This window comes from Hermetia illucens, chromosome 3, assembly GCF_905115235.1.
Source record: "Hermetia illucens chromosome 3, iHerIll2.2.curated.20191125, whole genome shotgun sequence".
In the NCBI taxonomy this organism is placed as follows: domain Eukaryota; kingdom Metazoa; phylum Arthropoda; class Insecta; order Diptera; family Stratiomyidae; genus Hermetia; species Hermetia illucens.
The window spans coordinates 83,522,297-83,666,475 of NC_051851.1; the positions used below are offsets into that span (position 1 = coordinate 83,522,297).

The following is a 144,179-nucleotide window of genomic DNA, read 5'->3' on the forward strand; positions in this document are numbered from 1 at the left end:
TGAATGGCACACATGAACCCCTCCGTCTCAGCAAAGAGCTCCCCAGCACACAGCCATCTGTTCGACAGATGCAAATCGACAAATGGCTGCCAAAGACAATTCACGTGTTTACCGTGCATTGCCTTCGACTTCCATTCCTCGATCCGCTCCTGGTCCCACTTCACCCCACTCAGAGGATTGAAAGATCGATCCTTCAAGTTAAGTGGAGTCAGTCCACAGTCTGCCTTACAGACAGCCGCATGCAAGGGACTCGCCTGCTCTTTGCTGTAAAAATAATTAAATAATTAAATAATAAATATTATTATATATAAAATTTTCAAATCTTCAAAAATGATCATTAACATTTTTTTTGTTATTTTTCCAATCTACTGTCTGTCCGAATAGCTGAGTGGTTAGAGCACAAGGCTGTCGTACGGAAGGTTGCGGTTCGAATCTCACTGGTGGCACTGAGATTTGTATCGTGATTTAACGGCGGATGCCAGTCGACTCAACTGTGAATGAGTACCTGAGTCAAATCACACATTGCCTCCTACATTGTACTGTGATGTACCGTTATGGTCTTGAATGAAGTGCTCTAACACACTTCAAGGCCTTGATCCAATATGAATTGCTGGGCCAACGATTATTATTATTATTGTCTGATCTGATGTATCTGTATTAGCAAATACACTTTTAGCGTTTGTCTCCGGGTATTGCGAAAATTTATGTATGGAAATATTGCTGCGAGCAGCTGATGCTGGATGGATGGTGCGGGTGTTCTGGTGAGGAGTGAGTTTTGGATGATCTCTTCTTTGTATAAGAGGATGGTAGCTCTTGGAGACAAGAGATCTTTCTGGTCCGGTCCGATGACGACCGTAGAGAGAAGAAGTGTTGGTTTTGTCTGGCAAAAATTGATTGATGTAGATTCTTAACTGTGTCGTTTGATTTGTATTTTGAACCGTTTAGACTTATTGCAATTCATTTAAATGAAATGAAAGATTGTAGGTAATATATAGGTGACACCGCCCTAGTCCTTTGAACTTCTTGGCAGCTAAATTTTTGACTTAGCCGCATTATGATCCCGTATAGCAGCGGAACACCAGATCACGCAATATAAGCGATCCGATTGTGCAAGGTGATGCAGAGAGCAACACTGTTTTTACTTCTTTTCCTCTTATTATGCGAAAACATCCAAATTCCTTTTGTTGTCATTAGGAAAGAAGGGTAGAGTTGGTGAAACCTTCATAGTGATCAGTATGCTTGCATCTTCTATCCCTAGAATTTTGAAAAAAAATTAAATATTTCGTTTTCTAAGTCTATCAATTGTTATAAACTGACCCTGAGAGCTCTGAAGAAAGGTAATAGCTTTAATTTTTAAACACTTATAATTTCTACGGTTTATTGTTCTTTCTTTATTTTTAAAAACCTTTATAATCATTCATTTTCTTAAAAAATATTTTCCTCTCGCGCTGTCACAATCTTGGCAGATGCCGAATTTTACCAAATACAAGCACTAAGTGCCAAGCATTTTGGGTCGGACGATCCTACCTACTTAAAACTAAATATAAAGAGGCTCTGGTAATCCAGTAGTCGAGAATTTACCGCAATTTTGAACTTGTATACATGATGTGTACATGTACTTCTGCATGGTTTAAACCAGACTGTAGGGGTCCTAGGACATCTAGGTAAGGATTCCTCGAGCCAATGGTTCATAAGTCAGCTTCTTCTGAAAGTATTTATGTTCATTGTTGCTATTATGAGGGATAGCAACAACAATACGCGGAGCGACCCGTTTTGTCTCGTTCCGTGATCACTCCATGCTTGTATGCAAGGTTTTGGTGCATCACCTTACATACAGCATTGTGCCTGTTCCTGCATTGTACCGATGTTAAAAAAAGTGCAGCCAGAAATAAGATGGTCCAACATCTCTAACGCCGAACCTCACATTCTGCACTAGTCGTTTTTCACCCGCTCTTTCATTATGAGCTTTTTATAAGCCCGGGGGAAGATCGCGCCACCCTCAATAGCACACATCAATCCCACCGTCCAAGCAAAGAGCTCCCAAGCACATAGCTATCTGTTCGACAAATCAAAATTGACAAATGACTGCCAGAGACAATTCATGTGTTAACCGTGCATTGCCTTTGGCTTGCATTCATCGATTTGCTCCTGGTCTGACTTCACGGGAATCAGAGGATTTTGAGTTCGATCCTTCAAGTTAAGTGGAGTCAGCCCGCAATCTGCCTTACAAACAGTCGCATGCACAGTACTCGCATGCTCCGTGCTGTAAAAATGACCGCATAACAAGGCGACTTGGCGATGATGTTGTGGCACCACGTCAACTACCGCCCTAACTTCGATGCAACGAAGCAGGTTCATCCACTTAACGGCGAAGTTTGGGTGATGCCTTTGGAATTTGGACATAGTAGTCCGTATCCACAGCTGAACGTTTTCCAGATCGATCTTCGCCCACGGCAATATTGCGAATGCATAAGCCCGGGGGGGAATAGCAACATATATGAAAAGAGGTCCCAATGAGTTTGGTGGGTATGCAGATTGGCTCTAAGGTGCTTGTAACCTCAAATGAATGCACTGACTCTCGCCAAAACTTCGTTTAGGATCAATGCGATAGACGGAGCACGCTGTCAAAGACTTTGGGGTATTCGATACTAAAGAAACTGCTTTGGCATCTAGTTGCCCGTCCTACAACTACCGAATGGATAATAAATTGTTTTTTGCAACTCGTAGGCCAACTTGGTAGCTCTTCTGCTCCTAGTATGGAATTGGTCGTTTCGAGGTATGCATTGACCCTTCCACTAATAATGGACAAAATGAAGTTGGTAAGCAGTTTATCGTCTTGTGTTACGGGATCCTCCACCGTGTCCTCTCTAAGGACAAGGTAGGTAATCCCTATAATGCAGAAGGCTGAAAATTTCTCAAGCCCTCTAACCATCTACGATGATGAATTTTTTGTACCAGAAATGCTACACTCGACACACACCAGAGCCCCTCTAGTTCTACGGGCTGTTTACGCTTCGGTAACAGCCGCAAAATTCAGCGGTTTCAGCGGTAATCCGTTCAGCATGCTGGGCACCCCAATACTCTTTTACTTCCGTTACGGAAAATTGGACGTTCTGTTGGGATTCGTTGAATGATCTGAAAAAGCTGCGCTGGTTCCTCTCGTTCGTTGCATTCTGAACACATCTGGAGTGAATTTCGCCATACCGATGCAGCTGACTGGATGCGATAGAAAGTTTCTGCCTTCGTGCTTCCATAATTTCAAATACGGATGTTTCATTGAGAATGGCCTAGTTTCCGGTTGACCATCTGCACCCATCTACTGGATTCCAGTCAGCCTGGCGATGTCTTTCTTTAATGGGTCATGCCGACGCTTGAGACGAATTTTCGATAGTGGCTTTCTTCCGTCATTCAAACCAAATCTTGCAAACTTTCCGAACGTGCCATCTAACAGCCGCAACCGCACCACAATACAAAAATCATTGTAGTTGTATATAAGCACACAGTCAAGATAAAATCTCACCATTGATTTGAGATTAAATTCTCGGATTTGCCGGAGTTTCATAGAATGTGAGAGTTCTGGGTGGATTTATTTCCGAAAATTCTATACACGCTCTTTAAAATTCGTCCCGAACCTCAGCGTAGACTTCAATCGGACGGTGAGGAAGAGTGCCTCGTATAGCACTGAAACGGTTGGCCGCAGTGCGGCGTTGTGTTGTTCATGCTACCTCCTCTGTTCCTGTCGGCCCTTGGTCACCAGTTTCTGAGATGATCTCAAGTCGAACACGCGCCCTGATGACGGCCGGGATTGTGTCGCTGCGAGCAATTAAGCGGAACTAGTCTGAAACGTACTGAGCAATCTCGTGCGCGTATTGCGGGGTACGCTCGATGATTCTTTGATACCATAAGGGGCAGAACAAAATTGTACCTGGCCCCGTTGTTGTTATATCATGGCAGGAGCGAACGATAAAGAGGTTCATTTCTTCAGTCCACTTCATCTGCTGCGCACACGTACCTGCTGAAATGGTCGCCACAGATTGTGATGAAATAGCTACAGCAAGGGGAACCATGCTCCTGATCATCATGACAGCTAGACATTGAACAACCCCATGATAAGGGGTTTCGACGCCATGCCATGCTTCGACACCCATTACGGGAGCTTCCCTCAGTCACTAAGGTAGACGACTCCCACCGGTTATCCCTACTCGATCTGAGGTTCCTCCTTCTCCTCATTTTATGGATCCATATTTTATACCTAACTGTCAGGTGATAGCTACCTCAGTGAGTAATCTGCGAGACCACAAAGTTCCAGCACTTTCCTCACCTACTTCCGAAGACGCTGTGGTGGCCTATAGCCATTCCGACTGAAGTTATCCATCCTTCCTTCCCTAACAAACGGGCTTAGGATCGGCTCCAGCAAATTTTTTTTTATTATCTTTATTGGTTTTCGATATTTTACCATTTGGTCTGTATTTTATGCCAACTCCACACTCTTGACACTTGGCGTTCTCCAAACCTTCACAACTTTTGGTTTGATTTTAGGGACCAAACATCACCAAGTACCCAATTGTTTTCTGAGCAAGCAAATTCCCTTGAATTTTTGCCAAAAACGGACACGGTGCCAATCACTTGCAAACGTACACAACCCAATCCGAACATAGTACCGACACGTTTAAATTTGCGACTACTTGTTGAGGTTCGCCAAACATGTGGATCCGGCATTAGATTATAGTGAAATGAAGCCAAACTAACTTCTTTTATTTGCGAACTTTCGGCCCCGCACATTCCCGAGCCTGACTAGCAAAGCGCGTGTCAACGCAACACTTCACTAAAGCTTCAATATTTGCGTGCTCTGGAATCTGATTGGATACCAGCCAACCAGGATGGTTTTTGACCATAATTACAAAGTTTATCTTACATGAACAAATCATTCCTTACCTTCTTTACTGAAAAGAAAGGAAGTAAATACTATAGTAAATAAACGCAATAAAACTAATTAGAACCTGCAATTTACAGTGAAAACCGAAAAGGATGGGGATCTTTTACTTCTTGGAGGTTTCAAGCAAGGAAGGTAGTTCCGAATTCTAACATTAGTTCCAGAGTCTCTCATTTCTCTAAAAAATAACAGGTTTTAGATTTTTCCCATTTGAGCGACATGAAACACAGAAATTATCACACGCGGCAGAGAATACAGACGTTTTTCCCGATGAATTCTAATTAAAAAATTATCTGAAGGACATTTTGTGATTCTGATCAACGCCAAACCATAAACAGTAATATCTGTTTACTGCATACAGATTGATGAAACCACTCCAGTTCTTCAACATCAAACTAATTACGAATATCAAAGTCAAATATTCCGAAAAACATCAAATTAACAACTTTTCATCTAGCAGTTCTTCCCCCATCTTAAAAAACATCATACAAGCTACTCTAATAATCATTAAAAAACGACACCCACTCACCCTGAGGAAATTTGGGGTTTCCTTTTAAACAACCAAATTAAGTTATAATTCGTGTAAACATCAAAATTGACTTAACGCTAATATACTACCGGCGACCCTTAAATGTATCTCCCTACCGAAAGGTTTGAAGGACACCAGCATAAGGTTGCACGGAAAAAGAGCGAAGGAAAGAATGCTCTGACCCTCCCTCGTAATCACCCGTGCCACCAACCGAAGCAACCCCAATTGAATTCCCTTAAAAGTGCCAAACCTCAAATATCGTAATTTTCCGGGCATCTATCCATCTATCTATCCGTCCATCCGTTCGTCATCATCTACATCTGTTCTCCGGGGGAAGGAAAATATATGTCTGCACAAACTTCCACCCACCCCTGGCAAACAGTAATAAAAAGACCATTCACTATTTAACATTTACAGCTACATTGCCAAATAGATTCATATTAACAAGCAAAATAGAGTATTCCGAATGAAGTGGTCGAGTGGCATGGTGGAAAACGCGGGGAGTTCAGTTCATCCCCGGGGATGTTTCCATTAAAAATGGGAAAAATGCTAACTTTGGGCGAAAGAAAATGATAACAAACTATAGTAATTCGAACTGCGTGCGCATCATTTGATTTCTGGTTCACCAAATTTTGATACGAAATGTCAGAGCCAATGAAGGATATCTTTGTTACACTCGGGCTGCCAGTTTAATTTTTTATATTAGCATACATAAAAGATCCTGCCGTGCGGAGTATGAATTTCTTATCGAAAAAGTAAAATCTATTGCTACGATTACAATAGACATAATTTGTTTAATAGTTTATGCCATAGATTCCGCGTTGGTGAAGTAGAATTTTAGGTTTTTAAATTCCTACAAAATAACTGCAAATAAAGTGCTTATGCAATGTACGTGGTAACACCAACTCTAAACATCCCCTTCTTCAAGTAGTAATCTTATACGATTACCTTATTACCTCTGACTCCATCAACTTTTATTTTGCTCAAGGATCCTCTGTCACCCACCTCCTCCCTTAAGATTTAAGGCAATGATAGCGCTATTTTAGAAATATTCAGGACGTTTAAGACGTTCACGACATTTTGTCAACCAATTATTTGGGGATGAGTCGCTACCACTCAGCAAGACAACAACAGCGACACGGGGTTGCTACAACCTACTAAGGGACTGAATGCTGAAAGACAAAGAAGCGAAAATATGACAGCAGGGGTTGTTGTTAGATTAACGCAAAACTTTGCGGATAAAGATGAAACAGCTTTTCATATTTTTCATTTCAGTGAATTCAGTAGCAAAGACATCTTTTGTCATTTGAAAGCGGATGAGATAAATTTTCTTGCATAACCATTGGTGAGGGTGAGGCCAAGTGAGACATTTAAGATGGATTTCATGTCTCTAATAATCACAGATGTTGTAATTGGTGTAATTACATGGTCCCTTTTTAGCTCGTCTGGTAAATGGGGGATGTGTTTTTTCTTAAGAGAAAATGCTTTTCATTCCAGTAATTAGAATAACATTTGCGAGTTAGATTTATGCTTAATTGAAAGCGATTTAAAGCCTCAAAACATGTAGTAAATAATGGTTAGAGCCGCAGTATATTTAAGGTATTTAAAAGGCAGGATCAAAAGTATTCGCAGGTTCCCTCAGTTCTCTGAATGGACACCGATATTTATAATTATTTGCGCCAGGTAATTCATCATATTTTTGGGGAACATTTAACATTCTAGGAAATAATTGCATCAGCCGTGCAGGAAGGATTCTGATAACATGCAGGCCATATCGTTACTGCTTAATAGGTTTATTCACAACGGCTGAGATTCTGGACAAGTCCACTTAAATTCTAGACCAGATTTCACTCGATAATAAGAGGAAAAATTTCGAGCGAAATTAACATCGACACTCCGAGGTTGAACATAAAACACGGCAGGTCGTTATGGGTGGCTACCGCTAGATGAAAATACCGCTCCGCACCAGTGCATCAACTTCGCTACGCCGCCACATCACTCCACCCCCAGCTGGAACCGCGCGCTTCCAGCAGAGAAACCCGCCAATGGTGCTACGGGGCGAACTTGACAATTCGCGAACGCTTTATTGGTGCACCACCCGGTTTGGCGAAAAGTTTTAGTATCAGCAAGGAGGCCCATTTGTGCTCGCCCCGAACGTCGAGCTCGAAACGGTGCTCCCGTCACTCCAGGACTTTAAAGGGGCCCTTATATGGTGGATGCAGCGTCTTCCGAGCATCCACCCTAATCAGAATCTGCGACGTGACGTCCCTGGGGTGTCGACCTCTGGCGTCGAAAGGGGGGAAGATGGAGTCAATCGTTTCGAAACCGCATCCTTGAGCAGACGTAGCATGGTCGCATCGCTTAACCCTGATCTGGTGTTCAGTACAGGGTCGACGGGAAGCCACAGATTCTCCCCGTACACCATCTCCGAGAGCCTGGCTAAGAATTTCTCCCGGTGGGGTATGCGAAGGTCGTCAGAAGTTTCGTCGGCGATTCAATGCATCGACAGTGTCGACGCACTGTCGAGAATGCAGTACGTGAATCGCGACTCCGCTGCACCGCCACAAGATCACCGCATTATGGATGTTTTTAAAGTATTTTTCAACTAATTTGAAAATTTACTCAGTAGAACCCGAAATTTCAGTTTCTTATTTTATAGTCCATTTTCTGCATTCCCCTTGTCTACGATGAGTGATCGATTATATCTATATAATTTGATAGTCAACAAGCAATAATTCTCTTTGTCAAAGCAATCGTCTTTCCTTAAGCAGATACGAGTGATCTTTAACTTGGCACACAACAGGCTGCTCCCGTTCATCGAGCTTGCGGGTGGTCTTTCAGAGCGGCAATATGGGTTTCGGCGAGCCCGTTCTACGGTCGATGCAGTAGCAAAGGTCGTGGAATTGGCTCGAAATGCGATGGCCATGGGCAAATGCTGTGCTCTGGTGACGCTGGACGTCAAAAATGCTTTTAACTCAGCCAACTGGGGCTGGATTAAGAGCGTTTTGGCCAAACTGGGTGTTCCTAGCTACTTGGCTCGGCTCATCGAGAGTTACTTTTCGGATAGACTTCTCTGGTACGAGACGGACGACGGGCCGAAGGAGTACATTGTGACAGCAGGTGCGCCTCAAGGTTCTGTATTGGGACCGCTGCTGTGGAACATAATGTACGTGTAGTGCTTGGCCTTCGCGTGCCGGAGGAGACAACGCTGATTGGTTTTGCGGACGACTTGGCGGTAGTTGCAATTGCAAAGCATCCCGAGGACGTCGAGCTTTATGCAAATGAAGCCATTCATACCATCAAGTCATGGTTACGAATGGTCAAGCTGGACCTGGCGGACGAAAAGACGGAGGCGGTCCTCATTACCAACCGTAGGAAGAACAACACGGTTACCATCCGGGTTGGTAATCGTGAGGTCGTCTCAAAATCGGTTGTCAAATACCTGGGGGTGATGATCGATGCCAAGCTGAGTTTCAAGGGACACTTGGATTATGCGCGAGAGAAGGCAGCAAATGCCAGCTCATCCCTTGCAAGGATGATGCCTAACGTGGGAGGGCCGAAGTATAGTCGCAGGCTACTCATCGCGGGAGTGGTGAGGTCGATCCTGAGCCCCTGTCTGGGCGGGAGCGTTGAACCACGCGGTCAACCGGAGGAAGATATGTTCGGCATACCGGCCAATTGCGCTAAGGGTGTGCAGCGCATTTAGGACGGCGTCGACGGAGGCAGTGTGTGTTATCGCAGGAATGATCCCTATAGATCTTCTAGCGAGCGAGGCACACTGGCTCTACGAAAAACGGAAGGCAAATCCAGCCGAGGTGAATGCGGATTTCCGAAAAGCCATCAGGAGAGAGTTGTGTGGCAAGTGGCAACAACGATGGGATAACTCCGACAAGGGCAGGTGGATACATTGGCATACATTGATCTCGTGCATCGAGAAATGGGTCAACCGAAAGCACGGAGAATTGAATTACCACCTGACACAGTTCCTTACGGGACACGGTGGCTATAGGAAGTACTTGCATCGCTTCGAGTTGGACGAGTCTCCCAACTGTCCTGAATGCGGTGCTACACTCGAGGACCCGGAGCACGTTATGTTCTATTGTCCCAGATTTCTACAGCAGAAAAGGAGGTTGAACAGCATCTTAGGGGCGGACATCGAGCCCTCCAACCTGGTGGAAGAGATGTTGAAGTCGGAGGAAAACTGGATGGCGGTAAATGAGGCAGTAGCCGTGGTGCAGGCAAAACTCCTGGAGTTGGATCGAGCTCGGAAGGCGGCGCGACGGAGACGTGATATGGACGAGCTGGTATAGCGAACCAGAGCCTCCCCCGCGAAGTAATACTTCACGGTGGTCCCGCTGGGAGGGGCGGAAGAGTGGGGGTGGTTTTAGTGGGTGTGAATCCCACACACTGCTGCAACCTGGCGCAGCAGCGTCTTTCTAAAATTTCCACCTCCATCCATAAAAAAAAAAAAAAAAAAAAAAAAAAACTTGGCACACGAGATAGTGCACCAATGTTTTGCTGGCATGACTGCATGATTACTATTTATAATTATTAAACCAACGAGATGTGCAACACGTCCTAAAGGACTATTGTATTTCTTCGGCCGATATAATGGGGCTATTACAACTGTACTTTGTCACTCACTCTTGAAATAGGCAACAATTTTGGGGATATTACCGATGTCCAAGTACATTAGCAATCCATCCGGCATTTCCCCGGAGGTGTTTTCGCACTATGGATGAGGGCTATACATTTGTAATGACGCAATATGATTGGTGATAGGCAAACGACGACCAAGAAGGCAGAGCTCGACCGCGTGCGAGGAGCCGTAGAGCTCCGAACCCGAGTGCCGCGATCGAGAAGGAAGACCCACGACGGATCATATCCTCAATCGATCCGATCGAGTACCCATACTCGCATACCCATACATCATCCAAACGTGGAGCGGATGAACCTACTTCGTGACATTGGAGGTAAGGGCGTGGTTGACATGACGGCACAACTTCATTGCCAAGTCGACTCGCTAAGCATTTTTACAGCAAAGAGCAGGCGAGTCCCTTGCATATGGCAGTTTGTAAGATAGACTGTGGGCTGACTCCACTTAACTTGAAGGATCTGAATAGGGTGAAGTCAGATCAGGAGTAGATTGAAGAACAAAAACTCGTGAATTGCTTCTGGTTGTCATTCGTCAATTTGCATTTTTCGAGCAGATGGCTGTGCGGTGGAAAGTTCTGCTGAGACGGAGGGATTCACGTGTGTCATTCAGGATAGCATAATCAGCACCCAAGCTTATAAACAACTGATAATGTATGAGCGAGTGAAGAACGACCAATGCGCGTCAGAGGTGTTGGACATCTCATTTCTGGCTGCACTGCTATGGCGATGCAATACACGAACAGGAATAATGCTGATTCATTAAAACCTTTAATACAAGCATGGGCTGATCAAGGAAACATGTTCGGTTTACTTGATAGTTCTTCTTATAGCATGTATAGGGACCGGCGAGTTCTAACTAATCCCCACAACAAGGCTGATGTGCTGTTACTTGACAAGACGGGTCGCTCTGCGTATGTTACTGATGTTTCTATCCCCCATAACAGCAATATTGAACGGAAATACTTGGAGAAGCAGGTGAACTATGAGCTGTTCGCTCGAGAAATCAAAGAAAGTTGGCGTCTCTCCCTTGTCAGCTACTGATAATGTACTTAAATTCTTTACGGCTTCCTTTTATGTCCTGGCACTTTCAATCAGTCCGGATGGAAACATGCAAAATACACCATTCTATATACGTCATCAATGTTGCAGGAAGTGCTCGATGGATTACAGCAAGTCGTCCAGCATACTTGGATGCTATTTTGCTTCATATTTTGGGTTGGGTACATGACTCCAAATAAGTTATTTTAAGTTGAGGTTGCACTCTTAATTTGGTATCGTGCACGATCATGAAACGCGTTCTGCAAATCCCTTCCCAAACCGTTTCAATGATGATGAATGTCAATATCGCAGCAACGTTGACTTCAGCGCATAAGATCGCTTCCAGATCTCCATACATTTGCCGTAACACTTTCGTAAAGTCCTCGAAGTCCTTCTTGTTTAAATAAAGTAAAAAATGCACTTACTAACTTACGATAATTTTGACCCGCCGGTATGAGTCGAACGTTGGCTTGAGTGAGAGCATGAAGGCCCACAATATCACATGAAAATGTTCAGATGGCTCAAGCGCTAAGAAAGCTGGACTGTGGTAACGGAAAGTCGCTGTTCAAATCTCACTGGTGGCAGAGGGAATTGTTATCGTGACTGGGTGTCAGATACTAGTCGACTCAGCTCCACCCGAGTCAACTTAGAGTAATAATATCGGTGAGCACAATGCTCACCACATTGCCCTTTAGAATGTGCGGTTATATACCGTTACGGGTTTGAGTGGAGCGCGCCAGCCCTGATACAATATAGATTGTTTGTTGTTTTTTCCAATAATGGGGCTTTTGTTCAATTCGTTAGATGAACTTATTAACTCACTCTCTTTCTTTACACGTTATAAAGTACATTCACGTCTTTCTTTTTCCTCGATCAGTGAAGACTGTTCATTTGATATCCCGCATCACTATAATTTAGAAAAAGAAATTTGCCACTCTCCTTCTCCATATATATCATATAAGTCAATCGATGTGGCCGCTTTCGAGAGAAGTGCGTGTAACAAATAGGCAGACATATGAACAGGCAGGCAAGCAGACGGACAGACAGACATTAAATCTTGTCAGTGTCAGGTGTAAGCTGTATACGCTACGCGAAAAATAAATAGAAATGAAGTGAAAACAATCAGAAAAATCAAAAATCGTCAGATACAAGGTGAATAGGACAAAGTGGCATTCACATTTATATTCATTAGCTATCCAAGTGACTGCCAAATTTTACGTTTAGTTCAGTGGTAGCACTTGTGTCAGGTTCTCAGTAGTAGAACGGTGTGCCTCTCCCTTGCGCTTTTCCGGTGTGTAAAACATCGCGGAGGTGAACACCGGGAGATTTGTCAAAACCATTGGAGCAGATGGGACCGCGTTGGAGGGCATTCCTGGGGGCGGTGGCGCTGCTGCTGGCATTGTCGTAAATTAAGTTGTGAACCTAATAATGGCGGTCTGCGGAAATTTTACACCCAGGATAGCATCGAGACAAGCCTTCTATGTTTGGTTTACGGCGTAAATTACGGAGCTCCGGAGGAGGTGGCACAAACTCCGTCGCTTGACACAGCGTATAGGAGGCACGTACCATTATAACAGAGAACACCTCAGCCAAAAATATACTCCGCAACGCAGTAAACAAGAGCAAAGCTCGCTGCTGGCACAATCTGGTCGACGATGTGTGATGAATGGGGACCCCTGGGGTCTCGGTTACAAACTGGTAACCAGAAAGATCACGGCTTTACGGAACCCCTGTTCACATAAGACCAAGCATGAACAGGCGCAATTCCCTGCGCATTTTGTACGGGATGTTGACCAACGAGCAACGGACAAGGCTGCAATATTAGGCGCCCTACATCTAGCAGGTGAGGTCTCCTAATGAGTTCAACGCAGTCTGTTCCCAGGACACAGCCATCTGTTCGACATATGAAAATCAAATCAAATATTGTGAACGTAAGATATAAATTATTTCTAACATGTAAGAAATGTTTAATATAGTTATAATGAGAGATAGCATTAGATTGATCTTAGGAAGACTGTATAGGTGTGAGTTTAGAAAAGGCATACACGGATGCATATCGGGGATAAATAGACAAAGGCACTACAGTTAAGCCTCGAAACCTATTCTTTGGAACGCACCTGTTGTATTATAATATTCACCCATTCCTTTGATTAGGAGATACCTAGCTTATTAGTGTGCCATATGCCAGATTCCCTTTACCTCAAAAATCACTTTTCTGCTCAATTCCCACAAGTAATAAAATTTCCTCTACACCTTATTTCCTCATAACATGAACAATATCATATGAGATTAATGATTTGAGAACTCTATAAAAGTTGAAATCTCCCAGACGACTGTCCTTTAATCTTCAATTTCACACTTCACCACCCATCGCCGCCAGTGTTCTTGACGAGTGGATTCCTTCTTTTCCAGAGACAGCTTATGTATTTAATTCTCCTCTTCATCAAATGCTCGGGGGTGTTGTACATAAAATCAAAGCTGCCAGATTTACTGTTGCTATTAATAGGTGCCGAAACCTTCCCCCTATGTGCGCAATGGGGATGCTTCAGCAGTAGCAAATAAAGTTAAACAGATAATAGTGGAAAGGAAGGACCCAACTAATGACCTTGTTACTCGTCTGATGTATCCTAGATGTCATTATGGAGAATCATCTCCGCTTGTTTCTTTGTCTCATTCTCATGCACTCAGCATGAAAGAATGGTTTGATGGTTGATGTTCACCCTGAATGCAGTGGAGAATTTTGGGTTTAATGACGGACTCCCTTGAATATTGATTTTTTGTCCAATCAAACTTCCGCCCCAATTTTTGTTGCCTACTTAATCTCATGGATAGTGTCATGTAAGTTATTTTTACGAAACACCACAACACCGAACATCAACTAGAATCGAAAATAACAACTTCTGAAGCTTCCAACCCCACCCCATTATTTCCTAAACAATTTCGATACGATGCAAGCAGTCAAAATAAAAATCAGTAAAAGGGAAATTCAATCTGTCAGAAAGATTACAGACCAATTACCCACTCTATTAGGGGTTATAGAGTGGCTCGAGAAGAGTACAACAGAAGGGCAATCCAATTCCACCCCCAAAGTTGTTGCACTGCACTTTTGTGTAAATGTATTACCCCATAATTCGAGCAAATGGCTGAGGGAATCGTAAAAGTTCGGGGTCGTTTATATCACAGAAATAAGAGAAGGTGACTCTAATAGAGCCAACTTCATGCAATGCACTGCAAAAAGTGGGTGAAAGGGAGGCACAGCAAGGGTGAGAAAGAAAGTGATATTAAAAGATCAAAAGCAAGCCAAGGACAATGTACACAGACATCACTAGGATATAATGCAAAAATTACAAAGGATGCAAAGAAAAGATTAAGCTGATGTTGAGTATATTACAAAGCCCATAAGATAAACACTCCCGGTAAACTACCGAGACTGAGCCAACATACACGTACCCTGCAAGGGTGGTAAACGGTCCATAAGAAGAAAATTGAGAACACACATGCGGTGATTTGGATTGTTGAAAATTCCCAAAAGTGGACAAGAAATCTATAAATAGAACAAAACCGTGGTTATTGTTGTTGCAATTTTTCAATGGAGGGTTAATGGTGGATGTCATTTTATTGGTTTCAAGTGTTAGCCTATTTCAAAGAAAATCGAAAACTAATGATTATTTGTACGTTGAATTTAAGTAAACCAAATTTTCCAATTGAATAAATTTAGATTGATGTATTATCTATGGGTTGATTGCATAGTAGATTGTTTAATTGATGTTGTGGGTGGCAGAGTCGTCAGTTCTGTAGTGGTTGGAAAAAAAATTCACAGTGGACACAACTTAAAACAGAAAACCTTTTTTGGAGCTGTAAAACATTAAAAAATGCATAAACTTTTAAAAAATTACCAAAACGTATTATTTTTCAACGCTAAAATGGTCTTACGCACCAGTTTCATAACACAAACATCTGAATAAATCAAAATGTTACCTCTAACAGGAACTGAGCAAAGGAACCTTAAAGTAAACAAGTCGAAAAATCCACGTCACAGGTAAAAAGAGTTTGGTGGAGTCTTAAGATTGTGTGTAGAACAAACCCTTATTAAAATCAGTTTATTGTCTATCTGTCTGTCACACGCATTTTTCTTGGAGACGTGAAATGGTGGGAATTGTGAAACCTATACAGTGAACAGTGTATACAGTGAATTACATAATTCCCCATCAAATTTTCATGCAGGGGGGGGGGGGGGGGAATTTTTTTAAAAATATAGTCATGTGGGGTATGAAATGAAAGGTCTCAATTAATACTTTTCGAAGCCGAAGTTTTGAAATTTGTTGAAAAGGTGGGGAGTGCGGGGGGTTGAAACTGATCATTTCTTTAACGGACCCATTCTCAGAAACTAACCAACCGGAAAAAAATCAGGACGCTGCCACTATATGGTGCCTAGGCTCCAAAATGCCCTACATACCAATATCTGTTCAAATAAAGTTAATAAAATATTACTATAATTTTTAGTAATTGGCTGCAAATCCCCCCTTAAATTCATTCTAGTACCATTTGTAGCAATGTAGACTATAATATAGAGCATGATCTTACCAATTTTGGTGGAAATCGCTCCATTACCAACGAAGTTATAACAGGTCAAATTTGTCGCTTCTTCGCAAATTCAAGACTTTGAATATCAATATCACTGAAAACTGGATATTTTCACATAACATATGCTATATTGCCTGCTACGTACTAATGGGACAAATAAAAGAAATATGCAAAGTCTTTCATACCTGAAGCGTTCAACTTTCGGTTTCCCGAGTTGTTTATGTATGAATATTATGGTGTGCGATGGGTCGATTTATACAAAGCTCATAGCGTTTACGCACTAAGTAAGTTCGATTGTTTATTTTACTATGGCACTGACATAGTGTGTATAATAAAGAATCAACCCATACCATAACTTTGTTAATAATAGACCGATTTGAATCAAGCTTTCTAGCATATTGCGCCGTGCTATGAATTATATTAATATAAGTAAATAAATAATAAGTTTGTACTTCTAGCAGGAACTTTTATTTTTTATTATCCATTTTATTTAAACAAATATAGGCGAAGGAGGGTATTTCGAGAGATACCGTAGCTTATCAGATTCTCCACAAGACGATGAACCTCACCGCATATAATACAGTTAAGAACCGTGGTGAAGCGTTCTTTTCACCTCTTCAGTTGTCCACCATCGCTCGCAGCGATCAATAAACCCTTCAACCCCTTCCGTTCAGTGATCTACTTCGACGATTATGCAGTCAGCCAGATCTTATAACGCCCTTTTGGAACATGGTAGGTGACTCGTGCGGCACCCAAGAAAAGAGCAAGAGCAATGCTGAGCGGTATTCTGGGGCGATAGCAAGATAGCTTGCAGACTGTCGAGCGGCAGCTGGGTCATACAAGCGGTCGATGTTAAACTTAAGGGGTCGCAGCTCCCCCACCCGTACGAAAAGTGGCTGACGCAACACGCAAGCGAACCCACGCGACGATAAGATGTGAATCCCCTTTGAGGCCGATGTCAACGCCTGGTTTCTTACGCATAACCAGGAGAAAACTCCTAGATTTCCTACTGATCGTGAAGTGGTCGATTTGATTGCTCATACCGTGCCGGTCAGTAAACACTTAACTGGCCTTATTGCGGGCCCTGTGCTTGAAATATGTGCCATCAATGACAAGGCGGGGGAAATTGCAGAAGTTCACATACCTGCCACAATTTCTGTAGCGGTCGCCAAGACCAAGTTTCCCCATGACATGATGACATGACACGATCATAACGTCACCTTTAGGAAGCCTCCTTTGAATTGCGTTTAATTGCTCGTAGGGAGCATCCTTCTGCTTATATTGGACGTCTCCTTAACCTGCACTGAAATCTTGCAGTTGGAAGTCTGTCAGAAAGCGGCTCTCAGGTCGAGAGAACACGCCTTGGGGTAGCTACCAGAAGCAACCTGACACACGATTCGCGTCTGCTACAACGTGGCTTTCCAGAGTTCAGTGTCCATCTTACTTCGCTTAGGGCCAATATGTCTTGCTTATATAGCTCAAGTTAGAAAAAGCGATCATTCCGGGGACCCTCGATACCCTTATCAAAGGAGGGTGTGCCCATTCCAGAAACCAATCATAGCCCGTTTTCGATAGCTACCGGTCATAGCTGTGAGGTCAGCCTCTATCCGAGGCGTTGTTGCCGTTTCGGTATCAGTTTTAAAATTTGCAGGTTGCTAGCCCAAAAAGCAGAGAAGTCTTTGTGAGCTCCATCTCACAAGGCTACTATACTATATTTTATATATATTATTACTTATAACTGAATCAAATTGTGTACCTCTAGGATGAACTTAAGTGGGGGTTTTGGATAAGTTTCTAAAATTTTGTAATATACTATTATTGACTTTGTTTGATCAGATATCACAATGGAACTATTTTAAGGCACAGATTCCGTAGGGATGCACAATTGTGAATTTTTTCAGATTTTTTGGTTGGATAGGTTCTGAAAACGAGAACTGTTACATTGTTCGGGGCACCCACTCACCTTAAGAGAAAATCTACATGGCAGAGGAAAAGCTAGAGAACATGCATGGTATAAATGTGAAAATCGTAACGGCAGCATCCGACTGAACGCAGACAGTGACCAAAATAACGTCGGGGCATCACTTAGGATAACACTTTCTGCTGGTAAAGTTTGTATCGAATGCGAGCAGCATGAGCAAATACGACTAAGTAAGTGCTTTAAAGGTCGATGTGATACACAGAACAATGATCTGATGGAAAACTGCAATAAAAACCCCCACTGTCCGCTACGAAAAGAAGTCAAGGATCACAGCTGGAATTATATACCAATATATGGTATATGGTACAACCTTCAAGGTTGTTTTAAAAACCTTACGTAAATGAGTATTATCCGACTGAACTTAAACCACTGCCTAACTGCTAAGGATCTATCACAAAAGATTTATGAAAAGGAATCGATCATCAATCAATACAAGAATCGTCATCAAAGCGTTTGGTAAGTGAACGCAAGCAGCTTGCGAGCTTCATAGCATGCAATGGAGTATTGTAACATTGATTAGCATGACAATGACAGAGTAATGTAATATGCTCCACAGGGTAACGAAAGATATCAAACAGCCCAACTCGAAGATTATTGCGGGCAACTGGGCAGTGAAATGCGCATGACAGAAAAAGAACGAAAGGGGACGTATCTATAATAACTAGTTGGAGATGTAAGCCCGTTTAATCGTCACTTCATTATACGCAGTGTATCAATGAAAGCAAAGTCTTTTCTGCAGTTGTCATCGACTGGACAAGAGAAATTAATAAAACTATTATTAGCCAACTTGTTATATAAACTATACATAGTGAATTCCTTTAGGTTCCTATATTCCTAAAGACTTCAGGAACACAATCATCTACAATAACTTAAGTTCCAAGAGTAATACAAACATATCAAGTATTTAGCGTGTAGTCCGAAATCTCGACTCTGAGATTACGAATCTGATCCTTTACCAGCTGGATGAATCAAACTGCAATTATTTGGGAAATTTCCTCAATTGGTTATCTTTGTAGCTTAAATAATTTGCGTTCAGTTTCCTTTATTTACATGCCGAGTGAACTTAATTACAAATGTCGTTCAATTCTCCCGGTTGCAACCAATGTGTCCTTCTTTTGCTGATCCTGATTATTCCATGTGCTGATTAACAGTGGCATAAAAGAGATGACGAAAAATGGGACCATGGCACCTCGTATGGACTAAATGAATATCTGAGTATTCGCCACTACCTGAGCATTGGCCACAACAACCCACCGTGGGAATTTCGGTCTGCTGTGTTCTCATACGCACGCCCTCTTCAGAAATACAGCAGCAGACGGGTATTGGATTCAAGGACCATGCGAGGATTTCGGCAGCCGCCATAAAGCTGTTCCAGACTCGATGTACAGAGCCATTGTTATTTTCCCGCTAAAACGATTCCCGCTCTGCACAAGCTAGTTCCTCAAATCGAAGGTTAAAGAATTGTCGTTCAAGCTGGCTTTCTTGCCAATCCCACAGTTGTTGTGCTGGGACCGCCGCACACTGGTGCCTTTACAGGACGCTCGTGCTCAAAACTTCAAAACCATTTTTTCCGTGTTAGAATCTTATTGTAAATAATAAATACTAGGATAAAAGCATGGATAAACTATAAAAAGACGCAATTTCGCATAATACAGGATGCGGCAGCATAACTTCCTTTTTTCAAAACTCAATAAAAACTATTGTATGCATCGGAAAATATTTATTTATTTTTTATAATGTAGGTTCATGTCTAAAGTTTATATTTACATTGTTTTGAAGATCAAATCTGTTAGATGACGTCCCCCATTCTCCATACATTGCGTAAACCGATTTCTGGCGTTTGTCATGACTCTTGTTAGCATAGCAGGTGTTATTTTGGCAATTTCTTCTTGGATGTTGGTCTTCAAATCTTGTAGGGTTCTTGGACGGTTCACATAAACACGGAATTTCAAAAAACCCCATAGAAAAAAATCACAAGGGGACAGATGGGGAGAGCGTGCCGGCCATTCCAAATCGCCTCTAATTGAGATAAGGCGCTTTGGAAAGTGTTCCCTCAAAACAGCCATCGATGCTCTTGAAGTGTGTGCTGTTGCACCGTCTTGTTGGAACCAAGTGTCCCCCAAATCCAAATTTTCTAGCCGAGGGAAAAAAAATTCTGTAGCATGTTTACATACCGGTCCGAATTCACTGTCACTGTAACCTCATTTTCCTCAAAAAACCAGGGACCAATAATTCCAGCTGAGGAAATTGCGCACCACACTGTGACTTTCGGTGAATGCAAAGGCTTTTGATGCAATTCTCGAGGGTTGGTGTCAGCCCAGTAGCGCATGTTTTGTTTGTTAACCGACCCACACAAATCAAAATGGGCTCTCATCGCTAAAAAAAACAATAGCACCCTCGGGAACGGCATCAAGAAGAAGCTCACACGCGTTCATCCGAGAATTGAAGTCACGTTCTGAAAGTTCCTGCACTATCGCCATCTTATAGGGATGAAAATGAAGATCATCACGAAGAATTCTTCTCACAGAACGATTGGATAATCCAAGGGCAGATGCGTGTTTGCGCGCAGAACGCCGTGGCGATCGCAACATTGACGCTCTCACTGCTTCAATGTTCTCAGGTGATCTAACGGGCCGAGGGACTCCAGTTCTTCCTTTTGTCGCACTTGCAGTTTGTCTGAATGTAGTGACCCATGTAACAATTGATTTGCGGTCTGGGACGGGAGCCACCGGGGCTAAATTAAAGCGATTCCGAAATGCACGCTGTGTTGCAATAACCGAACATCCGCTTGAAAAGTAAACCTCAACGGCAAAGGCACGCTCCTCACTATTCCAACGCATGATGGCGACTGAACCGTGTCGCAACGAAACTTTACAGTATCCCCTCTTGAACGAGACCACTAGCGCTCCGCTGTGACATCAACTGACTGAGTGGCGCGCATTTTAAAAAAGGAAGTTATTTTAAAAAAAAATGATTTTAGGCAAACAAAATAGGCAAAAATAGGAATGTATATTTAATTGCACATGATTCTTTTTAGAGCCAATAATAAATTTTGAATCTAATTAAGCGGAATCATCAGAAATCGTGATTTGAAGGTCTTGTACTGAAGAAGCTGAATTACCCAAGTCCACCGTTAACATATTGCATCACAAACATCCCTATCGAATGATTTTCCCTTTAGAGTTGGTAGTTTTCGCAGGTTAGTTATTACTATATAACCTGCTAAGGGATCAGAAGAAATTAAGAGTTTATTGAAAGTGTCTGTAATATTGTGAAGTCTTGATGCTTTTCGGCTAAAATGTTCCCTGTAGGCCTTAAAATCTTTGTTTCGGGCTTCTTGTGTTTCCTTGCTAAGCTATCTGATTCCTAAACAATAAATTTTGTTTATTTATATCGAAACCACTTGAAATTGTTTATAGAATCATCTAATAAGTTCTTTTGCAATTCCAGAGATAGTTGCGGATTCTTCAAAATTTTGAAAAAACTTCCTGACTACGTTCCAATCGTTACTGCTACTTTATTCAGGTTTTGGTTGATCGATTATTACCGACATTTTTTGCCTCAATTTTTCTTCAAAGATTTTTTTGTTGTTTTCAACAATATCTTCGGTTTCTTTTGTGATTCGCCAAAATTTAATCGATAATTTATATGTTAGTTGCAGTAAAAATTCAAATGCTCTTATCCATGAGTGTAACACTGACCAAACGACAAGAAGCCATGATTGACACTTCTAGATAATATTTGTTGTAAGTTGTTAAAATCTTTAGACCGCATAAATGGCATCGGAGAGAAGATTTAGTCTCACTTAAGGCATTGCATAATTTACCATCGTGAATCTGACTTTATGCGCCACAGATTATTCTTTATCATCGGTCGTTATTAGTGCCAAGTTCTGATACGAATTTTTGTTTGTACTGGGGATGACTGGAACTACCATCGAAACTCCACTTTAAAATTAGGGTTAGAGAATCCGAGGATCTAAACTTCTAATGATATCTCTTTGAGCTGATAGTAGCCGACAGACAGTATGGTCTAAAATTGATTGTAATGGTACCTCAGCTTCACTTTTCACTTTTCTGGATAACATTTTTATTTTTCTTTTTGGACAAGTTTGTAAGGCGGGAATATTCTTCGCATAACTTCGGATTAGCTTATATTGTTTTTTGGATAATTCAGCTCAATTATCATAGGCAGGACATCAGTTGCTGGCAAATATGTTGACTTTTGGACATATTTATCTTTTATATGTTTTTAAGCAAATCCTGGTATTTCGGTTACTTTCTTCACCACGTCTGCTGCAAATTTTCTACCGCCTGCTCTCAATTGCATTTGCATAGCATAAGCTAAAACATCCGGGTGATTTTCAACCAGCTGCTGTTTTCCTATGTTTCGTCTGCTCGCTACTTGCTTGGAAATCTAATAGCGGCCGACGGCAGCCACCTTTTGAATGTGGGTTGGTTTGAAGTATGCAGGACCCTTCTAGTCATCTCCTTTCTGTTTGAAAAAATCGCTCCTTATGTCTACTTATCAACTTTAATTTTGATTTAATTTTTTTTGAAGTTATGTTGCGCGGATTCAGGCAATTAACTTGTCACGGTACTTTTTGACAAATGACCTTCCAAGCATCTTCAAATGATGTTTGTTTAGTTTGGAAAAATATTTCGCACATTTTCTTCCTTGTGATGGAAATTTGAGTGCAAGAATTGTCTAAAATAGAGCAAACCCGCAGCACAAAATTTACACACAAATTTATTTTTTTTCAATTTTTAAATTTTGCGCAAGAGGATTTCACTTTTTCCTTCACATTTAATTTATTTGGACCTTCTATTGTAACACTACATTGGCGGAAATCCCCTTGCGCAAAATTGAAATATTCACATAGTAATCTGAAGCAGAACTTGCGGAAGATAGGCAACTGACAAATATTTGCTTGTACCACTTCGAATATATGTAATAATTAAATCTAATACCAACGGGGAATGACAAGGACTGAAAGTGGTGAAAGTAAACAATTAGGACTAAACCCGTCTACCTCATGATTTGCCGAAATGTATACATTGTTTCAGTCATATAATAAATTCAAAATAACATGAAATTAAAATTGAGGTTTTGAGCGCTCTTTCCGAAGAAAAGGCCCCAGTGGGCGCCGCTGAGGTAAGCATGTAGTGCACGTCAAGAAGTCATGAATCTGAGGATTAAGTTTTTAGGTATGATTTGATGAACAGTCTGTTGCTACCCAGCATATATAATCCCCAAAGTCCAAAATGTCGGGAGCTCATTCTTTGGGACAATGCAATTTCGATCGCACGTGGCTACATGCATATTACGACTACGCCTTCTATAGTAGCTCCATAAATGACCTCATTCAGGCGGTCCGATACTTCAACTGACAGTGAATCTTTGGAAGATAGCATGTTCCAGCTCCAAGTTTCTGCTTCTTTTCTAGTTAGCCGGATATGCATGAGATCAGTCTCTTGAATTTACTCCCGGCGAGACCCCATACATTTTTAACTACACACCTTTTCTACACAGAGCAGATATTCCTATGACTCTTTCACATACACCTTTTAGTATAAAATTTGCCTTCCTTCTCCTCGTTGGAGGAGCAATTTATCGGACCTTCTTTATTTTCAAAAAAAAGAAAAACTGCGTGCACAGTCTTTTGTGAATGAATTTCACTTATTAAAAGTGTTTTAAAGGAGTTGTAAGGTTAAGGAGAGAAGGAGTCGTATAAGTTTCGTTTACTTTTTTGATGTGCAGTTTTCGTGCTATTCACGTTTCTTATATTAACGGAATGTCAATTCTTGCAGAATCCTCAGAGTTATCTTGTCCTAAAAGGAAAAGAAAATTTTCGAGCTTATCACATAATGATATTCATAAGTTATTTTATTTTATTTCTTTTGCTCATTCTCTACCAAACTGTCCCTTTTAACACATCGTAGACTCCCCAGCCACTGGTGAGACATAACTGCAAGGGCAGTCAAATAATCACACGACCCTCCTATTCTGGCTGCTGGAACCTGCCTCCTGATTTGCCAGTAGTGTGTACCACCAGGTTAGGAATAGGTTTATCTACCTACCAAGGTTCAAGTTGATTGCTGGTCATGTCTTAGGGCTAAGTAAAATTGGTAGACTGAATGGACTGTGTCAGCAACTTGCATCGATATGCTAAAATCGGTGACTGTAAGAACCTCTGTTAGTAAGGAGGGCGACAGATTTTGGGATTGGATCCGAAAAGCCAATATTGTCGAAATAGCTGTAGTGAGCATCCGCCGTAGTAGGCCTATGTCGCATTTGTGACCGAAAAACGCAAAAAAGGAAAGCTGACTGGAATCCTTCGTAAAAGCCAATAACAGAAGGTATTCCATAATTTCAAGAATGCAGCATCAAAGGCTCCAAATTCCGAACAACATTTCGTAGATTCAAACTGATCAGCGTCCACAATATTTACCCAACTAATGAAGGGAGGAGGAGTGCGGTATCCTGCCAGACTGAGAAATTTGGCTTTGCTGGTATTTATCTTCAGTCCAACTTTGCTTGCCTACTTCGCAAAATCTGAAGCCATCTGGTCAAGGTTTATGATTTGGTGAAAGACAAAGCAAATAACACAGGTGCAGTTGAAGTGTTCGGGGCAAGTTTACTGAAGCTCTCCACGTTCTGCGAGCAAGGGAACATGGAAAATCGCCGACAGAATGCAACTGTGGCGGATTCTGTTTTGAACTTCAAATCACTCTGAGATTCTAGATAAACCCCCCGAAAGCATTCACGAAATTCAAGAAGATCTGGTGAAATGGGCATCTAAATTTCACAGACAACCTCGGCGTTATTGCAGTCGGTTTAGGTGAAGTTAGAGCAGAAACCAACCTGCTCTCTGTCATCCAAGCTGCCGGGATACTCCTTTGATACTTTTCAGCATTATTTTGGCTATTATCTTTGCGAAACGGGAAACATGCAAATGCCTCTCCAGTTTATTTTCAAAATCGATCGTCGATCATTCCCTTCTTCCACTCACTAGAAAAAATCTCAAATTCCAAAAATTTATGGTTGGATGGATGGAAAAAACAGTTCCACAGAAAGATTGTCAAGGCTGACGGCTTTACTCCGCTGGAGCGCATTAATTGCAAAGATAATTTTACTTCTGTTTGGAGCGGCCAGTATCTCCACCTTTTATTGACTGACGAGTTCAGCCACCAGAATGAGAATCATGCGGAAGTGTTCCTTCCAATTCTTTAGCTGCTCATTATTGTGGATGGGAAGCATACCATTACCTTCCCGCACATAACTGTCGGAAATCCACCAACAAGCTCTTTCATGATGGTGTATATGGTGGCAACATCGCAATAGTAAAATTTTTTTTTCGGGTCCGAAGTTACAAGTTACAAGTCAAAAATGGCTATACCAATTCATACGAAATTTGATAAGAAGGTGGGAGCTGTGAACACATGCAGTAAGTTACGTCTTTCTATGTTGAATGTTGTCGTTATACATGCAACGAGGAATATAACATTTTTTCACCGAAAATAGTCATGTTGGGTATCAAATCGAAGGTACCGATTAATATTTTTCGATTCCAGCCTTAATTTTGACATTTGTTGGAAAGGCGAAGAGTTACGGGGGGTCTAAAATGATGGTTTCTTTAACGGACCCATTCTCAGAAACTACCAATCCAAAAAATCCCGGCCTCGAAATACTCCCCTTAAAGTTAATAATAAAAATATTACTATGTTTTTGTGAAATTGACTAGACACCCCTCTCAAGTTTTTCCTAGAGTTATAAAAATTAGCAGTAATGTGGACCTGACTATGACTGACCAAGTTACAGTTGGTCAAAGTTGTCTTTTCTGTGTAAATTTACTGCAATCCAGAATACTAAATATCAATGTCACACTGAAGTGAGTAGTTTGACATGCTAAATATACCGATACATTACGGGCTCTGTACAAATGGTATAGTCCTGCACTCAAATATACATACATAAGAAATAAACAAAATCTTTGTTACCTGACGCACCCAGCTTCCGATTTCCGATGGAGGAAAAACATTACTTCTTATGCTTTTGCTGCCCCATATTATATTGCATTTGCATAATATATTAGGATGCATTCTGTCTCAAATACGCCACAGTGAAAAAACACCACATGATGTCCAGTAGCTTAGGGGAAGCTTTCAAAGAAAGTTTCCCAACTGGTACCGCAAAGAAGAGCATGGCCGAATTTGAATTGGACAAAATAATGCAGGAGCCCGGAAAGGCTTCGCCAAGGGAGCTCGAAAAGCGGGGTTAACTGAATCCCATAAGCAACGCAAGGAGGTTCAGAAAGCGCAGAAAAAGGGTATAAGACTGGTTAGACGAACACCATGAAGGCGCTTTCGCGAAAAAATTAATTCGTATAAATAAATGCTTAAGTCACATCGGATCCTAGGTATTTATAGAAGCCGAGAATTGGGCAACCTCCTTTTGTATGGAAAAAATATCCTTAGTTCCAACGGATTAAAGATATCCCGGTTTTGTGGTGGAGGAGGAGGTATGCGCCATAAAAGCACAGTAAAGAGACCTTGGGGACGCTGGAAGTTGTCCAGACTCGCGCTGATCAGCAAGGGAAAAGGAAACCCAGAGCTCCCGTCTGCAAATCGACACGGCCGGGAAAGGCCTCGAAAAGCTCATTAGGAATAGACTCGTTGAAACGATCCACAATGGATGCTGTTATGGAGGTCGTGGATGCGGTTCGTCGATCTCGGCGGATAGTGCTCCTCATAACGCTTGATGTCAGAAATGCCTTCAATTCAGTAAGATGGACAAATATACTAGGCACATTAGGAAACTCATTTCACGTGCCAAGCTATCTCTTGCTCCCTGCTCTATGAGACGCTAGAAGGCCAGAAGAGGCCGGAAATCACTTCGGGAATAGCACTGGGATTCATCCTATGGCCGGACCTCTGGAATGCTTCCTATGATAGTCTGCCGAAATTCAATATGCTCGAAGAGTCGGTTATGCAGACGACGTTGCGGCACTTGTTGCCGGGCACACTATTGAACAGGCACGAAGCAGACTTGTCATATTGATGCGATAGGTAAGCGGATGGATGACTGCTTATGATTTCAGCCGTGCGTTAGAAAAAACCGTTAGAAAAAGTAGTCATCTTGGCCAAAAGGAGAATCCGGATCCTGCGTCCCATATTGATGGGCGAGTTGACTATAGAGTTAAAACAAGCAGTTAAATAACTTTAATGCTCGACTCGAAGATGAGCTTCTCCAAGCAAACAAGCAGTTAAATAACTTTAATGCTCGACTCGAAGATGAGCTTCTCCAAGCAAATCAAAGCAGCAGCGGAGCTGGAGTCTCGGCTAATGGTGAATATTGGAGGCCCTATATCTACTAGGAGACGTCTCCTTATGGGAGCAGCGCAGTTGATGATACCCTTGAAAAGGAGGCGCATGGTAAGTGCCTGACTCAAGTGCAGAGATGGGTAGCTTTGCGAGTGGCGTCTGCTTATCGCACTGTCCCAGAACCGGCGGTGATGGTGATCGCGGCAGTGATCCCCGTTGCCCTCCTTGCCAAAGAGAGTAAAGCTATCTACCGCCGTAAGGGTAAAAACTTAAGAGAGGTGGTTGTCCGTGAAGAACGTTAACGCACGTTTACCGAGTGGTAGCTCTCATGGCAAAATGAGCAAAGGGGCAGATGGACGGCGCAGCTCATTATTAGACCCACTGTTGAACCGAACGCACGGTGAGATTGATTACTTCTTTACCCAACTTCTAAGCGAGCATGGAGGTTTTCAGTTTTAACTGCACAGAATTGGCAAGGCGCTATCTCCTGATTGTATGTTCTGTAATGGAGTGGTGACGACGCTGAACCTACCCTTTTCTCTTACGCAAGGTGGGACGGCTTTCATCAGCAGCTTTATGCAGACACAGGGGAGCTCTCTCCAGACAACATTTTCGGAGAGATGCTGAAGAGCGCTGGCACCCGGAATCGTGTTCCGCATTATATTCGGGCTCTTCTTATTGATTTAACTCGACCGGAGGAGGGGCCAGATGACAAGGGTTTCATTAAACTAATAACTTCCTTCCTCCCTTCCCCTCCCGTTCGTGAAAGGAATTCCCTGACTTGAAGGCTCCCAAAGCCAGGAGAGTGGGAGGGCTAGCTCGAGGTAATGTGTCAAATGGTTCCAGGCTAGTTCTCTGGCAACAGGGAGGTGTTTAGTTTGTTATTGCTGGTGTACAACACTCTGTATATAAAGGCATTCACCTACCCTACTCAAAAAAAAATACCCATCATAGTTGACCTTGGAATCGGTAAAAGGATGATGCAAGTGGTGGCCACATTCCAACAGTTTTCCCATAGATTTTGTTAAAGAGGAATTCTGATCTGTTGCTGATTTGCCTAGCGTGGACCGCTTTGGTATAGACCAATAGTGTTTTGAGCGTATGGGGCTGAGGGATGATCAGGTACGTGGTCATCTCCTATCAAACCAATTTGATTGTAATTAAATCGGATCCTGGCGAATTTCGATTCTCAAACCGATGCAAAGACCGTCTGTTTGTTGGTGGCACACTTTGTTCGTCGTTTATAATTGATGGCACATCCAGCTCGTCAATATTCTGTCTATTGAAAAGTTCATAAAAATATACAACCGATCGCTCCAATATACCCACATGATCGGAAATCGAATTTCCCCCTTTGTATCGAGAGGATGTGCATGGAGATGTATATACGTTCCCCTTCGGACTTATTCAACCGAGTTCGCGACTCTGTGCGTGCTCGCGTTCCTTACGATTGCCGCGTTCCTCGGTATGCAACATTCCTTCTTTCCGTTACTAGATTACTATCTTCAATGAACCAGTCATTATCACTTTTTTTGCGACTAGGACAAGTGTGCTTGCAGCCATTTCAATGATAACGTTGTCCAGGTTGATGTGAAGACCATGTCCCTATGCCTCGTCTCTAGGGCATCTGATAGCTGTGGTTATTGTAGTATCTATCTTTGTTATGGATGACTTCAGTGTTTACTCTCACCTGATTATCAGATAGGGTTCCAGATGGCGTGGTTATTTGTGCTCCATGCCAACGAGATAGTGATCCAAGTCAGTACTGGTCCCCCTATATGTTCTCACATTTATCATGAATGAGAGATGTTGGCATTCGATTAACATATAGTCATAGATACAGTTAGTTCGTGAATCCTCCCACTGTTTAGTCTACCATGAATAGTAAAGAGAGATTCGCGCATCTAATTGGAAAAATTTAAACACATGTCGGTACTTAAGAATCTAAAGAAATATAAACTCTAAAAGTGACATATTTAGGCCCAAGTAGGACTTCCACTGATCCCTAAGTTATTACCTATTGAAAATCGGGATTTTAATCTCAATTATTTGCAGCCATCATTAGGCTTAGCAGTTTTCCGAATTTTTCAGATTCAAGACAAAGATGCCTCATAAATGTTTCCTTTATCAAGGAATTTGTGTGCTATCTGCTTTTCGAAATCGTTCCTACAGTCGCAAACGACGTAACAGAGATAGTAAAAACGATTGAAGGAGTAATGGTTATATTTACTTATCCTACTTACATAGAAGTGCTACTTGTTACATGTTGCTTGAACCCCTGAAATAGCCTCTCCTTGCTTGCAGACAGCAGGGTTGGATTGATAGGAAATCAAATAAAACGTGCTGGTAATGGGTTTTGAATCATTATTTACTGGTCTCAAGCGAATTTCGCGAGATTCGGACTGTGATCATTTCAGTGTTGGAAATTTTTGCCAGCATAGAGCCCCTACTTTGGAACTTACGGGGTTTCCTTTACTTTCCTTCCTTTACTTAGTTTTCCAGTTAATTGACACTGAATTGATCCTGACAGTCTGATCCTCAAAATAAACCAGAAAAAAACTTGCAGGCATCAACCTTTCAATTTGGCTCTATTTGAAATATTCCCAAATTTTAAATTTGCATTCAATTATTTCAATTCTCTGACAATGTACTTTAGGATCCTCACCTGGGAAATGAGATGAACGCAGATTTTTTTCAGCAAATTACTCTTGTAATTTTCGGAATACCCGGCTTAAAACATTGACGATTATGAATTTATTCTGCAGTTAGTCGTAAAGTACCAACACTCTGGAAGAAAACAATAAATATTAAATTGAATCAAATCCAAAAGTTTCCGGCAAAATTTAACGCAAATTAACCTAAATAATTTTTCAGATGAAGAAGGACTCTTAACATATTTATTTGACTGTCTTATACAAGACTACCAAAGAGGATAGACTGCTTCGCCTCCAAGTCTGAGGTATTCTCTAAAAACCATGGCGTGTCGTCTATCCTCGGAATAATTTATAAAAAGGGATAACCGCAATCAAACTTCAGGCGCCTTCCTCATCCCTTTTCGGCTCCTCGCAACCCCTACGTTTATCTCCAATTCTTTCAACCAGGACCAAAGCGAGGACCCCGTCCACTGTCTATTAATTAAGACCATTCGTAAATTAGTTTGAGGATGGTCGTTTGAATGGTCGTTAGAGTGATTACATATTCATCATTCAGGAAAAAGTGGCCGAGTGCCGAGGAAATGGGGTAACAAATTTCCAGCTCAACATTAATGGTGCATTTGTATTTGGTCTGTGCCCGTGTTGGCTTTCCTGCCGCTGTAACCTGAATGACTTTCAGTTAATTTGTGCCCTAAATTAAATGGAAGCAGATAGGTGAGGTGATTAAATACCAGTTGCGAGGGAGATCACGAAGAATTATGGGACTCTTTCCATGTCACTTTTAATTACCACAATTTGGTGTTTGAATTTTTTAGAGATTAAGTGAGAGACTAAAATGTTTTTAATTGTCCGAATCTGTTGCCAGTTTAAGGTTTTCCTCTTTCGCGACATTAGGCACAAGAGAGTTTTCAAAATCCAAAGTTGCCACTTACTTGTAATACTCAATATGTCGCTTGGAAATTGGAGGATGTGAGTAAATTTACCCCTTCCTTTGTAATCGTTCACCGTTGCTGCAAATTCTCTTATCGACATCTGATTTCCAATTCGAAGCGCAACCCCTCTTACTTGTCACAAAAGGCATTGCACATTGTACTTGATGTGCTGGAAATGTGTAACAATTAGCATCAGACTGAAAATCGTTGTTTCCTGTAACGGCACACTCGTGGCGTGCGGGAAATGTGAAACAATATTTCCTAAAGCTATTGCATGCATAAATATCCATTTGCTTTCAAGCTCGGATCAGAATCTGCTCCATAAAAAATGGCTCAACCGACAATAATGCAAGCGAGAACTTACTATAACTATGTAGGCTTGCCTGGTTAACTTCCAGCGATTTCCCTTGCCACATTCGAGGCTCTCCTATTAACCACTGCACCGCCATTGCGCCGCAATGTTCGCAGTTGCACTTATTGCAACAAAATAGTGATATATGCTTGCATTTTGCACTGAATCGATTCGCTTGTTAGGCCGCGAGGTATCGTTGCATCAAGCGAGCGTTCAGGACTCTCTAGCGTGGGATGCAAGCGACCGAAAGCAATACAAGGCAGATATTGTATGAATGCAAAATGCACTGCACTTTCCTGTTTGGTGAGCAAATTAAGAGCATTTGAGTTGCAATTAATCGTAAATAGACGTTTTTGTTGTTAAATAGAGAATAAATTCTCCATTGTGCGAGGACTATCATGCTGGAAGTGTATGCAGGAAATGTAGGAGGCGATGTAGGCTCCTGCAGCAGTTCGTACCCATGGCTGCAGTGGAAAGATCCGAGGAGACGACGAGTTATTGCAGCGCGATGCGGTAATAGTGACTAGTCAGCCAGAAATTTATATTGAAAGGGGATGAATTTTATAGCGATCTATTGTTTGTATGATGTAGCGTTTTATTTAACAAGTTGTTAGGCATTTTGATGCATATTGTTTCTGGTTGAGGGTCTATGAGGAATATTGATTATCCGAGTTGTTGAATACAGTATGCAACACGAGATTCATTCCGAGGAAGTTTGTTGTTTGTATTTGGCATTGTTCTGTTGAGATTCTACCAATGACACCTATTCATGCAGCATTGATCGCCATCATGAACGCTTACGACCAAGTGAATTACGGACACTAGGCAGCCGTGACCTGTATGATTCAAAGACAGCATTACATTTCAAATCTGGAAATAATGATTAGTACTCTGAAATTTCAAAACTATTGAAATTATGAAACCGAACGAAGCCAAAGCAAACCTTCTAAAATCCAACCCCTTACCGATACATTTACCCGAAAAGGCCCAAATTCCCATAAGAAAATTATCACAACTAACCGATAAAAGGAGAATCTATCTATGATGGTGTCTGAGTGTGAACTGATAGAGGAAGATGGGTCTGGTCTGGTTATGATTCCACCACCCGGGGCGGCTAGAATTTTTCTTTTAGCCAACGGGACTGTGCAGTTCTGGACTGCGAGTATGTTTACCAAGCTACCAAGGACCCGTTTGCCTCCTGGAAAAAATGCTAATAGGAGTCTACTCCAAGATGGAGCAGCATCCGCCTAGAGTTGTGAGGACAAGAGGAAATTGAATTGGAGAAATTGATTGATATGCGGACTATTAATATCTCGCGAACCTTTAGTTTCAAGTAAGACCCTTACCCTGGTAGTTAGGTTAGTCAAGGTGGATATTTTTTACCGGATATATTTGTGCGTTTGAGGTGGGGGAGAGGCAAAGCCTCCGAGCATTCAGACCTTGGTGGTCCATTGTATTCACTTCCCTTATCTAACAGAACATCGCGCATTCGTTTATGTATAGCAGGATTTCCTTTAGTGAATGTGATGCTACTCGCTTCAGTTGTAGCACTTCAGCACCAAAAATTCGATCTCTGATGCGTCCATAGCCGAAGCGCTCACATGGAAAATGTTCCGTGGATTCCGCTTCCTCATTACAAGAAGGACACGTATCATCCTGGAGAATTCCTATTCTGAACATATGTCTAGCTAGTGAATTATGTTCAGTAAGAATGCCTACAATATTTCTGCAAGTCATCCTGCTTTTCGACAGGATAGACTCTGTCATATGTGTGTGTTTGGTTCCGACAAGAAAAGTTTGGTGTGTTAAGCAGCATTAAGGCTCAGCCACTTATCATTATGGGCAGCTTGTTCCCAGTTTTTGATAGCAGGATTAGCCAATGATGAAATTTAACCCTTTTTTGCTAAAGCATCCGAGATTTCATTTCCCTCTACACCACAAAGACCAGTTACCCAGAGTAGTTTCACCGTATTGAATCTAGAAACAGAGTTCAATCGATTTCTACACTCCTGAACGATTGAAGTAATCAAAGGATTGCTCAACGTCCTCAATGCAGCTTGACTATCGCTACAAATTGCGATGAGCCTGGTCTTCAACCGCTTGTCAATCATCTAGGTTGTCGCACTTAAAATCGCATACAATTCAACCTGAAAGGCCGTCCTAATGGAAAGTCCTAATTCTCGTCTTTATTCGAGAGGTAGACTCCTGCTTCCAAACCCTGTTCTGTTTTTGAGCCATCGGTATAGAAGACGTCAATATATCCTGACACGCATTCTACTGATTCGCACCAGATTTCTCTTCATTTCAAAATAATCATATCATCATATCTTCTAAAAACAGATGTATGAAAATGCAAGAATCAGAAGGCATTGCAAAAACTGAATTCAGTTCTCCCAATAACCCTTTCATTGCTTTTCTAAGAGAACCTAACTTGGCCGACTCACCCTTATTCAGAACTCTGCACAGCCTGAAAGTCTCCCTTTCGGCTTCCACTTCCACTAAAGGAATCTTGTTTCGAACGTTTTACCCCTTATATTCACGCTGTGCGTTCCGGAAGTTTAACAAGTTTGCATTCTTATTGCTCTTGCAAGCACAATTGAGAAGTGGTCTGGTTGATTTTCTGAGCTTTTCCGCAGTTCTCGGTTCACCATGAAATCGTTTTACGGCCTCTGCCTTGGGAAATAGGATAAGCATCTTCAAAACACTCTAGAAGTGTGCGATTCAGAATTTTCCAATCGACCTTCTTAGTCGCCTAGGGAGCTCCACCTCCTTTGTATTAGAGACTGTTCGCCTGCAATAGTCAAACTAAATTCTTACTCGTAGTAACGGTGATCTGAGAGTGAGACTTCATCTTGCACTTCCACAACCAAAACATTGACTTTGATTCTCAAAAAATAAAAAAACGGCGATCGACGAAAAGGAGATATTGATGCAGGCGTATCAACAGCACATAGCCGCAGGTGGTACCGCCTATGTAAACCGTATAACTTCTGTGCTGGAACCAACAGCAGCGTGTTTCCAATCTAAAAAAAACTGCCATCGAACTGGACGTAGCGAGCAATAGCCACGGTGCTCATATCCCGAAATTGTCAACATCGGGAGCCTCCGAAGCACAACGGACAGGCTTGGAGCTTGTATCTTTGACAGAAAGAGCCTGCACGTCTTTTTGTACCCCACCTGAGGGTCAGAGACCTAACCATGCTCAGAAAATGTGTATATCTCCACAGCTTACATGCTTCACAATCGATGAGTCCCAACAGAAGAATTACAACGTTTAAAGTCCTTAACTCGCAGCGAAGGAGGTCAACCTGTTATGGAAATATGGAAAGTCTGTGCCGAAAGCTCCATATACTTTTAGTATGTAGCAATAAGAAAGTACTTTCGCGATTCGAGGCAGCGCAGGGAGCGAATGTATCTCCGGCACTGCTTTGCTTCGAGTACTCGCACGCACTTCTAAGCCACGCCCAACCGCTCCGACGTTGCATTGTGATACATTTATACTCGTTGCTTTTGATATACACATTTTTTAACACTTTATGCGTCTTTTTTCCTTTAGCCTTTGTCCCGCGTCGTCGCGACGCTTTCAATTCTCCTTAGCGTGAATTACGTGACCACACCATCAAAGATTTATCGGCTCATCACATCACAGCCGGGACGCTAATGGAAGGAAGATGCTTTCAAGCAGCTCACAAATCAACGAAAAATGAGTCCCCCTTTTAATTTATTATTAATACAAACCGATCGGTGTAGAGCACAAGGCTGTCGTACGGAAGGTCGCGGTTCAAATCTCGCTGGCGGCAGTGGGATTTGTGTCGTGATTTGACGTCGGATACCAGTCGACTCAGTTGTGAATGAGTACCTGAGTCAAATCAGGGTAATAATCTCGGGCGAGCGTAATGCTGACCACATTGCCTCCTACAATGTTCTGTAGTGTACCGTTATGGTCTTGAATGAAGTGCTCTAACACACTTCAAGGCCCTGATCCAATATGGATTGTTGTGCCAACGATTATTATTATCGGTGTATAGCAGCAGCAGTACACCAAACTCTGATTTCCCCAGCTCAGGGAGCCGACAATGGGACTTTCAGGGTAGAGAGCTGGAGAGACCGGAGATCCTTCTCAGATCACGATTGGATACCTTTCAATCGAAATCCCGCTGCAAAAGTCTTCAACCCTTCAGAAACCCTAGGATAATCAACTAGAGGAAGTTTGTTTTAGTAATGAGGAACAAACCTCTCCTTGTAATAGTAACATTATCATGCCTGACGAACTGGAGTCAAAGTTTGGGAGTCTGGAAAAGACGCTCGAAAGCACCTTCAAAATCTCTTGTCTTTCCAAATACATCAAAATGCTACAGGCACAAATCCTGACAGCCATATAAGGACTCCTCAGAAAGGTACAAGCCTACCATCACGCCTCCTAGCAAGTGGTTCAGGCTGAACTATTTTCCGTTCATTTAAAGCACCAGCGAGTCTATGATACTCATTAAAGTTTTCATCATCATCATCAACGGCGCAACAACCGTTATCCTGAATACGGGCTCCGTTCCCACTTGATTGTTGAAATCTCCAAGTATTATTTTGATATCATACTTGGGATAGGCTTTGAGAGTCCGCTCAACTGCCTCGTAGAAAGTATCCTTCTCCGACTCTACAGTCTCCCCCGTAGGGGTGTGAACGTTTATGAGGTTTATATTTCTAAACTTACCTCGCAAACGCAGAATGCATAGCCTTTCGCTTATATTTTCAAAGCCGATAACAGCAGGTTTCATTTTTTGGCTGACTAAGAAACGTACTCCGAGCATATGGTTTATTGGATGGCCGCTATAATATATGGTGTAGCGGCTCTTCTGCAGGAAACTGGTCCCTGTTCATCCCATCTCTTGCAACGCTGTTACATCTGCCTCATATTGGGACTGGGTATCGTCTAGCTGCTCAGCAGCATTCGTTTTGTACAGGGGAGCGCACGTTCCATGAGAAAATGCGCAAATCGTTAATTCGTTGTCGTTGCTGAGTTCGTCATTGTAAAATCCATCCTGTCAGAGGCTCCTTTCGTGGCTTAGTAACATGAGTTTTCCGTGTAGGGTTGTCAGCCCTACCCAACCCCAAGGTGGAGATAGGGTTTGGTAGTAGAGCTGTTGGTGTTGGTTCAGTAGGCGTTTCCCAGGTTTTATGCTCCATCGTGGGTACCAATCCTCGTTTCGCCCTGGAGCCTTTACTACCCTTTGACCGAGCAAATATAGAAAGGATGAATCTTTTTAAGAAAATTCGGTCTTCGACCTCCCATAACGAACGATTCTATTGTGCGGCGGCCGATGCTGAAGAGAAATACAATCCAATCAAGCTTAATGAATCGCGAGAGATGCTGCTGGGGTTTTGTCGTCCTGCCCAGCAGATGCCTCCAATGCACTCCTGCAACCCATACCTCTGAATCTACACTTGACTGTGTTATCAATGTGGTTTTCTTACTTAGAAAGTTTATTAAAACTCAAATTTGATGGTGCAATATTATAGCGTGAACCATTTCCGCCCTTATCATTCGAAAACCTACATGTATACGTATAAAATAAAATATCGTAATTAAGTGCTACACAATCTCCACCAGAATGGTTTGTTGGCATCATTTAACTTTTCGGGATGAACATTAAAACCGCTTTGATATAAATTACTCGCAATCCGTCTGATAACTGAAAAGTGCTTAGAGTAAATGGAAACGATGAATTTCCACATCCGCAATGCATACATCGAATAAATATATATTCTTGTACATTCATATGTGGATCGATTCATAGTTATGTGACCATACATTTACTGAAAGCGTTCAGGGATACAAAAAAATCACTTGAACTGAAAACGTTTAATGGGAAATGCACTATTTTCTATTCTATAAAATGATGCGTCAAAATGGCTTTCTATCGTTTCGATGCTAATGTTTCCCCTTTGATAACGGAAATACATTTATTGAAGGTAAAGTGCATGCATTTAGAGAACAAAAATTTTACACTCTAGTTGTTAGGAATATTGAGGACTTTATAGGTATATTGTATTGTAGATATTTGAATATAACTTTTAACAAAAATGTTTCTGTACATCAACGTCAATAGTTTCCACCCTCACTATTGGTGGGATATTGAGCGCAGAGCTGGTCATAAGGTCAGTTGGGTTTCAATTGGCCGACACCGTGTGTGGAGACTCGGAACCTCTACCGGCGGCTTTTAGGAGTCAGCAAGCCGTCGCCCGGTCGCCGATGTTCTTCGATTAAAATGCCCCCGTGGTACACAACCGTGGTGGCAGAAGGTGTTCAAAGAAAGTACGATCTTACTGAGAACACCAAGAAAAAACCAAAAAGAGGATTAGTAGAAAGCAGGTCACTGGGAGACAAAAACGGTAACAACACTCACCACATTCGTTCAAGAGAAACGAAAGCATGATATACTCTTGGACCAAGAGAAAGGCTCATTCAGTGGAAGTTCGTCAAGTATGTGATCTTGGCCGATTCCAAAGATCGTTAAAAATGATACACAAGGAAGGTGTAAAAGGAATAATCCGATCGAGTACAAAAAAAAAACTAGTTTCCTAAACAGCCTAGGAGGAAAGAAGACATACAGGCAGTTCGGAAAAGCGGAACAAATATTTCAACAAGGCAAAGCATACGCCTCAAGTTCAAACGTCGCCTATTATATCCAAGGGGAACGAAAACAATGGCTGCGCCAAGGTTACCAACAAAACAGTCAAAAGCAAGACAAACTTGCGAATTCGCCCAGAGGTGAATATTAATTCCAGTAATGGCAGCCTGTCGTACTCGAATGTGTTCAAAAATGTCAAAACTCATCACGATTTAAAAAATCTAAACGGAAAAGTCAACAAGGTCCAAAGAATTTACAAAGGACATCTCATGTTCCTGGTGAGAAAATACAGTTTGGCCAAAACTGATGGCCTTTCCCTAATTGTACGTCGTAAAACATGAGATCTTTATAAAGTTTAAGAACGTAGATCACAATAACCTTCAGTGATAGTGCTGCTGAAATGGTATTCCCAGCTGTCTCACTATTATTGCCGATAGCTATTTACAAGAATAAAGGCCCTGGTATGACAATGGTGAAGGACACGGGAATATGTTGTCTCCGTAGGTACTTCGCAAGGCTAAATACTCGGCCCACTGCTGCGAAGCATCGTATGCAATGATATATTTAATATTCTAATACCCGATTAAACGACAGTCGTGGTGGTATCAAGTTATGGAGAGACCGCATGGAGATAATAATAATCATTTCACCCAGATTCTAACTGGGCATTGAGTATATTGTCAGTACCCAGAGAAGTTTAAACTAGACACACCTGCCGATTATCCAAACTATGATGGAGCACTTGTTTGCCACGTTCCAAGATCCGTTGAAGAAATAAGTAATCCAAAGCAATTTGTAAGACAGATGTCGGTACCAGAAAACTTGGTATGGTGAATTCCAGGATGTTTGAGGACAAACTGCAAAAGCCACGTACAAACAAAAGGAGACCGGTGTAGAATGGGCTAACTTCGTGATGTAATACCTTAAGATGGGTAAAAATCAGGCAGAGTCTTTTGCAGATTTACACCTCCTAAGAAAGATTGAGGGACATATTGACAGATACCATATATAGACATTTAGCCGGATAGGTATACCGTTTTGCATTACTTATAGTAAAGTAAAAAAGTAAGAAAAGTCCATCAACATTCATTAATTCTCACAGTTTTCCGAAGTCAAATAACTTTACTAAAATTTGAAAACAAGGCTTATCTTCATGGAAAAAGTAACCTCCTCTATGAACCTCTTTCCGACAATCACTGATGCAATCGTCGGAAACCTCTTTTGCGTCTTGTGAAGACATTTGCATCCAATTCAAAACAGAACAAACCTCTTCAGAGAATATTTCCGCATTTTTTGATGATTTTTAACTTGTTCTTCATGTAAACAGCTATATCAAGACTACGGTATGCAGTAAGCTATCCTAAAAATGAAAGAAGATTCATTTTTGGGAAAAGTATACATAATCCGGATAGCTCAGTGGTTAGAGCACTAGGCTGTCGTACGGAAGGTCGCGGTTCAAATCTCACTGGTGGCAGTGGAATTTGTATCGTGATTTGACGTCGGATACCAGTCGACTCAGCTGTGAATGAGTACCTGAGTCAAATCAGGGTAATAATCTCGGGCGAGCGCAATGCTGACCACATTGCCTCCTACTGTACCGTTACGGTCTTGAATGAAGTGCTCTAACACACTTCAAGACCCTGATCCAATATGGATTGTTGCGCCAACGATTATTATATACATAGGGCAGGACACTTTCTCCATAAAGATAAGTCCTTCCCTAAATAGCTCATGGTCTCCTCTTCACAGCTGCTTAACTTACAATTGCGTTTGTAATTGGCGAATTATGTTATTGACTGATTTGAAGTTAAGAATGTTTCTGCCTCGTAATATGGAACACCATTAGTCCATCATTCGTTGGAAGCTTTGATGCCGATGCCCATGCCCATCAAGCGCAGGTGTGCCCCCGTGAATAGGCTTCTCTTTTCACATGTTTATCTTCTGTAGGTCTGAATCTATATTCGACAGGTCATTCGATTCATCACTATTCAAGCTCAAAGGAGACAATTTATTATGCCATGACGGTACCCTGATGTAATTGAGTGGGGGATTGTTTTCACAAAAAATGAGTAAGGGTACTGTAATCTTTTCAAATGAAGTACTCCCTTCTTCTTGATGACGTAAAATAACAATCTTAGACTAGACCTAGTTAAAAATAGGCTTACCAGTCTATTGATAGGTTCCCATTTGGTAAACCGCTCATTATACCCAAATAAAATCCGACAACTTTTAACAAGTTGTCATTAAAATCCACTGGCTGTCACGTCAAAACCAAAACTAAACCATTGTGGATGCGGAAGCGGTGCTACACAGTTTCAATTCGGTACCGAATGGATAGCAAACCAAATCACCGTTTTACACTTGTTGCCAGCGAACAAAGCAGAACCGAACCGAATGGAATGCGGGTAAAACATGTCTAAGGGCGAAGACAACAAAATAATTATCACGATTTTATTTCCCAACAAATCAGTTTTCAAAAAATAGCGCCCAAACTTCCCCACGACTTGGATTTAATAGTTGCTCCAGTAGATGGTGTTTCTTGCAATATGCCTAGATATTTGCATACGTCGTCCGAATCCACGCCTTCAATTAGGATGATCGATAATGAGTGATTTCTCATTTGCACATCCGCTCCCTAGTTATCAATTATGAAAATAACGTATTACTCACAACAAACTGGTCCCAAGCCAAGATAAAGGAGGTTTAAAGTAATGCAGCACTATCCTTTGTAATCTAAAAAAATATTAGATGGGGGAAAGAGGTATGAAAAATATAGTAGGAATTACCTAATTCGTCTCCCTTGTCAGCAGTTCCGGCAGACAAAGAAATGATTCAGTATCAACGATCACGCCATTTAGCATATTTCGGAACAATACTACGGCTTCCACTTCAGTCGACGTAACAGCAAGAGCCTAGTTCTCTCAAGAGATGAACAACGGGTTTTTCGCACATGGACGGCGTCAAAATTTAAATAAATTACTCTAGAGAAAGAATTCCTTTGTCTTCACGATAAATATTGATACCCTTACAGATAAAAAAAGGAATTCACAAGAGCTGTTTGGAAGAGAATTTCATCTCAGATCAATTATGAGATTGTGTCTAGCATAAATCAGGTCATTAGTCAGCCGAAAGAATCTCGACCCTTTCTCATTGCGGGGATTACCTACCTCATCCCTAAAAATGACACTATTCAGGACCCCACAGGTTTAAGACCGATTACTTCCTTACCAAACCTCCATAAAATCATAACGTCCATTACTAGTGGAACGCTCAATGCGCATCTCAAGATCAACAACACCCTGTCCGAGCGATAAAAGGGCTGTGGAGTCAGATCAAGCTGCTTCAAAGAGCAAATCATTATCACCTCAGTGGAGATAGGACGGGTAACTAGAGGCCCCAGCTTCTACTATATTGATTACGCCAATACTTTTGACAGCGTCACACATACCTACCTGATCAATGTCCTATGACCGTATCGCATTGCTCCGAAGTTATTAAAATTTTGACGACAGTCATGGGATGTTGGCATATCACCTTGTCAGTCCATTCATCAATGAGTACCAACACCTCAGAGCCCATTTGCATTCAGAAAGGCGTCTTCCAAGGGTATTCATTCAGTTCCCTTTGGTTTTGTATGAACCTTTCATGAGAAGCTTTGAACGAGACAAACAAACGAGTACGTAAGAATTCTGCAGCGAAACCAAGTTACCAACCGAGTTCATGATTTGACGGATTTCCTGCGACATATGAAGTTAGGGCTGAGATCGCATCTCTCGGGGAAGAGTAAAATAAGCTCTCTGAATGAGAATATTGGCATAGATGAAGATCGATTTGAAAGACGTCCAACAGCGAATATAGACTACTATTGCATTATTTTTTGTTCAGGATGCTGGGAGTCCTAAGTCCGCACCCACTTAGTGACGGACCGACTTAGGACTCGCAGCATCCTGAACAAAAAATATTATTTATTTACATCGGCCTGGTTTAGGTCTAGACTGATGACGGATTTCACTTCAATATAATTCGTACCCATTACGTGTTTGCGATTATATTTAAGTGGAGCATTTTCCATCTGTCGATACTTTAAAAAACTTAACTAATGGAGGTTTTTTTCGACTTTTCCTCCAGAGTACATATTATGTATATTTCAACATATTCTTTAGCGATAAGTTAGTTTAAGCCATAGATTATACCTTAGATTAAGCTAGGCTGTTAAGGTAGCACATAAGTTAGGTTAGTTTAGCATTATATGTTTATAGGTTAAATAAAAATTGTTGTTTTTCGCAATTGTTGTTTTTTCTGTCGATACTTTCGATCACGCTGCTCCCAGGGCAGAGGTGAGGCAGCGTTTGATAAGTTGCCTCTGCCCTGGACAAAACAGTCAGTCAACTTTTTGCCTTTTTTTTTGTACTACAGCATTACCCTAACTCTGCCGTGGAGTAGCTGAACCTGCCTCGTGAAATTGGAGGCAGGGGTGTAGTTGACGTTTCAGCCAAGTCGACTTACTTATTTTAACTGGGATGAATGACACAGATATGTGGATTAGGACCTAGTACAAGAAAGCAGAGTAAAGGCAGTGTGAAGCAAATCTCCGTGCGCAATGAATACCAGATTTGGCTGGATTGTCCTTGGCCCCACTTCTGCTCGGATTGATCGAGATAGCATATTGTTGTTAATCGCTACTGAAGATAACACAGACAGCTTTGGAAAATCAACCAAGTACAAACCGAGCAGGAAGCAAAAAAGAACAAGCAAGCAGTTATGGAATGGTATTAGGGGGCAACCGGGATAAGTCTGGGAGATACATTTTCCGACTTCCGTTTAAGGGGCAAAACCACATTAAGGGGGTTTCAGAATTGGCTTTTCTTTATTACATAGATCGTTAGCCTAGCTTTCCCGGAATACGCTGCAGAAGTTTTAAAGTGGAATTCGTGATTTTTTAAAGCGATTATCGGTTTCAATCTCAGGGTCTGCCACCCAAGAGATAGTCGTTTTATCCCCTATTGAAATCTTGTAGCGTTATGTGAACAGTTTATTTATGAATACTTGACATCAGTCTCTTATGCATTTTCATTTTGTGTAATACTTTTCACGAAATTCTGAATATTAACGCAGATGCAAGCGTTCAAAGTTTTTCACAAGATTCTTCCAAATTTCTGGCAACCAGCCCCCCAAATGATATACCATTTTGCAGCTCAAACCATCCCCCAGCACCAATAATCAAGAATTTCGCTCCTTTTCTCGAAACTCTCAATATTAACGGAGATACAAGAGTTTGAATTTTTTCACAAGATTCCTTCAAATTTCAGCACCAAGGTCCCCCAACCTATATACCATTTGCAGCTCAAACACTCCAACAACACCAGTGATCACGAATAGTCGGCCAAATGCACTCAAACTCCGAAATAAAACAATGACGGCATATGAACAACAAGGAGAACCCGGCAGATGTCCCATCTCGTGAGACTTTCCCACACCTTTTAAAGAACCATTACTTACAGTGGAGTGGTCCAGAATGGCTAAGCAAATATCAAGACAAATTAAAAGTCACATCCAACGAAGCTAGCATCAATTTGGGAGTACGACTAAGGGTAACATGCTCGACAACTGTAAGGGTACCCAATTCATTCTTAAGTAGAGATGAATTGAAGTTATATTAGGTCAAACTTGTCGTTCCTGTATGAAGGCGGTTTTTTCGCTTTTTGGGATTTTTTTAAGAGCTGAATAAAGATACAAATGCCAATTGTTCACCATGTATTTATTAATATCTTGAGCATTTTCGGACCGATATCATCACTGATTATTGAAGTATCCGGCAACTTATCCACCCAACTACAAAAAAAGTCACAATAGATTGCACGGTGCTCATCTTAAAGAGAAAAAATAAAGGGCAGGATTATTTAAAAATGTCGAAAAGCTTGTTAAACTCTTCTTTGTAGAATTTGGCTTTTTTTCACACGTTTTATAATGTATAACAAAAACAACACGATTAAAGGCAATTATCCTGGTTTACGAACCGTAGTAATATCTTTGGAATAGGTCTTGAAAATTTCAAAAAATTTCGTTGAACTAATTTTGAGGGACGTTAGCACCTGATTTTCAACATGCAGTTTCGAGAAAAACATATTTAAAAAGTAAAATGTGTGCAGCACCTGATCCATAAACCTTCAGTTTGTTCAAAGAGTTCTATTCTCGCTCTTTTAGCAAAGTCATCCGGACGTCGTTCGGGGCGCTGTATTCGTGTTCCATTACGGTGACATAAACCTGACATACGATCTTTATATTTAACACTCAATTTCCAAATAACAAAATCACTGCCTAAATATTCCACGCTATATCTGGATTCAACAGATGGCAAACGCAAGTCGGGAAACCGAAAGCTACACGCCTTAGGTATGGAAGCTTCTGTGTATAGCCTGCATAAGAAAATTCGAGTGGACGTTTGTCCCATTTGTATTTACCTCGTAATGTTTATTCATTTAGTTTGTCAGACTATTCACTTTAATATGATACTAACATTCAAAGTCTTTGAATGCAATAAATTTGCAGAAAAGTGGCAACTTTGTCTTATAACTCCGTTAACAATAGTGAAATTTACACCAAACTTGGTAGTATCATGCTTTATAGTACAGCCTTTACGGGGGGTTCCCAGTCAATTTCTGAACAATATACTTATTATGAATATGGGGTAAACTAATTAACTTTATTTAAACAGGTATCGGTGTGGATAGTATTTTGAGGCCTAGATACCATATGCGCGGACAACAAAATTTATTTTCAGGTATTTAAGTGGGTAGTTTCTAAGAACAGATCCTTGATGTAACTGACCCTTTTCGGGACCTTGCACTCCTCCCCTTCGCAACCAATCGGTTTCGGAAAATATTAATCGAAACTTTTCATTGAATACCCCACTCGCCTATATTTGGTGAACAAAAATGTTACACCTCCAAGTATGGTCCGCTCTTTAATTCAGCGTGAAACCATGTTAGTCACTACATACAATAGGATGCATAAGTTCCACCTTGCTGCAAAATTTCGCACCAATAGAAGTAACATAATAGGGGTGACACACAGACAAACTGACCGATTTTACACAAAACCTCAAGGCTCGATTTTTCGGACCTGAAACACGACGTGACCCGCTTAAGTGCAGTGGCTCTAAATGGTTCCTGTAAATAATTCATGATGAGCACGAAAGGTAAATTCCGTAGGCGACCACAGCGCCACGGATAGGCATAGGCCTAACATAACCTGTGCTATCAAGGTTCATTAAGATGCATCCAAAAGACAAATTATGTTCTTGGCCCATTGCTGCTGTAAATTTCATTCCGTATCCGGTACTCGTCAATTTATTGTTGGATTCCACACACATTCAGGCAAGTATGATAAAAAGTTCTTTCCTCATTAGAAGAAAACTTCAAGAAGGAGTTCATCTCCATTCAAATTTTTCTTTACGCTATCTTCAGAACGCTTCTCTTGGACAATGTTGGATTGAAGCATCAAGCGGTCAAATCCAACAGGAAGCAAAAAACCTACCAGTAAACGACTTTCAGTATTACCAAACGAAAAAGTGCCCCAAAGGAACAATTACCAGTTCCATAATTGAATCAGAGAAGTGGACAATCGTATTCACTCTTATCGTAATCGCTTTTCGATTTTTCTCCCAACTGATTAGAAAAGGATAAATTTTCAATCAAAGACAGTTTTTAAACAATAATTAAAGCATTTTTATTTTATCCAATTCAATTTTTCAAAATATTTTGTTCATATTTCCATACAATTGCATTTATGTCTGTCTTTTGTTAATTTTTTGCTGCCGATTTTATCTGAATATATTCTTGATTTTTTTTATATATATTTTTGATTTATACTTTATTTATTTCACACTTTTTGGCGTTTATTTTTCGTAATAAATAAATTATCTACGAACAAGTTTACAGATTTTTCTTAAATTTTAAGTTTAAAATTACTCTTAACACATTTACATGTTTATCCATATTATTCATTCTATTATAAATTTGCACTTTAATTAATTTACACAGAAAGTAAATTTTTTGTGAGTTTTTTTAATTAGTTTATCAGATAATACTACGATATCTTAAGAACATTCATACGCTTCTTATTTTTATATACTATATACATGATGATTTTAGGTAACATTTTTGCCAATTTAAACTATTCTGATTTTAAAATGTACACTTTTATCACTGAACAATTTGGAACGAAATCAACCTATGTTAATCTGTTGAGAAACCTCGTAAAGCCTATATGGATCCAGCCACTTTATATGAACAATAATTTAAGATAAAATCTGAGAAGCGAGAATAGAAAAAGCTAGTAGACGGAAGGAAGAGGATTCACAAAGTGTGAAAGCCTTGATTTGACTTTCCCCTGATAATATTCGAATATATATACATCGACGCTTGCCGAAACCAAAATGGCCGACAGAGAACATCATTGCGTGCCAATTCAAAATGCATAGATGGGAGAAGCGCTTCTGCCCTTCTTCGCAAACTAAACAAGCTCTGCAGTTGGGACGAAATTCATTCATACTCGACCAGAAGTACAATGCGACTATTCTTAAACTTGCTACTACACCCATGAGTTATTTACAATACAATAATATGATACATGTTCGAATATTTTTGCTCTAAATTTGTCTGCGTTTGAAAATGTAGCACATGTGCTAAGTGCTGGAATAGTCCTTCCGAAAAGTTGCACTCGATTTATTGACATTGTCCTATACCAAGGACGAAAGTGCCGGTCTCGGGGGGCTTCCAGCCCTCTGATAGTAGAGTGGCGTACTGTGCGGATGTGGTGGTGGGGGTGGTACGAATCCCGTTGTCGCTCCCTCATGGTACAGAACCGGGACACGAACAAGCCGTTGTGCCGCATGCGCCATATTAGCCATATTGGCCGCTTCCAGTTCAGCAGCCAATTGTCTTTTCCATTTGTTGCGACGATTCTGAAACCAAATCTTCACCTGAGTTTCGGTTAAGCGTAAGGACGCAGCCAGGCCAGCACGTTCCGATGAACTTAGATATCGTTTCATATCAAACGTGGATTCTAATTGAAACACTTGTGCTCGGGAAAATACTGTTCGGGTCTTCTTTTTTCGTTTTGTTTGTTGTGAATTATCACCCCCATGTGGCGATGAACCGTCTGAAGGACCATCCGTTCCACATCCTTCGTCTTCTTCAATGATTTCTTGGCTCTCGTCATCTGATTCGTTGGAACTTTGCACGAAAGCAGGATGAGGTGATGGTGATTTTGTATGTGACGCTGGAGGACTTAGTGACGGGGAAAGATTTTCTGTAGTGTTGGTCGATGAACTATCTGGAAAGAATGAAAGAAAAAGGGTGGAATTATTGAGCTGTTCGTGGAATGTGACCTTTTTTTTTCTTAGAGGAAAATTCAATGTAGCAATGAATGATATTTGATTAAAAATTAAAAGGACCATTTCAAATCAGTGACTGCATTTCCGATTCCTGCAAATCTCGTAATTGGACTAACTTGCTCATTAAATTATCGTATATCTGTCATTTTTATTAAATCATATCTGGAAACTGCATTTAAAAAAAAATCAGAAAAGGAGTAATTTAAATTTCGCGCCTGAAGAACTTCTCTTTTGAATGTAATTGTGACCTTATCTTTTTTTTCAAAAAGAAATTCAATAAAGGCCAAATCATTAGGCAAGGCTTTATGCGCATTTTATGACTTTGAGAGCTCTACCGCGACTTTCCAGACGCGACCTAATGATGAGAATGCATATTTCAGCTTCCAAAAACTGTTTCGTTCAAATCGTCTCGCCATAAGGTCAAACCTCTTACAGTACAAAACAAGTCGGAATACCGGAAGCTCGCGCTTCGGATATAAAGGTTTTGTGTTCATCTTATGTAAGAAATTTCAACGCATATTTTGCTATCCGTATTTAGCTACAAATCCAACATAATCCTTCATACTTTTCCAAACTACAAGACATACGTACATATTACAGCCATAGATATTACGCTCACCTTAAACAAACAAACTGCCTATTTCCGAATACATATATGCACGTATATAAATTTATCGTACCCATATTTCCGATTTACGTCTTATATCTATCTGAATTAGGCACTACCCGCAAAGTTCATTAGCACGCATATATTATATACCTACATGCACACATGTCTGGCTGGCAAATAACTAAAAAAACTAAAACAAAATAATTCTCTGGGACCCAATTCATAAGAACTTATTTCGTTGTGGTATTGACGAATTGATATGTGATGATGACGTCATGCAGGTTGTAGAGTGCACGAAATTCACAAAAAATTGTAAAGTTTCACCTCCTATAACTTTGTTAATAATAATTGGATTTTCTTCAAACTTGACCAAATTGTGCATTATGTTCTTCATTACACGCATGCCGAATTTTGTACTTCTGGGATGAACATAAGGGGGGTGCCGGGTAAATTTGTAAAATGTGGAAATATACTATTATTAACTTTATTTGTGCAGACGTCGGAGCCGGATATATTCTGAGGCCTAGATTTCGTAGAGATGCGCCACTGTGATTTTTTTCAGATTTTTCGGTTGGATAGGTTCTGAGAACGAGACCTGTTACACTTTTTGTAGGTCATATTTTGAGCGCTCACTCCTCCATGTTTCACCCAATATCAAATATTGCACCAGTTTCGAAAAGTACTAATTGATACCTTTCATTTGATACCCCACATGGCCCACATTCTGTGAAAAACAAATTTGTACCCTCCATTCACATGTATGGGGAGCCCCCCTTAAACTTAACACAAGATGGCGCCACTTACTGCATGTAAAGGGATCACCAGATTACATACTCTCACCAATTTTCGTGACAATCGGTCTAGCCGTTTCCGAATAAAACGGGTGTGACAGACAGACAGACAGACAGACAGACAGACAGACAGACAGACAGGCCATGCGTCGATGCGTGCTCCCGTGAGGCTGGAAACCGGGGCTGGTCCGTGAAAGGGCTTGAGGAGGATGCATTCATAGAGATGCTATTGGGAGGCCAATGTCCCGGTGGTGCGCATAACAAGAGCATGCGACGCTGCTATGCCGAGGCGACGAGTTCTCGCAAAAAGGCGCTCAAACTATTGGTGGAATGAAGAGATCGTAGTGCTACGGAATGCATGTTTTCGTGCTAGAAGGATCTGCCAACGATCTAGAGCAAGACCAGACTTCGACGAGAAACGGCTAGCATATGTGAACCTTCGAGGTAGGCTTAAGCAGGCTATACGGACCAGCAAGCGAGAATGCTTCAAGCAGCTTTGCACAGAGGCAGACCAAAGCCCCTGGGGAACAGCGTACAGGATAGTTATGAAGAAGATGAGAGGGCGAACACCACAATTGACCTGCCCGCATCTTCTGCTCGATATCGTGACGTCGCTCTTCCCCCCGGATAAAGGGGAACGCAAACAACACAAGCGAGCACTGGACGTCTACACCATACCTGCGGTAACTGAGGAGGAACTTATGCAAATTTGCCGGAGAATCGGTGATAACAAAGCACCCGGTCTGGATGCTGTTCCCAATAGAGCCCTTAAACTCGCTGTTAAGACCAGACCCGACTGGTTTATCAGCGTGTTTGAGACATGCATGATAGAAGGAATTTTCCCCGATCGGTGGAAGAGGCAAAAACTAGTTTTGCTCCCGAAGCCGAATAAACACCCAGGACACCCATCATCATACCGACCGATTTGCCTTATCGACACGGCAGGAAAGATGCTCGAAAGGGTCATCAACAACAGACTGCTCCCTATCATCGAATACAAGGATGGACTATCGGAGCGACAATTTGGATTTCGTCAAGCCCACTCAACGATCGACGCCGTAGACGTTGTTTTGAAGCTGGCTCGAGACGCGATGTCGTCTAAAAAATGCTGTGCCGTAGTGACGTTGGACATCAAAAATGCGTTCAATTCCGCAAGCTGGGAGTGGATAAAAAGTTCACTGGCTAAAACGGGTGTCCCTAGTTACTTGACTAAGCTCCTCAACAGTTACCTTTCGGAGAGGACACTGTGGTACGACACGGATGAGGGATCCAAGCAGTACACCGTCACCGCAGGAGTACCACAGGGCTCAGTGTTGGGTCCTCTCCTGTGGAACGTCATGTACAATGGGGTCCTTGTCCTTCCCGTGCCAAATAAGGCCACGATAATCGGTTTCGCAGATGATCTAGCTGTGGTTGTCGTCGCGAAAGAACCTGAAGACGTCGAAATGTACGTTAACGAAACCATTAGCGCCATAAAAGCGTGGCTGGAGATGGTTCAGCTTGACCTTGCGGAACAAAAGACGGAGGCGGTCTTGATTACCAATCATAGGAAGAGGAATACAATTAATATTCGCGTTGGTGGTCACGTCATCACTTCGAAGCCGGTTATCAAATACCTGGGGGTGATGATTGACGCTAAGATCAATTTCAGGGGACATCTGGACTATGCCTGTGAGAAAGCGGCAAATACCAGCGTATCATTAGCGCGGATGATGCCTAACATTGGAGGTCCAAGGTACAGTCGCAGATTACTTGTAGCCGGAGTGGTTCGCTCCACACTATTATACGCGGCACCAGTTTGGGAGGAAGCATTAGCGTGTGAGAGTAATCGTAGGAGAGTAAATATGACTTACCGCTTAGTGGCGCTAAGGGTGTGCAGCGCCTTCAGAACAATATCAGGCGAGGCAGCGTGTGTTATTGCGGAAATGATCCCGATAGACATTCTGGCAAGTGAGACACGCTGCCTATACGAGACAAGGAAAATGAATCCTCTTGAAAAGGATGCAGAATGCCGAAAGGCGGCAAGGCGAGAGTCGCTGGAAAAGTGGCAGAAACGGTGGGATGACTCGCAGAGGGGTCGCTGGACCCACACTTTGATTCCCCGTATTGAAGAGTGGATCCAGCGACGACACGGTGAGATTAACTACCATCTAACGCAATTCCTGTCAGGACATGGTGGTTACAGGAAGTACCTGCACCAATTCAGGCTGGATGATTCTCCCTTGTGTCCTGAATGTGGTTGCACACCTGAGGACCCGGAGCATGTTATGTTCCACTGTCCACGATTTCTCTCAGAAAGGAGGAGTCTGGAAGACTCCCTGAAAACCACTCTAAGCCCGCAGAATATCGTCGGGGAAATGTTGAAATCGGAGGGAAACTGGTGTGCGGTGAACACCGCCATCAAACGAATACAAGAGGAACTGGCAATAGCGGAGCGCGCAAGGAGGACGCGAAGAACGGAAGGCGTGGTCGCGTAAAGCGCAGTCCACCCCGCGAAGTAATGCTTTGCGGCGGTCCCGCGGGGAAGGAAAAAGGAGAAAGTGGGGGTGGTTTTAGTGGGTGAGAATCCCACACGCTGCTGCAACCTGGTGCGGCAGTGTCTTTCTAAGATTTCCACCTCCATCCATAAAAAAAAAAAAAAAAAAGACAGACAGACAGACAGACAGACGGACAGACGGACAGACAGACAGACAGACACCGTCTCGATTCTAATAAGGTTTTGTTTCACACAAAACCTTAAAAATGATCTTGCCAGTCCTCATATATTCCTCCGAAACTCAAGTTCCTTGCAAGAAAAAGTGGACGACTTTTAACCGCATTCAAATCCTCCGAAGAATTTTCGGCTCCCTACAGGAGGATATTCGATTTCGTAGCCTATATAACCATAAAATTTATAAACGATATTACGACATTTTGGTTGTGGATAGGCTGTGATAGGCGGCTCACCTAATCCACATAGGTGGGGATAATCCAACCAGGAAAAGGCAACATCTACAGGAAAATAAAAGGACGTGGTAGACCCCGCCTCAGATGGAATGATGGCGCACTTCAAACAGCTTTTAGAGGTATCAAATAGGTGGAGCTCGGTGCAAAAGCGATATGTTTGGAGTTCCTTCGTAAGCCAGGCTTGGACTAAATAATGACTGTTGTGTCGTTGATAATGATGGTATATTTGAATCGAAACATTCGTAGCTTGCGAAGAACTTTGTTTTACTTTTCACTTACTGACTAATTTCGTAGTAGCTCCACAATATTTGCCAAGATAGCCAGTCGTTTTGTGTCCTCTGTGTTGGCCGTTCCCCTCTAGCTCAATATCATCTGCCCATTCAGAACCACCATATGTAGAATACTTATAATACTATTTTGGAATTTTTAGTTCACCTTCTTTAGAATTTCCACTCACATTTTGAGTGGTTAGGAGTATTTTGGGTAACCTTCCAGCAATAAAATTTCTAATTCAGTAGACTAGCGGAATTGAGATTTAAATGATAACGGTGGATGTTTTTCAATTGTTCTCGATGGCAGACTATGAGCATTTTATGGTCCTTTTTATTTAATTATAGTTGAAGCAGAGTACAAGTAAATTTCACTTAGAATCAAACATTTTGCAAGGAGTTAAAGACATATGTATGCCCTGCCGGGAGGTGTCTAACAACCTGCTAATACTGAAAGTAATTTGCTACAGAAATGTAAATCATGACGCAGGCACAGAGGAACTTTTGACTATCGCAGACGGACAAGGATTGGCTTCTGCACTGTCATCCGTATGGTCCTCAAAAACTGTGTGAAGGGACCCCAGAATGTTCGCTTTCTACAAATTGAGCTAAAATTTCACCTTTATCGGCAGACAGATATATTCTATTCTTTGTCGGGCATTCCTCATTCCCTTGTGCCGCAGTGATTTTGTATTGAACGATGGCAGATACGAACCAAATGTCGACCTGATACCAGTAACTACCATAAACCGTGTAATTTGTGCCTTCAAGTTACAGGAACCAGTGCCAGACGGGATATTGAGTTCAGGTTGGATCCTCAAAAAAGACTATCAAGTGATGTACGCTTACCGTCAATTGTGTGTCGTAATCATGGCTATTGACAGAGGAATAGCACATGGACCTCGGAAATTCATACGACGATAGGAACTTTGAATAATCCGGCCGAGAACATTGATAACTATTGAAAGCTTTAATTTAATTATCATTAGGCTGCTCGGAGAAAACAAAGCCGCAAATAAACACGAACAACGAAATCGGAGCCACTAAAGCACCCAAGAAGGGGAAAGCCAGTCATACAAGTCTCTCCGCGGAATTGTTCCTTGAGCTGATATTTGTGCCTATTTGGAAACCTTCGGAATCTGACATCTTCCCCAGGTATAAGATGAAGGTAACGAATCCTTGAATGAAGCAAAGAACACCTCAAAAACACTGTCAACAGACAAAACGTAATAACAGCCCTTGAATTATTGGGAAGCAGTGTGCGAAATTTAACTGTACATTGAAAAACGGTGACAATTCTACAATCAACTATGGTTTACAATGAAGTCCACTATCCTAGGATGGGCAATAAGTTAAAGAAGGGTGGAAACTTCTATGAAAATCTTCCGGGAGGACGTAGCACAGCGTCCGAAACCATTTTAGTGCGGCTGACATTCTACGCGCGCCCCTTTGGATTTGGAGTGAACCAATTCCTGAAAATTAGGTCCAAGATTATCAATTAAATGTTTCGAAAGAAACTGAGATTAATATACGCTTTTATCTTTACTATTAACTAGTTTTTAAGATAAAGGAGGTCCCTCTCACTCTTGCTTTTCATGCTTTCGTCCTGCTACTACAAAATGCCTATACAGAAGCTCAAAAGAAACAAGAACAGTTATTGAAACAAATAAGGAACCCAGTTCAAATAATAGAAATTTGAACCCATGAATTATGTAACCTTTTTTTGTAAATTTCGTTGCCTATTTAGAGAATTTGAAACAAATGAAGAGATGCTCCAACAATCGGAAACGTTGGAAGTGTTGGCTTTTCATGACATTTTAAAATGGATCCAAGTTTTCCTACCCATGTGGGGTATCAAATGAAACGCACGTTTTAAAACAGATTTTGGATTTGACTTTGATTGCAAAAGCGAGGAGTGCGGGGATCCAAAAGGGAACAATTATTTTAAACACCCTTTTTCAGAAACTAGAAGTTGTGGTGAGCATGGTTTGGCCAGAATCTTTACCTTAAATTAGCTTAAGTAAGCGTAAACCAGAAAAAAAACTGTGCTTATCCACACTCAAACGTTTCGGTTGTTTGCGGAATCCTAAACTCCTATGGAATAAATCATGGAGTTTATCAGGCAATTAAAATATCGAGTCTTGTACCTCTAAGTATGGGTTTTATCTAATATGCCGGCCCACACCTCCAGAACGCTTTCTACGCTAGTCTACTAGCGACAAACGGTTCCTTGAACTACCAGTACTCTTCTTCTTCTCCCCTATCATTGGTGCAAGAAATTTTCCGACTTGAAGGCGCGTAATGCCTTCCGCTTACACAAAAAAATTATCAAAGATAATTTTAATGCGTTCCGCATCTACTTTTAAGGTTTTGTATGAAACAAAACCTTATTAGAATCGATTCAATGTGTGTCTGTCTATCTACCTGTCACACGCGATTTACTTGGAAACGGCTGCACCGATTGTCACGAAGTATAGTGAGAACATGCGGTCTGTGTGCCCTTTTACATGCAGCAAGGGCGCCATTTTGCGTTAACTTTGAAGGAAGAATTTTTTCCACTTAATATGGCCATGTGGGGTATCAAATTAAAGAGCTCGAATAATAATTTGCGAAACTGGTCTTATTTCTAATATTGGGTAAAACATGGGGGAAATATGCCTCATAATGTGTGACTCAAAAAGTGAAACACGTCTCGTTCTCAGAACCCATTCAACCGAAAAATCAGAAAAAACATCAAACCTAGACCTCAAAATACATCCCGTCCCACATCCGCATAAATAAAGTTAACAATAGTTTATTACCATATTTTAGAAATTTACAGGAAAACCCATCCCAGAAATACAAACTTTGACAGCAGAATAGGCGATAATATATGAAATAATTCCGAAAAGTTTGAAGGCAATCCAACTATTATTAAAAAAGTTATAGAAGGTCACAATTTCGCATTTCAGGTAAATTTATTGCACCCTATGAAGTGTATGACGTCATCATCATATAAAGTGAAATTATCTGAACAGCGGAGTTCATGAGGACGTTTAGTTTTCCTTTTTTGGATTTTTAATTATTTGCATTCCAGTGTCAATTACTCAAGGAAGAAATGTGCTGGTATTAACCAATATAATAGTCATATGTGTACCTGGTAACCAGCAGTTTTTAATTTACCTACGTGCTTTTGTGCACGGAGTAAAGTGAAAATGCGTTAGATCAATTTATCAATGCGGTAATGGCCAATGTGGATGAACACATTATTTATGTCGTTGATATATATGTACACATGTGTATCTTAGAGTTTAGAAAAATATTGCGGATTATTTTGTATTCTTAGCTACATATGTACGAATGGCAAACGTGCACAGAGAGTTGCTCACATAAGATGAATACAAAACCGTTTACCTGAAGCGTCGAGCTTCCGGTATTCCGACTTGTTTATTGATCATTTCATCATAATGGCTTTGATACAAATTAAAATTCTGAACGGCGCACTCTGCCTTCATCTTAGAACCTATAATATCAAGCCTTTCTCATGTCACAGGGTAAATATTGGATATATTTTGAATACACCTTAGAAATGAAAACTAGTCGTTTTAGACAAATATGGGTAGTCTGATGGCCGCGTTGACTGAAAGTCAGCCTCTCGATACCATCATACTGATTGGAATATAGCTTTAGTCATGAGTTCTTGTGTTTGGCTTTGTGTTTGTTCCGTCGCTTTAGACATATCATTTTGATAGTGTTAGGTGGATGATAATAAAACTGAAGCAAAGTCTCATTGAAAATCTTCAGTATGCCTCATTTGAAACGAACCCTATTGTGGTCTTTAGCCTCTCTAAAACTGGTGATTCGTATTCATTAAATTGCAGTACTTTCATGCCAACAAACAGGTGGTTTACTTTTTTCTGTCTACCTCATATCGGCATTAAATGCATAGTGGGAAGATCGCCAACCCAATCAATTTGAACGGCATCAACCTCGAACCATGCTCACTTGCAGCTGCTTATTTTTTCACAACTGAACAAACTCGACTAGTCAACCAAATAGAATATTCACGCAAAGAAAACTGACACATAATTCGATGTCATGCAATTTATTCGAAGACGGATTAAAAGCAATAGTCCGAAGAAAAAGGGGGCTCAAATAAGGCTTCACTACTATTTGAACTGAAGGCACCCACTCTGCACAATCAACTACCAAATGCATCAACTAACATACAACAGTTTGCGATATGGAACGTCGTCGCTTTTCTAAGGTTTCAGTGAAAGCGTTTTGCCATAGAAAATTTAGTTTGACTCGGTAAAGGAGCGATTATTTTGTGTACAGTATACATCGACTTAACTTTACGGAAAATACAAGAACAATTGGCTCTTTAAAAAGGTTGATGGAAAATCTAGTGGAATTACACTTGTTGACTAAAAATTGTCTATAACTTTTAAATCTTTTAGTTTCTACTCAGTTTGTATAACGAATGACAGTTAAGGTAAAATTTCCAAAAAGCTGAAACCGAGTAAGATAGTATTAACTGGGCGGGGGAATATCATAGCCACTAGACATCATATATTTCATATCCGATTCTAAGGGCGTAATGCTTCATGCTACATGAGCCCCTTTTGCAGGACCAATACATACCAGGGCTGTCAAAATCGCGGTGTCCATTCCATTAATACAAACTGTTTCACCTCCAAATATTATGTTCTCAGGTAGGCCAAACGCTTCCCAAGTGGATTGACCAACGAACAAACGATAGTTTCACACAAACAACTGAGAAAAGCATAGTAGCCAAGGCGGGAAATAAGCCCGCGAGCTTAAAAAGGTAAACGATTTTCTTATGTTGATTGCAAACGACAAAGGTATTAAAGTTAACCAGAGAGGTCGATTGTTACAAAACGAGGTGAATTGCAAGTAGTTGAAGGGATTTTCTGGTTAGTTGACTCTCTTGTGCAACCCGATATAAGCTTGTTAGCCCCGCTAAACAACTTAGACTCTTTTACCCACTACATGCCAATGCACATAAATACGTGTAAAAATATTTCACTTTCCTATCTTGCTCGTCTTGGCACGTGAACACATAATTCTGAACTCATTTGGAACGGTCGGCTAGTTAGTAAAGGTTAGCGGACGGGGGTTGTATTTCAATGCAACTATAGCTTATATCCTAGAATTTTAAACGATTTCTGTCGACAACTGCTTGGGTGATGAAAACACGAATGTAAGAATTATGTTCGCGATTAATGCTATTGACAATCAGGTGCTTTCGGTTAATTGGCTTTGCAAGTTTCTCTTTCGTTGTGTTTATAAGTGGCAGAAACAAGCAGAGAAGCAGGTTGACAAATTACTTTGATGATTCAGGTTTCAGAAAAATGGAAACCTAACATTTTATGAAAATTATAACATCATTACTAGCTGAATATTTGCTGGAAAGAAGAGCTTCTGATGGAAGATAATAATTAAAAGATAAATATTACCCATGATAGTAAAAAGCATTTAGAGGTCACACGTGTATTATAGGGGACGTAACACCAGCGTTTCAGATAACTAAGAAATGCGAAACTTCCTCCCTTCCCTTTTCATTTCAAATTGAATCCCTAAATCTATTCATCAGGAGCTGTCAATTCCTCTTGGGTCACCACCAGCACACAACTCCCAGTAAAAGCCAGCCATCGACATTTTTGTAAAAGCCGGATCCAACCTCCTGATAGGAGCCCATTAAATTCCATGTGCATCGGCATCAAGGACAGGGGTCATTTTCACCGTACTGCGCGTCCTCAGGGGCCCGGAATACGGCCATTTATAAAATTATGAGTATATTTCGGCAAGATAGAAGGGATCCGATTTTATCACGCAAAGTGAAATTGATTTGTCTATTCCATCCAGAAGTTGTGGAAATAAAGGGAATATTGCTACCTGTGGAGTACGAAGAAAAAAAGGGGGGGGGGGGGGGGTAACGTGACAGCCATACTACTGCTAGTAGCGCCAAACAACCAGAACTGAGGTAGGTGTTAGCAAGAGCAACAAATAAGATTAATTAAACCTTACTTTACTCACAGTTTGCATTCACAGATCACCTCTGAAGTTAACCTTATAGGAATCTTTGCCAGGAAGTAGACTAGTGGGACCGTAACGGCCACATTGTACCAGATTGCAAGAGGCAGTTTTATGTTAGCTATGGTAGGTGACGTATACGTGCACAGCTGCTACGCATCGTGACTGTCATAAGAGACTTCCGAGATAATAGTACCAGAAAAGTACTATTGGAAATTTCCAGAAGAACATGCGAAAGCAAAGCTTTGCTACCAACTACCGCCACCGCTAAGGTATTCAAAGTCTCAATAAAGACAAGGTCAGAAACGTTTTCGACGTTGTACCTAGCATGCGTTACTGGAAAGATTTTCCTAGCATGAAACTATAAAAGTAGCTTGGCTGCAAATGTGTGGTTGTATGGAATACAATTAATTTGAGCAAATCACCGTCTGGTTGTGGGTAAAATCCGCAGTGAGCGTGTCATCCGTATGAGTGAGGATGATCCAGCTCGGGAAGTCTATAAAGGTAATATATGGTTAAATCAGTCGAGAAACCGGGAGCTGGACACTTCAGGTATGAAAGGTTTTGTTTATTTATTCTATAAAGAGATTTGAGTATGCATTTGTCCCATTAGTACGTAGCACTTAATATATGCATATCAACTTGAATTTGCAAAGAAATGAAAAATTTGACCTATTATAACTTTGTTAGTTATAATGCAATTTCCACCAAACTTGGCAGGATCATGCTTTATATTATATTCTATATTGTTTCGTGGTGCTAGAATCAACCTAAGGGGGCTTTGCAGGCAGTTACTGAAAATTATAGTAATATAATATTACTTTATTTGAATAGATATCGGTATGGAGGGTATTTCGGAGCCTAGATACCATATAGGGGATGTCAAATTGATGGACCTTGGTGCAAAATCGTGATGCCTGGAGTGCCTTATTAAGGCAGTCTAGACCGAATACCGGTTACTGCGCCATTGATAATATAGTCAGAAACCCAACACCAATAATGATAAAATTCTAGTCTGGTTAAATCAAATCGACGAACGAACTTATTCCTGATTTGAGAATGTAGCATCAAAATGACAAAAGACTCTCGGCGAATAATACTTTAAAATCCCAAGAGAACTTATATTAACGTCTAGTATAAATAAGACTAGAATGGATCGCAACATCTGCTTAAAAAGTGAGAAAAGCTGTACGTCCACTTAGTCCAGAACACAGGAGCACATTTTGGTTTCGGGTCGATTTGGTCAAATATATGACCAAACATACTCATGTGTCAAAAGTTTACCACCAGGAGTAATTCAAAAGACCCAAAAATACGAACCTAGAACCTAATTAATAAATTGCACCCAAGAGTTCAATCATGGAAACTGTCACCTTTAAGATTAAATTGCCGAAAGGAACAATTCGAAACGCTGGAATCAAGCACAAAAGTAATTTTAGAAGCCATAGTGCATCCAAATCTCAAATCTCATTCACTTGCCAAGATCGGTGTAAACATCCAAGTTGATGGTAAACGACCAAAAGGCAAGCCGCAACAACGGTGGCTTGATACGCTGGATGGGGATTTAAAGGCCTTGAGACTGCATCCAGATCAGGCATTTGATAGAGCCAAATAACGAAACCAATCACGACAAAACATGCTCGAAAAAAAAAAGATTTATTCCTTCTGGAAAAGTCGAAGCTAAATGTTTCGCGCATCTGTTTTATCATATAACATATCCTTGGCCTACCTATAATACTAGGTTGTCCTTGTCACACAAATGTTCCGTCAGTGCTGCAGATTCGCTTCAAAATTCCCTACTTCCAAATCTCTCAACTTTGCATCTATTATTAAGTGTCCGGATAACTGAGTGGTTAAACCACAAGGCTGTCATACGGAAGGTCGCGGTTAAAATCTCACTGGTCGCAGTGGGATTTGTATCGTGATTTGACGTCGGACACCAGTCGGCCCAGCTGTGGATGACTGTGAATGTTCTGCACCCAGTGTTCCTAGGGCGACTCTTTCGTCGAATACTTTAGGTGAAGGGTTCCATTACATAGTGTAAGGTACATTAAATGTGGAAGATTTTTTAGATTTCTTAAGTAAAAATATTTGGATCTCCGATGGTTCCGTTTGTCCCTTTTCCATAGTGTAACACATTGGGCGCATCACATTATTCACACCAGTCGATACTGAAATTCTACATATGATATCTTAGGGCGCAGTAAAGTTTATGTAGAAAAGCCAACTTTGACATAACATATACTTATAACTTTACTGATAATAGTAAGACTTAAACTAAACTTTCCAAAATGCTTCTTTGTTAGTCTTTGTCCCAATTGGTAGCGGGATCAGCAGGTTTGGATCGAATTCATACTATGCCCTATATTAATGAATAATTTTAAGATTCGAAAGTGAATTTAAGAGTAGTTTGCACAAAATTTCGCAAACGGCGGAGGTTCGCAGGCCAAAATAAAGCTACAATTAGAGAGCGATTACATCCAAAAACATCATGGAGCGTATGTTGAATCGACGGGGATATGGAAGTCGAAAAAGCGATAAGACAAGAATCTTTGACAAAAGGGGTCAGACGGAAAAAGAAACTATTAAATCATTTAAGAATACGGTAAGTTCTGATTGAGTACCACGACATAATACCGCGGTATCGCGGGGAAAGTAGAAGAAGAAGGAGGTGGTTTTTATAGGTAAAATGTCGCACGTAATCGGCTGACACGAGTCAGCGGAAGTTTTTGAAGCATTCCAACTCCCAATAAAAAAAAAACAGTTAGCAACTGAACTGATGTTATTTTTTTCTGTAAACCTTAAACAAATGCATGCCATGTTTGACGAGCCGAACACACCAATGGCAAGACGAGGTTAATGTCAATTACATCACTTCATTGCAACTTTCGGACCGTTTACAATAGATTTGAATGAATAATCAAGTTGAACCTTCTGTGACTACTGTCACATGATCATGTCATTTCAAGGAAATTATCAAACAATTCGTCTGAATGCCAAGATATTGAACTTCCAGCTACATTTGATAAATGTGAACTATGTAAAGTTTGTACTAGCACCAAACCGATTGGTTGCTTCTCCTAGACTTGAATCTAAACCAGCGACCATGTTACCGCAACCACATTGCTAATTTGTATCTATTCTTGAAAGACTTCTGTATTAACTATTAGAGCGAGGAGATATTAGAGATTCCATTGCACCACACAAAATAGCCTTGGCTGTGTTGGAATCCTCAAATGCTTCACGATTCCCTCCAAATGCCTCCATTAAGGAATGATGCGGGCATGAAGTGAGGGGAAGGAGTCTGCAAGACACCGAGAACATGTTTTTCCTACCAATTTGTTTACTTATAAAAGAAGTGATGATAAAAGAAAAGAGCACTTCCTTTAAAGCCTTTTATTATATGAAAACACCTAACATTTATAGGAACAGCCGTGAGAATCCATAATGGAGAATCAAAAAATAAAAAATGCAAGCAACATTGCCCTGAGCAATTTGAAACAATGGCTCCAAAATGGAGCGTAAATACACAAAAAAAAACATTGAAATAAAGAAAAAAGCCACATCAAAAAGCAATACCAACAAACAAAAACCACCATCTCAAAAAATATTGCAATGAAATGTTATAAGTTTTTCTCATTTTTTACTTTTATACAATTTTCGTTGTTCTCCTTGGCTGAGATACTTCACTTAAGGGGGTTATCTTAAGTGAAGAGCAAAGGCAAACAACAAACCAACAATAGCATCAACAAAATGTGCAAAAGAAATGACTTTATACACGTAATAATCTCCCCAGTGTACATTACCATCATTAAAACGAAGATCAAAGCTAAACTTGTCACTTCATCTTTTGCCAAAGTATTACCGTCATGACTCCCATCGCTACCACCGCCACCATTACCATTATGGACAAGGGATGATATGTCTTTCTGCTGCACACGGCAAACTGTGGCCTTTCTCGTTCTACAAAGAAGATGTAATTCCTCGAAAACCACGTCAAAATGGATCGCGATGGGAAAGTAACTTTCTTTTCGTTACACGAAATGAAAATGTTTTCATGTGCAGTTATAATGAAAATAAATTGATGATGTGAAATGAGGATATAAAACGAAAACACATATACACACCTGCGTATATCTATCTGTGGACGCCAATATTCCCACTTTGTTAATAATCAAATCAATGAGAGGTCTAAAGAGGAAAGTGTATGACGCACTTTCTCCAATAATTTAGCGTAAGGTCGTTCATGGAAGAAGAAATTCTTACAATCGAGAAGAAGATTATGCCAATTACTTTGTACTTCGATTCTATAAATAGTACGCATATCAAAAAGTTTGTGCACTGGAAGATTTTCGTGAAAAATATAAATATTATATTGGGAGCCCTATTCACTCTGAAGGATGAACTTTTTACGAGTAAGTGATATAAAAGTTCCGTTCATTTCATTAATGTTAGGTTTTGTCAATATTAACCTTATCCTTGCTAATGTGCAGCATTACAAGTCAGCATCGCACCTCGAGACGAGAGGTAACAATGGTGGGTTTCTGCCGGTCGAAAAATTCAATCTTCCTTGAGGTGTCCTTGAAAACGAGTCCTCTATTTTGGTCAAATACCGTCCTTGGTACCAAAAAAAGGTAGGTGGATTTTCACTCCAGTTTAGTTAAGCTGATTTATGGAAGTGTGGGTATACATATTTGCGTCACAGTCAATTCCACATAAAATACAACTGTATCAACAACAGCATGGGTGACATTTACTTTCTATACTCTAGCTAGCAGGAAGTGAGTTAAATGTAACCCGACATTTATTTTTAATTTTATCAGCCACTCACCGGCGGAAAGAACATATGTACATATAATACATTCAAAATAGACATGTATTAGGAGTAGATGTTTCTATCTGTTCTTCCACTAGTGCAGGCATAAGGGAGCAAAAAGTACACCGTCCGTTGAAGCCCAGATTAAGAAAAAGTTTCTAGTTAAGGAGGCCCTTAAACTAACCAAGATTTTCAATTGGTTAAAGTCGGAATTTGAGCATGTTCCAATGGCAGTTCTTATCGTAGAACCAAATACATTGGCAAGCCCTCGAGTGCTGTCAATAAAACAATCAATATTAATGACAATGTTTTGTTATACACTTTTAAAGCGAACGGTTTGCGTATAATGAAAAAATCAAGATTCACATTTATCATTAGTTGAGGGCTCAAGCAAACAAGTCGGGAAACCGGAAGCTGGATGCTTCAGATATAGAAGGTTTTGTGTATTTCTTATATAAAAGTGTTTAGTGCACATTTGTTCCATCTGTGACAATGTCACACACTATATGCGTGGACGTTGACAGTTCCCACCTTCCCATCGGTACAACCGTTTCTGAGAAAAGTGTGTTTAACAGACAGAGATACGGACAGATGAACAGGTTTTCGAAACGATAATACTTTGGACACGAGGTTTTATTTTCTTTTCCAAAATCTTATATATTATTAGGGAAAATAAACTCGTCCATTCATTATATGCGTTTGTTTATTTATATGTCCGTTTTAAACTCATTATTTAGACAAAATTCAATCTGATCTGATAATGAGGTTAATGCGTGATCTGCTTAAAAATTCCACAAAAATTTCAAGTAGTAAAAAGATATTCAGGAAAGGCAAACAGAACGCATGCATAAATAATCTATCCGACTTTAAGCCAAATGCCCACCCAGGGTCCCAAATACCTTAACTGTCTTGAGATAATGGATTTCCAAGAATCGATTTTGTTTTTATTTCTTTTAAAAGTAGAATATGTTGAGCGTATGCTGCAGAAATTTTACCCTTAAATTCTAAATATTTGGAGAGTGACAGCAAATAGAAGGGCAAGCGCCATGTTGACGTACCTAGAAAACGAAAACTTTTCTGGAAACCACATTTTTTCAAATGGTGGGAAACCCAATTAAAATTCAGTTGAGTTACAAATTTTTTTGCATATCATTATCTGGTTCGAATCACGATTATGAGTTTTCGTTAATAATTTCCTATTTTATTCTAGATTTTTAAATTAGAAAAACAAAGGATTTTTGAAAATTCTTCTTTACAACTTTACCATTTTCGTATTTTGTAACCTTACTATAATTATAATCGTGGCTTGGACGATAGAGGTAAGTATACAGAATGAGGAAAGATTTGAATTTTTTCTTGCAGATTACTACGAATGGAATTGTACTTTAGTTTCCGTTTTAGCTGCTGTTTCCTGCTAGTGAATATCGGTCCTAAGTTCGTTTTCAACATTATTATTTCGATGCTGCGTGCTACGGCTAAAAATATCCAGGGGAAACTTTTACTATTATCCTGGCTTTCTCGCGGTACGCTTGGGTAAGTTAGCAACCTGCTCTGCAATTGCCTGTCTTTTCATCTCATCAGATATTATATTGTTTTCATCTTCGTCGTGCTGGGGATGTATTCTTTTTACGTTTTGAGTTTTTTTACTTAACTATACTATATATATTCGATGAATTATGAAGCTGAGTGGGGCCTTTTTTACCTCCATGTATGGGTAGAAGTTATTAGAATGTTTCGGTTGGTGTATGCGGTTCTCCTGTGGATATCAAATTCTACTGTTTTTACATTTGGTTACTATTTTAAAGTTTCAGAAAGGATGGTCCATTTTAAGCCCCATTCTGAAAGCAATTTTTCTGTGGAGATTATTTAGACCTGCGAACGTGAAATTGCATACCGACCGCGGTAAGGTGCTCATCTATGTATCTTACCCAGAACCATCAGATTATTCAATCATTTATATATATATTGAAGGGCCTGTTTCTTCCACTCAGTTGAGCTTCCTTTCCTCTAAAAGAGTTCGTCATTTGAAATTTTCTTTAGATTCTCGCGGATCCGTCCGATGAAGTTTTCTTTGTCCTTCATCGCGCGTATTTGCTTTTAAAACCCTCGACCGCTTAAATTTGCTACCAACCATTTCGCCTTTTCTTACCGTGGTCAAGAAGAAAGACGCAGGTTCCACTCTCACAGGTCTCAACAATTTATACAAAAAATCATCATCAATGGACAATGGCTTCCCCTTCTAGGACGTTAAAGTAATAAACAAGAATGGGGAGGAAGAGTTTAACATCAACAAAAAAAAATATCATGAATTTTTTCTTTTCAATTTTCAGGCCCGATATGAAAATTAAAGATAGTTTTCTATTGCGAAATCAATCGGGATTCCCTGAATATCAATTTTATAGGGAGTAGTTCCTGATTCAGCTCCAGGGTCATGAAAATTGGACAGGCGGTCTTTTCAAGTTGTTCCAATCATAATCACCAACAGTATAACAACTGCTGTCTAGTCTAGGTTTTGCCCTAATGAAGAACTCCAAACACCCAAATTTTACACTGGGAACCACGATTCGATATCCCTAACAACTAGCCTGTATCACCGTTAGGAAACTTCTCCGAGACTGTATTCAATTACTCATAAAAAAGCTAATGCCTATCCAGTCTATATCACTACAACTGAAGTCAATCATAAGCCATGAAAGCAAATGGTTGTAGCCGAAAGATCAGTGCGTCTTCGAAGTATAATAGCCGTTTTCGAAGCACAAAGAAGAGAATTGAAAATTGCTGAAACCTCAACTCACAGGGGATCCACTACCTCAGAATGGTAGCAGTTTCCCGGGTTTACGCTAAGTACTAATAGCCTGACCGAGATCATATATATATGATATTATTACGCCTATTATTGACAAAGTTATAGATTGTCAAAATTTTGTATTTCACGAGAATTCGAATTCGAATTGTCAACAAGATCATCATTCAGTTTGTTAAAACTAGTAAAATTTCAACGAAAATTTCCACCTTGCGAACTATATAGAATAAAGTTAGCGTAAGGGCACTGAACGCCTAAAGCCTAATAAATTAAATAATCGCCGATCTTTACCAAGAAGGTGAAAACAGGTACATCAAATGGTGATAGATAACCCTTCTTTCTACATACTGTCAGCTGAGCCATTGGGTTTTCAACAAACTGGACTGACAAACAGAACTGAGCGTTAATTTAGTCAGCTCAGTACAGCCCGCCCTGTACTGTACTGATAATTAGAAAGGAAGAAGTTTTGTTACCTTCTATATATCACAGTTGCTAATATACTGAAGTTACTTTACAACATCGATAATAATAACAATAATCGTTGGCGCAACAATCCATATTGGATCAGGGCCTTGAAGTGTGTTAGAGAACTTCATTCAAGACCGTAACGGTACACTAAAGGATTGCAATACCCTGTAGGACGCAATGTGGTCAGCATTGCGCTCGCCCGAGATTATTGCCCTCATTTGACTCAGGGACTCATAGGTACATAGGGGTACCAAAAAAAAACGGCCCAAAAAACGACTTTAATCTCCTTCATACTAATCTCCGCTTGTCCTAGATTAAGGAGCGTGGGTCAGATAGTAAGCTTTGTTCAAGTTTAAACCTAGCGGACACTGAGACCCGAATAATCCACAAAGTCGACCAACAAAACGAGAATATGCGGTCTTGTGCAAATAATTTGAGTATTTATTTCTCCAAACAAATTGAGTATTTACTACATACATATACATATAGGAAACATGAACCAATTCTGCTACTCCATTTTCAGTCAACAACTACTCTGTTTTCGCTTCATTTTCACTTCAAATGAACTGAATTAATCAAAGCGAACGCCACAATCGCCAGAAATTATTCAACTAGTTTCGAAATGAACCTTAAGAAATGCAAAAGGGACATATTTTCTTAAAACAATTAATAATTAAAATGACTCAACTTACCATGCGTTGGACTATGGAAAGGCATTCGTTGTGGCGCCCACGGCCAACCGGGCGGACATAAGGCAGCATATCGGCCAGCCAACGCTCCCCACTGTGATATAAAGCCCAATCTGTAATTAAAGATGTATTATTAGTGCTACACAAAGAAGAATGATTTTAATAAATTACTAGAAACCCATTGTACGTCTCTTGCATCATTTACGGTTATAGAACTACATGCGTCCACATACTAATCGTATCGCTCAGTTATTAACAAAAGATCAATGAGAAGTACTTTGATTCTATGTTCAATCAGAAAGCATCTTTCCGGACAAATCACTACGGTTTGCAAGTCAATCTTCCAATAAAGGTATCTTCTTGAAAGCGTATCTTAATATATTTATGATCAGGAGCGTAAACCACCTACGTACATTTAACATCTTTATCAACATCAATAAGGAAAGAAAGATACCCTCATGTTTCCTATATACCAAAGATTATGTAGAGTAAAATGTTCTTACCTGATGGTGCAGGTCTTCTCCATTCTTAATAAGAAACCATCTTCCACCCATCATTCATTTTTAACCTTCATTCCCTCACCATCTATTCAAAACCCAACTATCCATTAAGCTTCCTTTGCCCAGTTCCTGCTTATATTATATCAGGCCAACGCTGTACTCAAATAATCTACTTCCACATCCTCCAAGATAAATTTTTTCCCTATACTGTACATTCATTCCACCCCTCATATTCCATCAAAACCTTCATCAACCCCATTTCAAGGGGCTTTGAATCTCCCTTTCACTTTGCTTTCCAATAGCAATCTAATATACCAATTTCCTCCAACTTTCTTCACTTTAGTAGCAAGAAAATGCTTAAATATAAAATAAGCTTTGAGATTTATCTTTTAAGTGAATATTTGCCACTTAACATTAAATTTTCAAATGGGCGAAATGAAATCCTATTAAGATGTTAGCAGCCAAGCAAGAAATCAATGTGGAATTATGGAAAGAAGAAAAGATAGGAGAAAGCTAAAAATGGTAAGGGTCGTATGTTTATGTGTGCTGCATATAGCGGTTTCAATATTACACTTTCAAAGTATAGTTTATTTATTTTTCATCGATTTCCAGCCTTAATGCACTTGATTTGTTTCCATACATAGAGTATGTCGTGCCTTGACGTCTACCGCTATTCTGTATACACTAAAATTGAAAATCGATAAAATATGATATTGTGTGATAGCACTATATTCACATTTGTTGTACCTGTAACTAAGGTACGATAGCAATTATCTTAGAGTCTTCTCTGAGGGTGGTAAGGAGGAGCACTGGGATATATACCAAGGGCATGGAGACGGGCAAAAGTGGTCTTCATTCCGAAAGCGAGTAAAAAGGATCCTTTTCACCCTAAATCTTTCAGACCAATTTGCCTAGCATCGTTCGTACTCAAAACGGTGGAGAAAGCCATAGACAACTATATTAGAACTGGCGTTCTAAAGCGTAATCCCCTACATCACTGTCAACACACTTACCGGGCAGGACGGTCAACTGAAACTGCTCTGTATCAGCTGACAGAGGTACTACTGGATGCCATAGAAACAAAAGAAATTGCACTGTGCGCGTTTTTGGATATCGAAGGAGCATTCGACAGCACATCACACACAGAGATACAAGATGCCCTGAGGTGCAGGGGAGTGGGAAACACCCTGGCACTCTGGATGGGCAAAATGCTAGAAAGCAGGCAAACAGAAGTACCGAAAGGTACACATTCTACTGCCATGCACACTACTCCAGGCTGTCCACAGGGCGGGATACTATCCCCGCTGAGGTGGAGTATGGTAGTGGATGAACTCCTGGACGTACTAATGGAATACAAGTCCAGGGTTACGCGGACGAGGTTGTTTTAATCTGTAGGGGCAAATATGGAGATACTCTATATGATAGAATACAAACTGTACTAAGGGTTACTAGTGTCTTGGGCAGGAAGGTGGGACTGCGGATCAACCGAGAGCGTGGCTGCGACATACGGCTGAAATCAGCAACTGATTACTTGGTACACTGACGGATCCCTCACAGCAGAGGGAGCGGGTGCCGGTGTCATTGGTCTAAGGAAAACGTACTTTGAGCCAATGGGCAGGTACACTAGCATATTCCAGGCGGAAATATACGCAATAGACAAATGCGCCTCCTTTAATCTCGAAAGGAACTACGGGGGGCAAAACATAGCTAATCTCACCGATAGCCAAGCAGCAATCAATGCACTTCTGTAGAATCAGAAACGGTTTTATGGCTATGACTCCAAGAAATGAAGAGGAACGGTTGAGGGAACTATACTAGGTGGGCCTACCATGCACCCAAAGGAGTGCCCAAACCTCACCAAAAAGAACCTCCGAATCATAGTGGGAATTCTCACTGGTCAATGTCGGCTGAACTATCACCTAAAGAAGCTACGGACACTGCCTGCAGGTTTTGTGAGGAGTATGACGAAACCTCTAAACACGTTCTGGGACAGTGTCTGGCAGTTGTGCAAAGTAGGTGGAGGCATCTGGAAAAACACTTAATACCAGATGCAAAGCTGAAAGATCTGGAAGCAGGGAACATACTAAAGTTCCTGACGGTTATAAGCCTGCTTGAAATAATATGATCAATGGGTACACGATAACCAGTAAAAGGGGCACAATAGTTCTTTAAGGACGCGATGCGACTTTCCCTTAACAGAATAGTAATAAAGGTACGATAAATTAAGCTATCTTTTCACGACTTAGCTTCGATAGCAAGAACTAACATTTCATTTTCTTCGGTGGTTATTCACAAGCAGGTTCATTTTGGACCACACTATATTTATCAAATAACGGAAACCTGACTGAACGGTCTCCCTGCGAAACTTTTCCTTGCAGCTTCTATAGTACCAGGACAGTTGCCATTCGTAAATGCTGGGAATCTTACTTTTTCCCAATGAGGAGGAGAAGGGGATGATCGGTAAGATTCGCGAAGAAAACCCGTCTTGGGTACGACAACTAGAGGGGTATTTACATGCTTTCTGCCGTCGCGGAGATATTAACTAAAATTATGCTGGAACAGGAACAACAGTTCAAAAATATGATTGACAGACAGCAGGGTAGTTTCCAGATCAGTATGGAGTGAGCCGAGTTTAGATCACTGCAAAAATGTTGGTTTTCCAGCTCCCTGAAGATATCAGAACGATATATGATGGGGCGAAATGCCATGTGCTGAATCGAGTTAAAATGAGAAATGGAAAGCAGAGTCAGCCAGGGTCGCATCTTGCCACCATAAGTTACGTTCCTCGCCTTTGCTGCCTTGGGTGAAAAATGTGGAGATGTTTAATGGCATCTTTGTTCAACTCCTCTATTACGCTGATAACATCTGTTTGCTCTCTCGACCACTCATGAACCTTGGCCAAATGGCTCTGGAAGTGGAAAAGAAGACAAGCAGATTTATTCTTCCTATTTGCATTAATGGCCAGAGCATTGTGGAGGGCAATCAATTTGCCTATTTAGGAAGCGTTGCTTCTGCCGACGGTGACAGTGAACATGATGTCGCTTGATGTACTAACAGCGCTCAAAATTTAGAACCGCAACCAACTGAACATAAATATCGAGTTTAGGATGGTCCGGCTCCGTATTTTCTCTGCATTACTATATTTAAAGTGACCCCCACTATTACTAAAAATTATAAGTTATTTATCGGGATATTTTGGCCTACGAATGTATAGAACAGGAAGCGGAAGTGGAAGTAGAGAGGTCATACATCAAAAAAGGCGAACAGCTCCATGGCGGGTTATGCCATGCAATGAAACCTACTATTCGTAGAGGTGTACGAGCTTCTCTAAAAATCGTGGAGGGAATTTAACTACACTGCCATATATGGTAAACAAGAGGATATAGGGTTGTAGGATACGTATAGTGTAGCCAAATGCTACGGTACTCTGTGGTTCACCAGTGTATTACAAGCCGAGGTATTGGGGATACTGAAGGCCTATCGATAACTATGGCATAATTTGAGCTAACATAATCATCCTGAATGACAAGTCTTTGTACTAAACGGCACGCTCAAAGTCGTCCAGTTCTTGATCTCTGATTTCTTTTTCTTTTTCTTTTTTCTAATTCCAGAACTCTGAACTACAGAGGACTTTGCAGCAGTTTTTCAGTTATAAATTTCCTTTTTTTGCTCTGATTTTGAATCACAAGGCGAATATTAAAGTTTTCCAAATAACATTTAAAGTTTTCCAGTCATTTTTCGCCCCGGGTTTTTCGAAGTTGTGCAGTTTAGCATCTTTTAGATTAAATCCTCTGCTAATTGGTAATGCTAGTGTTCTATTGATGGGCAAAGGCCCACTCAAAGAGTACATTTCTTCAATTTCATGATTCACAAAGGGGTCATGCAATAATATATGCCGCTTTAGACACCATCCACTTTTGAGGGAATCTTTCTGAAATAACACAATAATTGTGGATGACAACGACAGAGAGGGTTCACGTCTTACCGGCAACTACTTAGATGGTCATCCGAACATCTTAATGCAGAAATATAAGCCAATTGTTATTGCAATTAGAAGACCTAGTTCCTATTCTTAACTAATTGATACTCCAAATGACGCAGTTTAGATATCCTGTCCCCACCTTCTTCCTAGAAACTTGAATGGACTTCAGATTGCATACTTATGGCGCTAATTTCTGGAGGGGCTGCGAATTACAACAAATAGAAAACTTATTGTCCTGGAAAAAAAGAAAGACTTGAACCTGTATACAACTTCGAAACTAAGTTAGACATCACACGTAATAATCATAAGGTCATCAAACACTCTAGATTATTTCAAACGGAGTGCAATCACCACGAAATAACAGAAGAGCCACACGAAACCATCAGAAGATATACATACTATATACCTCGAAATTTTTTTCCTAACAAGACAAATTCAGGTGACAACCGCCGAGGAGACTTCATAGCTGCAGCTTCAACTTTGCGCTGGATGACATAGCTGGGCCCGACATAGTACAAACAACTGGAATCATGTATCTCAAGCACAGCAACCATCAAAATGCAATTTTTGGCATCTACCCCGGCTACTAAGGCCGTCTGCCCATCATACTGCACTTGAAAGGCAGCGAATTACTTCCTCAATTGCCAGAAGGCCCATAGACAATTCTGCATTACAACGCTCTACTTTTAGCAAGAAGTTAGCCAGTAGGCTAACATAAGAAAGAGAAAGGCATATTGGCATGATTACTGAGTACGCCTAACAGGCAAAGCCAGTCTACTGAACCTGACCCACATTGAATACAGCAGGAAATAGAAACCAAACGGAAAAAGAGAACTCTCTTAGGATGTTATTTCCAGTCAGAAAAGAGTCTATCTTAGAGAATTGGGAGCTTTGATTCCCTTCTTCTCAGAAAAACAGGTAGGTAAAAAGATATAAATCAGAAAGTGACTAAAGGTAAGATATTCCAGTGTTTCCCGGATGAGACTTGTCCCTTTCACACAGATAAATACTACAGATTACGACTTTCCTTTCGATAAAAATGAAACACTTCTGAAAGTCACAAGCAAGTTCCGTACAAATCTTTGATTAATAATTGAGAAAGCTAACATGGCCAATCAGAAACTATTTGTCATTATCCTCCCGACTGAAGACCGCATCTTCGCTTTTACCAATGTTTTCTTACCCCTTTTCCCTTACTTTATTCTACCTTCATATTATAATTCATATCTATCAGTCAAAAGGGAGTAATATGCATCCCAGGGTGAACGCGTGGATTTGTTGCCACGATAGAGCGCAAAAACTATAGACGAAGCAAAATGAAAGCGAAATGAACAACTATGCTAACTAATTCTCCGTACTAGGAGTTGGGTAGGGCAAACAACCCTACAAGGGGAATAGTTGTTACGAAGCCCTAGAAAGAGCTTCGGACTGGATTGACAGCAAAACGATGCACTCAAAAAGACAAAGGACAAATGATTTGCGGCTTTTCTCGTGAAACGTCAGATCCATGTAATACAATATAAGGCTGATGTCACCGTCTTGCAAAAAATGTACATAAACGTATGGCTATGCAAAACAAATTTCAAAACTTAAGCCTTATTAACATTCACACTCCTACAGATGAGAACATTCGGAGAAAATTACCTTCTATTAGGCAATGGAATCAACTCTCTTCTGGCCCAGGTATGATACCAAACTCATACTAGGACACTTTAACAGCTCAAAAATTAGTAATGATAGGAGATACAGCTTTGGAACCGATAAAAGCTCCCCTAACTTGAGTTAAAATTTACATCCAATCCGTACACGGTTCTTGGTAGCCTAACAGCAGAATCTATCTCAATTTACAAAAACTGCTCCGCCCGAAACGTATCATCGTAGAGTCAAAAGTCGCACAAAACAATGATTTTGAGGGTACCGATGCATTCGTCGGAGACATGAGTTCTTAGCAAGAAAAATAGCGAACCCTCAGCAGCGCTGAAGAGCAGAATTCTCCGAAGAATTCTTGACGTTCTACAGAAGAATGGACGATTTTGTAGCCTATATAACGATGAAATTTATGACTAATACCAAAAGAGTCCAGTTCAATAGACGGACTTTGATCTTTGGGCAGGTCACCTAATCCATATGATTGAAACCGAAAACCGTGGCAGGCTCTGCCTCAGATGGAATGATGGCGTAGGCCTGGACGACAGTGCAAAGCCAATAGCTGGCTTTTAAGGTAGGACCAGTCCGGACCCCGGCCGTTGCCCCGTTGATGATGATGAAACAAATAAGAGCAGCTTCGTTGCTCTGCTAGAATGTTTAAAAAGTTAGCTTCATTTATATTCATATACCTTCTTTACGTAAACGAGGCCAATTATTTATTGCGTGAAACTGTGAAGAAATGGTGAACACAAGTCTAATTATAGTTGGGAGGGAAAGCTAAGAATTGATTGAGTTCAGGACTAGTTACAATTGGCAAAGCAAGGTGGTAGATAAAATTGACAGTTTAATTGAACCCGACGCATATTTCTTCCGACGAATTGTTTTTGAACAACTGCGCAAGTTTACACTCATTGAAAATTTACCTAAATTAGAATTTGGCCTGATTGGATACAATTAATAAATTTCCCTGCCAAAGCCCATTACGCAGACAAATTATTTTATTTTTATACAGAATTCGCACAAAAAGGTATAATTTTAATTAAAATTTACAAGAAGGGATGGTAATTTGATACTTTTCCCACTTGCTGCCTTGTTAAATTTCCCAAAAAGCCCTTCAATATTTTCGGGGTTTAATTGCTTCAACCCATCAATTAAAATTCAATAAAACACCCCGTGAACGTTAATGAATTTGATGAGGGGACGCCCATCACGTCGTAAATCAATAACCAATTATTCCGAAATAACCAAATAACATTTTGCAATTTCCAATCGAATTTGGATTAACTCGTTCAAACATATTTCCTAATTATAGGGTTCTGAACTCCAGATATATTCCAGAGGATATATAATTACAAGGAGCGACTAATGGCTAACGACCGGTTGCCACAGGTTGTAAAAAAATCGTTAAATTTAAATACGCACCTTGGAGGCGAGACGCAAATTTAGGTGAAATTATTTCTGGAACAAGGTGTTGCTAGCCTGATTTTTCAAGTTAATGGGTTTCCTCTGTCGCCTTTACTAAATGAATTAAAGGAATATGATTAGTGAGGTTGGTTTTTTTCAATACCATTTTTAATCAGATGTTTTTGAGACAACAACATCACTAAGTGCTTCTTATCATGAAATGTAGTATAGTTAAAATTTCAAAACACCTCACGATATCACTTACCCGCCCCAGGTCTAAATACACATGACAAACTTCAGACCATTATTAGGCATATCAATTTTCCGTCAAATAATAAACACATGCCAATTGGTGCGCATACAACCATATGAGCTTTAATCATGAGATTAAGATCAGCCTGATCGCAATCCTAATAACATGATGCGCGTGGCTGCTATCATCACTGCTCCCTTTGATACACTTGGATTGCACTCTGATGAGCCGTGCTGCGGCCTCTTCATGTCCGTTAATCCTCCTTGCAGCAACATGCTAATTAACTTTTATGGTTCTCCGCCTTTTCGGTCAGCATATAATATTTTTTATCAGCAATAGAAATCTTTTTCTTAAACCAACGACTATTATTATGCGGTAATTGTCTACGTAATCCTGTTTTATCCTTTTTTCGTGAACCATAGCCGGGCAACGAGACCGTCGCCGTTAAGAGAGAAAATTATTATTCGGAACGTTGTTAGGAGGGACCAGGTTTCAGGGTGAATTATAAGAGTGCAATGGCGCAAAAATGTGTAGCACGCGCCCACACAAACCTTTTGATGATATGGCAGAGGTAAAGCAGCTATGTAAGTAGCTAATTTTCAAGAAGACCCACAAAAGAATTGTGAATACAGTTTTGAGAGTTTAAAAATATCTCAGATCAATCTCAGCCAGTAAAGAGAGCATACTTCCAATTGTGCTGTGAATATAACAGAAATAGTCCGTAAAACCTACGTATATTCATCACGCCATATCAAATAGAAAGAACAAAGATCTTTTGATCGAACCATTTAGTTTGAAACAATTAAAAGCTTCAGCGTATTCATCTAGAGTATAACTCCGCACAACAATACTTGCACTCTTCCTTTTTCAAACAGGGCAACAAGGATTACGTTCAGAGTGAATCCTCTTAAGTGCTACCATCCGATATCCCTTGCTTTGCGGTTAGATGCACGCGGCCAAGCTGCACATACTCATACACCTACTAACTACCTCTCCTTAAATCCAACAACAATAATTTCAGATCAGATCCATAAATTTTCAGGACTGCAGCCCCAGACGTGTAGGAGATGTTTTGTGGCTTTGGCATAAGCATGCGCATTCACCTTATCTCTGATTAGATGAACTGATTATATCAATTTTCGAGTCACAGGGTTTTCATTAGTTGAAAATGAACAAGCAACTAACGAATTGAGGTGGAAAAAGATAACAAAGGAGGAATAAAAAAACATAACTTGGAATGGACAAGGGGTCCGCTCTTAGGACATTATGCCTCATTACTTCCAAAGGTTTGTTATTTTTACTGTTGAATCTCTAATTGCTATCAAGGTGTGCCTGAAAACCTAATTATGGACTTGGCAGAAAATGTTTGAACGATTGATGCTCGCTAAATTGGAACAATTTACAAGGAGGAAGGGGTGTCAGTTATAAAACTATTCCTCCATTCCATTCTCTTGGATTCTTCAAGGTGGTAAGTGGCTATAAATCATACCCAAGAAGTCTTATGCCAAAGGGATAAAGAATTGATTCCAAATTAAACTTCGCAAGAAATGTGTGTGCTCAGACATGGGTTCTGCGCTAATCTGCCATGTTATGCTGATATAATACTTCATGCAATTAAAATGTCCCCTAAAAATGATTCAAGTATTAAAAGTTGTGTATATTAATTTACAATAAAATTAAATTTCAGCACACTAGCATGCATTCTCTTATAAGGCAGAGTTCGATTTACTGTGAATTTTCTGTACCCACACGAATAATAACTACATCATAAGTACGAAAAACTGTATATAGGTGTTCATAAATCTTGCAAATTCTGCCCAATAGATACAAGATTTAAACAAGTCGGGAAACGGGAAGCTGGGCGCTTCAGGTATGAAAGGTTTTGTTTGCTTCTTCTGTGAGTATATTTAAGTATAGAACTATTCCATTTGTACGTAGCCCGTTATGTATTTGCATTTAGCATGTCTGACTACCCACTTTAGTGTGATATTGATATTCAGTTGCAGTAAATTTACAGCGGAGAGTCACCTTTGAGCTACTATAACTTTGCTATTAATAATATGATTTTGTTCAAACTTGAGGACAATATGCTTCATATTATATTTTATACTACCACCACTTTTATAACTCTGGGATAAACTTAAGGGGGGTTTTACTCAATTTCCCCAAAAATATGGTAATATACTATTATTAACTTAATTTGAACAGATATCGATATGGAGAGAATTTTGAGGCCTGCGCACCATATAGAGGCAGCTTTATAATTTTTTCAGATTTTTCGGTTGTGTAGTTTCTGAGAATGGGTCCGTTAAAGAAATCATCACTTTCCACCCCTCCCACTCCCCGCCTTTTTAATAAATTTCAAAACTAAGACCGGCTTCGAAAAGTACTAATCGAGACCTTTCATTTGATACTCATGACTATATTCGGAGAAAAAAAATAGTACACCCGCCTTTTACATGTATGGGGACCCCCCCCCCCCCTAAATTCAACCTAGAAGGATATCACTCACTGCATGTCTGGGAGTCCACAGTTTCCACCTGCTTACTAAATTTCGTGTCAATCGGTATAGCCGTTTCGGAGAAAAGTGCTTGTGACAGACAGACAGACAGTCTTAGTAGCTAACGCAGCTAAGATCGCACTTGACGAGGGCAAATGTTGTGCAATGATTTCACTTGATGTGAAGAATGCCTTCAATTCCGCTAGATGGAGCAAGATACTTGAGTCCCTAATCAACTTAGGCGTGGCGAAGTACGTTGCCGACTTCCTGATCGATAGGATTCTGTGCTGCAGATCAGATGAAGGAATGAAATCATACCAAACGACATGTGGAGTTCCACAAGGGTCTGTCCTAGGGCCACTCTTGTGGATTATTATGTATAACGGGGTACTGACGTCAGACCTTTCTACTGGTGTGGCCTCCATTGGTTTCGCAGACGATATTGGTGTGACGGTTGTTGCACGCCTTCTCGAAGAAGTCGAGCTTTACGCAAATGAAGCAGTCTATGAGATTAAATCCTGGTTAGAGAATGCTGGTCTACAGCGCGCAGAGCATAAGACGGAAGTAGTACTTATTGCCAAGCGGAGAAAGTGCTCTTTCATGAAGATCAAAGTTGGAACGCAAACAATTCATTCCAAGATTGCACTTAAGTACTTAGGTGTAATGATTGACCAGAGGTTGAGTCTCAGATTGCATGGGGAGAGTGCAGCAACCAAAGCATATAACATCGAGCCCTGGTTGCGAGAATGCTACCAAATATAGGTGGCCCAAGGCCGAGCCGTCGACTCCTTATTTCGAGGGTGCTCAGTTCGATCCTACTGTATGCAGCCCCAGTATGGGCAGATGCACTGGAAATATAGCAAATAAGAGAAAGATTGGAGCTGCGTATCGCAGTGTAGTGTACTCCGAACATGTTGCGCTTAGAGAACAATATCTAATAAAGCAGCTTGCGTGATAGCAGGAATGGTCCCGATTGAGATTCTGGCGAAAGAAATACAACGACTTTACGACCGAACGTACCTCACCGGAGAGTCTCCTGCCCGTCGGCAACAGTTCGCACGAACTGAAACTGTCGCGGAATGGCAGCAGAAGTGGGACGAGTCAGAAAAAGGCCGTTGGACTCACAAAATCATATGGGATATCCGGAAATGGATCGAGCGACACCACGGCGAGGTAGGTTTCGACCTAACTCAATTCTTGAGCGGACACGGAGGCTATCGAGCATATCTATATAGATTTGGGCTAGATGATTCGCCATATTGCCCAAAGTGCCCAAATATTGCGGAGGACGCAGAATACGTCTGTTTTCATTGCCTCAGATTCGAAGCCCAAAGGGCTACACTACAAGCTACAACCGGGGAGCAGTTTACACCCGAAAATATCATGAAACTTATGATGAAAGCCAAGGGGATATGGACTGAAGTCGAAAAAGTGATTGCAGCCATCGGAAAGAAGCTTAGGCAGGAAGAAATCATTCGAAAGAATTAACGCCAGAGGAACACGAATATTAACATGAGCGCAGAATAAATTCTGATCTAGCCCCGCGATGTAATAACAAATAGGAGTCCCGCGGGGAGAGTGGAAGGAGAAGGAGGTGGTTTTAGTGGGTAAGAGTCCCACATAACCGTATGGCAGGAGCCTGCCTCGGAAAAAACAAAAAAAAGGCAGATAGAGAGACAGACATTGAACCGATTTTAATAAGGTTTTGTTTTGCAAACAAACAAAACCTTAACCTTGCAAAAAAAAACCTTAAAAAAGAGATACTCAGTCAAGAAGAAGGAAGGATACAAACAGTAGCACCAATATCACTCTGGCGCCGAAACTTATTGGACTCAAGAATGTGTGATGGTATGGTACTATAATAGTTAGTTCAGATTAAGCGTCTCGTTCCTAAGGAAACAATATACATACATATGTAAAACAATAATTAGTGCCAGCCACCGGTAACCAACTCATTACTAGAAACACGTATGTTGGCTGAAGCCCCGGTAAAATATTCAAGAAAACGCATTCGAACTGGGTTGCCCATATTTATGCATTTAGTTTACATAAACCTCTATGTAGGATATAATGCGTACCAACGCTCCTTGCAATGTACTTCAACTCCCCATAAAATATTCAGACAATCTTTCACTCTTCGTCAACTATTCTGCACCATGTAGTTATATGGTGACTCATTTAACGATTCTTCTAAAATAGTGGTTTCCATCGATTTATTGTCTTTCTCAATGTACGGCTGGAGTATCCCGATAACACGGCACAGACACGATTAGAAGAAACATTGGACTTTTTAAACAACAGTAGGGATCACTTTCCAAGTCCTTTTCGCATGCCATAGCACACAGAGAATATAAGCGCGGAACAAAGTGAACTAGATGTTGGTTTTGAGAAAGTCGCATTTCCAAATTTTGGACAAACACCGAAGATGAATTTGCGCTGTTGATGCGTCACGCGCTGTTAAGGCGTCAAATGAGTTCAGGCTCCGCACTCGTGCCGTCTTCGGTAGAAATAACCTTTCCTAGATATATAGCTGTTCGCCGGACGCGATATTCTACCCATTGATTCAAAAAGAATGGGAGAATGAGTGAGAATGTTTCATTTCGCAATGATCAGACAATTCATTGTTTTATGACCTCCGTTCAACACTTGCTTGACTACAGGCAATCATTGACATTTCCTTTAATTAAACTAAATTAAAATTAGAAATACGGAACTTCTTCCTTTTCGGTTTACTGAAAAACTCTGCATCCTTTGAAAATATGTATATATATCGCCATTCTCAGGTTGGAATGGGAAAAGAAATTCAAGATGGTCCAATTTAGGAAATGGTTTCAGACTTATAATTTTAATTATCAACACTTCGTGATGCAAAGTCCTACCTTTCACGGAACAAAAAATAAAGCTCCTGAAGAACGAACTAAACTTCAACATCCGAAGCCGAGCAAACATTCGACTATTTTCCACAGGAATAGAAGTGGAAATTCAAGCATTCTCTCCGATCTTACTGATCAGTACAGAACAAATGGAACGCATCAACACTGCAACAGTGGACGCTATCAATGAAAATTATATTGGCAAGATCAAGAACGCCAACGACACATAGGAGAAGAATTTAATTGATAAGCCCAGATTAAAGCCACTTTACTATATTAAAGCGGACAAAGGGAATTTATAATATCATATTATACAAGAAAACGATAAGATCAAGTTCGGGTTGCAGGAAACACAGAGCCGATTCTCTAACGAAAATCTTGCAGTAGCCAGGCAGAGTTATCAAGGGATGCCAACAGATTTTTGGAGACAATAATTTAAAATGCTTAATGCTCAGTACTTCGTAAGATCAAAGGACTAAGGGAAATCATTTCAGCGCAAATGTCACCAACGCATCAAATAACAAATGGCTAGTGAAGGAATTCTAGAAAATGGAAGAATAGTTTGAGACCAAATCGATTAAACAATTTAAGCGAGTTCTTCCAGCCTCTTCAGTTGATTAGGAGAGAAGAGAGGGAAAGACGAAATGTTGGTGTCCTTGGACGTCCAGCCGCTCCTTGCGAGTGTCCCCATAAAAAAAGCGAGTGTTCTAGTTGACAATTGGCTACATCAACAACAAAATGGTCTACAATGGAAAGGTAAGGTACCCAATGTATGAAGTTGGTAAGAATCTGTATGGGAAAAAACTAATTCACCACTCTCCCCGTTCATTAGCGAAATTTTCAGAAAAAAAAACGGAAACAGAGCTAACTTCAGCCAGTCTGGTGCCAAAAATGTTCGATTAGGTATATAGATGACGTCAGCGGCATTATCGAAAGTAGAACCAACTCATATAATATACTACATTCAAACATCGATTTTCCCTGGAGATAAAAATGAGGATAACTACTCAAAACTGTTCTGTGATTAGCCAAGAAGCCAATCGACTAAATGGTCGAAACCGGAATATACAAAATTTTCTGTGGGTATTTCACCCAACAAAATATATATCGGATAAAAGAGAAAGAAATTGGAAATAAAATCAAACATGGTAGAAAATATGGAAATTTTGCAGAAACCAGAAAAACACACATCTCAACAAGGACCAAAACTATGCATATTCCTGGCTATTCCAATTTATGAAGGGGCGTACTGGCTGATGGTAATATACCGGCCAGGATTTTTTAGAAAGACTGCTTCCAATATTGGCTCGAAATAGGAGAGGAAGCACTTCAAAACTGCTCCATATGCCATTAAACTTATAGGTCAATTAAACGATGGAGCGTCCCATTGCCTAGGCTTCCTTATAGTCCTTGCATAGTCCTTGTTTCTAAAGTAGTCTGGATCTGCCCATTCAGTCGTGGGTTTGGTAGTTGTGGGATTTGAAATCTATCCTATCGTTCATCCTTCATACAATAACGTGTATTACCGCAAATTATTGTAACTCTAGGACAAATTAAAGGAGGTTTCTAATGAATTTCGCAGTAATATATTATTATTAACCTAATTTGAGTAGACATCGATATGGAGAGTAATTTGAGCCCTGGACACGGTATAGAGGCAGCTTCACGATTCTTTTTCAGATTTTTCGGTTGAGTAGTTCCTGAAAATGGGTCCGTTGCCTTTCCAAATGTCAAAACTAAGACCGGATTCGAAAAGTACTATTCGAGACTTTTCATTTGATACTCAACATGACTGTATTCTGTGAACAAAGTTCTACACCCCCCTTTTGCATGTATGAGGACCTCCCTTAAATCCAACGTAGAAAGATGTAACTTACTGTTTTAGAATTTGAAAGGATTGAAACAAGTCTTAATTTTTTAGCACTGATGAAGGGAGGAAGGGGTTACGGAAATATCGGCATTTGCAAAAACAATAAATAACACTACCGATTAGCAAGAAAAAGTTTTAATTATTTAAAATAATTTAGAAATACCGCGTAATTACACTCTGATTACTGTTTTAGAAACAAAAACCCTAAAAACAATAGTGTAATAGATGTAATCCTTAGATAATGTCCTTTTCATGCCCTGAGAATGGCAATGAAAGGTAAAACTCCAAAGACCGTGCTCCGTATAAATTTTAGGAAGCGATCGGTCGTGAATCTTCCTTTTCGATCGCACCACTTGCGTCTCGAGTTTTATGTAGAACAAAACCTAATCAGAATCCATGTTTGTTTGTTTGTCCATCTATCTATTAATCTGTACTTTCATCTGTCTGTCACACCTATTTTCTTCAAAAATGGCTGCACCTATTGATAAGACGTTTAGTGGAAAGGTGGGGACTTTGAACATCCTAGTAACATCGTTCTAAGTTAAGCTATTGGGGGTAGCCCCTCCGCATACATGCGAAATTGAGATTTTTTTCGCCGAATAAGGTCATGTGATGCATCAAATAGAAGGTCTCGATTAGTACTTTCCAAAGCTGGTTCAGTTCTCACATTTGATACAAAATTCAAAAAACCCCTCTCTCAATAAAAAATCACAAAACTGCCTTCGAAAAACAGTCCGCACCGATATCTGCCCAAGTAAAGTCAATAATAGTATATTATTCGATTTTTTAGAAATTGTTTGCAAACATCCCCCTTCCCCCAAACTTCATTTTAGCATCATCAATAATATAATACATGATACTACCGTCAAATTGGAAATTTTCGTACAAATTCACTGCGATCTAAGACTTTGAATGACAGCATCACACTAAAGTGAGTAGTCCCACTTAACATACGCATATATATTACGGACTAGTCACAAATAGGAAAAATGTCCACTAAAATATTCTTATTTATATAAGAAATATGAAAAACCTGTGACCCCGAACTTTTTCATTTTCATTTTCCATGTTTAGCTTCGTGTCTGCTGCCTTTCAGCCTCGCGCGATATCCAATTTTGTATTTCAGGTTGCGCTGCAGTCCCAATGTATGGAATCAAAGGCAAGCGAAATTTTATTAACGACGTAAAAGGGACTGAACAGTTCATTCTTCAAAAGGATCCTCCACATTCCCAAGCGTAACTAGCTCACAGGCATGCAAGTGTGTGTCAACTTGACACTTATATTTATATTTATTTGTTTGGGGTTTTGGGATAGCACTTCTCTTTTGGTTGACTTCGGCCAACTCGAATGGTCTTTCGTCCGTCCTGCAATCCACAAAGTCATTATATGATTATATAATATATTATATATATATATATTATATAGCCTTTGTCCCGTTCGTCGTGATCGATTGCGCAATATTGTTCTGTCAAACGCGTGATCTGGATGTAGTCGCGAGGCTTTTAAATTTCTGGTAGTTTACCGTCATATTCGATATGGGTTGTGGTGGTTTAGAAAATTTTGAATTAGAACTCCAAAACCTTTAGCCTTACCCCCTTTTAGCGTGAAAGTGATCAAATACCGTCTAAGAGTATCACGCGCATGAACCGACCTAGACAATGGAAATAAGAAAATAGAGTTTACTTATAGTAAACATTCTTAATAAACCTTTGCATTTAGAAGACAGGGCACAAGAAAGCTCACAATCAGGAGGAGACGAATGCATGCACTTGGTACGCAAAAGTATAGATGAAATTCTCGACTCTGTAGAGTCTAGCGAGCGCATTTAGAGTTAATTCGTTTCGGCCATTGACCGGCATACATTCTTATATACAGTATGCAAAATTCGTATTGGAACACCTATGATTTTACAGAAAAATGGTTTATTCTACGAGAAAATTAAATGATTTTAGCACAATTATATTTCTAATTATTTGCATTTGAGTTAAGACACTTTTAACACATAAAAGTTTTTAAAATAACAAAACCGGTTTTTCATAATGGGCTATAGATCATTATTGTCGAAGGAAAATTCGTATTAGAACACTAATGGTGCGACACTGTACGCTTCCAGGAAATGCACAATTTGCACATATTGTGCTGTTTTAGTTAATGATCGGCTGTGTATCGAGTTAGAGAATAGTTTTAAGTATAAAAATTACATTTATTTTCCATAATTAGTTATACTATTCAAAATTTATCAAAATGGGTCGGAAGTCAACAGAGTTATCAAACGATGTTCGAAAATTAATCGTTAATTTGCATGAAAATGGGAAATCGCTCCGGGAAATAGCAACAATCGTTCAAAGAAGTCATACGACGGTTTACAACATAATCAAAATATACAAATCAAGCGGCAGGATCAATAAGAAATCGCATAATCCGAATCGAATTCTTCTGACTCGCAGACATCAGTCCTTTCTTCTCCGTCAAATTCGAAAGGATAATGCCGTAAGTGCTGTAAAGCTAGCTGCCCTCCTAGAGAAATATTGTGGAGTAAGTGTAACAGCTCAAACGATTCGAAATTACATTCGCCGGCTTCAATTTCGGAGCAACGTAAGTGCAAGAAAACCTTTTATAAATACAGTAAATCGGAAAAAGCGAATTACATTCGCAAAAAGGTATTTAAATAAAAACTTCCGATTTTGGAAAAATGTAGTTTTTACCGACGAATGTAAATTTAATGTTAAGTCGTCGGATGGTCGCATACGAATTTGGCGTGAACGAAATACTCGTCTCCATCCGAGAAATCTGAGACCAACCTTTAAACATGGGTACCGCTCATTAATGGTTTGGGGTTGTTTCGCTGCATCCGGCGTTGGAGAGCTCCACTTTATCGGAGGAAATATGAATGCCGCGCAGTATATAGACATTTTAAAAAAAAATCTGCATAAAAGTGCGAGAAGCTTGGGCATTGAGGACCGCTATATATTTCAGCAAGATAATGACCCCAAGCATACCGCTTTAAATACTCGCTTGTGGTTATTGTTCAATTGTAGAAAATATTTAAAAACCCCTCCTCAGAGCCCAGACATTAACCCTATTGAAAATTTGTGGTCAATTTTTAAACAGAGGTTAAGATATCATAGCATAAGAAACATCAGTGACCTTAGAACTGCATTACAGGAAGAATGGAAAAAAATTCCGAGAAACTTGACTGAAAAATTGGTGCAGTCGATGCCAAAACGACTAAGGGCTGTTATAAAGCAAAAAGGCTACCCAACTAAATATTAGATGTGTTTAAGAAAATGAATTTTTGTAATCCATTTTAGTGTTCCAATACGAATTTTGTTTTTGTTAAAGTATGAAATTATTATTATTTTTTTTTTGTTACCAAAATTTTTAGTTATTTTTATACAATTGAATAAATATTTTGCTTTAAAATCCAAAACACATTTTAATTTTTCAAAATTTGTGCGATTTTCGAAGATTTAAGCAAAAAACTGTTAAAAACCTATATGTTCCAATATGAATTTTGCATACTGTACATCTACCGTAAATGCATAATAATCCCCTTTAACTGTTCATCCTTACCAAACCAACTATGAATATTCTAGTAACAACATTTTTGTCGGAAAATTAAGGCTGCCTTGCTCCCTTTCCATGAAAACATCCACCAGTGCTTCGATTCGTCTGCCAACCGTGGAACTGAACAATAAGTATTATTTTCAGCACTGAAAAAGGACCCCACGTGAATAGATTTTCACCCATCTCAGCATTGTCCTGTAATTTGATACTGCTGAGAACTGTAATTCGGCATCGAATAATAAAAGTCCAACCGTCCGCGGCACTGATAGCGCTTCAAAATCAAAAGGACTTTACGAAATTAATCGTTTCGTCGTTTAATCTAATCTAATCTTGGTCGGAAAATTCCTTTTTTATTGAATTGGCCATTGGCGGTGGTTTAATGCTCGAAGGACTTCCTAAATTGGCTCGTGTTTCCGCGATATAACGTAACCACAGTCGATATGTATCTTCCTCGTAGCCATTGCACATGTACACACGAGTATATAATCAATGTACTCATATTATGTCCATAATAAGAACTATAACAATATCTTTTTTATCTTCCCCGCATATGGCGGGCATTCTACCTTTTCATTTATCCTTAGTGTGTGAGCCGGTGGTCCTGTCTGGCGGTTTTTATTGGGGAACTTTTCATTGTCGCGTGGCGTGTTGCAGATGAACCACCTTTCGTCGTCGTCTGCCTTCTTGTTACGAATTAACGAAAAAGTTGATTTTATCGATGCGTTACGCTTGTGGACATTTCGCTCATAAACGCCCAAACAACAGCCAATGGTAGACCTCACTTTCGGCATTGTCGTTACCATAAAAATGTTTGTCACTGGAGCGTAAAGTGTTACCGATTTTGAGTTTGCATACGCATATTCGAGCTCTAAGCGGAAGGATTCCTACTAATTAAGGTCCTTATACACCACAAGCAAAAAGGAATGTGTTCTACATAGGAGTAGGTGACCACTTGAACCAACTAAAGTATGTAATACTCTCTTCTAACTGGAGCTGATAACCCCGAATCGTATCCTTTAGAAGAAGGTGGTTGGTACCTGGCCCTCTACCAACCACCCCCATTTTAATAGGTGCACGTAAAGCACGAAATTGGGGTGACTTATCGTTCGCGTGGATCTTCAATTAATTTCTCGTTTAATTTAATTTCACAACACAGTTTTCCGTTTGGAGCATCCGCACAAGAATTAGCCATTAACGAAACAGAGGGAACACAAGGTTCACAGTCACTTAGTCACAATAGCGCTCTTCGTCTACGTGTCCTGTGGATTTTTGTTAACTCAGCTCGAAAATGATTTCACTGCTGTTCTGGTAAAGTCAGGCTTTACCTTTTTCCGAGGTGTACACTGTTTGTCGCGAGAATATCCTCTAAATATAATTTAATGGAGATATGTCCGCCGGCTATGATGGGTCCGCACCATTAAAATATGCTCGCATTGGGCAGAAGGATAAAAGATGGAAAGCGCGAAAATGACGGCACATTCCACTTACTTAGACCGAGGAGTATTGTGTTATTTGTGGTGTTACCCTCATTTGCGTGTTTGCTCAACATTACGACCGGTAATTTATTTTGTGTCGGGGACGATCTTGTTTCTGTCCTCTTCGTGGTTTTCATGTAGTTGCTTGTGTAAGTGCAAGGGATGTTAATTTGTTGCGATGTGATAGCTCGGAACAGTCTGATGGTAGGAACAGGAGGTTGGAATTAAGTGCTTTCTGTCCATGCGGTTTACCTGTGGAATTTAATGTTGGCAAAGATGAGGCGGTGACCGGCCAGTTATTTAAGGGATGAGACCTATGTACCGTAATTGTAATTTAGATATGCATGTGACTTAATGGTGGTAATACGGTAAGCAAGGGTAAACGAGCTACTCTAATTATTCAAAATGGATGAATCTGCGGCATTTGTCCGATAATGAATATCTTTTATTGTTGAAATATGGTGAGTAAATTGGTTATAATTCTACATTCGCTGTCACCTAATTTGCAAACATCATCAAGCAGATTGAGGAAATAGGGAAAGAAATCTCAAGTCTCTTTTTTAATTTTTTACAACTTATCTAAATTGCCTACCTTCTTGCCACTATTACACTCTAATATATCTACGTAAGGTACAGCTTAGTGAAAAAGCTTAATTCTTGGTCACTAGGTTTATATATGCATAGATTCATTTTTATCGTGCAAAGTGCAATGGTGGAGCTCTAAAAAGCATTCTGGTAAATTTAGCGGTAGAAAATGCGAGTTCGATGTTGGACTGATGCTGACAATCGCCGCAAAGTGCGCTTCTATGGCCTGGAATCATGTTACCACCTGCATTGTGGGTCCAAGTTACGGAGAATCCCAATTCATCCAATGCAGCATAGATTTCCAGAACAGAGATGAAAGATGCTTTCTATGACCAATTACACATAGTTTTTCACAACTTTCACCACCTTCATATTGATGACCCCATTCAGCAACAAGGCCTGTCATAATGTTGGGTTTGGACTAATAAAAATAACCATATAATCAGACTGAGTTCTCCGCGATATTCAGGAGTTATTCTTTGAAAGTGGTACTGCAATCGACTTCCAAATAGACTAAATCTCACATACTTCCAGGTTTCGCTATTCCTGTGAGGAACGTTAATGGTGCAATTCGCATTCTCGTCCAATATTGAGCACTTCATTATGAACCTTAATCATATAGCACCCGGGGAAGTTTCACTTCATGCCGAAGATTTGCAAAGCCAACGAATCTTAATGTTTCTGCAAAACTGTTACTTGCATTTAGAAGTAAGCTTCAGCAGTAGGTAGCGGAAGAAGGTAATGGTCGGTAAAATCACAAAGAGCGGCACTCGCCTTGAGTGCGACACTTTGAAAGATATTCTTCCTAGATCTTGCTGTCGCAAAGATAAAAGTTAAAATAATCGTAGCGTGCACCAAAGAAATTTAGAACTTCGCTTCACTTGCTCTTCGTTAATTACGGGGAAGATTTGTGTATCTATCTGGGTGCTTTGCGAAGGAAGAGCAGTCCGAAGAAGCGAACAGTTATTATGTCAGCGGCTTATAATGACCTAAATCGCAGCCGCTGCATAGAAGTTAAATTTTAAAGGAATTTGAAATCCAAAATGGTGTCGAAATTAATACTTTCTATTACTGATACTCTTTCTACTTGTTATAGATTATCATGTTGTGGCTGCAGGACGTGGAGAGATTCAATGGACCCCGTAGTTTCGACTATGTTGGTGATATCTGTTTGCACTCTCAATGAGTCTAGGACCTTTCTGTCACCAACGGTTAGCTAATACCAAATCGGGGTAATTCGCATTTTATCAGGGCACTCTGACCTGGAGCAATATCAGTATCACTTTGCTAGAAACCACTGACGACGGTTCGTAGGTGTAGGTGACACACTGTGCCTCACAGAATGATTTATGGCAACCATATAGGTTGGTTGTGTATCCGGAGAGCACAAGGCTGTCGTACGGAAGATCGCGGTTCAAATCTCTCTGGCGGCAGTGGGATTTGTATCGTGATCTGACGTCGGATGCCAGTCGACTCAGCTGTGAATGAGTACCTGAGTCAAATCAGGGTAATAATCTCGGACGAGCGCAATGCTGACCACGTTGCCTCCTAGTGTACCGTTACGGTCTTGAATGAAGTGCTCTAACACACTTCAAGGCCCTGATCCATTATGGATTGTTGCGCCAACGATTATTATTATTATTATATAGGTTGGTTAGAGCGCTAGGCTCTCGTAGCGCAAGATCGTGGTTTAACTCCCACTGGTGGCAGTTATGTCCTTGAGGGTTTTACGTGAGCACCTGTCTGGAAGTCTTAATCCCACAGTGTTCTTAAGACACGGATTGAATTTGTGACCACAAACAAAGCCCCGCTGAGACAAGCAAAAACGGTACAAGTCTATACCAAGTGCATAGCTTAGCATTCATACTGGTGGATGCAAGACCTACTTACATCTCTACCAAACTAAGGAGTACGGAACCCGTGTTGAAACGCAACACCACCCCGAGGCCCGAAGGTCTCTTCTCGCTTGAGCATAACGACAACCCCCATGAAATTCCCACTAGGGGGTCAACCGCAAATAACCGAGCTGTACTTATATTCAACGGGAGTTCACCGAAAGTATAAGAGTTCAGGGGCTATCCCGGTTCCCATGGTACCAGTATACCCCTGGTAAGATTTTGTGGACAATTTGCGACTTCAGATGAGTCCCCGTGCAGACTCGGGCCTGATCGCCCTGATTAGGCCTTTGGAGCATTCGCCTACTGCATCACGGACGGCAAGCCAAAGTGCCACCACTATGGAGGTTCTCCTCGGCCACTTGATTTTGGTTTGGCCAACAGGTTTGCCGCCCCATCTTCCTCACCGCCACCTCTGAGCAGCTCCCACTGGTGGCAGAGGGATTTCTATCATGACAGGATGTTGGGTATCGGTCGACTCAACCGCTTCAAATCAAGGTGATAATCACGAGCAAACGCAACGCTGACCATTTTGCCTCCCAGTGTACCGTTAGGGTCTTGGATGAAGTGCTCTAAAACACGTCAAGGTCTAGATCGAATGGGTTTATCGCGCCAACGGTTATTGTTATCTAACATTATCTGTGAGGGTGATAGTATAAGAGAACAAGACGAAGAAGAAATGTGTGACTGGCAGCAGAGAGGTAGCGCACCTAACACACAGTAACCAAAATGTGGAAACCTCCTTTAAGCTACAAAGACCTTGAAAGAGATGAGCCGGTAATCCTTTGCTCCAAAAAGAACTCGACATATAAGGTTTTCTATGATCTTAGTAACTAATTTGTATCTTCCCGCATCTGGGCTTATATTGAAGACGCTCTACGTGTGCCATAAACAATATGCTTCGATAATCGATAATGCAATTCCTCTAACCAGTCAGGAAGATATTAACTACTGAAATTAGCATTCTTTCAGTATGATGATCTCAACTTCTTCTTCTCAATCTCTTTGATTGATTATGATGATACTAACTCTAACCATAATAGGGAACCTTTGACCGCGATTCTATTGCTATTAAATGCCAAAAAACAGGAACTTAATTGCTCTACCTCTACCAATTTAGTTCTTCTAAAACTGCGCACGATATGATTTTCTCTTTATCCTTACTGATTTCCGTATAAATTTTCCGTATTGTGATTAGAAATTATATCAAGATTGTGGAAGGGTCCTAATTAGATTTAACTATTTCATGAACCCGTCTGGAAAAAACTTACTTGCCATTTCTGTGAAGATCATAGATAGTAAGTCGTGCCCTTAGCAGATTTTATGTTTATTCCTTCATGATCGCATTTTTAAATTGTGGTTCAGTTTCATTCTAATCACACTTAATGCTGATCGAGTTGCGAAAACAAATACAAGCAAGCATGACGAACTGGGAATCGAACAACTGGAAAATGTAATCGAAATGCCGACTCTCAATTGACTCGGCAATCCATTAATTCGTCAATTGGTGCCCACGATCTGCTGAGTTTGCTATCCAAGCTGCGTCTAGTAAAATCTAACACGGTGCTATCTAGATTATACGGGGAACCATTTTATCAAGACTCCACATGATGGATTAATTTGTTATCTATCTTTTATCTTCTGGGAAAACAAGTTAGGCCCCTTCTAAAATATGCCACATGACATTTCTGTATTCCAGTAAAATTTTGCTAAATCCATGCAAATTGATCGATTATTAGTGATAAAATTCTAACCAATGTGCTCGTCTTAAACCTTTCTGTTTACAATAGACAAGCGTTTACGTGCTTCACATCCCAATAGCTGGCGGTCGGAAATGGATATGAGCTCAGGACATTGTAACGACGAAGGCTCCTCATTTCAATTTCAGTCGGGGCGAAGAAAGAGTACTAGTATATATGTGGCTTATTCAAATGTTCATCATCATGGATTAATAGCTATTTCTTCTTTCTTTTCTCCAAATATCACACTGCAACAATATACTGCAATTTATATCCCCAAAAGAAGTCCTGTCTTTCACGCTGATCGGTGTGCTGTACCTCTTAGTCTTTGTTATGATTCCAGAGATCGTGCCTATGGGACTTGAGCTCGGACACTGTGGTTATTATTGGAGACTTCAGCTTTTTCTATTCATTTATCTTTCAGAAAGCCAAAATCCTACAGGTTTTGCCAGTCCCAATCTTCATTAAGATTTTCTGATAAATTATCCATGATTTTTATGATGTGTTGTAAAAGATATTTGCCTAGTATTGACATCACTTTCAGCTTAGAGGAATAACGAAACTCCCAATCAACCCTAGTGACGGTAAAGTACCTCTTCCTAGATTTTATTTTGGATTGAAGGGATCCTTAATGATGAACTGGCCCAATAGTGTCGTCTATCCATTTTTCAAAAAGGTTTCGTCCAGAACTAGAGCAATTTATCAGCCGCTACCTCATCCTTATCCCAGCAACCAAACCTCAAGTGATTGCACTTTTAAATTAACTTGCACAAACGAAATGATTACGGATAATATTGGATGTAAACTATTTAGCCCGAACAACAATTTAGGGAAAATTTAAGTCTCATTATAAATCAAATAGGGAAAAATAACAGTACGGAAAGGAGGCTATGCGGATGCCGTATTCTCTACAAATGGGTGACATAGGGTTCAAGTCCATACAATCAAATTTGCAGAAAGCCAAATAAAGAGCCAATATTCAAGGATATTTCTCCAAAGATGTTGAAAAATATTGAACAGCATTGCAGTTTGAAAATGAACATACGACAAGAAAGTGATATCGCTATTGGAGACAACAAGCTCGAAGTCGAATCCATTTGGAAGTCACCAAAAGTGGAGATAAATCCCCATTTTGCGTACAATAAAACCCCACAAAAGTTCAACTTCAAAAAAGTAATACTTACATGTGAATTCACAAACACTTGATCTCTACCTTCTATCGATCAGCTCCTAATCCGACAAAACCTCAATATTTCCATAAACAATTCCCGTCTTTATTGCACAACATTTTACATTGTCATCAGGGTCGCAATGTGGGCAACCGCAGAGAGCCATAATATTTTGCCATCGATAGAATGCATCGTGCATCTAATCCTACTTAACTGCACTTGAAAAACTATTCAACCGGGAAGTGTAGCGAACATTATTACGTATGCTTGCTTGCATGCAGTGCTTAGGTCTCTCAACTATTCAACTGCGGCTTATATGATTTATAAGTAGCTACTTAAAAATGTGTCAATTGGTTTTGAAGGACCCTCGGAGAGAATGACGACAAACGACCCATATATTAAGGATAGTTCTCATGTACCTTTGGTGGACTCGATGAACTAATAGAAAATTATTGCGGCTCGTGGAAGGAAGGGGTTCAAATATCATTGTCCAGCGTCGATTGTGATAAGCTTCAGTAGTTCTGTCAACAGAAAAGATTCACTGAATTGGAATCATTGACCGGAACAGCAATTTGTCATTGAAGTGGAAACTCAATATCTGGCATACCTAGTCGGGTTGATTGTATAGGCTCCAGGCCGGATGAATGAAACGGCATCGATTAAATTTGAATTGATACCAGTACCATCGAGAATGCCCAGGTTAGAAGGTATTTAATTCGAAAGGCAATAGCTATCCAACTTGTGAATTTTAGACTTAGTAGGAAGCCTATTTCGTAGTGCTCTAAGGATTTGATAGCATAAAGGTTAAAAGGTCGTGGGACCGTTTTTGCGTTAAACTCCTTAATTTTCGGCAGCTTCGTGTGGGAGGTGTCTTCTTTGCTTCTTTAAGGCTTCTTACCCAACACGAAAAGTCCCATCAGTTTTCGAAACTTAGACCAAAGCAATCCCGAATATTGTCATGTAATTGAAGAGGGTTTACCACCCCAAAAAGTGTTTGTGTACTCAATATATTTCATTTTTCTCACGCAAAATATCCGCGCTCTTCCATCACAGCGTTAGGGCGATACACAAATACATATTGCACTGCGGTAACATAACTCCCGACGGTAATTTTGTTAACCTCTCGTTGCCCGATGCACCCATGACCTACTTACTTAATCACAATAGTCAATGGAAATTCCCTAATCCGATGAACAACGATAACTTTAATCATTCCAATGCCCAACAATACCTGTTAAGTGCTAACAGCCAAGTCTTGAGCAAATTACATCGACTTCTTTCCCGGTTTTTCTCACGAAAAGTGCGTATCGACAAGGTATTGCGAGGACGTAAGGAAAGTGTTAGTGGTGTCAACCACCTAACACTTTCTTTCTGCAATCGTTCTGGGCGTAGATACACATGTATCTGCAACGCATAATACGGTGGCAGGCATGTAATCCGAGCCGATTGTTGAATTGTTGATAGCCACCTTTGAAAACTGAATATTGCTTAGTCAAAGTAGATGTACTGCAAAGTGGAGCTCAAGCCAAAACGTAAAAGGCACTTTAATGGCTTCCTGTCCTACCAAGTTAAGCAATTAGTTGGAACCTTAGCCTAATCTTTTACCCAATGAAGTACAAAAGGATTTTCTTGTTGTTACAGTTGTGCGTTTAATAGTTGAAATTTCACCTGACATGAAAAGTGTTAATATAAGCGTTCTCGCTTAATTAGATAAATAAAAGGAAAGGAGAAAGCTCATAGAAATGTCATTGAAGCAAAAAGGGTTTATTGGGTTTCTGCTGTAAACAATCAAATAGTGAAATAATTGTCGGTGCTCTGAATATACACGTTGTAAACAAGAGTGTTATTATAATATCTGCATGGGTTTATGAGGAATGAAAGAAAGTTTGAGGTCCAACCAACACTATCAATAGTGAAGTTAAATGAATCGGAGTACCAGAAGCTGGATGCTTCAGGTATAAATGTTTTGTGCTCATCTTGAGTAGAAAATTTCCAATGCACGTTACGCCTTTCGTACATAGCTAATAATTCAAAATAATAATAATAGGTCGACTGGTATCCGACGTCAAATCACGCTACAAATTCCACTGCCACCAGTGAGACCTGAACCGTGACCTTTCGTACGACAGCCTTGTGCTCTAGCCGCTCAGCTATCCGAACAACTTGATATATATATGTATTTCCAAACTGCACTCCATTGGCGTTGGCGTTGTACACGTATTGAGAGTGCAATAAATCCAAATGAAATGCACAATTTTTACCTCCTACAACTTTCTTAATAGTGCTTGGATTTCCCTCAAACTTTCCAAAATTAAGTACTATATTATTATTTATAACGCTCCCATGCAATTTTGGACTTCTATGATGAGCGTAAGGGGGATTTACGAGAAAATTTCCAGAATACGCCATTATTAACTTTATTTGGGTACACATGGGAATGGGATGTATAATATTTTGAGGGCTAGGTTTCGTATAGATGCACAATTATGAATTTTTTTTTCGAGATTTTTCCTTTTGATAATTTTTGAGAATGAGACCTATCACTCTTCTATGTTTTGCCTAATATCAGAAATGATATCAGTATCAGAAAGTACTAATCAAGCCCTTTCATTTGATGCCCTACACAACTATATTATATGAAAAAAAATTAACCGAGAGACTTTTTCAAAGGAGTTCGCAATACATATCGGATCCACGCTTCATAGGAAGTCCTGTATAGATCGACAGGACATTTTCGGAAACCACACCACACCCGGACCCCATTGTTAAGGCGCAGGTGTGTTCGGCACACTATTTCTCATTTGACAACCATGTATCCCCATTGAAACCGCGATACTTAAAATTCTAACTTTGGGTTTAAGGATGTGGGGAGGTCCTGAGTCCGCCAACCTCTTGATCGAGAAACGGGCTAATTCTTTCTCTGTTCCTTGCACACGAACCAATCTGTTCTGGGCTAGAACCCTGCGTCGATTTTGATATAAATTTTTTTACGACGGATCTTTCTTATTGTTGGTTAATAAAAATCGGTCCAGTAGATTTCGAAGAAAATGCGTTGAAATTTTTATACGGTAACGTTAATATTTATTTTTTCATGGTAATCAGTCATTCCTGATGGATATTTGGGGTTTCCACTCTATGTCACCGGCTCCAAATAGCCGCCCAAAGCTTTCTCCTTCAGAATTATGTCCCCTTTTGATTATTCACTGTTCGTCCTGCTTGCTTGTGCGATACGACACTCGTTGATTTCCTCCGACCAAGCCCGTACAGTTGGGCCAATTTCGAACGCCGTTAGGTCGATTAAAAGCCCAAGCTGCAGTCCAAGACCCCATTCCCACATCAATGCTACCTGGTAAAATTAGACCCATTTCAGGCATATTTGCCACCGTTTTTAATCCAAAATCGAGCATGTACTTCTTCACGAATGTTACACAGTAACTGTTGAGCTGTTAAGATACAAATAGCCATCATTTTGTCATGTTCTGCAGTGTTTGCCTTGTCAACCATTGCAATTTTTGATATTTTTACCGACAGTTTTTTACTCATTAATATTCTTAATTTCCGTTTGGACTACCCAAAAAGAACTGAATAAATTTATCTTTTTAATAGTTTCCTTGAATTCATTGCTTCATTTGTGGTTTTTGACAAAGCTTTTAGTCTTTGAGATAAGAGATTTTAGAGTCATAGTTTAATAACCTCCCTAATTGCTGATTTAATATTTCATAGAGTCCAAAAGAGGAATCCTTCTTACTTGGTAGTTTTATTATATTCTTAGTTTTTCATAAGCCTTTTTTATTGTCGCGAGCACATTGATTTTTGCTAAACAGTGGGTGACTTTTTGCTAATTTCGTCAACAATTTTCTAAATTCAGCTGATTCCGGAAAAGAATATAAATTACCATTTTTGAATACCAAAAGGCCAAATAACAGTCACCTCCAATCGGATAGAAATCGAAATCCGTCTAATTCGGCATTATTAGTGCCAACTGTTGGGTGGTTTTTAAATCAAATTACGACGAAAAGTGACAACAAAATAGCTACTCTTTCTTCAAAAAAATAGCTACAAAGCCATAGTGTAATACTCAAAAAATCGATTGTATCTAGTTGAAATTGAAGTTGAATTGCCAGAGATCTGTACAAGCGGAAAAAATACTCATGATTTCATAGATCTATATTCCAACCGTCGAAAAGTTGGTTAGTTCTTTGAAACAAAACTCTGGTTCTTTCCTTGCGTGAGCAACGTAACTTTACAAGATATTTTCGGGAATTATATTATAAATTTCCTCCTAAGTTATAATCTAAATTAGAAAATGAATTAACAGTTCTGAAAACTACCTATAATTCACTATAATTCTCCTTGACATTCCAGTTTTATGCCAAGATCCATCAATTCGATATCCTTAAAATTTGTCGGGGGTCCTGGCCTACGCCATCGCTCCCTCTGAGCCAGCTTCCATCATTGAGTATATTATCGTTTCTTTCAAAAATATCAATTATATCCCAGTTGCGTAATGCCTGAAATTTGAGATTATTGGGGAGAATTCCTCCGGCTAAAATCAAACCATATAGCAGTTTGAAGTCCAACAGTAGTCCACAATTTTTACAACAGTGATCAAAGAGTGATAAAGTAGTCCTCTACATTAGTAGGTAACACCATTTCCAATATTTCTCACTCCCTAAACAAATATCTTCTAACCTAGATCCCGTCCTTTTTTATTTCTAATACACAACCATTCGATTACTTCTAATTAGCCAACAACATCATTAAATTATTAAACTTGGTACTCCACGTGGAAACTCAGTCCTTTTAAATTGTAATATGTAACATTAATAAAATAAATGTTACTTCAGAAAAAGATACTTTATCAAATAAAGTTCACCCACTACAGATATTTTCGATCCCAGCAGATCCCCTAATTAGATAAATCTAAAAGTCACAAAGTCAAGTTTACTTGTACAAAAACGATCTAGACAGCACATGCGACCAAAAAAGTGGAAATTTCAAAAGACGAAATGTTAATACCCTGCGAAGTGAAAGCCCTCTTCTCCAAGATCCCTCTGAAAGGAGCACTGTGCTTCTCAGAAAAAGAGCTGTTAAATAAAAAGAAAATGCATGCGAATAGAAAAAGGAAATCCGAAAATGCATGGAACTAACTCAATTTTTTTCTAAAGCACCACTTCGCTTTCAAGCTGTCGTTTTTTCCAATTGACCACTTTCGCCTATTGCATTCAATTGCAATGGGACACAGTTAATCTCTCTAGGTCGCAACCATCAATTCGACTTCTCATTATCTATGAAGTCCATCCAGTCGCCCCAAGTAGCAGCAATAGCACTTCACCAACAGTAATAGCATGCAATTATTTATTTAAAAAAATTGGAGATTAATAGATATAATTTTCAAAAATAGATACTTCTAGAATTAGGAATTTCGGGTGAAAAGAATCAATAAAATGCTATGCTGTAGAGGAAGAGAGTAGATGAATAAAATAAACGTGGTTAATCGGGTATGTCTACTTAGGGGATAATGGCAACTATAAATAGTTGCGAAATATTGGAAATATTGTCCATACCTGGAAACATAATTATTAAAACGTTAATTACGATTGAACAGCCAAATCATTTTTCCCCTTTGTAGTCCACGGAGTCAAGTATAATTCTTACAGGTTTCTGTTTAATCTGTTTATCTGTTTTAAACTAAAAATTTTAGGTCGCGAAAATCAATTTTTAAAAATACGCTGTTAAGTACGGATTGCGCTATTTTTGGTGTAGTTGTCTTATCTTGGGAAGCATTTTCCAACCCACAAATATAAATATTTAGTTGACCGGCCCTCTTTCCAAAATATTAACAACAAAGCTATTAGTTAGCTTTAAGATTCAAACTATCATTGAAAAACAGCAGGTCGTTCGACTCCAAACACAAAGTTCTGATCTCACAAATGAAGGAAGTCTCGAAGAATTTATAGGAATGAATTAATAAAATCGGTAGGAGATTTTTAGATTTAAAGATTAGCTGAGAAACACACTCCACACTCAATAATGATGTTTTGAAGTAGATATTTACTATAAGCGATTGTTTAACCTTCTATAATCATTTTTCTGTCAGCATAAAATTTGTAAGAAATAGCCTCTTTTTCTTTTTTAAATGAACATCTTTTTTTTAAAAAAAAAGCCTTTCCGAAAGACACAAGAAGTCCGCCTCCGCTTAATTGCTTTTAATAACTGCTCTGAATTTCTTTCGTCTTTCCCAATTTCCCTATTTCTAATTTTTCCATGTTTAACCTTAAAGGATTTATTAAAGATTGTATAGAATTATTTCAAATTATCTCCAATTATTATAGCCTAACATGCGCCTATTTTCAGGAAACTCCAACTACATGTAACTAAAGCTGAAGAAATATAAACAAATTGGTAATTTGTGAGCACTTTCCAATCAAAGATGCGAAAACACTGTGTTCAAAAGCTTGTCAAATTGTCAAAATCTAAAATTTACAGCGAAATTTGGGTGTGTGCAGCAGATTTTGATCAAAACTCTTTCTTCAAATATTTCTGGTAAATTAGGTGCAGGTCACTTGGAAAACCTGCGTACTACTCTGTGTAACTACCTCTATTTGCGTTCTCACGATGAAATATCCGAATAATATGGCTGCCATTTTGTTTTTTTTTTATTTTTTTTAGCGAAAACAAATTTTGATTTCCTGGACTCAATACTGAAGTATGCAAAATTTTAAGCCGGTAACTTTATACCTTTCTTTCTGCAACAACTAACAACAACTAAAGAAAACATCGCGCTCAAAACCAGCGTCAAAATAGATGACAGTTTGTTAAACATAGGACTAACTTTTTCTTTAAAGAAACCATTAACACCGGCTCTTGAAATGACTCAATGCCGGCTGTATTTTGACAAGCACTTCGAATTGTCCCTCGGACCCAATAAAGGTAAAAAAAAATGCCAAAATTGTTTCCAAGAATGTTATAAATAAGTGTTCGCTTCAATCGCAATCTACCGTGAAAATGACTTCATTGAGAATGAAAACTTCTGACTAACCGCAATCACAGGGACTACATACGCGGATCATAGAGCTATTTGAACTTGATTTGGATTCGATTTTTTGTAAGTACTTCCGAAAGTTTATCTGGCGCAAATAGCTATACCCCAAATCTAAACTCTTTGAAAATCTCTTTTAAAGTTCTCAATAAAAGGACTGAGGGTTGACATTATACAACAGCCATTGAGCAGCATTATTGCTATGTTATTTATTGACTCCTTTATGCAATATTACGCACCCACACAGTATCTTCTTTCCTTTTAGTATTTTCTCACAATTTATTTTCAGTAAGGTTGTGGTTCACTTTCATTATGGCACACTTAATCCTGAGCAAATGATGTATCTGCGGCAGCGAGAAAAGCACAAAGACGAATACAAACATCCGTGACGATGGAGACCTGCGTAACGAGATCGAGCGATCCAAAAATACAAAATTGTCGCAATTTTCGAAATATTCAAATTTTTAAAATAAAATTCTACAACAGAATAATTGAAAAGAACAATCGAAAAAATAAGAATGGAACACTAACTTCACAGGCACAGTCTAATTGTATTCATTTTGTTTTATTTTTATTATAAAATTGGAAACGGTTAGCTGCTTTTGAGCCAACTTGTTTGAGAGTTTAGTAAATCATTCCAGCCCTGCACTTCTAATCTTAAAATAATAAACACAACGTCATTCTCTTCTTTTTAGTTAGAAACGAGTGTCATTAAATTTTCCCAGCATTTCCCGATAAAATTGGATTCAGTTTTTGCCCATACACAAATAAATCCGTGTCTGAACATACAATATTGGTCAACTAGCTTTTCTTGAAAAAAAGTTTTGTCAATTTAATTGCGGTTTTGATCCACAGGCTGTATGATAACTTCCTGTTTAGTAAAAAGCAACACGTTACCACGCCTTTCAAGTTTGTTATATTCGGATGGCATGGGACATGGTCAAGCAATAAAAGTACTTGTGATGGAAGTCACTGAGTGCTTAGGATTTTACGAAACTTACGTACACATCTTTGGAACAAATATGAACTGCAACCTCAGTCGTCACTCAATCGGCTGCTCTGTAAACCAAATTTTTAGCATTTTTAAACCACCAGAGTTTCTTTGCTTTCGCAGTTACTAACTAACTTCTTACTAGATGCGGAAGTGAAGTACTTCCAGAGCTTTACCTGGAAGTAGTTTCCTGACTCACTTGGCTCTTTCCAGTGAAATTTTTCAGAAAAATCTGTTTGAATTTTCTGATCCCCAACTTTTGCATTTCCCTTAGCAATTCTGCCGAAGTAAGTGCTTTTTGAACGGTGAATGTTAAACCACTTGCAAAGAACCGTCTCTATTTTAGGAAATTCTAACTGGCATGCCGGGCCCCTTTTACCAAATCGCCTTTACTCTCTTGAATTTGGATTGATTTTTCTGATTATGGCGGTAAGTAGCAAACCACTTCCCAATTCCTTTAAAATTCGCGTTTTATCTTTGAATAATAAAAACTTAAATGTTTTCGTATTTTTCTACCAACCCAAGAACAAACAAAGAAAAAACAATTCAAAGAAGCTCAATTGATCAATCCAAATAAATAAAACAATTCGGAAAACCGGAGGCTCCTTCAAATATAAAAGGTTTTGTAGATTTTTTATGTGAGAATATCTGGGAGGTCAACAGTTCTGTTTGTACAAAGCTCGTAAAGTATCTCCAATAAGAAAATCAGACTATTCACCTTAATATGATACTGACACATGTGGCGTATTTCGGTGCAGTAAATTTACGCGAAGCAGTCAACTTTGACCTGCTATAACCTTGTTAATAACAATATGACTTCCACCAAACTTACCAGTATGATACTCTATATATTAATATATATATAATACGACTTTTATACTCAAGTGGGATTTCTAGTAAATTTCCGAAATATAATAATATAGGGATTGGGATTTTTTTCACATTTTTCTAGTCACTCAATTCAACTATGTGGACTGATGTCAAAAACAAAAACTTTGCTGCCGTTTCTGTTCTCTTGTGATCCATCTTGAACCTTCCCTGACAAATTGCTCCCGAAAATACAATCGAATTAAAATGCACTCACTTATAGAGCTTTTTGATGAGTTCGGTGGCAATTAGATGATTTCTAACAAATTGATGTTTCACGCAGAATTTGGTCAACCTTTTATTGAAACGATCATGTGAACTGTGAAGCGTTACTTTTCATCCTGAAAATCACTGAAACCAAAAATTTTCGCCTGCCAGTAAAATAGCACAAATATATTCCCCTGACCCGGCCATTTTGCAACCAAAATATCGTTCATTTTTTGCATGTGGAACATTTCTGGAAATTTGAAGCATGCCATAGATTGTTCATTGATTATAAAGAGATTTCTATTTACAGGCATAGTCGACCTAAAAATATATTTTTAGGTCCGAAAAACTACCCTTCCTCTTTGCAACAAGCACTGAGGATGGGGGCATGGGAGGTCCCTGAATTGCCAACATATACTTTCCGCAATCAAAAACTTGTGCCCAAAAACCAATCCTTCCTTAACCAATATTCCTCCAATAAGGATATTCTGATCGGCCATCCTTGACTTTCCGTGGCAGCGCTTCGAATGGAAGTTACCCTGTGCAGATATAACCTCTCTGAAAGAATAAGCGATAACTAGGCTAAAGTGGAATCTGAATTGAAATCTTCCACGCCCCTAATGTTTCACAAAATTATAAGTAAAAAAAATTAAATTATCTACACATGTCAGGCTACTATGAGGTCATGAGTGAATAACCGACACTTATCACACTTTGTAACCTTATCATTAATAAAACGACACATTTTTTTAAAAAACTTATCTACAGAGATTCGTGAATTGGTTAGGTAAACGACATTTTGATTCAGTGAAAAGTTCTTACCACTTGAAATCAGGAATTTACTCGATTAATATCCCGAATCTCAGTTAGGAATTATAAACCTTTAGAGATGGTCTTTGTTAATCTCAAAACCGCTATTTGATTTACTTTTTGAAAAAATCATTCATACAGAAAACATTAAAGTAGTGTCAGGAAAACATACTTATTTAATGGAAATAATTTTCATGATTCCCGTATTTTTCCAAGCGAAAGAACTTTATGTTTCACTGTAATAAAACTATCTAAAATAAATCATTCTGAGCATTTTAATGAATATAACTTGGACCAAACGCTCTCTCCTGAGAAGCTTTCAATGCTGAACTAGATTGACTGGATATGTACAAAGACAAATGTGAAAATGTTCTGCATTGCTTGGAGGTATGATTAGAAAACGAAACAAACAAAACTTGATACTACTATAATACGCTAAAAAGTATATTAAGATTACCGAAAATAACACGAAAACAACCTGCACTCTAATAAGTCCTCCTGAAAATTTCAGTAAAATAGATACTATTCAGCCGAATAAGTTCCATCTTAACGCCCCTATCAGCATGTCTATATGTGAAGCACCTCTTGACTCCTTTTCTCTTTCTCTTTGAAAACAAACTACAACCTAAACTGAGGCAGCATAATATGCAGATTAACGACTATTATCCTTGCAAATATCTCCATTAACATAGCAAATAGACTGTGACATGCGACAAATATGAGGGATTACGGTGTGTATTTTGGCAAAATAGGAATTATATCGGGGCACACATTTGTTTAGCCAGGACAATCATCCCTGTCCAATGTGACCTAAATTCTTAGTGCCCAGATTTAAAAGATAACAAGAACATGAAGAATGCATTTTGTTAAATTGCTCTTTTACTATCAGAGTTGCAAAAACCATTCTCAGGAATCATCTTGAAAGTATTGATTGGTACGGAGAAGATTAACATCTGGCTTAGAGTAATCTCTGAATAGGATAACGAGGAGAAATGGGCGAAATAATGTATGTGAAGATACTTATTTTGGCACAGACACGTATCTATTTTTCTAAGGTCCTACCTGGACAACATAGCTGCGTCCTGCGTCGCACCGCCAGCGCCGGGTTGTGGTAATTGTGGTAATGGCGTCACTAACGCCGATGCTGCAGACGTTGACATATTCTTTTTGCACGGTTCCGCCCGGCTCAGTATACTCGATATCGAAAAACTGGTGTAGCCATTGGATGCTGTGGTTGAGGTTTTCGCACTATTATTGTTACTACTACTGCTGTTATTATTATTATTGTTATTGCCACTTCCATTGCTGCTTCCACTGTTGCTCTGTTCAGTTGCTGGCGATTTTGGCGGACTTAATCTCGATTCGATGCTATGATTAAAACTATTTGTGAGGTTTAGACTATTCAGAGCCGGGTGATGTTGTAACACAGGATGATGACTTAAGTGATGACTTAGATGATGATGTTGATTGACTATGGATTGACTAGGTATGCTACTGTAGGCGGAAGTAACCACTGATGGTGAGGAAAGTGCCGACGGGAGCGGTTCTGAACGAATTGGGCTTTGATTATCGTGACCCCGAGGACTCGGCTCAGGGCTCGATACAACACTTATATCCACATCTACTTCGGGAGATGACATTATGTGCGTGTCCTTTTTCCAATTAAATTATTCAGCAAGAAATAATTATTTAGCTAAATCGCTTGTAGATGACATTCTTTAAATACTTTTACTTATTTTTTGATTAAGTGGAAACAAGTTTGTTACACACTCCTGACACAACTGACGATTAGTAAATACAGCAGGTTACAGAAACTTGGTAATTATGTATTTATTCTGTGTAACACTCAAGCATATGGTTCAATTTTTTCTTAATCACTCTATGTCCTTTTTCTTAATTCATTTATTTCAATCACAATCTTGTCTTAACAGCAAATCATAGCACAATTTTTTTTAGTTGATAAACCACTTATCTCGCCATTTTTCAGAAAAATCCTAATACAGATTGTCCTTTAATTCCTTCTAGAACTAGATATCTCAGAAGAATTTTCACGAGTATTTACCCGACGTCTACGAGTCACTGATCGTCATCAACGTATCACTTTTAAACGCGTTCTGAATCGCCGCCACCGCGCGACAATATGATTAACCCCTGGGGTTGTTTCCCGGGTTCACATAACTAGGGTGAAAAATAACCACCAGAATCAGAGAAATCGTTTTACCGTTCTCGTTCCGTTCTGGGACACGCTCATTCAAAATGCTCAACGAAAGGAAAAAAATACGAAGATATTATACACAAAAGTATAGTGTGTGGTACTGAGCGAACGAATGAGTCAAAAACGAACTAAACCAGTGCGAAATAATGTAAAGTGCCGCCAAACAAAATCCAACCCCATGCACAATTACGCAGACGTATTTAATATATACACGGACTACATGTGATTCAATTGAAGGGATGGCTTCGCTAGACTCAAAACTCTCATGCCGCCATTCTCTCATTTGCACCGAATGAAGAAAAAAGTTTCTATTTCTCTGATTCTCTTTCTCTACCATGAAATTTCCTCCTATTGGAATCTTACCCTCTCTCCACGCCACCTTCCTTACACCCAGCCAACTTTTCCCCGTCCCTTTCAACGACTATAAAGGAATATTTCCATACGCTTTCGCTTTTATTCGTAGCTAGCGAACGCAAAAACAATAAAACGATACTCAACCCTAGTTTGAATTTAGTACCTACAAGTTAATAGCCAGTGGTTGCACCCCTCTAAAAAGCCTACCCTATAACAACATAAACAAACACTTTTCATTCAAACTGTGCGATTGTGTGCAACGCCGCTGCGATAATAGGCCCAGGGCATTGGTCGTTCAACTACTCCTACCCTCACTCTCTTTCACCCCTAGCAGCAGACACACAGTTGTGTAAATCGAGGGACGAAAAAATTCACCACCTTGAACGTACAAGGGTAGATCACCTAGGGGTGTGACTTCTTTTCGAAATTCGCACCCGTTCAGTCAACCAATCGCGAATGGAGGCGTTCCCTCTGGCAAATTTCACCCCCTAAAAATCGAAAAAAATATTTCTCTCAAAACGAAATCTTTCTCTCTGCAAGCTAGATAGCATGCGCCTGACAGAAACTTCAATGAACATGGTAACTCTGCACTCCCATACTTCCACCCTCGGGAACGATGTGGAATTTCAACAACACTAAATTCAAGTGGCTGCTAAAGAAAGACAGTGAAGTGAGAAAAATTTCTACTTAAAGGGTCGAGTGGAGAGAAGCGATAATCTTAGCTTTTCGAATTTCACTCACCCTCCAGCTACCTAAATTGCTTCGCCTTATCAGGCTTTTGGTAGTCTTCTGGGACTGGGCTATTACACTTGCCTTCAGGATGCTGAATAAGGAGGCGCGCGCGGCCTTCCACATTTGCATAAAGATTTTCAGCGTATTCCATTGCAAATTCGCAATGCAATTCTCCGACTGCTGATGGCTGGAAACGAGGGCAAAAGGGGCATTACTATGCAAATCTTTATTGGCCACCAGGAAAGCACTGTCGCTTCTTAGGTAATTATAATATAAATAATGAGATGACATACCACCCCTTCACATTTTTCGTCCCTCATTCCTTCTGCATTGAGAATTTTCGCTATTCATTCCGCAGATTTCCTATTTTTTGCACTCACCCTTAGTGTTTTCCCTCGTTCTGTGTATTAGTGAGGCAATTGCTCCACTACAAACATATGGAGCAGGGAAGGACTTTTCTTAAGATACATTTCTGAGGAAAGCATGCCCCGCTCCCTCATCCATTTATCATTCAAAGCGCATTTTCCCAACAGTGGCGATGGCGATGTTTCAACAACCATTTTTTACTATGGATGTGAAATTGTCGGAAATTTGAGATCGTGTTGTGGAAATTTCTTGAAATGATTTTGATTTTCATCCACTTGTGAGTAAGATTGTATTTCGTGGGGAGGGTTGTTGAATGAAAATCGTGGAATGGGAGAAATTGAGAGTAGGGCGCAAGAATAGGTGGAAGATAAGGAAAATTCCTTCGATGGTTAGCTTCTTTTGGTTGGTTTCATTTTATACTCCTCCCAGACATATACAATTTGCAAATCTGCCCCATTTCATGATATAATATTCCCACCCCTCCTGTTCACTTAAGTGGTAAACGAAGCTTGCCGGCATAAGTCTACTTTCGTTGCTTCCTTTTCATCTCTGGACGATAAGCATCTTTTCTAACCAACAAAACTTTTCCAACCAACAAATTTTCTCCCAGAATAGAAAGAAGACTAATTTGACTCAAATAGTGTTGTTTGCAAGTTAGTTATTTTTCGGATTTGGCTATTTATAGGTGGAGAAAGTTTCTGTCGAAATTAGGTACGATTGCAAGAAAATGATGGCATCCTAGTGTATTCTGTTTAATACCGTAAATTTGAAATTGGATTCAAAATGCAAAGCTCTACAACAAGGTAATATGGCAAAGGAATATAGCCAAACGATAAGAGAATAATAATAAATTGCAATTAGATTTAGTTTTGTACATGAAAGGGGCGAAAGGGGTTAATCATATAAATCTTCATATCAAATAAATAAATCATAACGCCCACCATTAGACGTTCTATATCTAAAAAAAGAAAAAAGAGGAACCCAATTGTGGTTCAGTGACAAATTAAATAACGGTCTAAGACAAGGAGCCGCCCTACCTAAGCGATGGAAAAACGCTTGGAATGTGAACATCAGTTGCACCTTTTTTTCGTAGCTTTTAAGGCCGCCTATGATAGCATAGAGAGAATTCCGATCCTGGCGAAATTGATAAGACTGACTAGGCTGACTCTCATCAATGTGCGAGCCCACATAAAAGTAGCATGATCACCATCAAGACCATTCAACATCAACAACGGCCTAAGATAAAGGGATGCCCTATCATGCATCCTCTTCAACCTGGCTCTGGAGATCCGTGATGCTGAGGTAAATGCGAGAGGCACCACTCTCTTTAAGTCCACTCAACTACTGGCCTATGCTGACGATATCGACATCATGCGACGAAAGACTCAAGACATTAAAGCTGCCTTCATCCAGGTCGAGCAGGCGACGCGAGATCTTAGATTGCACATCAGTGAAGGCAAGACGAAATACTTGGTGGCAACGTCAGCACCAAAACCAAAGAACGAATAGCATCGAATCGCACTGGTCAAACGAGAAGAATAAAAATAGGAGAATACAATTTTGAGACCGTTGACAATTTCTCCTATCTAGGGCCGAAAATCACAATGATAGCAGGTACGACGTTGGCTTCCAACAGAACCTATTTCAGCTTACAAAAACTGTTCCGCTCGAAACGTCTCACCACAGGGTCGAAGCTCTTACTGTACAAGACTATGATCTTACCAGTCCTCATGTATTTCTCGGAGACTTTGGATTCTTAGCAAAAAACATTGCGAACTATTAGCCGCGTTCGCGGAAAGAGTCCCCCGAAAAATATTTGGCCACCTACGTGAGAATGGGCGATTCCGTACAACGATGAAATCTAAAAGTGATACCAAATCCTGATTAATAAGTTGCGGTGGGCGGGTCACTTAATCCGTATCGAAGAGGATGATCTAGCCCGGAAAGTCTATAAGGCCAATATTTTTGGTAGAAAAACAAGACGAGGAACACCCTGGCCCGATGCCGTAGGACAGGACGCCAGACAGCTTTCAGGGATATCGAGTTGGTGAACCTCGGTGCAAAACCCCAGGCATCGGGTCCTAAGCCCGTTTGTTACGCCGTTGATAATAATGATGATGACAAATTAAACAAGATTGTTCCAAATTTCGATTGAGAGAGTATCTGGTTCTGAATTCCCGTATCTGTTCAATAATCCATTCTGGCAGCGTATCCTCGTTATGAAGCATTTTTACACTCAATTAGAAAAAGTTCTTGCAATAACAACCTAATCATCTGCCAAGATCGGAAGTCACATTTCAGACTTTTTGGTGAAAAAGGTCGATAAACTCCAATTCAATTGCTTTTAGCATTTATATCAATTTCCTAATTTTTTGCAACAACATTTAAAGAAAACAATATTTTAGGAACTCACAAATATGAAAATATTTTCGCCGTTTATGTGAAGTTTGAAATTTTTAAGGTTTTGTGAAAAACTAAACCTTATTAAAATTGTTTCAATGTCTGTTTGCCTGTCATTCCGTCCGATTGCCACTTCCAAAGCGGCCCTTTAAACTGCGAACTTCAAACTTTAAACTAAAAGATGTTCTGCGTCATCCGCAATGTTTTGACAACATGGTGAATCGTCGTTCCTAAATTGATAGAGGCATGTTCCCTTATCTCCGTGTCTGCTCAAAAGCTGTGTTAAGTTGAAACCTACTTCACCATGGTGTCGCTCGATCCTCATGATTCTGTGGGTCAAACGAAATTACTCTGGGTTGTTCCATCTCTCCTGCCAATCAGCAATAGCTTCACCCTGTGCGAACTGCCGCCGGCTTGCAGAAGAATCTCCGGTGACATGCGTCATAAGGACGCTGTCCTTCTCTCGCCAGAATATCAACCCGACTATCATGCTATCACCCAGGTCATATCTTCGCATGCTGTTAGGTAAACGATAGATGTTTGGCATTGGGCGATATGGTGCTCCCATTTTGTAAGGTTCTTTTTATAAAACAAAACCTTAAGTCCATTCAATTCCTGTCAGTTTTGACGTTAAGTGAAAAAGTTCGTGCCTTCGTTTGATCCCTTTTAAATTATCTGGGGTAATCCTGTGAGTCCAGCGTCCTTTAGGTGAATCATCCCATCTCTTTTGCCAATCCAAAATAGCCCCACTTCGTGCTAATTGCCGACGATGTGTGCAGGACTGCTAATGATGGGTCATAGACGCGTCGACCCTCGTTCGCCAAAATGTCGACAGCCACCATGTCTGCTATCATATGTTGTAGGGTGACGATTTTTCTTCTATTTGTTTCTAGCTTCAATGACGATGCCCAGACTCGAGCTGCATAAAACAAGATAGAACTGAGAACTCTCGAGGTAAGGAGCCGACGATTTTGCCTGGGGTCACCTACATTCCGTAACATTGTTGCCAACAAAGTAGTAACGCCGGAAGCTTTTGTTGCTAAATTTTCAAGACGGGGTGTAAATTTCAGCCTTTTGATAATCATGACACCTAGGTATTTAAGTGTTGGTTGTGAACGTATGGTATTTTCGCCAATTCTGATCTTTATCGACGTTTGTTTCCTTCGCTTATTGATCAAAACTACCTCAGTTTTATGCTCCTTGCTTTGTTTGTGTGTACCTCAATCTCCTCAATAGCTTGTCCCACAATAGTCACTCCGATGTCGTCTGCGAAAGCAAAGATTGCCACTCCTGTTGGCATTTGCAACTTCAAACATTATTATCAACAAGAGCTGCTCCTTGAGGAACCCGGCCAGTTATGCGATACGTCTTAGATTCACCGTTCGAATTATAACACAATAATCTCACCCGGAGAAACTCTATGACTATACGCACCAGGTATTTTGGAGCGCCTACTACCATGCATAACCTCTTAAAGTGTTCAGTTTTACTTCTAAAGATGCTTACAGTTCTCCCGCTTTTTTATATCGGTTGTGCAACTCCTCAGACTCAGGCCGGTTTTTGTTATGTTAACTGTCTCTTTGGCGTTAAGGCAAACTCTCCGAAGTTCATCTATTTCGGCATTCCACCAAAAGTTGGGCATTCATCTAATCTTTCCACCATAAATACGAATTTATCTAGCGTGAGGCTTGGTGCAGCGTAACAATTCAATATGTGAATGCCGCTCACCTTAGCTCGCGTGAATCCGTCTTCTGGCCTGTGCTCGATTTCCGCAGGTAAAGATTGCTGCTTTACCGCTCCTGTCTAACATAAAACACCTCTGTGGAGATCTTTGTAATATTCAAATATGATGGCCACTTAAATTTTATTTTCAAGCACACTTTGGTAGACCAGATCCTCAGCTGCCTTGCAATGGTTTGAATTCATCTGTAGGAACTTCATTTACGAAAAGCTTAAACCGCGTTCTTAAATGGCGGACACCTGTAACTGTCTGCAATATGGTCGTTGTTACTTTCTACTGCGTTTCTCTACATAGCAGGCATTTGGCAACGTGTCCTTCTTCTCCGCATCTTCGGCACATCTAAAACCTATTGTACTTGCTGAACAGTTTCTCGAAATATGTCCAAACTCCAAGCATTTGAAACACTTCTTTGCCGATATCTGTGGACAGCTGACCAGCCGACCCGAATTTTGCCAACAGTAATAGCTTTTTTCGATTGGAAAAGCTGTTTCGGCCGTCTGATCAGCATATGTATTACGTACACTTATCACATTTGGCTCAAGGATCGAATCTAGCCCAAGTTGAGTTTTAGAGCCAACGCTATTTTCCGCTTTTATGGTGATATCATCTAGGTCCTTCCACTCAATCAGCATAGAGTCCTGGCTAACCATTACCTCCGCTCCTTTGCCCTGTGATGACTCCATCTTCTTATAGAGATCGTGAGACTTACTCTCCCCATTCCTAAGGTCAAGTATATGCCTGTCTGCATGCAAGTATATGCCTGTCTGCATGCATCCTATACAATTGACGTATTCACCCAAATCCAGGAGGGGAGTATCTGTCTTCACTTTCCGTAGAATGTCCGTATATGTCAGCTCACTTGCGCGCGCGATCTCTTTTGGGGTCATCCTTTTCTCTCTACTCTAGTCCAGGCATTGAACCGGTCAATTTGTATGTTAACTGGTCAAATACCAAAAATTTTGCAATTTCATTATTTCGAAAACCAATCTGAAAATGTATGGGTATCACAAAAATGCGAAAAGAGTAAACTAAACTAAACTTTAGTTTAGTTTTTTATTATGAAAGTAATCGTTTTATGGAATAATGACGAATAACTTTGATTTGGTTCCTCTGAATTTTGAACTTTGAAACAAAATGGGGTTTATGTTGTGTTTTCATTGTATAGATTTACCTTCCTATATTATTTATTACGAATTTAATAAAATATATTTATACTTATAACAAATGAAGTAAACAATACTATGTTTGCACACTAAATATTGGCACCCTGACTGGAAAAACGGAACTAGCCGAAAGGGCGCATAAATATCTGCGCTCTACAAGAAACTCGATGGTCTGGTGCCAGAAGCTGCGGCATAGAACGCGACCGTGGTAAAAATAGCTTCTCTATTTTGGTAGCCCACACACTCAATACGGCGTTGATATTACCATTTCAGAGGGTTTCTGTGACACCATTAAAGAAGTCGAACGATTTGATAACCAGCGTATTAAGCTCACCATTATATCAGCTGATCGCACTACTCACTTCTCCACCGCGTATGCACCTCAGACAGGTCGACCTGATGCCGCGATCTGCTACTGACGACTATATCATCATTGCGGGCAACCTTAATAGTCACGTGGGTAAAATGGCAGACGGTAACAGGTGCTATGGGGGAAAGAAGTTTGTAGCGCGCAATGAGGGTGGTGAGCGCATAATCGAATTTGTTGGCACTCATGACCGTGTGTTTTATCAATACATAGTTCATCAAACGATTCTCTTATCTTCCTACATTTTATAGTGGGAATAGTAAAACGCAGCCACTGATAAAATAGCATGAGGAACGCACTAACCGGCCGCGCATTAAATTAGATTTCGTGGGAAGAAATGATCTCACTTACGCGATTACCAACCATTACGAATGTCGAAGAACCATGAAACCAAATTAAAGACATGACACGAAACGGCCAATGCAACCCTCGGGGTCACCAACCAAGATACTTGGCTTTAAAATGACGATATTGAAATCAAGATCCGAAAAAAGAAATGCTTTTACCGCAAGTATCCCGAAGATAAAACGGGAAGCAAAGTAAGCGATCGACTTGTCAAAAGCCGAGACAAATGCACACAGGTTATATAACATTTCTGTTACGTTAATGACAAGAATGGTACTTTCCTTACCGATCCAGCAAAATTTTCAAATTACTGTCCTATCCGGTTACTTCCCCATACCTTTTAGATTGTTGACAACCTTATTTGTGAAATCGTTCAAATAACCAGGAATCAAGCCGGATTTGTCAAAAATAGCGGAAGACGTTTTTGGTCGCTTCTTCCCCGGAGTCCAAACATCTAAAGCATTTTTTTGAACAAACCTTTGATTCAGAGCTAATTGTCAATTTTGAAGGTTATTCCAATGAAAGAATCAAACTACTCGAGACCGGTCAAAATTGGGATAATCTAAAACGGAGATTTTTTTTGAAGGGTAATAAATGTTGACTATACTTTTTTAACAGGAAGCTACACATTATCAGGCAATTATATGAACCAAATCCCAAAAATCCCGTGTTATTAAAGGACAGTTGGTTGAATCTACACTTTGTTATTACCAACATATGTTGATCAAGGCAGAAAGTAAGGCATACAGATTATTGATTAAATAAATAAATATTTTTATTCAATATTTATATCCAAAGATCTATGTTTCAAAAATTAATTCTATTAAGTTCCACCAAATATCACGGCCAAATTTGCTGATGGTAGCATAGAAATACAAACAAAATATTACAGCTCCCTTCAAAATTCAATTTCGAAACTTAAATGCGGGTAGACTTTTCTTCTTAAATTAGGAATCTATGTATTTATCTCTGAATTTTTACATTATACGCAAACTATTCCAAAGAGAACCGTCTCCGCCCAAATTCGGCTTATAGATGCAAATCCTACTGGTGACTATCTGATCGTGTTCAACATCAAACCTATAAACTTCAAAGAAGAAAGCATCTTTCTTCAAATTATAGTTCCCAAATAAAATATGGAAATAACTGACACACGTCAATTCACTCGTAGCTACCAGTCGTTGGCAATTTGCAAAAATTTTCCGGTTGATTTCCTTGGCGCCAGATGTAATTATTGTTTCGAACGGAAAATCTCAGCTTGGCCAGGGGTTAATCTGCAAATTGCCAGATGAATTAGATTTGGGTGGTTTGTTGTGTATGTGCAGTAACAAATACAACTCAGCTGAAGATAATTAGATAAGTGGCGAAGGGTTTAAAATATTCGCATTCGAATCCATAACGTAGACCCTTCCTAATATGTTATTACAAAGAACACCGAAAAATGCAAGTGGTATCGTCAAAACGTAAGAATCAGATTTAATTTCAAAGTAGATTTTTGATGCAAAATAAGGATAATTTGATAAATGTTAAAAATCATTATCAAACTTACTGGCTGTTAACGTTCAATTTGGTGGAGTTATGGCAACAACTAAACGTACTCTAAATAAACTAACCTCGTGTATGTGGTGTCCTTTCTCCAAATATTTGCCAGTATCTAATAGTTTATTCAATGAACACTTATGTAATATTTTAATCTGGACCGGATCTCAAGTCAGTTGATGGAAAAAAGTACCCTAAATGGTGTTAAAATTATATTAACGCAGGGTTTCTGGAAATGGATGTGATTTTGTTATCTCTTCCTATTTCGAAATTACAATACAAAGGACGAGAAGAATATCATCCTGCTTTTTGTAACACTTGATTTAAGGCGTATTTTCACCCATATCCGCTCGTAACCGAACAACCACTTCTACACATAAACCCGGCCATTACTAGCAGCGAGTAGGAACTGCAGTTTCTACTTAAATTGCGAATGTAAACCTGTATGGCCAGAATATTTTTGATTGAAAAAAGAAAGAACGTCTCTGTCAAAGACGTTTTAGCTCGAATTCCTCAAGGTGGCATTTTAAATCAAGTTGAGCAGGGAAGACGCTGCAATTTTCCTATTCTCAATTTGCACCATCTATCCAGACCATAGTTTATCTCACCATGTCTTCTCTAAGTTTTTTTGATCGCGTATTTCGCGCACTTTTCCATCGTTGTTACCATCTGCCCAATGATTCCTCCCTTCCCTTCCCTTCCCCCCTTGGTGTTTTTCACATACACTTCAGAGGAAGAACTGAGTCTATCGTAGATGTGCGTCATTTAAAATATTGATCAACGTCATTTCGGCTACCGCATAGTAGTACCGCTTAGCTTTAGACAGTGCTAAAACCACAGCACAATAAGGCGGTGCTCCTATAAACCGCACTCATCCTTTTGGCATTGAATATGACATACAGTCCATTTGTCCTGACTGGCGCTGCTTAGAGCAGTATAGAGCTAGCTGTAGCTATCAGCAGCCAATGAGTGCAGGGCAGGCCCCAACATTAAGCATCATCTTTACCACGCTGATGTTGAACACCTTGAAGCGAGCTTGTTGTGAACACTACTTGAAGAACCTAACATTTGTCAGTACTTCAAGGTATTTGATCGCTGGTTTTCAAGGGATGAAGTGATTCCCCACTCCGATATAAATAGTCTTTCCTTCGCAGCGCTTTGGTATAAACGCCGCTTCCATATCTTCCGCCGCTAGTGCATCTTTTAGCTACTTCTTTATAACAGTGATTGCTTCGGATAACTCCATATCCGTACTACCCATTCCGTGCATTGCCAATTTGATCATAATCTAGCCAAGCGGAAGGCGAATGGTCGTTATGATACGCCTTCCAGACTCTCAACAGGCGGGATCAAATTATTCGCTCCAGTATTTTCCCCATAATCTCCAATAGATATATAGATCTTCAGAAGAATGTTTCCACAAGAGGTTTACCAGCTTTAGAATAGCCTCTGGCATTTCCATAGGAAAGATTGCAGCCTAAACTTGACTGCCAGCTTGAGCGCTTTGCTTAGTATACCGTTGAGGCTCTATACGTTGTTCACTTTCAACCTAATGCAAATTTCCAATACATCTTTCGTCATTACTGGAAGTATTAGAACTTCATCTGATGGCCCCTTGAAACTGTTCCCTGTCTTCCCGGCCAAACAAACCTCAGGCAATTATCAGTAGGTAACCGAGACATGTAATTTGCCGAGTGACTCCCTGGAAGTTTATATCCGCCTCTGCCCAAAGTCGATTGAAGCAGTCGCTTTTGCCTTGTTGTTCAGCTAGCTTGAGGTTCCTTCCAAATTGCTTGTAGACACGCTGAATTGCATGCCGTCATGATGTTCTCCTCGATATGGAAGGTTCTCCCCATTGGTGTGTCAAGTACAGTGTCCTGGTCCAACCAGACATCTGTAAATGCTTACTTGTCGATTGCTTTCGCAAGTCCACCCGGCATTCTTCTCGAAGACAATTGCCTGGTGGAAACTAAGGGTATAGTGTTCAGTGGCAGTACAACTAGTGAAGAACTAACAAATGTCAAGTCGATAACCAAAATAAACCTGGCTTTTCGATTTGTACTAATCTAACCATCGTTAGCCTCTTGCATTCGTCAGCGGACTACCCCATTCTGTGGTTCATGCATTCGAATCACTGACAATGACTTCTGAGTTCCTTCCTTTTGCCCCAAGCCCAATCTGTTCAACATATCCTCGAATTCAGCCAACGTCAAGTTTGGAGGAGCATAACAACCATAGACATATATGTCTACTTTTATCTATTCGAACCCAGTTGCAGGCTGCCTTCTATATAGCTTGGTCACTGCATGCCCACAAAACCGCTTCCAATGATAGAATTGCCTGCTATTACATTATTGTTAGGGTATCTGGGCGGTTCTCTTATTATAACTATTCGCTTCTCCGATTCGAACGCCTTGTATGGTTAAAGTTGATTGGAATTAACCTCATTTCACCACTCGACTTAGTGCATTTTTAAACTCAGGACGCTTAATATGTTCGGCAATATGCCTGCTGTCCAGGCCCTCCTTTCTATCGTACAACATGCAGTTGTTAGGATCCTTGTCAGATCGTTTGACCGTACCCTTGCATGCCCTCGTCAGATGTTCATGCAAGAGACAATTGAAGCGCATCCTCAAAAAGATCTGCTTTCTAAGATGGCAGACTACCCATACAATACGAACTTTCCCAAAGTCGAGCATCTTGTTTACTGCCTCTGCTGTTTTCGATCTCTACGGTTTCTGCTGACATTTCCCCCCAATACCCCCTATACTACACTGTGTAATACATACTATCAGTGCTAGCAATGATCATGGCTTCGGGACGGACCGCCACGTACTTTTTGATTGGACATCAGCTCCCCTGGTGGTGCTTACGTTTTGTTAACTGTTTTCCTGCCTAACCAGGTTTTAGCCCCCTTCCTCAAGGCGGGCGATGCACTTTATAATCTTTTGGACATATACTGATTTCCTGTGTTTCCTTTTTTATCCGGGCTCTCTTGGTTTTTCACCAATTCACGACTATACGGCTGGGTATGCGTTAATCCTTTGCCGCCAAAAGAGTAATTTTAAACCTTTTCTTCGATTCTCATCATATGCATTTTGTGCTCCGACAGCTCAAAAATTTTACCTCCTAGCAAAATGAAGGAGGGCTCTTTTAGGTTAGATACCTTCGAACGACTTTCATTCCTGTTTCCGTATTTCCTATATTTTATTATGGATGTTGTAGGGGCGGCGTACTGAGTTTAAACAAATCCTCTTCTAAGCTGTTGGCAGAATTAGATTCCACGGTGCCCAAACTGTCCACCGTGAAAGCAATGTTTACTGTCTGTCTGCATGTCACAAGCATTTTTCATAGATTTCCTATTGACACGAAATCTGAGGCTCTCATCTAGACCACAAAATACTGTCTAATCTAAGTTCTGCTTCCCGACTTTTTTAATTTGTTAACCACACCCGATAAATAGTGCACTATTGAAATAATAAAACTTGTTGTTTCTTTTTCGTTGGTGTGGGTATTTATTCTTGCAAATACCGATATTTCAAGTTCAAGTTCAACTTGTTTGCACTGATGAAGGGAACAAGTGGTTCCCGAAATATCGGTATTTGCAAGAATAAATACCCACACCAACGAAAAAGAAACAACAAGTTTTATTATTTCAATTAATTAATCGTTGGAAACAGCGCATAATTTCACTCTGAGTGCACTATTGCTGTTATTCAAAGAATTAATTTTACAAAAATCCCTGGAGAGGAATACTCTGTCCCAATTAATGCTGTGTTTGGAGCTGCTACAAAAATTCTATACTGAACAGAGAAAAATAACTACCATAAGTATATCTGCGATATCCTCGTAGTAGGTATCAAAAGGGAAAACTTACTTTGTTTGGTTCAGAAGTAGATTTAGTGATTAAATTGTACAGAAAAAGAAGGACTCAATGGACTTCTCCAACTTCTTTTTGCTCAGTGTTGTTGTTCTCTTTACGTTGCTCGTTACTTTCTGCGCTAGCTTATCCCATGTATTCTTACCAATATTTAAGTTGTGATTGCAATATTTTTCTTTCTTGAACTGTTGAAATATACTATATGATTTTTATTTACCACTTGGTGGGGTATAGCGCGTCAACCACACCTACGGACCATCTTTCGCGGTTACCTCATGAATAATGCATTTCAGCTCCCCCGACGATTTCCTGAGAAGCCCGCACTAATTCTCTCTCTCTAGAAAAAAGCAATGACAGCCCAATGCGCAGTGATATTCTCAGGCAGGTTACTCAGCATACCTGCCACCCGATCAGCAAGATAGCAAAGATCGCAAAATGGTCGATTTGATTGCTCATACAATGTCGATCAGTTGAAAACCAACTGACCTTATGGCAGGCTCTGTGCTCAAACAATGCACCACCAATGACGAGGCGATCCCAACACCTTTCACCATTATCGTTACGGCCAACAAGACTGTACTGACTACGATTGCTCATAGACAGCATCCCTCTCCACTATATCGAAAGTCTCCGTTAGTGTAGAGTACCCCACAATTGTGATGCCTCTTACTCTGAACCGGCATCTTGCTGCCAGAATCCTGTCAGGAACCAGTTTCAAAGTTAAGAGAACATGCCTTGTGGTAGCTGTCAGAAACAACTCTACAGCGGATTCGCGTCTGCTACCACTCGACTTTCCAGAGCACAAGATCATATTGCCGCAAGAGGGATTCGCGCTGACAAGAGCTCACTTGCCAAGATTAACCTGAATATGGTCAATGGGAAACGGCCAAAAGGCCAGATGAAACAACGATGGCCTCTCAACTTTATCCGAATCTGGCCTTTGATTGAGCAAAATGGCGAAACCGATGCAGGCGGGCTGACCCTGCTTCGCAAATTGTCGAACAAATACTCTCTTCTATTAATTATAGAAACCATATTCACATAGAGATGGGTCTCTCATTGTTTGCAATCGGTACCAAAATTTGGTTCAATTGGCCTCCTTCGTTCCTTTCTGATCAACATCGTTGATGGCGCGGAATGTAAGCTAGCAGTGGAGCAGAAAAGTAACTTCACAAACGGAAAAAGGGAACATGGAAGAACCAACGGGTCTGTGAACTCGAGGAGGTTTTGCCAAGTTGGCAGTATGAAACCACATACAACGCTCAACGCTCATTATGCCTAGGCAAAGGGAGAAATCTGATACTCCGCCATTTGAACATATTGGATAGATAGGTTAGGTATTTTAATGAACTCTTGAACAACCATAATATTGAAGGTCCTGCCAACTCGATCTCAATGCCGCCTATGACAGTATAACGACGGTGAAGCTGGCACGACAAGTGTGCAGTCCTCATGAATTCTGGGACTTCTGTCCCCCTATAGAAGGATGGGTGATTTTGTAGCCTTTATGAGCAGCGAGATCTCTGAGCGATATAACGTTTGGTTGTGTATAAAATCCCGCTCAATAGGTTGTGGTGAGCGGCTCACTTAATCCGTATGGGTGAAGATGATCGGGCACGGAAATTTTAAATAAATAAGGCAGGAAAAGAAGTTACGGTAGACGCTGTCTCAGATGAAACGATGTTTTTAGGGATATCGAATTGGTAAACCTTGGTGCAGTTACTAAAGTTGGCCTACGACAGATACTGGTTGTTGCGCCGTTGATTATGAAGATATTGCTTATAAGTGGCTCGGTCTTAATCCTTTTAGGGAACAGGAATCGGGCGGATTCTATTCGCGAATATGTAGGTGAACTTCCCAAATTTGGAATAAATATCACCGTAACCCCCAGCTTGTTTATGTTGGCTGTTGGAAACTTGGCCAGCGACAAATGGTGTTGATAAAATTTGTCTAAAGACCAAGCTATTCTAGAACTTCAATCCAGTCTTCTTCTGTTGGATAGCAGCTGCTCAATAACTCTTTTAGGCGTTAGTTAATTAAGAACGCATGTGCGACGTCGGTAAAGGATGAGTACTGCTGGCTCGAGATTTCGTTCCGGCTGTCCACAGCAAAATTTAACCGTTACACTTTATAATCTACATTTATTGGAATGAAGCAAAGATTAGTCGCTTACGATGATAAAGCCTCACAGGTAAGGGAAGGGCTGGTATCGTCATCCTAATATATAGGATTTAATAGCCTTGATGCAAATAATAACTTACTCCATTGCCGAACGATTTTTCTTTGCTACCAATTGACTTGTCTAGTTGAGATATCAAGGAAAAGCTCCCGTTTTACGGCCGCAATAGTAGAATTGTTCAATTGGTAAGTTTACCAGAAGCAGATGATTACCCGTAAGTAAAACTCAGACCTCAGCGGATTAAAGGATCTTGGTAAAAATCTACTGTTGCCGAAACAAGGTTAGGTGAAATTGGGTGAGAATAGTTTCTTCATATATGTGATTTTAATATTTCACTCCAATGTCAATTATTTTCGTTAATTATGACGACAGTACCTTATTTGCCTGGCTTAAGCCTGAGCTGCTATAACTTTGATACTAATAGCCGATGAAACTTTGCAGAATGATGCGCGATACTTATCTCTACCCTGGTGCAACCATGAACTTAAGGAGGGTTTTTAGTCAATTTCGTAAAGTTGGAAATATACTATTAGTAAATTTATTTAAGCAGATATCGGAATGGGAGAAATTTTGAGACCTAGACTTCATATAAGCGCACCTTCCTGATTTTTTTCACTTCTCACTTTAGTTGGGCACATTTTGACTCCTTACTCGCGTATTCTATCATACAATTTACCTCAAAACCCGCATCAGTTTTGGAAAGTACTTATCGGCTTTTCATTTGATATATCGATTTTAAAGGTTTTGTTTTTAAAAACTGCATCGATGCATCGATTTGAAGGTGCATGGCTGATAACTGGGGTGAAACGGTAAAATGTATAGTCAACCTTTTATTGATTGAAGCTGAAATTGCTCGCCTCAAATTTCGCTACCCTTCGTAATGAATCCCATCTGAGTATCGATCAGATGCCAAAATAATCAAATATCTGGGTAAAACTAGCAGAAGGTGAACCAATATGAAAAGGTGAAAATTTAGCCGATTGAAGATAAATACTAGATACTTCTTTCATCCCCTACAGAAACAAGTATTAGTATGAACTTCTTGAAAAGCGTTAGAAACCGATGATCGGAAAATACAACATTAGTGGCGCGTAAACCAGGATACTAAGGTAAACATCATTTGGAAAATTTCACTTATCACATATTCCCAATAGTTGGAAAGATCCTTTCCAAAATGTCAAAAGTTTGATAACCCTTCAAACGCATGTTAATTCAGCCCCTGATTTCTGGCATGTAACTTTACACCAGCTTCAAAAATAGTTTAGAACGCGCTATAAAACGCAATAATGGAATGAATTAACGAATAATATATTTAAATTGTGTACATATATGATACGGTAAATTAAATATAGAGACAAATAGTTCGATTTGTGTCAAATAGTCAATCAGGAAATTGAACAATGCACCCCCATTCCGTGTCCGTCGCTAGCCAACCACTTCCAATATTTATGAATTCAACTACTGCAATTACTCTTTGCATTGCGAGTATTTAGCACTTGCCATTTCCGTGTAAATTTACACTTTTCATTTTCATTGTCGCACGGGTATACACGGCAAATTGTTAAAACATGAAACCGCTTTTACATTTCATCCATGGGAATTAAAAGCCACCCTCGTTCATGCTATCATCTAACCGAAAGCCCCCCGACATTAACGGCAGAGAATTTTCAGGAAAGTTGCAATGCTGGGAGCTGACTGAAATGGGGATGGCAGGAGAGAATGCGTGTAAAGTACTTGTTCACTTTTGTGTTAAGAGGGTTGAAAATGGCTGCTGAAATGCGTTGCCACTGGAGATATATGTGTGCACTATGGATTAGTGGAGGGTGCGTGTAGGAAATGGCGACATAACAGCTTTTCACAATTTATTTAAATTGATCAATTGCACTAAAATGCCAATTTACAACGAGTCTGAACCCGGTCGACCAGTTTTATTATGGATATCTGATAACTTTGTTAAATGTGGCTTAAAATTAAATGCAGTTCTATTGAAAGAATGCATACGTTCATGAATAAATAACTAACTGCCGAGTTTTCCGATAGACTTTTGAATTTAGTTGAAAATAAATATATTTTATTGGTGTTTTTGGCATGCAGCATTTAAGAAGAGACTGAAAGATAATTAATTGGGTGGAGGCTGAGATGGGTAATGATCCCTAAAAGTAAATACTCTTTGTTTATTTCATAAAATTCCCAAGGACCAAAATTACCCTCGCCGTTATTATTATTCCAAAAATGCTACCAAACCCTATCTTCCCCTCCTTATGGTGATCACTGGGAACTTTTCCTCAGCCAGAGAGGAAAGGAGACATAAGCGGAGAAAAGGAGACATAAGTCACTATAATCGCAAAGGCACCTAGGGATCTCAGATTATAGGTGACGTAAACTTAAGCTAATATTATTCAGTTTTAAGTTGGAAAGTTGATATCCACTAAAGCAGTGTCAGAGGTGTATTAAGCCAACATTGCTGGTCGACCTTTTAATCGTTTCCCGACGAATGTTCAGGCGAATCCACTAGGACTTGAGTGAGGTAATACTATTGTGGAAAAGTTTTCCACGGCGAGCGTGACGAGATCTCAGACAGTTCCAGACCGATACCCCATTTCACTTATCCACAATTTTGCGCACTCGTTAACGAACTGCCGTATTTTTACCACCTTGGATCTTGCCAATGTGTATCACCAAATCCCTATCGCTCCCGAAGGCATTCTGAAGACGGCTATCTGACTTTCGGCTTGTGCAACATTGCGCAGCTTTTCGATCGAGGTTCATCCACTCTGTCTGTCTTGAACTTTTGTTTCGTCTACATGGATGATATTTTGGTTGGTTCCTCTTCAGAATCGAAGCACTTTGAATATCTCGAGTGCATTTTTCAACGTCTCCTTGAGGTCAGATTTGTCCTAAACGTTGAAAAATGCAAATTTCTCCAGAGGCAGGGAAAATTTCTCGGCCACTTGATCACTCCTGACGGTATCCAACCTGACCCAGAGAAGATTGAGGCGAAGGTTCTTGGGCATGTTAAATTTCTATCGTCATTTCTTGCCCAAGGCCGCTCATCACCAACCGATCCTGAACACCTACTTGTTTGGGCCCAAAACTAAAGACTCCCACAAGATTGCGGGGTCTACTGAGGCCGTCCATAATTCGGTCAAACAACAGCTTGTTGATACTACATTGCTAACATTTCCTCAGCCAGATGCACCCCTACCTGTGTTCGTCGATGCCTCAGATATAGAGGTAGGCACCGCTTTTCACTAACACGAATCAAATCTGGCAAACCTTGAACTTCTTTTCAAAACAGCTCAACTCAGCTCAACGCAACTACAGCGCCTACGATCGTAAGCTACCCTCCGCGTACCTCCCTATACAATACTTCCGTTTCTCCGCTGAAGGTAGGCCGTTCACCGTGTTCACGAACCACAAGCCGCTTACGTTCGCACTTAGATAAAAGCCCGACAAAGTTTCCTCTCGCCACCTTCGATACTTGAGTTATATCAGCCAGTTTACTTCTGATATCCAACACGTGACTGTAAAAGACAATGATGCAGATGCTTTGGCTCGAATCTCATAGGTCACATTCCCCGCCACGGTCGATAATACGGCAATCGCTGAGGCACAAAAAGACGACGCAGAGCTTCGAGCCTGAAGACAAACTTCAAATACAAGTTCAAGGAGTTTCCTATTTTCGGCTCAAACTCTTATTTACTCTGCGAGACCTCAGTAAGGGACCCAGGCCATTCATTCCGATTGCAGAGAAGTATTTCACACGATTCACGATCTTGCGCAGCAGGCATCAGGATGACGAACCAGTTAGTCGCCGAAAAATATTTCTGACCGTCCATGAAAAGGGACGTAAACTGTTGGGCCAGACAGTGCATCGCGTGCCAGAAGTACAAGGTCAACAAGCACATACGAAAGGAAATAGGTGTGTTCACTAGATAAACCAAGCGTTTCCACACCATACTCGCACGGATTCAAGTATTGCCGGACAATCATCAGTGTACGAAGTGGCCTGAAACAATACCTCTGTCTGACATTACGGCGCGACCATGTGCCATGGCTTTCTGTCGAGAGCTACTCTTTTCGCGGAGTTAGGAAAGCTCCTTGGCTTCAAACGACATAGGATTACTGCATCCACAGTCCAATGGTATACTGGAATGTTGGCACCGGACGTTAAAGGGCGCCTTAACGGCTCGCGACGATTCGTCGTAGTCACGTTCCCTGCCTTACTTGCTCCACGGCCTCCGTATAGCCCAACTGAGATGGAGCGATGGCGTGGGTCAGGACGCCAGACAGCTTTTAGGGAAATCGAATTAGTGGACCTGGGGAAATGCATATGCAAATGTCTTTATAAAATAAATACACAAAACCTTTCATACCTGAAGCTTCCAGTTTGCGGTTTCTCGACTTCTCTCGACTGTCCCACACCTTGACCATAAGTTGATGAATCGCTCTTTGCAATTAGTCGCCTCTATATTTAACCATTTCGCCTGTAATTCCATCGGCTCCTGGCGACTTATGATTTTTGAGCCGATGAGTTAATAATTTCGCTCAGTAATTCATGCATCGTGCAATCATTCTTCCGCAACTTTCGGATTCGAACAGTAAAGGTGGTATGCGATGCGAAAAGTGATTTCCGCTATTACTTAAAAACAAGTCGGGAAACCGGAAGCTGGGCGCTTCAGGTACGAAAGGTTTTGTGTATTTCTTAGTACGTAGCACGTAATAAATGCATATATTATGTGAGAATATTCACTTTCGGATGATATTGATGTCTTGAATTTGCAAGGAAGCGACAACTTTGACGTATTATAACTTTGTTAGTAATAGTGCTATTTCAACCAAACTTGGTGAGATCATGCTCTATGTTATAGCCTATATTATTGCGAAATTTCATGGTGCTAACGTAAACTTAAGGGGGGTTTTGCAGCCAATTACTAAAAATTATGGTAATATACTATTATTAACTTTATTTGTACAGATATCAGTATGGAAGGTATTTCGGAGCCCAGGCGCCATATAGTGGCAGCCTCCTGATTTTTTTCAGATTTTTCGGTTTGGTGGTTTCTGAGAATGGCCCCCTTAAAGGAATGGTCACTTTCAACCCCCCGCACTCCCCACCTTTCCAACAAATGTCAAAACTAAGACCGGCTTCGAAAAGTACTAACCGAGACCTTTAATTTGATACCCCACATGAGTATATTTGATGCAAAAAAAATTTACACCCTCCTTTTGCATGTATGGGGACCCCCCCTTAAATTCGACGTACAAGGATGTAACTCACTGTATGCGTGAGCGTTCACAGTTCCCATCTTTCTACCAAATTTGGTGTCAACCGCTATAACCGTTTCCGAGAAAAATGCGTGTGACGGACAGACAGACAGACAGACAGACAGACAGACGGACAGACGGACAGACAGACAGACAGACAGACAGACAGACGGTAAACCGATTTTAATAAGGTTTTGTGTTTAATTCCCTAAATTCTTCGGAAGATTCCGACAGATGTTTTAGCATGTGTCTTCCAGAGTAATATTTGACCCCTGTTATTCGTTTCACCTCCATACCAAGTAGTCTAATGGCTTTGAGGTGATCAGAATTAGACTTTCCAGTGGATGGAACTATACCGCTTTCCTGCACCAGTTGCTAGTGTTTCGTAGTATATTTAGATTCTGTCACATAGGGTATCCTCATATTTGCACCTTAAAATCAAAACAATATAATCAACGTAACACTGGACCTGTTTTGCCGGAGCAAACAGTGTTTATTCTACGGTATTCCAGTATATTCTGTATTCTATCATGCTACCCATCCAGAAGACCACGGTGTTTCCCACTCCGGATTAGTGTCATTGTGTCCCTCGATGTCTAAAAACTTACATAATTCTATTTCTTCCATTTTTATGGCATTGCATACTACAACCTTCAACCGATACAAAGTCGGTTGACCGTCTAGCCCGGTAAGCATTTCGACACAGATGTAGGGGATTTTGTACTAGAACGCCACTTTTAATATATGCACACAGTTGTCAACGGCCTTCATCATCATCAACGGCGCAACTAGCGGTATACGGTCTAGGCCTGCCTTAAAAAAGAACTTCAGACATCCCGGTTTTGCGCCGAGGTCCACCATTTCGATATCCCTAAAAGCTGTCTGGCGTCCTGACCCACGCCATCGCTCCATCTCAGGCAGGACCTGCCTCGTCTTCATTTTCTACCATAGATATTACCCTATAGACTTTCCGGGCTGGATCATCCTCATCCATACGGATTAAGTGACCCGCCCACCATAACCTATTGAGCCGGATTTTATGCACAACCCGGCGGTCATGGTATCGTTCATAGATTTCGTCGCTATGTAGGCTACGGAATTGTCCATCCTCACATAGGGGGCCAAAATTCTTCCGAGGGTTCTTCTATCGAAGGCGGCCAAGAGTTTGCAATTCTTGCTAAGGACCCAAGTCTCGGAGGAATACATGAGGACTGACAAGATCATTATCTTGTACAGTAAGAGCTTTGACCCTACGTGAGACGTGAGACGTTTCGAGCGGAAGAGTTTTTGTAAGCTGAAATAAGCTCTGTTGGCTGCCATTATCATAGCTGTTATAGGTTGTGATTTTCAACCCTAGATAGGAGAAATTATAGACGATCTCAAAGTTGTTATCTCCTATCTTTATTCTTCTCGTTTGACCAGTGCGGTTTGATGTTGTTGGTTGGTTGGTTTTCGGTGCTGACATTGCCACCATATATTTTGTTTTGCCTTCATTGATGTGTAGCCCAAGATCTCGCGCCAATCACCACCTGCGCGATCTAGATGAAGACAGTTTGTATGTCTCGGGTCGTTCTTCACATGATATCAATATCGTCAGCATAGGCCAGTAGTTGGATGGACTTAAAAAGAATCGGACTTCTTGCATTTACCTCAGCATCCGCCGTTTTATGTATGAAAGATGTCAGGATCCTTTTTACTCGCTTTTTGAATAAAGACCAATTTTCTCCGTCGCCATGCCTTCAGTATATATTCCAAAGTTATCCTGCCTCTTACCATTCTTCCAGGCCTCTCTGGAATAGTGCTGGGAAAATGCCATCTACTCCGGGTGATTTCAGTGATTTAACGGATCCCACCTGTCCACCATACACTTGCTTCCGACCATACCTCTTTCGTTACTTTCCAATTTACATTTTCGCCCCGTTTTTCCCTTTTTTGGGATGTCAAACTAAATATTGTTGGCTTCCGCTGAAGCCCATCTTCCCTCTTCAGACAGACATAAGATATTGTGTTGTCTTTGACAATAGCTTCATATAACCTAGCTGCTTCTATGGTTTGTTCTATCACGTCGCAGAATTCCCTGGAACTGTTTCATTTTACTTCGATGATTGTATCACTATACGTCTCGAATGCCCTTCTGCACCTCTGCAATCCATGGTTTGATTCGTCCGATTGAAGGGTTTTCGCACCTCCTATTTCATTCTGGTTCGTGTTCCACCAGGGAACGTACGTTCATGGCTTAACTGTATTAGCCGAATAGTTGGCATATATACGTCAATGGCAACTTTGTTGAGGTCTTCCACCACTGTTTCCTGCTCCGTGTCACTCCTGATATCAGCGCTCACCTGTAGACAAGTCATGTTGTCACTCAAATGTTTTGTGTAGGAGTCCCAGTCTGTTCTCCTGGGATTCGTTATTGTACTATCTATTTCCGGGTTGACCTCAATGTCGGATTTGAATATGCTTTGGTTTAAGATAGAGGACTCATCCGACAGCCTTTAATTATTTGCTAACCCGTTCATCAAAGTGTTATGTACAGTTATGTCTAGTACGTCTTGCCTGGTGCTGGTCACGAATGTCGACGTGTTCCTTGCATTATTTCCAGAAGGTACTCGCTTCTTCGATTAATACCGCTGCTTCCTCAAATCTGGAGGATGTTGACATCGCAGCCAAGAAGTTGTAGCGCCTCCCATTCGCAGAGCTTCGCCAATCTAACGACTAAATCCGTTTATCGTCGAATAGCCACGAGGTCTCAACTCTCTCTCTCTCTCAAACTCTAAAAAATATATATGTATATTTTAACTTTTGTTTGCGAATGATTTAAGCGCATGGTTTTTCACAAGAGGAATTCCAAATTACCTGCATGCTCTCTCCGCGTAGACCGAGAATTTGCCTCCGGTACACCCAGGGTAACACTAGTAGGTGTTAGTCCTAATCAACGATATTTTCATTTACTCAGAGCTACAGGATCCAATACGAAACGAAACGGCTAATTACAAACTGAGAGAGGTGGGCGAGTCATGTTTCCGTTTTTATACAAATTTCAAAGGAATGGAACCTTTTAAGATGCTGACTGTGCGTCAGACATTCTTGGGTATGGCATTTCCATCACGTTGTAAATAAACGTCTTATAATTAGTTGTGGGGACATGCATAACCCGATCGACCTCTGACAGATTCCGTGCAATGTTGAAAACCGTGATGTTCTGATGTGATGTTCTATTGAGGGAAGCAAATGCTGCTTCAAATAACAATGGCTTCAGAACCACCACATCGTCAAATAACTTGCTTGTGGTCAGAAATGTTTCGATGATTCAGTTAGGAGTGTGAAAGATAAGCTTCTAATCCACGGGCATGGTTATTTGTGGAAGGAGCACGTCGACATGACTCACTCGTATAACATCTGGTGAAGTTCACACAGTAACAACTAGAAACTCCTCCTGGTCATCATTGCGCCGAAGCGAAAGCGGCCGAATTTCGCAATCTCCTTTCTTACTTTCAGTTATACATAAATTCTGGGATTGCGAAATCCTTCATATGGAGTAAAAGTAAGCCATGATTATCTTAAGATTCCCAAAAATAGTACCCGCCTTGAGTAAGACAATTGATAATAGAGAGATAATAGACAAAGATAATAGTTGAAACACATTAAAGCACAACTCAGACAATTGCTTGACAAAGAGGAAGCTGACTCACGCATTAGATCCTCCTCCACTGGGTATACCTTCTGAACGTAGCCTTCCGACTGTACTTGACACACAGTTCTGACTTTACTTCTTAAACCCATCTTTTCAGCATGTCTATAAGTAATTTGGTGAAATTCTGTCCCGTTTCCAACCAGACGGTTGAACAGCATGTTCTTGCCTCCAATGCAGTTCTTATCTTGATAACAATTTTACGGACTCATACATAATCGGTTATGCCGAATTATTTTTTTTTTTTTCACTAGATATGGTATGATTTTCAAAACTAGTATGTTAGTTTCTCGGATATTTTGAGAAAATGGGAAGGTTATTTAGGCGGAATCCCGTATTTATAAATCATTTAATCTCTGAAATCTGGGGTCTGGGTTCTGGGGTCAAGCCGAGCCATAAGATTGCGGGTGGCGATGATTGCTATCTCCCAGAGTTCCTTCAACTTCTTTCCTATAATAAAGTATAACTCGGAGCCTTCTGTGAATCCACTTGCTCTTTAATGACTGTGAATGAAAGACTTCTCTTTGATTTTATCATAGATCTACATTTTATAGATTTACTGCTCCTTTGACTAGCTGTTTTTAAGGCATAGAGTCCCACTTAAGCTTGCATTTCGCTTGGACGATTTCTATACGGTATAAAGTAGAAAGATGAGTGGCACTATATCGCTCATTTTTAACAGCTCCTTGTCCGCTTCACTGTTGGTTTTCAAGCTGGTTTGTAAATGACCGCTACCGTCTACTCGGGCGACTCCGGTCGGCTAACATTTAATTTAAGAAGGTTACTTCCAAGGTTTTCTTTAACTGGTTCGCATTATTTTAAAGGAAAGAGAAAGCTACTAAATCTATAAATGGGGCTACCATTTGAAAAATTATATTTCGAAGGTGCGAAATTCCTGCGATTCCAACAATGTATCTATGAATATATTGTACTTTTAACGCAAAGCAGTCACGATTAACTGAGGGCAATTAGAGTCAGTACCAGTTACATTGTTGTAATCCACCTTGTAAAGGTAAACAGTCATTGCGAATCGTACACACGAGGATGATTGATATTTTTAAATTTAATTGGATTGCAAGCTATATGTCCACTGTTGGTTGACTTTTTGAAAGGGAGAGTCTACCAGCTGTTGAATGAGTGTTATTTATGAGGATTGAACATACTTGGAATGCAATTAATATAAAACCCTCCTAAGGCTATTAACACTCAATAGAGAACTCATTGCTCACCCTTTGTATCACGCACAAGCTTCAGCACAAAGTAAAAGTTCCGGAAATAGCAGAAAATGAATTTTTAATTTCAATGAATCAATTATTGGCGAATTATCATTACCTTCAAAGGTAAGGTTACTGGAAAAGAACTTTCTCCAAAGTCTGAAAACGGCACTGCTTGTAAAAGAGATCTTTATCGCGCAAACAATCAAACATGGGAACAAGTTCAAGAACTTATTTAACCGCTAGATCCTTAACTTCCATGTGCACATCTTTTAATTATTTGCCTACATCCTTGTCGCAGCTAGTCCACCACCTCCGTCTCAACTGACTTATATCGAATTATATCTGATTCGTACCCCTGTTAAAATCAACTGAATACTTGGAATTGATTTTATTTTTAATATTCTATTGTTCTAACATAGTCACTTACATTTAGTTAATTTAGCTTTAGGGGATGCCCTATCATGTGTCCTCGTTAACCTGGCCCTGGAAAAAATAACCCGTGATGCTAAGGTAAATGCGAGAGGTACCATCCTCTTCAAGTCCACCCACGTAAAAACTGCCTTCATCCAGATCGATATGTGGTGGCAATGTCAATACCACTAACCAACCAACCAACAACATCAAACCACACTGGTCAAACGAGAAGAATAAAGATAGGAAACCACAACTTTGAGATCGTTGATAATTTCTCCTATCTAGGGTCGATAACAGTTATGATGATAAAATCCGCGCACTGTTGTTGGCAGCCAACGGTGCCTATTTCAGCTTACAAAAATTTTGCCGCTCAAAGAGGCTCAACATAGGGTCAAAGCTCTTACCGTACAAGGCAATGATCTTGCCAGTTCTTATGAATTCCCCGGAGACTTCGGTTCTTAGCAAGAAAAATTTCGAATTCTTGGCGGCGTTCGAGGGAAAAATCTTCCGAAGAATTTTTGGCCCCCTACATGAAGATAGACGATTGCGTAACCTACATAACGACGAAATCTATGAGCGATACTATGACCGTCTGGTTGTGGATAAAATCCGGCTCAATAGGTTGCGGTAGGCGGGTCACTTAAATCAGATGGATGACGATGATCCGACCCAAAAAGTCTAGAAGAGTAATATCTATGGTAGAAAAAGAAGACGATGAAAACTCTGCCTCAGATGGAGCGATGGCGTAGGTCAAGACGTCAGACAGCTTTTAGGGGCTATCGAATTGGTGAACCACGGCGCAAAACCGGGAAGTTCTTTACTAAGGCAGACCTAGACTGGATACCGGTTGCTCCACCGTTAATGATGATGAGTATTTTAGGAATTCCACACACATTACTACCACTTAAACTAAGTTACAACGTATCCTAACTTAATGTTACTGTTTACAATAGCACGTTACAATTTACTGCACTTAACCTCTGTGTACCCCTACCAGGCAGGGAGCATCAAAAAGAGAGACAATGCCGGATTGTCCGTTGGTGCTCACAATTTGACTCGGCCTTAAAAGGGGAGCCTGCTTTACGAGGTCCAAAAAATCGACATTTTTTTACAGCTTAATATATTTGGGAATATACACACAAAGTTACAGAGTGTAATAAGCAGACGAAAAGCAAACGAGTGTCAAGTATTTACGGTGCAATTCTCTACTTGAGAAGGTAAAGGACGTTCAACAGATAGGTAAAGTACGTGCTATGGTTTTATCGCATCATAAAACTGTCTATTGAAATAATATCGCATATAATACCTATCCATACTACTCCCCCTCGAATACCACCTTGTCGTGGTTAGAGAGCCTATGGTGTTTACTATTACATTAAGGGTGTCCAAAAATGAATATGGAAACATCCATGAAGATGGAAACAAAGGATTGTAAATTTCCAAGTGGTAAGAAGTCACAGACTTCGAATCCACCCGCGACATTGGGAAATCAGGTTGTGACCGAAACGTGGATTTTGGAGGCCACACCAGATTCATGTCCCCCCACGGAAAAATCTGTGGAAGACAGGCTTCTTACTTCAGTGGAAAACCTGCACCCGCCTTCTACGGCGTGGTCAGGCAGAAAGGATAGTACAGTGACTCCCTTAGTGAGAGGAACTCTAAATCTGAGTACAACCGGGCTGTCGGTGACACTGTTGCGTAACTCTACTAAAAAACGGGAGAGGAAGGGTCGGTAGAAGGAAAAATCACCCGGAGTGGAAAAAGGCCTAGAAGCTTGCCAAACAAAACCTTTTCCTCCGCCTCTACCAGGAGAAACGAAAGAAAGGGAAACTAGGGATGTGAACTCAGCTGGTCTAAATCCAATATATGGAAACAGATCCATGCAGGTCGAACACCGTAAACCTGGGAGACCTCCCAGCCGACGTCAATAGAAGACACTGCGAAAGAAGGCGAAGTTTCTTGGGAATGAGGACATGGGCATTGCTACATCATCAAGTGTGGTGATATCCAGAAAAATCGGACACGGGAAAGTGGAACTTTCAGCGGAAAGTGAGGACAAGCTGGTAACCTCGGCGAGATCCACTTTGCCTGCAGCAGACTTTTCATTTAACGCGATTTTCATATTAGACTACAGTTATAGCTAACAAACTTGCAGGACAGTCCTTATATATTTCTAGTCCAAGAGCATGGGTTCCTTTTAACAAAATCTGTGTTATTGGATCAGTCGACGGGACTAGGATCTTCTTGGATGACACATCCCAGAGACCGAGGGCTTACGATCTGATGTCAAAATTGTTGGAGGCAACCATGCTAAAACAATTCTGTTCCCATGACCTTGTTAGTTACTCTATTACTCTTTATGTCCTCCGCCGAAGCAAGAACTAAGGGATCTGGAGATACATGCAGAATCAAGTGGCCTTAATAGGGTGTGTTGCGAACGCACAGCATATTTGTTGGGACAGGTTCAAATGCAATCCTAAGGGAGAGATGCTGTTTGATTTTTCACTTCAGTTGGTCTGATGACCGCAAAGGTAGGGTTCGTCCCTACGCAATTGCACTTCAAAGTTGTTAGAGTTGATTAGAGACTGGCAAATGCTAGATTTCACTTTCAGATCACAGTTATTTAGAATTTAGTCTGACTATTGCAGGCGAACAGTCTAATACAAAGACGTAATCCTAGGGAAACGTAATTTTTGGTGCAAATGTGCTACAACTGCAGCGGGAACTATTGCCTATCTAGAGAGAGGAGATCTAACGCATCTCCACATATTTCCAGTTTACACCATGCAGATAAATGTCCATCTTACTGTACACTACCCGCAAACTTCATTAGCACATTCATGTGCATACAAACATGTCTGTCTCCAGTAGTTCATACTGATATACAAATAACTAAAACAGCCAAGAAAGGAAAACTAAAGTGTCCCCATTGAAACCGCCGTTTACATGGTGAGGACGTCATACACGTCTTATGGAGCAATACATCTAGGTGAGATGGAAAACTTTGACCTTCTATAAGTTTGTTTATAATAGTTAGACTGAGTTCCAAAGTTCCAGAGTTATGCTTATACTGCTGCCAAAATTTTGTACTTCTAAGATGAGCATAATGGGGGGTTTCCGGTAAATGTTTAAAATATGGTAATATTCCATTATTAACTGTATTATATGATATAGGAACGGCATGTATTTTGACGCCTCGATTTTATATCGATGCAGGTCGGTACTGTGAACGGGCGCGATGAAAATTCAGTGAATACCAGGCGATTGTTGAAAAACAGCATTAGCCTTGCAGGCGAGATCGAACAAAACACAAGCGAAGCAGAGCGTGCAAAGGCTCAGAAGCTAAGCATCTACAGCAAAAAAGTAAGCGGCAAGCAATGTGAGTTCTGAGAAGCAGGTATACTCTAGATCCTCATTCTCGTTAAATGTCCCGCCTTCCCTCTTCAGACAGACAGAAGATATTGCTCCATCTTTGGCTAGAGCTTTGTATAGCCTGTTTGTATGACTTTGTCGAGTTTTTCCACCACCATTTCTAGTTCCATTTTAGTCCTGATGTCACCACGCCATGTTGCTGTCAGGTGTGTTACACAGGAATCACAATCCGTTCTCCTGGGATTCCTTATTATTATTCTTCTTCTTCTTCTTATTCTTATTTCGGAGTTGCCTTCAATGTTGAATCTTCTTCTATCACCAGACATAGAGGGTCCATCCGAAACCCTCCAATTCCCGACCAGTCCGTTCATCAGGGTATTCCCTAGAGTTATGTCTAATACGTCTTGTCTATTACTGGTCGCGAATGTTGGAATATTCGGTATGTTATATGTATTTAACTTATTACTAAGAATAAGGTACTCACCTCTTAGATTGGTATCGCTGGTTCCCCAGATCTGATGATGGGCTTTTTGGCATCGCATCCGAGGAGAAGTGGTAACACAATCCTCTCACAGTACTTCACCAGTCTAGCAACTAACTCCGGTGGGATTAACTATCGGCTTACGATGAGGAATAATCCTATTTGTTTTTCGCAAGAAGATTCCCAAATTATCTGCATGCTCCTACCCCGTCCTGAGCCAGCACTATTTCAATGTTCTCCTTAGAGCTTGACCTTGCTATTACCGCAGATGCAGCTTTTGCATGATGGAGGTTGTTGTACTAACGTCATTAAGGAAGCCTTCGCCAGTATTGGATAGGGGGGGGGTATTTTACGCATGGGATAACATCCATGCTAAGAGGCTGAATAATCCAATCGGATCTAGAGGCACGTCCCAGTGCAGCGCCATCTCTCTAGTGCTCTGGTATTAACCATTACTATTAAGTAATGGATGCGAATATTGAACAGAAGCAGGGTGAAAGTCGTAACGTATGTTGACGACTTGATGATATTAGTTTAAAGGATGTTTCTCTCCATTATGATTGATATGATCATGGAAGGAGCGTCGAGAAAGGTGGGCCTATGGGTCGCAACATGCAGACTCGGCATAAACCCAACCAAAAGGAATCTAATGCTATTCACCTCCAAGAATTCCACCTACTGCAACTGAATGAACAAAGATTAGTCCTTTCCTTCCAACGTAAAGTATCTGGGAGTAATCCTGAATTTGTAGCTAAATTGGAGATTGAAGATAAAACTGCGGATTAAGGAGGCCTGTATAGCCTGCGGCCTGCACGAGGCACTGGCTTACGGGGACCCTTTTCGCCAGACTCGGCAAACAAGTACACGTCAATTCGCATTCCCGCAGCTGCAGAGAAGAGGGGGAAACTTTCAGGCATTTCCTTTGCGATTGTCCAACTCTAACTAGAGTCAGGCTACGGACACTAGTTAAAACATTCTATGGGGACCTCAAGGGTGGGAGTGGTTTCCTTTCGTGAATGCTACGACCTGACTCCTCGCAGGTTCCTTTAGTTGGCTTCTACGATAAGCACGAAAAAGTACTATTAGTCTGAGTGAAGTTTACCCTATATTGTTCCCCGAATATTAGGTACAGGTATCACAATTTAAGTAAAGGAACAACATAACAGGTCAAAGCTTTTTTTTACATGCATTCATTCCGGAGTGTCATGGAGTGACATTAGGAATAATAGCATATAAACTTCGTTCAAAAAACCTTGCATCCAAATTGTTCGAATAAAGGAATTTGCAAACACCCATTTCTCAGGTGCCAAAATTCACATATCTTGCTTGTAAGAATTGTTTTAATCAAAACATATCTTCGAAAATTAACAGTAACATATATTGCGCCAATCTAGATTACTTGAAGAGATTACTCAACAAAGAACTTCAAACGATTGTAGTTAGATTCCGCGCCGAAACTGTTCATATTTTTTTACTAAAATGAAAAGAATCGTCTCAATAACAAAGAGAGCAGCAGTGGTCCATCCATTGCCCACATCTTTTCATCCTGATCAATGCATGCACATTAGAGCGGACAGTGACATTACGCCGATAAAAGGACTAAACTTCATCTTTCAATGCATACAATATCTCATTATTCGGTGTGGACGAGGTGTGCACGGATCTTCGTAATCCCCATCTTTAATGGCAAAATATTTACCTTCATGTTTCGCAATGGAAACAAAATGATAATAAGATTGAGGGCATGTGTCTTCAATATAATGCTTGAATAGGGAATTATCGCTAAGTGTTTCGCTTCGGTAACTTAAATCGTTTTTCTTTTGGATCTTCCTCACATCATTTGAATCTTGCCTTAGCCATTGTCCACATTTCGCAGAAGAATATATCTGGACAATGGGAGCGGATTTTGTGAAGAGGATTTTTTTCGTAAGTCGATTTTCAGGTCTACTTCGACAACCGATATATTTTTATGTCTTTATACCGTGATTGCGAAAATAAAGACCGAATTCGAGCTGTAATCGATGTCTGAATTATTAAGCAATTGTCTGTCAACTTTTTTCAATTTACTACAATCACCCCCTCAACTTGAATCTCTATGCAAACAAATGAAATTAGTGAAATTATATATTTTGAGACACATATATTACAATTGGGTTGTAAAGAACAGGGTTTAAAGTGGCGGCCGATTCTTAGAGCAAGGTTATTACAAGTGAACTTAAGGATCATCGAAAATTGATATATTTGGCAAAATTACCGGGCAGCTCCATAAGAGCAACCGTTAACCAACAGTAGCTTGATAGCCAAATTGGTTGCATGTCTACAGCTAGCCTTAAGAAGTCTGTGCCACAATGCGACCCATTTCGGGAAGCTGAAGTCCTTTCCCACTTTTAATAATAATAATAATAATAATCGTTGGCACAACAATCTATGTTGGATCAGGGCCTTGAAGTGTGTTAGAGCACTTCATTCAAGACCGTAACGGTACACTAGGAGGCAATGTGGTCAGCATTGCGCTCGCCCGAGATTATTACCCTGATTTGACTCAGGTACTCATTCACAGCTGAGTCGACTGGTATCCGACGTCAAATCACGATACAAATCCCACTGCCGCCAGCGAGATTTGAACCGCGACCTTCCGTACGACAGCCTTGTGCTCTAACCGCTCAGCTATCCGGACTACACTACACTACACTTTTGCCTCCAAAAACTCACAAAGAGAGAATATGGGGGACAATCAGCATCACCCAAACCACGAAAATTTAGATTATGTCAATAACTGTAGATAACTTAATCTTGCATCAGAACTCAAGCTTCTGGAAAACCCTAAAAAGTCCCGTGGACTAGATTCAGAGACAGAGATACAGAACATATGTATGTATTTATGTGGCTGCGATTACCCGTGAATCAATCATGCTTACATATTTTAACTCTAGTAGTAGAGCTATACATTACACAAGTTCAGCTATGCAGAAATGTTCACCAAAAGGCATTTGGTTCTATGACAGGCAGTTCGAGAAGTGATTCGGGATAGTCCTTGCATCATTCTCATTTTATAAAACGTTACATAATTTCGCCCACTGTCTCTTAAATTCGCGACGAAGTATCAGTGCCATACCAACGCCTCCGTTCTTTTAAATAGTTGTTTACAATAGCTGCAAGATAGGCGGGAATACCAATCTTCGGCAGAGATACCTGTATTGGGTTCCAATTCCGCAGCTCGTCACTGGTGAATGGCGTTATTGCCGTCACGTTCAGAGGTCGCTGGAAGTTGTCTATGTCCTCGTCTTGCTGAAGGAATCACCCCTGTATAATCTTTAACGGTCTCTGAATCGCCCCATCACGATTGTATAGGCGTTCACCCATGGGTTTGCGTCCGCTTCCGAACAGAGCTCCTTAAAGCTTTCCCTCTTGCTCCGTTGGATGGCGAGCTTGAGGGTTTCGCGGGCTTCCTTGTAAGGGCGCTCTTTTTGTCCTTGGTCGATTCTTCCTACCGTTCTCCGAACCACTCTTCTAGCTCGATTACAGGCTGATCGAAGGCTGACCAGTTCAGTATTCCACCAGCAGCTCCTAGGCATCGACGCGTCACACGCTTTGGCGATGCATTGGGCCACATGGACAGCTCTTTCCCTAGAGGCGCCTGTTCTATTAGGTTTGTTTAACCACACCTCTACGATGATCTGCCTATCCACAGCTTTAGCAGACCAGCCGGACATCTTTCTCAATTTCTAGCATGATGGTCTTCTGCCCGGTGACTCCACCGATAGCCCAAAGAAGATTGCCTGATGATCGCTGTGGGTGTAGCCCTTGCTGACGCACCAGGGAATACCACGTGCCAGTGCAGGGCTGACAAAAGTTAGGTCTACGACTGAGGCAGACCTCCTTTCTGAAAGGTGGTTACATATTCTTCGTTGGTCAGAATGATGGCTAACTGCGCAAAAGCGTCTAATAGACTGCTGACCTTTGCATTTGTCTCTCTGCTACCCCATTCACGGGACCAAGCATCCACCCTCCATCCACCAGCAATCACCCTTGGACTACGACGCCTTGCATCGAGAACAAGACTGTCAAACATTTCCCCGAATTCAGACAGTGTCAGACTTAGTGGGGCATAACAGCTGTACACATATACCCCGTTTATTTTCGCCCACACAAAGCCGCTGTAAATCCTACCCCCAGTACATTGTATGGCTTGTCGACGGCATGCGCATGTCGCGGCTCCACCAGTCGAATCTGTAACCCAGAGCCACCGTGATGGTTTCTATAGGACTCGCTAATGATGGCAATTTCCACCTCGGATTCGTAGGTGGTCTGTTCGAGTAAATCTTGAGCGACCCTACAATGATTGAGGTTTATTTAAATAAACCTCATTTTTCATTTAAGTCAGCGCCTTCTTAAATTCCGGGCATTTACCACTCACTAATCGTGTCCCTCACTTCCTTCGCACAATAAGCATTTGAAATCCCTATTGCACACTTTGGCAATATGGCCTTTCTCCCCACACCTTCTACATCGATCGGACCGATTAATGCCGCTGGTGCATGCCTTCGCGAAATGACCAAACGTGAGGTACTGGAAGCACCTCTTTAGAGAAATCTCCTCTCTGACACGAAACAATCCATCCGGTTCGAACCTTCCCGACCGCCAATAATTTCTGCGCCGCGTCCACCGGTAATCGCAATGTGGCCGTTTGAGTATTGGCATAGGTTTTCCGCAAACTCACAATGGACTCTGCGGCAAGTTCCTCCAACTTGAACTGCAAATTTCTCCTTTGGATATCACTTCATCGAGATCCTTGCACTGTATATAGACCTCATGTTTTTGGGTCCACACTGTGACATTCTCCCAAGTGAGTGCTTAACCTGAGTTCGGAAGCCATCAGTTTTCCCCAAGCTGGTTTTTTTCAGCTCAAACATGAGGTCACCCTTTTGGGTCCTTCGAATCTTGCTGACATTTCGGCCTAGATCTTTTAGGTCGGGGTCCCTTTTAGTATCTCCGCGTAGGACAAACTTCCATTACTAGGGATCATAATCGCTTCTGGGCAAATTCGCACTTTTGCCTTTTTCTTAACAACCTTGGTCCAGCCACCGTTTTCATCCCCCTTGGGTTTTGCCGATTCGATTGTCGGCTCTCAGACTTGGGGGACCTGCTTTCTCTCTTCAGTGGATTTAGTTCCGTTTTTCGGCACTATTTGTATGGCCTTTTTCCTCTTAGGCGCCTGCTGATTTCCCAGAGGATCCACATCACTTTCCCGCCACTCTTGTTTGGTGGCAGTTTTATTGCAATACGATTAGGTGTCACTTGCGGTAACAGATTTCAACTGGCCCTTGGAATTTCGTTCCTTCTGCTGCGATTTGTTGTAGAGCACACTAATAGCTCTCACCATATTTTTTATGGTTTGGTGCACGTTGTGCTTGCTTTTGATGAACTCAGACAGCTCCACTATTTTTGCACCAAGCTGTGTAAAAAGTAATTCCTCTGCTTCAGGGCTCGGCTCTCCATTAATCCTAACCGGATTACTACTTTGAAATTCACATTTAGCATTCATTGACCTTCCGTCCGTTTTATCCTTTTTGATGTTTGGCATTGGCGGAGATCTCAAAGTCTGTGTATCTGCATTTTTCTCAGAGACTGTAGCAGCGATTGACACCAAATTTGGTGGTAAGGTGGGAAAACGCTCACGCATACGGTGAGTTGTATCCTATTACGTCCAATTTAAGGAGAGGTCCCCATTCAAGCAAAAGCGGGTGTATCAAATGAAAGGTCTCCTCTTAGTTTTGACATTTGTTGGAAAGACGGGGAGTTCGGGGGGTCGAAAGTGATCATTTATTTAACGCGGCCATTCCAGAAACTGTCCGATCGAAAAATCTGAAAAAAATCAAGAAGTTGCCACTACCTGATGGCTAGGCTCCGAAATACCTTGAATATCGATATCCCTTCAAATAAAGTTAACATTAGTATATTACTATAACTTTCAGTAATTAGCTGCAGAAGCCCCCTTCATCCAATGCAGGCTATATTATAGAGCTTAATTCTACCAAGTTTGGTGGAAATTGCACTATCACTAACAAAGTTATAATAGGTCAAAGTTGTAATTTCTTTGGAAATTCTAGATTTTGAATGTCAATATCATCAGAAAGTAGATATTCTCACATAATATATGCGTATATTACGTGTTACGCACTAATGGGACAAATTCGCACTCAAATGTCTTTATAAAACAAATACACAAAACCTTCATACCTGAAGCGTCCAGCTTCCGGTTTCCCAACTTGCTTTTGGTTTGTCCTACTATTTTCTACATTTCAAAATAATTTCATATTTTCTACCAACCAGATTCAGGGGGGTCCCACAATTAATTCTCCCAATAATTTTTCCAATGATCTGTGCCCCTCACGTTTCTTGTTTTCCGTAAATTTAAATGAATTAGCCTATGAACTACTCTCACTGGAGTGCTCTGCATATATAAATCCAAGGACCACACATTGAGAATTACATTTAGACCTGCACCGGTTATTGTGCCCATGGCACCCGTAATATTCAGACATACAGTTCTTTGCAGTGAAGCCAGCTTACAGTGAAAATTTTTGTTCGACATTAACTTACCACACAAAGGATACGTAAGCGAACATCAGCCTGATGATAGCACCATATATCCACATTACCGCTGATTGAGTCCGCATGGCATCATGCAAAAATCCGCTTGCACTGCCTATAAGATGTTTGATCCAAAGAAACTTCCTGTCTAAAATAACTCAACTTCCTGATATTTCACTTGTTCAGAAAGATCCATCTGTCCAAGACAAAAATCATTCACTTTCCTCCTTTTTGTAGATAATACCGTTTTGGTTTTATTTTAATCTACTGAAAAGCCATAGCTGAAGCACTAACTACACTCTGTCCCGAGAGCTCAATCCGCAGCTAAGACAGCCAAGTCATACTCATAAATCTGGACGTTTATTGGAATATTTTGTAGTTAGCGTAGCAATGAGTCGGTCAACATACTCCACAGAAATGGCTACAAGACCTATCCTTGGGGACAGCCTTCGTTGCTTCTATTTTTAGGTATAGTTCAACATCGCTTCAGCACAACATCACTTCTGCACTTTAGCATAACATATATCCACTTGATTAACATAAAATTCATCGGCACCATTGTGTCTGGCGACATCACTGAGTTTTTGGAAACTCGCACAATCGAACGCCCCTTCAATATCCCCGACTACCTCCGTCCCGCACTCAGCTACAAAAACAAAGAGACTCGCCGATTTTCCACAGTGGTAAGCATGTTGGTTTCCATTTTCAAGAAGAATGATGTTCCTAGACTTTAGTATGAAAACTAGCTTAATCTTCTGTCAAGAGGTAGGCACACACCCCATAACAAGATATCCTAAAAAAATATTTCTCAAAACTCGCTCGAAGTACTCTATATTCTCTTTTAGCATTGACATCTATGCCAAGTGCTTTAAAGTGTTCAAAAGATTAGCAACTATACCTCTTACATTTCCACTGATAACCATCGCTGCGGCAGTGTTCGAGTTCCTTTGCAACATATTCGTGTTGAAGGGTTTGCGGAAACGCAGAAACCGCAAGTTCGCTCTCTCCCACTTCTACCACTTGTTCTCCCGGAAGGTATACTCACAAGATATCCTGCACTTATCAATTGTGGAATCTGGGAAAGTTGCATCCGACTTTTTAAAAGAGCCCAAGTTGACCGATTCGTCCTTTTCAAGGATTCTGCACAGCTATGAAGTTTTTCATTCCCTATGGTTCATCACAATATATTCTGAAGAAGTCGCGCTTCTCCGATGAGCCTCGCAGAATTATTTCAGCATGGTTTCTTGTAACAAATTTGATATCAGAACACAGGCCCTCGATCTTAAAGATCTCCCAACGTAGAACGTCCTTGCCCCCTTTACTTATTTAATATTATGAATCATGGGAAACTCTTGTACCAGAAAATCAGAAAGGCAGTTCAGCAAACTTGCCAGTCTTTCGGCCAGTTGGAAAGAAACCTTTATATATGCCGACTTAAGCGGGGTCCTTATGTGTTAAAAAACCACCGCTATTTGAATTCCAGCCTAACTCCACCTTCCGCCGTAAGTTCCACTTCCTTGCGTCGGTTTCTCTAAATATTGTCACACCTTATGGTCCAGTAACGTCTATGTACTCATTCCCAAGAAGTTTCACCTTCTTTTGCAATACGTTTCGCTGACGTGGGGAGCTACTCCTACCCTGTCTCTCAGTGCCCGGTCTGCATGAATTCGTTTCCTCATACCGGTGTTAGACAAGTTCTCTTGCCTTCCGCTCTCAAGATAGAGGTAGCAAGATTAGCCATGTAGTTCCTCCTTTCCTCGGGGCAGAATTTTACTTCTTCTTCTCTTCCGTTTCCGGGAAAACAGTACCACCGAGGGACGGGCTGCAGTAAGGTTTCCAGGTTCTCTTATTATCGGAATTACTATACTCTCTTTTCAGGCAACCCGAGCTCTGGCTTTCCACTAAAGTAGAAAACTGCTCGGCGCGGGAAAACAAATCTGATAAAGCCTCCAAAAGTCGTGCCTCGACTGCGAGTTGACCCCGTAAAGTTGCTGGTGGATTCAAAGTTTGTGACTCTTTACCACTTTTAGAGCTAAAATCCGTTGCTTCCATATTCATGCGGTAAACTATTGGCTATTCCACCACTACAAAGTGGAGTTCGAAGGGGGCACATGCTGTACTTCCAATTTATTCCCTGATACCGGTTGATTCAATACTTAAACCTTTTGCATATTTCCCTGCACTTTCCAAGCAATCGTATTCAATCTTTTAAGAGGTATAATAACTGCCGGTTCATAGAATAGCTTTTGGTGATTTTATACCTAATTCAATTCTTTATGTAAAAAGATTTGTTACCATATTTAAACCATGCCCTTTCTCTATAGCTGCTCAGCAACCTTTATCTACCTTAATGGATCCTGTAAATTACTGATTATGGCATTAAAACATTTGATTCAAGTCTTAGGCAAATAGCCTGGGCAAAAGTAGGCCCTTCCGTCACTCACCAGGAATACAAAGTAGCCGCTCATCTAAGGAGATAGTTCTTCTTCCGATCAAAGCCGACAAATTTCACTTATCGCCGACACTCATTTCGCTGATTATCCACCTAAAGTGAAATTGAATCAAACCTTGAAGGCAAATGAGTTACAATTAAATAATTCAGTAAAAAGCAGAAGAAATCACCCCTTCTTAGGTCGCCATTAACAAATTACTTCAATTACCGCATTAGAACTGAGTCGTTCACCTTTCCGTCGCAAGTACTCAAAAGAAAAGGAAAAAATTCAATGAAATCACTAGAAAGTGAGGGGCTGAGCATTTTACACATGAAAGGCGACTTACTGCCGTATCTAAAGCTAAATCCATAGACAACACAACGGCGACTACTGGCGATGATTGGAAAATAAAGCTTCCCTTTTCGAACAAAAAACAGGCCGATATCTTCCCTTTCAATGGAGAGGAATCAATACAAGGGCCGGTGGCCAGAACCCTCTTTCCTGCATTTACTTGATTTATCTTAAAAAGGAGTAATGGACGGTACTTTAGCTGTGCTGAACGTTGTTAAAAGTGTTCCACTCCGTTCTGCACAAAAGGTTCGCTTTTGATGACGCCTCACAGTATCCCTTCTCGCCGTTGATCCAAACAACCTGAAGCAATTGTGGAATTGTATGAGGAATCAAGGAAGTACCCATCGTTTTGATTCTAAGTAACTGTACACAAGTTTAGAGTAGTAATCTGTTTGCGTGCCAAGAAGGAAAACAAATGGTTGAGGATTGGCGAAACATTCACTGTGGGTGGTAATGAGTGTACATAGAGGGTGAAATGAATAGCACTTCGGAATATAGTCCTTTGTACGCACGGAAAAATAAAAGAGAAACCTACATTGCCGTAAGAAGATTTGAAATGAAAAGCCATTCACTTATTTCGTAGTCTTTCAGAGTAATTAATTTGAATGTTAGGCTAGAATTCAATGAACATACGTTGAGTTCACAACAAAGTAAAGTAGGAACTGAGGGGGGTTAGTTCATGTAGTCGAGTAAAGAGGCAGATATCCTCGGGGAAAACTGAAAGATTAACCATCATCATCCAAAAATCGGAGCTTTTAAAACAACTAAAAATTCGGCAAAAGAAGCTAGCACCTCGCTCAACTTTATAAGTGTGAAGATACATGCCAGGGTACGAATTCGTGAAGTTCAATAAGTTTATTTTCCTGCTCTATCTTTTACCATTCCAGAGTTACAACGTTTCTCATAAATGGTGTCAAAAACCATGACCTTCCCAAAAAATCCCAATTTCCCACTTCTTCAATGATTTAATCCCATACTTGAAACAATTTTCGGAAACTGTGATAAATAAAATTTCTTATAAATGGATATTTTTTCAATTGCGAAGGTGATCATCACTTCGAAGATATAACTATTTAAATTTTAAAGAAATTTCAAAATCGGTCTTTTATCTAAATTTCAATTTGCATTATTGTAACGGTACTTTAAACTTACAAATCTGCAAAGTTGATAAAAGTTGTCTCATTATGTTATCTGTCCAATGAGCAATAAGCCATTCACGAAAAACACCATAATCTGCAATGGTAAAAGATAGAGTGCCCATCCCATGGA

General features: G+C 40.4%; 1 protein-coding gene across 1 annotated transcript; it reads right to left on the minus strand.

Annotated features, from left to right (window-relative positions):
• Positions 1-45,316: 45,316 nt before the first annotated feature.
• Positions 45,317-104,116, minus strand: LOC119653160 (homeobox protein Hmx). Its single transcript, XM_038057701.1, has 3 exons — positions 102,872-104,116; positions 66,437-66,546; positions 45,317-46,944 (listed from the first exon to the last, which is right to left on the minus strand). Exons 1-3 carry the CDS (start codon positions 103,447-103,449, stop codon positions 46,349-46,351), a joined length of 1,284 nt encoding a protein of 427 aa, XP_037913629.1. The 5' UTR covers positions 103,450-104,116; the 3' UTR covers positions 45,317-46,348.
• Positions 104,117-144,179: the final 40,063 nt, after the last annotated feature.

Bases quoted from the DNA above. Each gene is read 5' to 3' on its own strand.
- LOC119653160 (XM_038057701.1), bottom strand. From the start codon at position 103,449: ATGTCATCTCCCGAAGTAGATGTGGATATAAGTGTTGTATCGAGCCCT. The intron at 66,547-102,871 runs GTAGGACCTTAG...CTTTAATTACAG, and splicing joins GACGCAGCTATGTTGTCCAG to ATTGGGCTTTATATCACAGT. The intron at 46,945-66,436 runs GTAAGTTGAGTC...CATTCTTTCCAG, and splicing joins TTTCCATAGTCCAACGCATG to ATAGTTCATCGACCAACACT.